Source organism: Lytechinus pictus, chromosome 2, assembly GCF_037042905.1.
Source record: "Lytechinus pictus isolate F3 Inbred chromosome 2, Lp3.0, whole genome shotgun sequence".
NCBI lineage: Eukaryota > Metazoa > Echinodermata > Echinoidea > Temnopleuroida > Toxopneustidae > Lytechinus > Lytechinus pictus.
Genome location: NC_087246.1, coordinates 9,068,316 through 9,181,576, shown reverse-complemented (window position 1 = coordinate 9,181,576; position 113,261 = coordinate 9,068,316). Strand labels below are relative to the sequence as shown.

General features: G+C 35.7%; 7 protein-coding genes across 9 annotated transcripts; 3 read left to right on the top strand and 4 right to left on the bottom strand.

Moving 5' to 3' along the window:
* Positions 1-8,286: 8,286 nt before the first annotated feature.
* Positions 8,287-31,560, top strand: LOC129278782 (uncharacterized). Its single transcript, XM_064108925.1, has 13 exons — positions 8,287-8,373; positions 8,957-9,058; positions 10,709-10,780; positions 11,150-11,239; positions 12,160-12,234; positions 17,891-17,986; positions 18,598-18,897; positions 19,310-19,584; positions 21,051-21,172; positions 22,653-23,046; positions 23,396-23,894; positions 24,468-24,592; positions 24,981-31,560. Exons 5-13 carry the CDS (start codon positions 12,174-12,176, stop codon positions 25,329-25,331), a joined length of 2,223 nt encoding a protein of 740 aa, XP_063964995.1. The 5' UTR covers positions 8,287-8,373; positions 8,957-9,058; positions 10,709-10,780; positions 11,150-11,239; positions 12,160-12,173; the 3' UTR covers positions 25,332-31,560.
* Positions 31,561-35,544: 3,984 nt separating this feature from the next.
* LOC129253587 (deoxyribonuclease-2-alpha-like) lies at positions 35,545-40,073 on the bottom strand. Its single transcript, XM_054892018.2, has 3 exons — positions 39,794-40,073; positions 38,546-38,775; positions 35,545-37,386 (listed from the first exon to the last, which is right to left on the bottom strand). The coding sequence occupies exons 1-3, from the start codon at positions 40,044-40,046 to the stop codon at positions 37,261-37,263; spliced, it is 609 nt and encodes a 202-aa protein (XP_054747993.2). The 5' UTR covers positions 40,047-40,073; the 3' UTR covers positions 35,545-37,260.
* Positions 40,074-41,458: 1,385 nt separating this feature from the next.
* LOC129254860 (reticulocyte-binding protein homolog 2a-like) lies at positions 41,459-52,543 on the top strand. Of its 2 annotated transcripts, none has more exons than XM_054893399.2 (5): positions 41,459-42,288; positions 43,446-43,538; positions 43,966-44,103; positions 44,669-44,802; positions 47,647-52,543. In XM_054893399.2, exons 1-5 carry the CDS (start codon positions 41,709-41,711, stop codon positions 47,881-47,883), a joined length of 1,182 nt encoding a protein of 393 aa, XP_054749374.2. In that variant the 5' UTR covers positions 41,459-41,708; the 3' UTR covers positions 47,884-52,543. The 2 variants fall into 2 exon arrangements, with proteins under 2 accessions (XP_054749374.2, XP_054749375.2); XM_054893400.2 differs by having other exon boundaries at positions 41,557-42,288; positions 43,972-44,103; positions 47,647-50,340.
* LOC129254863 (uncharacterized) lies at positions 51,930-61,683 on the bottom strand. 2 transcript variants are annotated; one of them, XR_010295561.1, is made up of 4 exons: positions 61,258-61,683; positions 59,062-59,329; positions 56,755-58,340; positions 51,930-56,423 (listed from the first exon to the last, which is right to left on the bottom strand). XR_010295561.1 is itself a non-coding variant. In XM_054893401.2 (3 exons), the coding sequence occupies exons 1-3, from the start codon at positions 61,548-61,550 to the stop codon at positions 57,639-57,641; spliced, it is 1,263 nt and encodes a 420-aa protein (XP_054749376.2). In that variant the 5' UTR covers positions 61,551-61,672; the 3' UTR covers positions 53,823-57,638. The 2 variants fall into 2 exon arrangements, 1 of the variants encoding a protein (XP_054749376.2); XM_054893401.2 differs by having other exon boundaries at positions 53,823-58,340; positions 61,258-61,672.
* Positions 61,684-81,283: 19,600 nt separating this feature from the next.
* On the bottom strand, positions 81,284-90,096 carry LOC129254864 (surfeit locus protein 2-like). Its single transcript, XM_054893402.2, has 6 exons — positions 89,638-90,096; positions 87,265-87,422; positions 86,634-86,737; positions 85,462-85,620; positions 84,185-84,324; positions 81,284-83,421 (listed from the first exon to the last, which is right to left on the bottom strand). Exons 1-6 carry the CDS (start codon positions 89,746-89,748, stop codon positions 83,305-83,307), a joined length of 789 nt encoding a protein of 262 aa, XP_054749377.2. The 5' UTR covers positions 89,749-90,096; the 3' UTR covers positions 81,284-83,304.
* A 2,698-nt stretch (positions 90,097-92,794) lies between these two features.
* On the top strand, positions 92,795-97,874 carry LOC129253589 (small ribosomal subunit protein uS7). The gene is made up of 6 exons (XM_064108883.1): positions 92,795-92,851; positions 94,316-94,457; positions 94,895-95,104; positions 95,523-95,651; positions 96,059-96,157; positions 97,688-97,874. Exons 2-6 carry the CDS (start codon positions 94,329-94,331, stop codon positions 97,754-97,756), a joined length of 636 nt encoding a protein of 211 aa, XP_063964953.1. The 5' UTR covers positions 92,795-92,851; positions 94,316-94,328; the 3' UTR covers positions 97,757-97,874.
* A 2,401-nt stretch (positions 97,875-100,275) lies between these two features.
* Positions 100,276-112,670, bottom strand: LOC135156426 (prefoldin subunit 6-like). Its single transcript, XM_064108886.1, has 4 exons — positions 112,515-112,670; positions 107,948-108,018; positions 106,082-106,206; positions 100,276-102,913 (listed from the first exon to the last, which is right to left on the bottom strand). The coding sequence occupies exons 1-4, from the start codon at positions 112,579-112,581 to the stop codon at positions 102,793-102,795; spliced, it is 384 nt and encodes a 127-aa protein (XP_063964956.1). The 5' UTR covers positions 112,582-112,670; the 3' UTR covers positions 100,276-102,792.
* Between the last annotated feature and the right edge of the window lie 591 nt (positions 112,671-113,261).

The following is a 113,261-nucleotide window of genomic DNA, read 5'->3' as shown; positions in this document are numbered from 1 at the left end:
AAAACCCTTAGGATTCTATTATTAAATGAATGGGGTTTTCATGAAAGTCCCACATTGAGTCTACATTAAAAATGGAAGAATTTTACCTTTGTTTCCTCAAAAGGTCAGTTATATCTAATAGGTGGCCATGATTATGTCAATTTGCCAAATAAACTTTGGAGTTAAATTATCTTGAACAGCTTTCTATTAAAATAAATACATACATTTTAACATTTATAGCACTTCTTCATGTAAACATGCTCAAAGCACTTTCCAGTATAATTTTTTTTGGGGGGACGTCGTTGTCTAGTGGTTAAGACTTTTTCAATCTGAGGGATATGGGTTCGATTCCCAGCCAGGGTGTGTTTTCCTTCATTAAGAAATTTATCCATACTGTGCTGCACTCAAGCCAGGGGAGGTAAATGGGTACCTGCAGGATGTAAGTCCTTAAAAAGCTGTGAGCACCGGATGCGGTAGTCCAGCTTAGCCAGGGTAATATAGGAGCTCTATAAAAATCCTATATTATTTTATTTATTATTATAAAAATGAATAATTCTACTTTTCAAGTGCTTTCAATACATAAAGTGGGTGTTACAAATAAAATTCATAGGTTTGTAAGCTTTAAAAAAACAATTGTACAGAAGGACATGAACGGATTTTGAATATTGGGACCAGTGAAACTTATGCACTGTTGACCTAAGTTGGGGGATAGAAAAGGGTCTGTAAACAAAAACCCAGCATGAAATGTATTGTGGTGTCAGGTTATCAATGGACAAGTAAACAAAGCAATTTTTTCTATAATTCTGTTTTTGACCAGTAGCAAGTGAATCTCTTTGAACAAAGGAAACACATGATCATACTTTCTGGCCGTTGAAATGGTACCGACTGCTCGATTCTGAATGTGCTGTAGGGACTATTATCTAGGCGGCTGAACACCAGTTCAAAGTGTCCCCAAGTGGTTATAAATACGAAGTAAAAATTAAAGGTCCCAGTACAAAACCCTGAGGAACGCCATGTTGCAACCCTTGACCCTTTTTTTCTTAATGGCTACCGACCGCGATTCGTTTTAAAGGCAAGGTCAGTATGTCAAAGGTAGTTCAGATTTTGATTTCTTGACTCTAAAACCCCCAAATAAATATTTTGAACAACTCTCTATCAAAATGGAATCACCCCGTAAAGTTGTCATTTTTCAAAATGACAGGCAGCTGTCAGTTTGATTTTTTTCATGGCGGTAATCTCTGATTAGGCGGTCAAGTTTAGGTCAGTTAACTGTGTGGACTTAATATTTTATTTAACCTCAAAAATCTCCATGTTGCTATTTTAAAAAGCTCACTTATAGCATAAATCAACCCAAATTCCTTTTTTTTTTCAAACTGGCCACCAGCACTCACTCTGGATATTTTAATTATATCATAGTCAATCTCTGTTCAGGAGGTCAAGATCACTTCAACTCATCAAATAGACTTAAGATTTTGATTTCCTTTTCCCTATAAAACTCATTCTTTATAATATTTTTATCAGCTTTATAGCAAAATCCACCCAAAATTTCTTTTTAAAATGGTTTCCGGCAGCCATTTCAAAGCTTTTATTCGAATTTCATGGTCATTTTTTCTTCATACAATTAATTGTCCAGAAACACATTATACATGAATGTGATTGGCAAATTTATTTTATTCCATTAACGTTTAGCTTTAAAATTTAGACATTTGTGACCCTTAAATTGGCAGCCACCTTGGAGTTTGAAGTTGGGGTAATTCAATTCAGCAAATAGATGTCACATATCAATCTCTTGAAAACTTCACCCCTAAATCAATATTTATGTCAGATTACTAGGCCAAATGGCCCAAAATATTCTCAAAATGGTCTCTAGCTGAATTCTCCCTAATTTCACAAACCCTTAGAAATATTGGCATACTGGCTATTTTTATTTTATTTATTAGAGCACAAATGGTCAAAAAAAGATCTTTACACTCCACATTCCTCACTTGAACCTAGGAAGTGATTCGCTAGGTCCATAGGAGAGCTTGTGCGTCACAGACTGTAGATGGTTGGACCATTGGGTGACCCTTTGATTGTGAGCAGAGCAGCGGCGTAACAGGGGTCGGTGGCCAGGGGGGGCAAGAGCCAAAAATTTCCCGGTCATATCATGGTATGAACAGGTGTAGTGAGGCGACTATTTCGAGAAGGCCAGATATTGCGTATCAGGCAGAATTTATCTTTTAAAAAAAATTGCGAGCGAGCAAAAATTTTGACCTTTTTAATACAAAAATCCAATTTTGTGATAGATTTTGACATGCTATCCAGAGAATAATATATTTCACTCTTCTCTCTTTAGATTCCTTTTTTGTGGTCTGTACGCCACTGTGAACAGGATTCTTTGCGGCAGTAGCGTGAAGAGTAAAAAAAAAAAAAACGAAGGGCGCAGTATAGCACATGTGCTAAAAAGCTGCTTTATATAAGTCCCGAGCGAGCGAAGCGAGCGAGAAAAAATCACCTTTTCCTGAGAATCTAACTTTGAGTTATTTTTTATTCAGTTAATAAAATCATATCCTACACTTTTCCTTTGCTTTTCTTTCCTCCTTTTTTTGTTGTTCTTGTTTGTAGAACTTTTTGAAGCCATGGCCCAACCCTTCCATACGCTGTGCTGTGCGGTTGGGGTCCGGGGCGGAGCCCCCGGAACTTCTTGATATCAAAGCCATTTAAAGCTCGCAGATTGCCGCTATTTTAATCAAATCGCGGGCATATACAGAATGTAGCTTTATTTTACACAACACATTTATTCAACCCAGTTGCGTAATGAACCAAATATTTTGAGGGAGCAAAACATTGCAATGTGGGAAAAATTTGTAAAAAGTCGCCAGCGTGCAAAGCGAGCTGGAAAAAAAATGCCCATTGTAATTAAATTCTAATTATGTGATAGATTTTTCCATTATATTCAGCAAATAACACCTTTTATTGTTTCCATTCATTTCATTATACGTTGTCTCCTATAATTTATTTTATTTCCTTTTGGGTGTGGATCCAAGACCCCCCCCCCCCCCCGCCTGTCTGCCAGTGATTGAACGGGGGGCGTTATAGATGAATGTTATAAATGAAGAGCCCCTACTGCGTGGGGTCTGGGGCAAAGCCCCGGTAGCTTATTTGCATAACATTTAGCAAGCTTAAAGCACAATGTTGTATGCAGTCCATTAGCTTTTGACTAATTACATTCTACCTTCGTTTCCCGCAATTGTTTGCCATTTTGTCATCTTTTAATTTGTTTCCCACTCTGCTATTGCATTACATAGGCCTATTTCGGAATGATTTGCTCTTTCTCATATGTTTTTCTTTCGTACATTTTTCCGCTTTCCTTCCTTTTCCATTTAAAAAAAGTGTTTTTCTTCGTTTTCTTTTCACTTTTCCCTTTCCTTTTCCTCCTTTCCTTTTCCCCTTTCCTTCCCCTTTCCCTTTCTTTCTCCCTCTTTTTTTTTCTTTTTCCCGTTTTTCTTTTATTTTCCCGGTGAAATCCGCCAGGGGGGGCAACTTGCCCCCCCTGCCCCCCCGCCTGTTACGCCACTGGAGCAGAGCCATCAAGGGATTCAGTCAAGTGAAGGAAGCTACATCTTGTTTTGAATCTCTTTTTGGCAGGTTCATAGTTAAAGGGTGGATGAAGAGGGTGATCTTCTTGCTTGTTTTTTCTACCTTTGCTGGCACCTATCTTCTAATGTGTGAATGGGCAATACCACACAGTAGGTAGGGATCATCTGCTCTTTTTTTGTCGCAGCCAGTAATTGCTCTGCAAGCAGCATTCAGGGCTGTATCAATCTTTGCAGCATGTGATGACCTAAAACGGATGGGGACTGCATACTCAGCAGTCTAGTAGCATAGAGCAAGAGCTGTCGCACGGATGGTTTTGGCATCTGTTCCCATTTTATGTTGGCAAGCTCCTTCAGGATGCTGTTCCTTGCTCCAACTTTAGCCTTTGTCTTGGAAACATGGTCTTTGTAGGTAAGGGAACTGTCTAGGGTGACGTCAAGGTAGATTGGCTTACAGGTGTGTTCCAACCATTTTCTATACCATCTGAACCTTAGTTACTGGTCTGCATCTCTGTTTTTTAGGTGAAAAGCACTGAGTTGGGTTTTTTCTGGATTTGCCCAGAGATGATTTGCAGCGTAGTAAGGAGTCAGGCCTACCAGAGCATTGCTGAGTGCTTTTTCATCTCTTCAGAGGACTGTTTCTGTGAAGCAATGCAAATGTCATCAGCGTACAGGTAGCTCTCATTATTTGGTGGATTGGTTGGTCATTTATGTAGATGCTAAAGAGTGGGACGATGATTCTTCCTTGTTAGAGACCTTTTGTGTGTCAGCCATCTGCTACTGAAACCACTGAGATGCACAAAAACTGCTGATTTGAGAGCATGCTCTGAATCATCTGTGTCAGCTTAAGCCTTCCTTTGTCATCTCAAAGACTTTCCTTGTGAGTATTCGATGATTGTGTCATAAGCTGCAATGAGGTCAACCAAGGCTGCTCCAGTTATCAACCCCTTCTCGAAGCCACCATCTTCAATGTACTGTGCCAGATTCAGCAGTTGACTAGTACAGGACTTTCCTGGCCTAAATCCTGTCTGTTCTGGAATGAGGAGCTCATTCACCAAGGGAGCAATCAGCAATGTGGTTGAGTAGGAGCCTTTCAAAGATATTGTATGTGTGACAAAGCAGAGATATGGGCCGGTAGCTCTTTGCATTGGCTGGTTTTCTGCCTGGCTTGAGTAAGGCAACTACCCTTGATTTCCTCAATAAGTTTGGCATTGTGCTTTCACTCAGACAGTAGTTTAGCTAGCATGTCAAGCAGCCTTTGGAGTGCAACAGGTCCAAGATGTTTCATCTGCTCACAGATCGAGGACATCATCCAATCCAGCTGCCTTGCTGATCTTCATTGCTTTGATAGCATTGCACAAGTCGTTCATGCTGACACTTTTAGATTGGATCTTCGCGGGTAATTATGAGGGTTACCTTGGCTGTTCACTAGAAGCTGGTTGGCCACTTGGGACCTAGATTGGGACTTTGTAGAGTCTTTCCCAAGGATCCGAATCTGCATGGTGTTTATGCCGGCCCTGAGTATAGCTTGTACGGCATTCTTGTGGAATATTTTTCCTTGATGATTTCTTCAGCAGCTCTAAAAATATGTCATAATGAGTAGGGAGTGCAGGGAGGTTCTGAAGATATGTATCCAGATCTATGCCAATCTGCTCAGTTTCCTTTCTTCAGGTTGAAAGTCTGCAGAAGGGAACTTTGCGAGGAGTGATGTTTACCACGGCATCAGGCCATTTGCAACATTGATATTTATCATATAAAATTAAATTATTTAACCACTATCAAAACAGCAGCAACAAGAATATCAAGTTTAGCAACCTACGTGTATACTTTGGCGGAAATGAAAGAAAAATCAGACTCTACATATTTTTATTAAAAATTTTCTGGTGTAAAATGAGCCGTTACCATGACAACAGGCAATTTGCAACATTGATATTTATTAATAAAATCAAGCGTTCCCAAGGGAACATCAATTTTTATCATTCTAATGAATTCATGCAGAATAATTACGTAATTTTGGTTTTGTTTTTGGTTTTGGACTTTTGGTCATGTAGATTAGATTGTTTTTACTGTACATCCCACCATTACCTTTTTCAACATGTTATTTTTTACCAAATAAGTTGGTATTTGGTTGCCATGGCAATGGTCTGAGATGGTACTTACATATTTACCAACAAGCATATTTATTTTTAGCAACCTAAACTTAGCGGAAATGAATGAAAAAAATGTGACTCTATATGTTTTTATCAAAATTTGTTCTTTTCTGAGAAAAATAAGATGTTACCATGGCAACAGGCCAATTGCAATATTGATATTTATCTTTAAATTCAAGCATTCTCAAGGCAACATCAATTCCTATCATTCGAATAAACTCATGCATAACACTTATGTAGTTTTTATTTTAAATGAGTGGGAAAAACCCAACGCAAGTGGATTACATGTAGGTCGCTTTTATTGTATTTCTCACCATTGTCTTTTTTTACCACGTTATTTCTTTTTTTTACCAAATTAGGTATTATTTGGTTGCCATGGCAATGGAATGAGAGTGTATTTATACATTAAGCAAAAACCACTCCTATGTTTAACACCATAAACGCAGGGAAAATGAAACAAAAAACAGATTCTACAACTTTAAATCAATTTTTTTTACTTTTCTGGAGGAAAAATGAGCCGTTACCATGGCAACGGGCCAATTGGAACCAATTTGATGATCTTAAATATTTTTGAATTTCATTTGTATTTAATTGGAACCCTAAAATCAATCTATTGGCTAATTTATATCATGTTTATCTACCATTTACAGGGGAATACATACAATTTTTGATAAATTAATCCGTTACCATGGCAACGGTCGAAGACGGCATTTATAAATTTGGCAACAAGCAGATTCGTATTCAGCACCCTAAAAATAGGGGGATAAGCACAAAAAATCAGATTCTACAGAAAATTTTTGGAATTCTTACTACTTGCCGCCTACTAAACACTACAGAGTGCAGTCTCGATGTTTGGATTGTCATGATTATACAGAAGTGGGGGTGAGATCGTGTGTTGTGGCTAGTAAGAATTCATATTAATATGTTGAGATTTTGGAGTAAATTCTGTTGCTGTTCGATGCAGTTTGAGGAAAAACGTTTTTCGTGATTTTTTGTTTCAAAACCACTTTCAATAGGCCGTTTCCGTAAATTCCATGAAATCGTGGAAAAGCACTGTCCCTTTATTGGCAACGAGAGAAAGGTTATCGATATCGCTACGTGACAAAAAAACAAGCGATTATCGACAAGACTAGCGATAAAGACGTTATCGATAACAGACCTACAACATTTACTTGAAAATTCTTAATCTTAGATGATGATTTTAAAATGTTAAAGGAGAATGAAACTCTTGGAGCAAGTTAGCTTTTGTGAAAGCAGAAAAATCAAAGAATAAGATCAACAAAAGTTTGAGTAAAATAGGACTAGCAATAGAAGAGTTATGAGCATTTGAATGTCGAGATCACTAATGCTATGGAGATCCTCCCATTGGCAACGCAACCAAGATCTATGATATCACAGACGAACAACTTTCCCCTTTTGGACACTGAAAATATACCCCAAAACATCTCTTTTTGCTCATTCTAATCATATGACAAACGATTCATCAATGATATAATGTTGTGAAACCTCTGTACTTGTCCCCTCATAAAGAGAACACCTCACCTTGTGATAGATTCTATAAAAGTGAGAATATAAGTGAAATAAGTACTAAAGCAATGAGGGAGTTGTACGTGTGTGACATCACAGATCTTTTTGCTCATTCTAATCATATGACAAACGATTCATCAATGATATAATGTTGTGAAACCTCTGTACTTGTCCCCTCATAAAGAGAACACCTCACCTTGTGATAGATTCTATAAAAGTGAAAATATAAGTGAAATGAGTACTAAAGCAATGAGGGAGTTGTACGTGTGTGACATCACAGATCTTGGTCGCATTGCCAATGAGAGGATCTTCATGGCATTAGTGATCTCAATATTCAAATGCTCATAACTTTCTTATTATTCATTCAATCTTCCTCAAACTTTCAACAACATGTTTCTTTGATTTTTCTCTTTGATATGGATTCAGCTGGTTTCATTCTCCTTTAAATATTTTCCGCTAAATTTCAATGATTTTTTTTAAATGAGAATGACTGTCAATTTCACATTGACTTGAAAATTCATCAGTTATGTTTTTGATTAAAAAAATCATATAGACAAATTTTATGAACATTTTTGAAAAATTTCAAAAAAAATTTAATAAAATTTCCGACAAGAATTTTCACGATTCCAGTGTATATCAATTTCACAACATTTACCGGTACTTGAAAATTCAATGTTAATGATTTTTAATGAAAAAAATTATGTATTCATGTAGGCATATTAAAATTTAAAACAGAATGAACTTGAGTTGCATGTCTTCAAATTCAGAGCTAGCACCAGGGTTGGTTTCGGAAGTGCAGTGCTGCCTGTTCAGAGTCAATCGGGACTATCAATTAATGAAGTGCTTTTGGGATAAAAACTTCCAACGTTTTTGTCAAACCCTGACCTCCAACTACAAATTTGATTTCAAATTAAAGGATTTTTTACTGTCATGTGATTGGAACAAAGTTTGTCAAGATAAGTTGTAAAGATATTTGTTCATATAACTAGAAGCATGGGTAGGCCAGGGAATGAGGGGTGCATATTAGATTTATTTCTTTTGTTCTTTATAGGTGAGACATTTCAGTGAAACCAGCGATACACCAAAGGAGAACTCACATCCCCAAAGAGATGAGCACAAATATGGATCCGAACTGGAAGCAGGTACATTTTGTATTTCATTTCATAACTGTGTACTGTAGGCTACATGTACATGGACTAGTGAAAACTTTGCCTACATTGGCTTGTTTTAGGGCCCTGATATGTCCCCTATATATGTGCAATATTTTTTTAAGACCCATGATTGATCATTCAGGTGTCAACTTGCCCTTTAATGTCTCATTTATACATGTATTTCTTTCCATAAATCAACATAGAAATGCTAATGAAAAACTCCTGTATGTTTGGAAACCATGAGATTGATCACCTGCCCTTCAAAATGCCAACTTCATGCTCTAGTTCAAGTAAAAAATAGTGTCCCTTCAAATATAGAATATTTCATGAGGTGCAAGCTGTAAAGAGCTAGTAATTTCCATTACATGGGCAACATTTTCCCTGCTTATTACTAGGGTCACCGCCTAACAGGGTCTACTACTTTTGTATAAATATTTCATTACTTTCAGGTTTTGTTTTTAGTCATTGTATTTCATTTCTTTTGGGGTTTCTTATATCATTGCAAACATCTGTACCAACTTTTGTGCATCAGTGACTCATCATCCTTTTAATTATGTACTAATTTATATTTCAGATGGACAACACTTGAAAGATTGTTCATTCACAGAAGTAGATTTGTCTTTTAGTGAGTCAGAGTGCTACATTTCTGAAGTCTATGAGACCTCCGAAGCAACAGGTAATCCCATTAATATTGATATTTAGAAAATTCCCATACAACTAGGATTGTCTGTAAATGGGTGATTTTTGGTTTTACTGTGGCAACATTTTTTTTTGTATTCCTTTTACCTTATCTCAAAATGAAATGACCATATTTTTTGTCTCAGGTCCGAGAAAAAAAGTGCCGGGCCAAAATCCAAAATGGCCGCCCAACCCCCCCCCCCCCCATCACATTTTTGGCCACAATTTCTTTATTTGGTGTTCTTTTTCTCTGGTTTTGGCTGCTATTAATATGTTTTGGGGGCAGGCAATTTGTTTTTCCTAAAATTAATACTTTTAAAGTTAAAGGGTGTTTTCACTTAAGGACGTTCCACAGTTACGTTCTGCGAATCATGATCTGTGCATATTTTACACTCAGCGCGCTGACTTCACAATGGATGAGTAGTTGATTAATCAGCTGTATGAGCTGATTTTTCTCCTTATCTGCACTAACTGCAGATCCGATGTGTTATTTTATGAAGCTAATAAACTGGAATTATTCCATGGACCATGTTTTTTTCTTTAATTCCTCTACAATTTCAAAATACTTTATTCTGAAGTGCTGCAAAGTACGACGAACAATGACCCCGAGCTTGAATAAATTAATGGTAGAGTGGTTGGGAATTTTTCCTCTTATAGGTACAAAGCTTTTGGCACATTTTGGGGTGTTTAAAAAAAGTACATTTGCTCTATTAAAGTGCTGAAAACAAGCATATGAACCCATATATCTTTTGATATTTGCACCTTTTAGGTATACCATCCTCTACAACTTTGCAAAGTTTGGTGAAAATGACATGGGTTTTGAATAAAGCGTAGCATTTCTTGTACTTCTCAAGATTGTTATTGAAATTTCATATTTTTTAGTTTAAGTTTTTGTTATATTTTGCGCAATTTCTAAGAACTTAGAGTGCTGGTAGACTTAAAAGAGCAAACAATTAATAGCAATATAAATGATTATCCATCCTAAGGATACAATTATTAATCATATTGTGAAATCTGATGAAATTTTCATGGATTTTGACTGAGTAATAGAACTTCAAACTCATTGTTGTGATCTTGTGAGGTCCAAAAAGTTACAAATTCTTTTAAATGCGCAATCCTTAAGAACATCCATTTGGGTAAACTTTGAAGCTCTATAGCAAAAAAAATCAAGCTCATGAACCCATGTTAATTTTTTGGATATTTAGAATATTCAGGTGCTAAAGTATCTATGTGGAAAATATGATGAAAATGAAATGGATTTTCAATGTTTGGGAGCAAGACTACAAAGCCATTCACATTTTAAATAAGCACATGAACCAATATTATTTTTCATTTAGCTAGTTCACTATTCTATCAGTAACATCACAGGAGAGCAAACTTTCTTCATGGGCATTTTGTTTCAGTATCATGGCTTAAATTTGCTTGATCATGTACATGTACATGTAATACTATTTGAACCAATCTGTGTAGATCTAATTTATGTATTTGCATTATTGACCCTTTACACATTTTTTAGCCAGGATTTTAGATACATGTAGTGTTTCATGCAGAATGAAAAAAAAAATTGTTGCTACTATACATACCGTTCATTGTACAAGTAAATGAATGTTAATATAGTCAAATATTCCTTTTCACATGATTCTGTTAGACATTGATGGAACCCATGATGACAGAGAAGATGCGGGAGTTACTGTTTCAGAGGTTGATTTGAATGGTGAAGGTAATGTTGTTGACATCTTTATGATAAATTAATTTTTACTGTCAAGCGAATGACATTCCATACACTAAATTCAGAATACTTTACATTGTCATTGTGACCTCCAATCTGCATGATTCCTAACAGACTACCTTGGATCATTTCTTAGTAGATGCCTCATTTAATTATTTTTTTTTAGATAAGGGATGTATTTTATTAATAGAATTAAAAGTGTTTTTTCCTTACAAAATTTTAATTGAAATTGCCGTATCTTGAGTAGGGTAGACTTTTAAACATTAAATGATATTGAAAGAACTGACATGGGTAAAATTTTAATTGTGAAATTTAGATGTAGTGTGAAAAATAATAATAAAAATATCATTTTACTTTTAGGTAGTGATTCTGAAACAGATGCACTGAGAGAAGAAGACGACGAAACACATATAGGAATTGTATCAGAGGTTGATGTACAGAATACTGCAGGTAATTTATAATAATCACATCATTTATTATGTACCATCTATCTAGTAAACTATTCCAAGGCGCACAATTTAAAACATTTAGAATCAACAACTAGAATCATGTACATGACTCAATACCACCACAAATTTTATGCTATGTATTTTCAGTTTGATTAATCGTTTAAAATGATAATTACATGTATCTATGTTGGAATTGCTTGTGGTATTCCACTCATTTGAATTTGAAAATAAAAGTTGAAAAATAATTTTCTAATGTTTTAATTGTTTGATAAAATTTGAGTCTTTCTACCAATTACACTCTGTCAAATTCCGTCATATTCTCTGTTAAACGAGTCCTCTTGAGCTTGTACATGTATGATACATTAATTTTATCTTACCTAAGTTATTATGTTGTAGGCTAATACTTATCATTCAAAATTACAATTTCACTTCAAATTTTCTTCTTTTTTCCAGATGTCATTTTGTAATCTAATTTACAGGTTTCCACAAAGAAAAATTGTGAAAGTCATTTTTTTCCTCATGTATTTCTTTGTTTTTTTCATCTTTTGTTTTTCTTTTACAAGCTGTAAATACATGAATCAGCACGACAATACCACCAAAATACACATTATTGTTAACAGTAGGAGAGTTACCAAGAATGGATTTGTTTGGTATCAATGAATCATTTTATGAAAGATAAACTTTTTTTTCTGGCAATTCTGATAATCCGAGGGATGGTCACCTGAAAGCTTTCATAAGTTTTCATAATGCATACTGTCTTGTATTATTATCTAAATGATGTAAGACATTCCACTCACTTAGCGTCCTCAAGAGGGGTTAAATGACCAATTAATTTTATTGCCTGAATGAAAAAAAAACATGAAAAAGAAAGATGACTTGAATACTTACATGTATTGTGATGAAATTATGTTCTCCATTCAGATAATGACATTGAGATGGATACAGTTAGTGAAGAATGTGACATTGGAGTAAGGTGCATGGATGATGATGATAAAGGTAATTATAAATTATTCCTAATTTGCAAGTGCTTGCTTACTCTTCAGTTTTTCACAAGTGGAAATTTGCAATTCCTCTCTATTCACATGTTCAATGAGGTTGGGATTATAGACGGGTCAATATATGGTTTGACCCGGAACAAATTGCAACAAATGATTTTTCAACTGTTTCTGGTAGTATTTGACCTGAGGAATAACATACTAAAAATCTACCAAAATCCGCATACGGGAAAGTAGTTATTTTTAAGATGGCGTCCAAGATGGCCGCCATTCACTGAAAATTGATATAACTCACTCATTATCCACCAGAAAATCCTAACTCAGTTCATATTCCATGGTCAAGTGGGTAAACAAATTTATTGATACAAGTCAGAGTGAATATTAGCGCTCCGACGTACCAGGAAAATCCAAGATGGCGCCCAAAATGGCTGCCGTAGGCTAAACAATCCACAATTCACCTATTACTTACATTGGGACAGGTTACAAGGACAGCCAGTCGTTGGGTGTGTCCGAAAATCCAAGATGGCTTCCAAAAATTGAGTTTAAAATGGCTGTCAATACTTTAATAGACATAGCTCATATCATATCCACCTAGGCGTTGTGGCGTGCGCCTGTAATCCAAGCTATGTGGGGAAGTTACAAATTGATGCAGAGGTTCGAGCCCTGGTCACGTCTTTCGGATGGTGACGTTAAAGGTCGGTCCCAGACGTAAATAATCATATCTGATTGATACACGTCTGACAAAACTCAAATACACACACATATCCACCTGGGAGATATGATTTTGGTGTGTAGACCATGGTTTCAATGGTCAAATAATACATTGGGACAAGCTACAAGGACAGTCAGTGGTCCGGTATGTTAAAAAATCCAAGATGGCTCCCGAAAATGGTGTAAAAAATGTTGTTGCTACTTAAAAATAAACCCAATACAGTTTGTTCAATATCCAGGAATATGATTTTTGTGCCTATACCATGGTTAAATGGGTCAAATAATACATTGGGATAAGTGACAAGGAAGATGGGTTATCGATATGTCCCAAAGTCCACGATGGCTTAACCCTAAATCTCCCGGGGTATTTTGATTCTTGTCATTCCTTAAGATCTCAGCCGCGGATTGCACGATCACAACGAAAATTTGCATGATGTAATCTACGCAGTTGCATTGGTGAATTTCACTGAATTCATATATTTTTATTTTATATGAATTAATTATGCTAATTTATTCATGAAATCATACTTTTTGCTCTGATTCACTAAATAAAGCACCTAGAATGCTATTTTTTGGTGAAAATATTCTTTATAGCATTCCTAACAATTGTGAATGAAAAGAATTCTGGTACAAAGACCAATTTCTTATGTATTTTATTGTTTTTTTAATTTCTTATGTATTTCTTTGTTTTTTTACTTTTTGTTTTTTATTGTTTTTTTCAATGGAAATCGTTCCAGACTTAATTCTGATCATAAACAAGGCAAAATTACTTAAGTTTAATCAGTAAAAGTAGAAATAATGATATATTTATGAATTTTTGCTAAATACACAATTTGCATTGGATTTGTACATGAAATCACGTTTATGAGCAATTTTGGGTCTGACATGCATTTACATAATGTTGCGTAATGTCGTAACCGGGTACCCGGGCATCACAAATTTGGTCTCATAATTTGCGCGAGACTTGAGGGTAAAAAGTCAGTGAGCGGCGAGGTCAAAAAATTTTGCGCAGCAGATATATCGCGAAAATTGTCAAGGGGGGCCATTATGGCCCCCCCCCCCTCCGGGAGAATTAGGGTTAAAAAAAATTGTACAATAGGGCCCCTTTTATTTGCAAATGGACACAGTTCATGTAATATCCGTCAAGGCATATGATTTTTAAATTCAGAAAATTAGTAACAGACAGTCGGTGGTCCAGTATGTCGAAAATCGTAGATGGCTTCCAAAAAACGGAGTCTAAAATGACTGCTGTTACTTTAAAAATGGACATAGTTCATTTCAAATCCACCAAGTAGATGTGATTTCGGTGTCAGCACTATGGTTTCATGGTTAATATAATACGTTTGAACCGGTTACATTGATATGCAATCGTCCTGTTTTCCTAAAAATCCAAGAGGGTTTTCAAAAAAGGCATCTAAAATGACTCATATCACTCAATAATGGTCACAGTTCTACAATATCTATCTGGAAGAAATGTTGGTGTCTAAATTGTGGTATGAAGGGTCATATAATACATTCAGACAAGTACATGTACATGTAACAAAGATGGTTATTACATTTTGTCCAAAAAAATCCATGGTGGATTCTAAAATTTCATCAAAGTGGGTGCTGTTACTGACTCATGAAACAATATGAAAACGAGGAAAGTGTAGGCACCAAGATTATTTCTCACAGGTGGATATTGTTTGAACTATATATGTCCACTTTTGAGTAACAGCACTCACTTTGGAACCCATTTTTTGAAGCCATCTTGGACTTAAAGGCAAAATGGATAACGGCATATCATGGTATCCAGTCCCAAAGTATTTTTTACCCTTGAAACCCTAATGTAGATGCCAAAATAATACCCCCAAGTAACAACAGTCATTTAAAACCCCAATTTTTAAAGCCATCTTCGATATTTGGACATACCTGACACCTGATTGTCCTTTCAACTTAACTCAACACCAAAAGCATACCCCCAAGGTGTATTTTTAATAAACTATGTACACTGTTAAGTAACAACTGTCAATTTACACCCAATTTTTTTAAAGTCACCTTGGATTTTTTTTAACATACAGACAACTGATCTTGTAACTTACCCTAGTGTATTACCTGACCCTTCGAACCATGGTTTAGACACCAAACTCATATTCCCCAGACAGATATTGAACAAACTGTCCTTTTATAAGTAACATCAGACATTTTTTACTCCATTTTTGGAAGCCATCTTCGAATTTCTGACATTCTAGACCACTGATTGTCATTGTAACTTGTCCTAATATTTTATTTGACCCTTGAAACCATATTTTAGACACCGAAATCATATCTAACAGGCGGATATAAAATGAGCTATGCCACTTTTAAGTATTAGCAGCCATTTTAGAATCAATTTTCGGAAGCCCTATTGGATTTTTGGTCATACTTAAGAAAACTGTTCTCCCAGCGGGCCCTGCTATCATTATTACCCCGGCTTTAGCTGAGCTGCCTAGGCGCTCAAGCATTCAAGGAATTTCTTCCTACCAGGTACCCATTCACCTCACCTGGGTTGAGTGCAGCACAATGTGGATGAGTTTCTTGCTGAAGGAAATTACGCCATGGCTGGGATTCGAACCCACGTCCCTCTGTTTCAAAGTCAGAAGACTAATCCACTGGGCCACAACGCTCCATAATGGACCACTGACTGTCCTGGTCACTTGTCTCAATGTCTTTTTTGACTATTGAAAACATGGTCGAGACACCCAAATCATTATGTCCCAGGTGGATATGAAATGAACTATGTCCATTTTAATTATCAACAGTCATTTTAAATTCAATTTTTGGAAGCCCTTTTGGATTTTTGGACACCATCTTGGATTTTTGACACACCAGACCATTGGCTGTCCTTGTAACTTGTTCCAATGTACTACTTCACCCTTAAAATCATTGAATGAAAACCAAACTAAAGCCACTAAGATGAATTGTGGGTTTTCAGCCTGTGGCAGCCATTTTGTGCACCATCTTGGATTTTCCAGGTACACTGGAAGGCTTATGATTCACTCTAGCTTGTATCAACAATTTTTTTACCCCCTACACCATGGAATATGAATCGAAATAGGATTCTAGGGTGGATAATGAGTCAGTTGTATCCATTTTCAGTGAATGGCGGCCATCTTGGACGCCATCTTAAAAATAACCACTTTCCCGGATATTGATTTTGGTAGATTTTTAGTATGTTATTCCTGAGGTCAAATGGTACAAAAAGCCGTTGAAAAATCATTTGTTGCAATTAGTTCCGGGTAGAGGTATTTTTGGTCGTATATTGACCCGTCTATTACATAATACCCCCACCCCGTCAGTAGAATGCTATATTGCTGTATGTCATTTTTATGGTAATTTATCAACTTATTCAAAAATGCAGGTGTTTCCTATCTGGTTATTTTTAACTTTGAGGAAAACTGGATTGGTGTCATTTAAATGTACAGGTTCAAACTGACATTTCTAGATCTTCGAGCGAATATACTACATTAATGGATGCGCATTACTGCATGAAGATTGTGCATTTCATTCATGTACACATAGGCATTTATATACGACTATACAGTGCGTATAAAAAAAAAAGTTTACACTTTGAAAAAGCCCTGGGAATTAAAAATAAACAACATGTGGGTAATTTTTTCACATATATTCTTGGATTTAGGTCTCATCTATCCAATTAAAGTAAAAATTTTGACAGAATGTTACACTTGAAGGAGAACTGTCCATGTTTGTAAAGCTGGCAGAAATCTGTTTGCACAGAAATGCTTGTTTTCACACTGTGTCAAGGGGAAAAGGCGAAATCAAACTTACCCTGCAAAACATTTCTCATACATCTTCTTTGCACTTTGAGTCAGTTGAAGTAAAACGAATACATGCAAGCATTTAGTAACAATTTTGCCACCAAAATTAAAGTTTTAACACTTTGCAAGCACAGCCTTTACCTTTTTTTATGCCAGCTGGATCTGGGGACATAACTAAATCTAAACAAAAGCTCATATCAGACATCTCCAACACCAAAATTTTTTCACTAAGTTTTTATCAATTAAAGTGGGTTTACATATTACTTTTTTATTTAATACTTGTTTCTCCACACTTTTCCAAAGCTTGACAATGATCAACAAAATGAAAATCAAGCCTAAGCCAATTCATGTAAATCACACCTCAGTGTAAAGCAAATATCGTCACGTTGGCCTCAGTGCGTGGGGGAGTTGGGTGGGGCGCAATGGCACTCTTTGAAGTGTTTTGGGCAAGGAAACAAGTTTAAAAAGTATACAAATCAATTTCACTAGCTAAATTCCATGTGTTCCTCATGATTGGGTTCTACTTTTATTCACATAACTATTTCAAAGTTCTGCGCAAATCATTTTTCACTAACTTTTCAAAAGTAAGTGGTGCTCACTCAAGCGGAAATATTTTTCGACAGTTATATCATCATTTGCTTAAATTGATCTGTACCAATGTTAAAATGTCAAAAAATCTTCAGGATATTACAAATGTATAATTTTACAGGACTTTTTCTAATTGTAAACTTTTTTTTTTGATACGCACTGTATAAGTCATACTTCTATCTTTTTGAAACACCCCCCCCCCATCATCCACTGGATGAGTTGAGCTGAAGTTGTGAAGGGGTACATACATGTACCCCACCAATCGTGTTGACTTCATACTATGATTGATGTAAATTTTAGGGTCCCAGGATCAAGAGTCAATAAAATTAACAGATAGGTGTTTAATATACATGCATTTTTTCTCTGACAATGATCGCGGAGACATCAATTTTTAATATGACATCAAAATTTATAATCTTCATCAGCATGTTGCATGTACTAGGTCTTTGAGCCTTAATAATTTGATTAAGAGTACTCAAATCTTGTCTATATAATCTTAAAACATTCATACATGTACATATTAATGGATTGAAAATCCTAAACTTTGTACTTTTTATGCAGCTCTCCGAGGTAGAAAACGCACCCGTGTACATTTTGTTGATGGCAGTTCTGATTCATCTTGTGCAAGTATTCCTTCATTGAGTGTTAAGAAAAGAAGTGAGTTTCAATGCCTCCCCACATTGTAGGTGTTTGCCATAAGGCCACTGGTCTGATTAGGACGAGAATATGTTATGAATATATTTTTTTGTCTCACCTGCATAGCAGAGTGAGACTATAGGCGCCGCTTTTCCGGCGGCATCAACACCAAATCTTAATCGAAGGTAAAGTTTTTGAAATGACAGCATTACTTAGAAAGTATATAGACCTAGTTCATTAAACTTGGCCATAATGTTAATCAGGTATTACTGAGCATCCTGCCTGTGTTTCAAGTCACATGACTAAGGTCAAAGGTCATTTAGGGTCAAAGAACTTTGGCCAAGTTGGGGGTATCTCTTGAATTACCATCATAACTTTGAAAGTTTATTGGTCTACATGTAGTTCATAAACCTTGGACATAAGAGTAATCGGGTATCACTGAACATCCTGTGCAAATTTCAGGTCACATGACTAAGGTCAAAAGTCAATGAACTTTGGCCATGTTGGGGGTATCTGTTGAACTATCATTACCATCATATGGATCTGATTCATGAAACTTGGACATAAGAGTAATCAAGTATCGATTTGTTTTGATATGCTAATGGCTGTAATATGGTATTTTCACATTGCAGAAAAAAACAAGTCCAGTCGAGAGTTAGCATCAATATTAAGAATGAAATGCTGCAAAAACTATTGTCTACACAAAGTTTCCAGAAGAGAAGCAGCCGCCTGTAGGAATAAATTCCTAGAGAAAGCAAAATGGGAGCAGAGGAAATGGATTTTGGAATACCTCTTGGAACATCATGAAGCATCTGGGAACCTGATCTTAATCAGATTCAGTATTGGGGTGACAGAAATTTGTCAGCGTGGATGGCGATTAGCCTTAGGAATCTCCAGGACAAGGCTTTGGCAGATAAATTCCCATTTCCAAGGTAATTAGTTTTGATATACTGGTAATTGATTTCACAAAATAAATACCTAATGGTAAGTCAAATTTCACCAAATGCAACCATTTTTCCATTTGCAAAACCTAATAGTTGACTGAAGCAGATTGTATGTAGGAAAAACCTTGATCACATCTTACTATCAAGTGATGCAATCATCTAAGAAGAGAATTACCAAAGCATGTGACTAACAAGTAGGTATTTGTAACATCTGTCTAAGCCCTTCATTGTTGAAGTCAAGTTATGATATTAGTTATGATATAAGCAAATTTATCTTGTCACATTTAGCACAAGAGTATTTCGATGAAAACTCATCAATAGTGTGAAGCATCAGAATACCCATAGCATGTACTTCTGCTTTGGGCAGGAATAAGCTAAATTTTTATCCCCTTTGTTACAGATGGACTAAAGGCATATCTTCCCCCAAACCAACACAGACGAGGCATGCAGTCAAGAGCAGTTGCTTCCTCTTTGATATGGTTAGACAGATTCTCCCGCAGATTCGGAGATAAACTGCCAGCTCAAGACAAGATTCACTTGCCGTCTTGCCTGACACGTGCCAGTGTGCATCAGATCATGAAAGAGGAGCTGGAGGACCTTGGAGAAGAAGTTTGCTGTAAAGAACATTTCTATCGAATATGGAAAAAAGAAATGTCACATTTGACTATCCCAAAGGTAATTTTCATTCAATAATTTTTGAAAGATTCAAGGTCTCAAGAGATAAATACCTCGTACTTGTGATAGTGATCAAGTTTTAAGGTATCAACTTCAAAATTTGAAGATGTATGCTCACTGGATTGACAATGATCTGATTAGTTCGGGAGATCATAGATCAAAGTTAAAGGGTCATCATTTAAAGTTTCGCTTAATTTCACATAACAGTTACATGCATATCATGGTGGGTATGCAAATGAGGAGATTGATGATGTCATCTACTCACTCTTTCTTTTGTATTTTATTACATGAAATATGAAATATTCTAATTTTCTCCTCATTGTCAGGTGAAACAGCTATTAATTCCTCCCTGAATATTTGGAATTAGCATTATTTAATACTATATGATTCAGTCAACTTGGTCCTTATTGTCAAATCTGTAAAAAATGAAATATTGTATAATTCAAACAATAAAAAACAAAAGAAATAGTGAGTGATGGACATCATCGATTGACTCATCAGCATGACACTGAGTTGTGCATGTCACTGTTTTGTGAAAAATAAGCAAAAGTTAAGAATGTCATAACTTTCTTATTTTGTGTCCGATTTTGATGAAATTTTCAGCGTTATGCTAGTTTGATTTTTCTCTATTCATTCAAATCAACATTTTTCTGGAGTGGACTTGACCTAGTTGATCAACCCCCCCTCCCCCCATTGAACATTCCAGCCAACCATAAAATTATACTCACCGCTCATTCACCCGTAGCCAGTTCGCTTTGTTGTTGGATATGCTTGTTTTTCAATGATCCCACCAATGGATGGAAATCAAGCATGTTTCAGGCAACTTTTCTTGACAATGCGTCATTCATGTTTTACGTACGAGGTCTCATATGAAATGTGGAGAAATTAATATTAAAGTTATGAACTTTGTTTTTCCAAATACAAAGCAGTAAGAGCCAGAAAACTTACTCAAATTCATAATTTGCTCGTGCAAATGGAAGTTTGCTAGCACCAATGGGCTTCAAATGAAAGAGGGGAAGTGTATCTTTTCATTGATGTACATCCATGAAGCATATTTATAATTTTGATGGTAAAATATTACCCTGAATTTTGGTTTTCTTTTTTCTGACACATGCTGTATAATTAAGAGAAACTGAACCAAGTTTAAAATTTTGAAAGATAATTTTGCAAGTGTAAGTCCCTAGTCCATAAAACTGTCATATAATGGTTATCAGGTATTAGCAAATGGAGAAATGTAATTTCAGGTCACTGGGCAAAGGTCAAATGTCATTTTAGGTCAACAAACTTTGTATTTTATTATTTAATGAATTTGTATTTTTTTCTTCTCTTTTTGAAAAATTATTCATTTTACATGTTTTTTTGTTGTTGGCACTGATGCTGAATAGCATAATTCAGACAACATTGCCAGATGTGTTCCACTTGTTAATCAAGACTGATTACTCATGATTTTTTATTCTTTATAACAGGTGAACAGGTTTTCAAAATGTGATATCTGTACTCAACTTAAGCAAAGCATCGAAAGAACCAATGACAAACAAGCGAGGAAAGCCCTCCAGCAACAAAGGGAGGATCATCTTACTCAACAAAAGTATGATATTTACTATTTCTTTCTGAATAATTGTTTTGCCTGCATAGCATAGCAAGAAAATAGGAGCTGCTTTACCGACAGTGACGGTGGCGGCATCATGACATTGAAATCTTTGAAAGGCTATGGCTAAGTTCGAATTTGGAGTCCACAGGTCATAGGTCAATGGTCACAGCTCATTAAACATGCGAGTTGGTTTCCTCATGGTAACTTATGAAATGTTCAACAGATTTTAAAAACATGTTGGTGTATAGGTAGATGACACCAAAATACAAGCTAAGTTAGAATTCAGAATCTGCAGGTCAAAGGTCACAGCTCATTAAATATGCGAGTTGGTTTCCGCATGATAACTTATGAAATATTCAACAGATACAGGCTGAGTTTGATATGCAACAGATTATAACAAATTTTGATGTGTAGGTAGATGACACCAAAATACAGGCAAAATTGGAATTTGGAGTCCGCATGTCATGTGGACCTAGTTCATGAAACTAGGACATAAGTATTATTGAATATCCTGCCTGAGTTTCAGGTCAGGATATTCAATAATACTTTGCCATGTTGGGGGTATTTGTTGAATTACCATTGTTACTTTGAACTTTGGCCATGTTGTGGGTAATTGTTGAATTGCCATCATAAATTTGAAAGTTTTGGATATAGTTAATGAAATGTGGACATACATATAGGGGTAATTCAACATCATGGCTCATTTTGTACAAGACGTTGGTCACTTGATCAAGGTTAAGTTTCATTTAGGGTCAATGAACATAGTAGTATATTATTATATGAATGGTGTTTTTTGTGAATAACTATTTTATAGTCATTCCCATAGTCAGCTCTGCTTCTATATAGAATTGTGTGATGCAGGCGAGACTGCCAGAGGCGCTCCACTTGTTTAGTATAAGCAAGTGATATATGAGAAAAATCAACAATTTTATGAATTGCACGACTGTTTAATTCCTCCTGGAATTAGAGTTTTCCTATTCTGAAGAAATGAAACAGTTATTGATAAACCCTGTCCATATATGTATGGAAATTTTGTGGTATTGTACTTTTCACTCTGATAATGTGAGATGTTAAAAAGATACATGTACAAAAGCCAATTGAAACATAATTTTGGGATGAATGTTACAATTATGATATAAATGGGAAAGAAAACAAATAATTTAAAAATTGAGTATGCTGAAGCATTATATGTATAATTCATATAATTATTCTACTTTTGAAAACATGCAAGCTTTCATTTATTGTAAATAAAACTGCCCCTTGGGGCAAAATATGGGAAAAATAATTTGAGATCATATATATTGTATAGAAACAAAGATCAATCTGCTTGACTATATCACAGTGAATATCATGAAAGATTTCATTTACTAAATTGTGTCATATTTTTCAATAGCTTCTATTTGCAATGTTAAGTTCTTGCCTGAAAAATCTATAAATTGTGCTTCATTTAAGCATTTCTCCCTTATTATTTCTACAGAACTGAAAGAATGAAGTACTACAAACATGCACAAAAAGCAAGACAACATCCAGAGAAGTACATCAGCATCATCATCGATGGAATGGACCAGCAATCCACCAGCATTCCGAAATTTTACCGAACAGCCAAATCAATTTCATCAGCATGGAGACTCCCATCGCATGTAACTGGGACAATAGTTCATGGGCGGGGACAACACATGTTTGTCGACAACAAAGAGTATCCCCACGACTCCAACCTCACTGCGAACATTCTTCTTCAAGTTTTAAATAAATATGCTAATTCTCTTCCTGACACACTATACCTCCAAATGGATAACTGCGGGAGGGAGAACAAAAATCAATGTCTTCTTGCTTTGTGTGCTCTTCTTGTGGAACTCAACGTGTTCAAAAAGGTAACAGTCAAAATGAGTAGAAGAATAAAATTAACAATTTGTAGTCATAAGTATAGACATGTATTGACCGTTGAAAAATGGTATGTGAAAAACTGAAAACTAATCGTACAGTATATTTCATTTTGCCCACATAGAGGAAGATAGACAGGTGCTACTACTTTTTGGTGGCAATGTCAACATTACATATTGTCTTGTATAGGGGTAGGAAGAGAATCCTACACATTGATATTTGATATAAAGTGGTATTGTATGTAGATAGCAGTAGTGCCAAATATAATAACTATTACCACATGAAATACTCCTTGTAGTTACATTGTTTACATTGCTTCTCTTGTTTATGTCTTTACAGGTCAAATTGTGCTTCCTAATGAAAGGGCACACCCACGAGGACATTGATCAGCTGTTCAGTAGGATATCTACACATACATCAAAACATAACATTCCCACACTTTCATCTTTACTACATCATATTCCACTTTCATACAAGAAGCCAAACACAACAGCAGAAAGGATACACATCATATATAACATTAGGGACTGGCTTGAAACACACATAAATAAACCATCACATCATAGCCTGCCACATCAATTTAAAATAACAAAAATTCAAGGACATGCCATCATAAACACCAAAAAATGGAGCAGTAGTCCATTCTGGACAGCAACAACAGGTGCCAGTTATATACTGAAAGAGCATCCCCCTGGATTGCCAGAAGTTGTTTCAAGGAAAATTGAAGAACTTCATCTTGATCGTCTACGTAGAGACATGGTGAAGTATCGTCCCTACCTTAATGACTCCGAGCATCAAGAGTGGCTGCAACTGCTTCATTCTTTTGGTGCAGAAGATGGTAAGCAATAATAATAATGCGAACAAATTTTTGGCATTACTCCTATGTGTTTAAGATCGCATGCTTTATATAATGAAAACCATAAGTCAGAAAAAAATGGAACCAGTGGGATTCGAACCTGTCATCTACTGCCCGACAAGCAGTAGATGACAGGTTGGTACAAGTGTCTATTTTCTCCCCAAACTGGCCAATTTGATCTATAAACTTGTCTGAGATAATAAAAAATTTCTGAAAGAGAAAAAAATTACTCAGAAGGTGAAAAACAAAAATTCCTTTCTAACTTCACCAGACTTATTGCACATGTGTTGTCTGGTGGATGGCTGTTGAAAATGGCAATAAATTTATTTAAAAGCGTTAAAGAAAATTACAATGTTTCAACTTACCTCGCGTTCCAACTAACCCCAATCTCCCCTATATACTTATGTGTAAGTTGGTATGAAAGATCTCATGCAAAGTCGTGGCTACACATATTTGTGGTTAACAGCGTCACATGCCACATAGAAGTTTAGTAATGGACTTATTCAAAATTGTTAAGTGTTTTTTCTTTTTTTTTCTTTTTAATCTGCACAGAAGGCTCACTCCAAACTTGGATACTGCTAGACATTTTGATGTCTAAGGATGCCATTGCTGCTGATGAACAGAATGCTATCAATTCAGACATCTATTTATCCAATGATGAGCAGGACCCAATCCCTCCAGTAAGTTCAGCACAGCAATATATTACCAGTTATACTTTACTTGTATTTTACATGTTTTTACTTTTTATAGATTGGAAATCAAGGCTCTTGATCTATATCTGTCTTTGGTCCAAAGAAATTTGTTGTTGCTATTGTGACCTGCCCCCTCAATTAAAAGGAAAAAAGTGCATAAAAAAACTTGCGGGAGGCAAGAATGGTAAGACTGCATTTCACACAAATAAAATATTCAAGTTTCATGTCTACTTATAGAAGTGTTCAAAATTCCACCCCTACCGGTTACATGTGCATTATGACTTTTTATTTTTAAAAGCTGGAAAACCAGTGCTGATGTTTTAATGCATGTATACCTGTTTGTCTTGTCTAAAAAGTTTTTTTCTTCAAATGATAGGTCAATCTTGGACGTAAGACTTCACAGAAGAAACAACCTATGGTTCCTGATATTGGGCAGATGATGTGCGTCTTCCTTGAAGAATATCGCAATGAATGGCCGCAAGTTGGCAAAATAACAGCACTGCATGAAGATTCTGCAACTCTGCATTGGTTTACAGGCACAACAACATCGAATTGGACAGCATTAGATACACCTAGCAGGGGACTAAATGGAGGCGGTGAACCATATATTTCCACTGTTTTGAAATCTTCGTTTATTACAGGTTCATTCACCTTAACACCTCAAGGCAAATTACCACAGGATATCCAGCGCCAATTACGTGAGAAAAGAGAGGAATTGTACAGTTAGCTATATAAAATCTATTGTCATTTCTGGGTCATTCTCAAGAAAATGTCACAAATAACTACTCAATCACTAATACATTTGAGTGAAAAATGCCATCTTTTTTATTAAACCCCACTTAATGAAATTTGAAGGGGGTACAGGAATCAGCATACTATCAGAATGGCTGTTGGTCTGTTGAACTGCATCCTCAGTTTTTGGCCAATTATCATGGAATTTGGCTCATACGTTTCTTTTTTTTGTAAAGATGCACAAAACATAAATAAAGAGGCTTTAATAGGAGGAAATTATAGTTTGTAAACAAATTTTTGGCATTACTCCTATGTGCTTAAGATCGCATGCTCGATCTGTAATGAAAATCATAAGTCAGAAAAAATTGGAACCAGTGGGATTCGAACCTGCCAACTACTGCCCGGAAAGCACAAAACACTCGCTTGTGACAGAAAAGTGTTGCCATGCTAGCAGCATATTATGGCATTATTGAATAATTATGTAAACATCTTGCCAGTGAAGCTAACTAGTCAGTTTTTTATTTATGCATATTAAATTAAACACATTGGCCTTGAGGTATACATGTACATTTGCAAGACATGTTTTCCCATGTGTTGGAAGCTGCATTGCATTGGTGATGCGGCATTACAGCCATAAATGTGTAAAAATCCTGTTGATTACCCAAGCTCATGAAATTTTTTGAGATAAAGATGTGTCAGACACATTTAAGCACAGTTTGGATATTGTGTTGCTATAGCAACAGCATACTATGGCTAAACCCCTGGAAAATGTACTGCAGTTAACTACTTCCTCATTTTTGTCTCGCCTGCAAAGCAGATTGAGAACTAAAGGCATCATCAAATCTTAACCAAAGCTTAAGGTTTTGAATGACATCATAACCTAGAAAGTATATGGGCCTAGTTAATGAACCTTGTACATAATGGCTATTAATTATTACTGAACATCCTGTCTGAGTCGAGGTTACACGACCAAGGTCAAAGGTCATTTAGCGTCAAGGAACAAAATCTTAACCAAGGTGAAGTTTGTTAAGTATCTTAACTATCAAAGTATATGGATTGAGTTCATGACACTTGGACATTAGACTAATCAAGCATCAGTGAACATCCTTCATGAGTGTCAGGTCACATGACCAAGGTCAATGGAATTTGGCCGTGTTAGGGGTATTTGTTGAGTTGCCATCATAACTGAAAGTTTTTGTATCTAGTTCATGAAATGTGGACATATGAGTACTGGTAGTCAAGTATCACTGAATATCCTGTGCGAGTTTCAGGTCACATGATTAAGGTCAAATGTCATTTAGGGTCAATGAACATTCATTATCATATGAATGGTTTATTTATAAATGATTACTCTATTGTCGTTTTCAAAGTCAGCACTGCTGCTTATTTTTAGGGGCTAATTTTTTTTTCTCAAATTGGGACGATTACAGAATTTTGGGGGCTATTTCTTTTATTTTAAGGGCTACTTTTAGGTGTAACAAGCAATTATGCCGGAAAGCATCATTATTCATTAGTCAGAATCTTAAATATTTTATGTGACAGATCTTGGGGCGACTCTACAAAGAATGGTCGCCCCAAAGCATGCATTTTTGGGGAATTTTAGGGGCTATTTGGGTTGCCATGAGGGCAAAATCGCTCAGCGCCCTCATGTATTTCCTATGCTGGAACATAGTATTTTATCATCATATAAATGGTTTATTTGTAAACAAAAAGTCTATTGTTGTTTTCAAAGTTAGCACTGCTGCTATATTGAATCATGTAATGCAAGCGAGGCTGTGTTAACCTTTGGATAATATCCGAAGCTGTGTTTTCATTTGATAAATTTATCCGATACTGCATAACCCTTTGTTTGATATTTTCCGAAGCACGTTTCCATTTCGATATCATCCAAAGCCTGTTTCCACTCAAATGATATTATCCGATGCTGTGTTACCCTGTGGATAAACTCCTAAAAAAAAGTTTGGAAATTTTGATCGATAATCCCTCCTTGGTTTTAGTGAATATTAATGTGTGATTGATACCAATGAAAAGATCATTTAATTCTCTTTAAAATGTTACCCTACATTATATGATTATCATTCACATGGAGGTGCATTGCCTTGAAATGTGGGGCAAAGTCCAAATTCAGAAGTTGCAAAATGACACAATATTGAAAGTCACTGTTCTTTTTTTAGTTAGTTTCTCAGCGGTTTCTTTCGTTTTCATGCACCTTAACATCAACATTAACATGCACAAGCAAACACATAACAAACAAACATGCATGGGTATTTCAAACCACGACTCAAACCATGTTATCTCTCAGAACCATCACTACAGAAGCAGAGGCTTGATTTGAATGGATTTTCATCTCTATTGACACAGACAAAAGAATCATGTTCTGTATTGACCCTTTATGACTATTTCTGCTTGTTTTATAGCTTTTCAATTCAGACCTCATCCACCACTTTTCAATCCTGGTCTTTTCGTGATAACATGATCAGAACAAGCATGGTATCATTTTAAAGAGAATTAAATGATCTTTTGAATGGTATCAAATATGCATTGTGTAAAATTGGGAATTGGGAAAAATTAATTGTCAAACTCGGAAGCCAAACTTTTTTTGAGGGGCTTATTATCCGATGCTGTGTTTCTCTTCAGATGATATCCGAAGGTGATTCTATTTGGATAATTTTATCAGAATCTGTGTTTCTATTCAGACAATTTTATCCTAAGCTGCATAAATTTTATCAAATGATATTGTTCAGAACCGTGTTTCCATTCAGATAATGTTATCCGAAGCTGTGTTTCTATTCGTATAATGTTATTTGAAGCTGTGTTTCTATTCGGATAATATTATCCGAAGCTGTTTCTATTCAGATAATGTTATCCGAATCAGTGTTTCTATTCAGATAATGTTATCCAAACCTGTGTTTCTATTCAGACAATACTATCCGAAGTAGTGTAACCATTCGGATAATATTATCCAAAGCCATGTTTTTATTTGGATGATTTTGTCCGAAGCCTGTTCTTTCTATTCAGATAATATTATCCGAAGCTGTGTTTCCTTTGGATAATGTTATTCGAAGCTGTGTTTCTATTGGGATAATGTTATCTGAAGCCTGTGTCTATTTGGATAGTGTTAACCAATACTGTATCTCTATTCAGATTATATTATCTGAAGCTGTGTTTCTATTCGGATAATGTTATCCGAAGCTGTGATTCTATTCGGATAATAATATCCGAAGCTGTGTTTCTATTCGGATAATATTATCCGAAGCTGTGTTTCCATTGAATAATATCTGAATCTGTGTTTCTATTCGGACAATATTATCTGAAGCTGTGTAACCTTTGGATAATATTATCTGAATCTGTGTTTCCATTCGGATAATATTGTCCGAAGCTGTGTTTTTATTCAGATAATAATATCCAAAGCCGTGTTCCTATTCGGATAATGTTATCCGAAGTTGTGTTTCTATTCGCATAATATTATCTGAAGCCGTTTTTTTCATTCAGAAAATATTATCTGAAGCTGTGTTGCCATTCGGATAATGTTATTCGAAGCTGTGTTTCTATTCAGATAATATTGTCTGAAGCTGTGTTTATTCGGATAGTGTTATCCGAAGCAGTGTTTCTATTTGGATGTTATTATCCGAAGCAGTGTTTCCATTCGGATAATGTTATCTGAAGCTGTGTTCCTATTCGGATAATGTTATCCGAAGCAGTGTTTCTATTTGGATGTTATTATTCGAGGCTGTGTTTCCATTAGGATAATGTTATCCGAAGCAGTGTTTCCATTCGGATAATGTTATCTGAAGCTGTGTTCCTATTCAGATAATGTTATCCGAAGCAGTGTTTCTATTTGGATGTTATTATCCGAAGCTGTGTTTCCATTCGGATAATGTTATCCAAAGCTGTGTTTCTATTCAGATAATAGTATCCGTAGTTGTGTTTCTATTCGGATAATATCTAAAGCTGTGTTTCCATTCGGATAATGTTATCCAAAGCTGTGTTTCTGTTGGGATAATGTTATCCAAAGCTGTGTTTCTATTCAGATAATAGTATCCGTGGCTGTTTTTCTATTCGGATAATATTATCTGAAGCTGTGTAACCCTTGGATAATATTATCTGAATCTGTGTTTCCATTCGGATAATATTATCCGAAGCTGTGTTTCTATTCGGATAATATTGTCCGAAGCTGTGTTTCTATTCGGATAATGTTATCCAAAGCTGTGTTTCTATTCAGATAATAGTATCCGTAGCTGTGTTTCTATTCGGATAATATTATCTGAAGCTGTGTAACCCTTGGATAATATTATCTGAATCTGTGTTTCCATTCGGATATTATTATCTGAAGCTGTGTTTCTATTCGGATAATATTATCTGAAGCTGTGTAACCCTTGGATAATATTATCTGAATCTGTGTTTCCATTCAGATAATATTATCCGGAGCTGTGTTTCTATTCGGATAATATTGTCCGAAGCTGTGTTTCCATTCGGATAATGTTATCCAAAGCAGTGTTTCCATTCGGATAATGTTATCTGAAGCTGTGTTCCTATTCAGATAATGTTATCCGAAGCAGTGTTTCTATTTGGATGTTATTATCCGAAGCTGGGTTTCCATTCGGATAATGTTATCCAAAGCTGTGTTTCTATTCAGATAATAGTATCCGTAGTTGTGTTTCTATTCGGATAATATCTAAAGCTGTGTTTCCATTCGGATAATGTTATCCAAAGCTGTGTTTCTGTTGGGATAATGTTATCCAAAGCTGTGTTTCTATTCAGATAATAGTATCCGTGGCTGTTTTTCTATTCGGATAATATTATCTGAAGCTGTGTAACCCTTGGATAATATTATCTGAATCTGTGTTTCCATTCGGATAATATTATCTGAAGCTGTGTAACCCTTGGACAATATTATCTGAATCTGTGTTTCCATTCGGATAATATTATCCGAAGCTGTGTTTCTATTCGGATAATATTGTCCGAAGCTGTGTTTCTATTCGGATAATGTTATCCAAAGCTGTGTTTCTATTCAGATAATAGTATCCGTAGCTGTGTTTCTATTCGGATAATATTATCTGAAGCTGTGTAACCCTTGGATAATATTATCTGAAGCTGTGTTTCTATTCGGATAATATTATCTGAAGCTGTGTAACCCTTGGATAATATTATCTGAATCTGTGTTTCCATTCGGATAATATTATCTGAATCTGTGTTTCCATTCGGATAATATTATCCGAAGCTGTGTTTCTATTCGGATGATATTGTCCGAAGCTGTGTTTCTATTCGGATAATGTTATCCAAAGCTGTGTTTCTATTCAGATAATAGTATCCGTAGCTGTGTTTCTATTCGGATAATATTATCCGAAGCTGTGTTTCCATTGAATAATATCTGAATCTGTGTTTCTATTCGGACAATATTATCTGAAGCTGTGTAACCCTTGGACAATATTATCTGAATCTGTGTTTCCATTCGGATAATATTATCCGAAGCTGTGTTTCTATTCGGATAATATTGTCCGAAGCTGTGTTTCTATTCGGATAATGTTATCCAAAGCTGTGTTTCTATTCAGATAATAGTATCCGTAGCTGTGTTTCTATTCGGATAATATTATCTGAAGCTGTGTAACCCTTGGATAATATTATCTGAAGCTGTGTTTCTATTCGGATAATATTATCTGAAGCTGTGTAACCCTTGGATAATATTATCTGAATCTGTGTTTCCATTCGGATAATATTATCTGAAGCTGTGTAACCCTTGGATAATATTATCTGAATCTGTGTTTCCATTCGGATAATATTATCTGAATCTGTGTTTCCATTCGGATAATATTATCCGAAGCTGTGTTTCTATTCGGATAATATTGTCCGAAGCTGTGTTTCTATTCGGATAATATTGTCCGAAGGTGTGTTTCTATTCAGATAATTATATGCGAAGCAGTGTTCCTATTTGGATATTATTATCTGAAGCTGTGTTTCTATTTGGATAATTTTATCCGGAGCTATATGTTCCTATTCAGATGTTTTTCAAAGCTGTGTTTTTATTAGGATAATATTGTCCAATTTAAGCTGTGTTACCATTCAGATAATATTGTCCGAAGCTGTGTTTTATCTTTAGATAATATCATCCGAATGAAAATACTTTTATGATATTATTCAAAGGTCAACCACTTTGTATTATGTGTCAGTTTTTGTTTTACATTGTGATGTTCTGCATAATGTTATTAAATAGTCCCTTACCTTCTATTTCACATGCCTAAATTTCTTATTATTTTTCCAGTGTGAAAGTGGTTTGAAGTGTGTTTTGATGCCTTGTTGTAGTCAGATGTGAACAGGTATGAAAGGATATAATTAGAATATAAAAGAGCAGAGAATGGTGAAAGAATATAGATTGTGAGGTTAATGGTACAAAATCATGAAAGATGGAATTTGAAGTTAACACTGGCATAGTGAAAAATAAAAAAATAATGAGGTTGTTCTGAATGAGATGAATGGTCGACAAAGAAAGAATTGTTGGTCATGGCGCTTGAGAAAATAAGCCCTTTTTTAAGGGAAAATGCTGTTGTAAATCAATAATGATGATGATGATAATGAATAATGCACAGAATTGTCATATCAATTCTATGCATTTATTTTTGCTATGGAAATTGTCATGTTTTTTACGAGGAAATTGACAAGGTCAATAAAACATCAATTTTTGGCAAAAATGAACAAAAAATTGTCCATTTTGAAAAGATATATTGTTAATACAAGATTCATTCGCTTAAACATCCAGATGATAATTGTAAGTTTAAATATTAAGTAATTCTGTAATTCACAAGTCTATTTTCTTTGTTTGTAGCATGTTTACTTTGTAACCTTTATTGTAAAGCGCATAGAGAAACGTACAGTTTATTATGCGCTATATAAGAAAAGTATTATTATTATTATATTATTAGATGTATCAGCTTTAAACTTGAATAAGTCGGCAGTTGCAACCTGTTTTTCTATCCCTCGAGTCTCCATATTAGACTAAGAGAATTTCAATCCAAACTTTAACATAATTATATAGCATCATATTTTGTAATGACAAACTTTTCCAGTTTGGTATAATACATTCCAATACTTGCTCTTTCTGTAGAAAAGAGATAGAAACATATTATTATGTATTTTATAAATGTGCTGAAGTGTCTAAGATTTGGACTGAAATAGGAAACAAATAACATCTTTTAAAATTCCTTGATACAATGGCTTGAAGTATTACTTGGTGGTAGAGACAATATAAAACACAATGCTCCATTAAATCATGTAATAATTTTGGTCAAATACATGATTTACAATAACCGTAAACTGGGAAGGGTCCCTACATGCAGAAAAATATACAGTGCCATTAAAAGGAAACAGATAGAATATGAAAAGGCAAAAAGGAAGGATAAATTGACTCTACACCACACAAATGGGAAAAAATTCCCAGCTGTCGGTTTGAGTCAATTACACACAAGTATTTATTGATTTATCTATTCATTTTTCTTTCTTCAAACTCACTCTCCCACTGATCCTTATCCATCAATTAACAAAATCAATATACGATTATCTTCCTACAAAGCGCATATTGTTTAAAATGATTTATAGTATATGGTACGTATTGGAATAATAATTCAATATTATAAAATATATCATGATGCCATATGGGTAAAAGATAAAGGATATTGGTTTCAGTCAGTTGGCTGCTCTCCCTTCACATTATTTTGTTTTGTTGTTGTTTTGTTTCTTGTGTGATTTATATATAAAATCTTTATTCAGATTGTTGTACACTTTCTAAGTATAAACGTAGAGACTCAATTTTATTGTATTGTCTTACAAAATATGAAGATGGGATAGCCTATTCACATCTTTATTGAACAAAGTATTATATATATCAATTTATTATTTGCTCACAGGGGCGGATCCAGGCTTTCCCAAGGGGGGGGGGGTGGGGGTTTTCGGAGGATATTTCGTCCACGAAAAAAAATTGAAAAATTGACAAGCAAAAAAAAGAAAGAAAAGAAAGGTTTTCAACCAAAAGTAAGAAAAATTATGGGTTTTTCGTACCAGAACAAAATTGGACAAGCAAAAAAAAAAAAAAAAAAGTCTTCAAGTTCAAAAGAGGGGGCACACCTGTGTTTTCATGGCATTTTTACATTACAAATTTTCAATTTTGCTTCTCAAAGGGGGGGGGGGCACATGCCCCCTTGATCCGCGCCTGTTTGCTCAGAACTTAAAAAGTCTTTATGTTTGGATTTTTCATCATACTATACCGCATTATTATACAGTAAATACAAGTGAAAGAAACTGTTTTCTCTGTTTATATTATGGGTTGTGATAATCTTTGTTCAAAAAATGTTTATCATAATGTATAATATTTCATTTTTTATATTTTTTGTAAACATGTACTTCACTTTTTCACTTTATTTTGTATATTTTATATATTATCGTTTCTAGTCTACTGTGCAAACCCTTCACTCGAGTAAAGGGTCTGAATTGCAGCCTACTCATGCCCCCGGGGGGGCACTCGACCAAAAAAGTAGTGGGTATGTGCCGCAGGCGAGACAAAAAACGGGGGCCTTGGAGCGGGCTTATTGTAAAAAGGAGGGTCCTCGGAACGGGCTTCGGAACGATAAATGTTTGTGAAAACGGGGGTCCTTGGAACGGGTCACCTGCGTGTGATTGCGTATTCATCCCTATGGAACGTGCATACGTGTATGCAGCTAGCTAGCCCGGCGGCAGGGGCGCCGGGTGCGCTAGCGCAGATGCGATGGTCGGACAGCGCTCTGCGGCCCCTTTTCACCAAAATTGCGGCTGGAACGTCGTAACGGAAAATATGCAAAGCTTTGGAGCGGATTTTTTTTTTTTTCTCGATAAGAAGAAAATGCTATGCTTTGGAGCGGCTTTCTTTGTTCTTTTTCTCAATAAGACAAAAATGCTATGCCTTGGAACGGAAATTTGAGTGTAAAAATGGGGGTCCCCTCCGCGGCACATGCCCACTATGCATTATATACTGAGTGCCCCCCCCCCCCGGGCTCATGCCTTGTGTACTGAAGGCCCTCGAGATCACTCAAACGGCAAGTTTTGTATGTGCTAGTCTTTGCGTGGAGACACACTTGTTGATCTAATTTTCAATCAGGGTCTGCGCCTGCAGACTAGTATCTTTGGTTCTGTGTCGTACATGACGCGACGACAGCGAGGTGTCAAGCGGTACCTACGGTGCATGGGGGGGGGGGGGGGGTGAAGTGTGAATGACAAAACTTTTCTCTGAGCTGAGAGGGATTTTTTGTTGGTTTAGGGAGCTCGGAGGGCCCGGGGTGGGGCCGGGCTTGGGCGGATCCAGGATTTAAAAAAAAAAAGGGGGGGGGGGCAGTTTTCAGGAAAAAGAGGGTCATCGGTCACTATACCAAATCGATCTAGGCAATTTGTTCCAGAAAAAACTTGACAAGCAAAAAGTCTGACAAGTCTATGACATGACATATTCTCACCAACATTTTTTGCCGCTCAAAAAAAAAAAAATTTCACAAGTCCACTCCAACAAAAAGTTGATTTAAATAAAAAAGGAAAAATCCAACAAACATAACATAAGAAAGTTGTGACATTTTAAAGTTTCGCTTAATTTCACAAAACAATTATATATACGCACATCCTGGTCTGTATGCAAATGAGGAGACTGATGACGTCATCCACTCACTATTTCTTTTTTATTTTATTATATGAAATATGAAATATTCTAATTTTCTCCTCATTGCCAAGTGATACAACGATTAATTCCTCCCTGAACATGTGGAATTAGCATTGTTTAATACTATATGGTTCAGTCAAGTTGGTCCTTATTGTCAAATTTGTAAAAAATGAAATATTGTATAATTCAAACAATAAAAAACAAAAGAAATAGTGAGTGAGGGACATCATCGACTATCTCATTTGCATGTCACTCAGTTGTGTATATTAATTTCTTTTTGGAAAAATAATCGGAACTTTAAAATGTCATAACTTTCTTATTTTACATCCGATTTTGATGAAATTTTCAATGTTGTGCTAGTTTGATTTTTCTCTATTTATTCAAATCAACATTTTTCTGGGGTGGACTTGACCTTTACTAAAAATTTTCTCCTTGTCTGATCCCAAGCCCCACATCGATATAGGTCCAGTTAAATTTCATCCCTAAGCTCTCTCAATTTACCTGATTTAATCAAATAATGATTACAATGCACAGCACACTATTTATTGACATGTAATTTAATCTTTATCTCTCTTCGAATTAAAATTCAATAAAAATATCTACGACTAAGTGTAAATTCAGAATTCTCATAATTTGGAAAAAAATTTAATAGACTCATATTCAAAATCAATGCTTCTCAAGTATCAGGGCACTGGGAACGATTTTTTTTACTGGGGGGTTCCGATGTATATTTGACAAGCAAACAGAAAAAAAGAAACAAAAGTTTTCGCTAAAAAATGAACGCAATTTTCCGAGAAATAGTGACAAGCAAAAAAAAAAAAAAGATGAGTTTAACTATAAAATGAAGGTCATTGAATTTGGTCCAGAAAAATATTTGACAAGCAAAAAAAAAGGTTTCATTATAAAATGGTGGTCATTTTGGTCCAGAGAAATTCGAAAAGCAAGGGGAAAATTTTTTGTTACATTTATTATTGTTTTACACCAACCAGAATTCTAGGGGGTGCTGCCTATGAACAAAATACACGCAGCAACCCCCCCCCCCCGAAAAATCTTGGGGTGCTTCAGCACTCCAAGCACCCCTGCTTCTCAGGGTCATGTCATTTGGCACGCATCCTTTGAAATTCAACACCAGTTGATCAATAAAATGACAGCAACAAAACTCCCAAGTATATAGAATTGTGTAGTTCAAATTTTTGACCATGAATTCATTAGCTGAATTAAAGGTCGAAAAATTGAACTATCTGAATATAATCTGAATTAAAGGCCCAAATTTTCGACCTTCAACTTAGATGATCCAAATTAAAGGTAAAACATAGACTCCAACAACATAATTTATAATCGGAATTTCATTTCTGTCATTCTACTTCATGACAAGTCATGTAATAATAACATCAATGAGTATAATATAATATGATTATAATACTACATGTCTGCGAAAAAACAATGTAATAAAACTTATTATACATTATCATCATGTGCTACAAACAGATTACACTACACCCCCCACAATGTGTTCATCGTCAGCACAAACATGTATTTTGAACAGACCTGAAGATGGGTAACTTTATATTATGGATAATTCCTAACTGAGGAGGATTTGCTTATATCCCAATACGATAAAGTAAAACTTGGCAAAAGCACTGATGCCCTGATGCATGACTCAATCAGGCATGGATTCAATATCAGTTATAAAGTTGATTTAATCCGTTACTGATTATGAATTATTTTTAAAATGTATATACACCTATAATCGTCAAAGATAAATCTTGGTATTATTATCATTATTTCGAATAAGAAATTCTTATCAAACGTAGTAGTACATACATTATGATATGAAACATCGTGAGACAACTGGTTATTTTCTTCTACTCAATCCTCACCACGATGAACCTCTTCCACATCAAGAAATTCGTATATTGTCACTCAAAAACAATCAATGAAAGAGGGTCATAAACAAATAAACGCATTATTGACTTTGTCATGTTTGGTACTTTGTAGTCATTTTGGAGAGTGTAAGTACGGGAATGAATTCAATTTTGATCTAATGAATGATATTTCAATATTAAGTGATATACCGGCCGTTTCAAACCCTAAAATTTTGTGAAAATATAGATTTATAATAAATCGATTTTGTTATCCTCAGTATATGAACAGACTTTTATGTGAAGATATTGACGACATGCAGAGCTTCAAACGTTACTGGCTTGGTTTATTGTAACTATTAACAAGATACTGCAATATAACCCTACATCTAGGTTCAAGTACTGCTTCCAGACACGCTTGTAGGGCACTTTTCAATCTGTTGTATTGCCGTATTATACTGCTGCCATGGAGTAGGTAGAAGGCTGCACACTGTCCCACCCCCACGCACGTATTGACTCCCCTAAAACACAAGATAATGAAGAAGACGGGAAAAATTATTCATATAAAAAAAAACTTATTCTATTTCCTAACTAATTTCACCATGATTTGCCTCATCCACAAGCGCCGCCTTTAAATCCATCACCTTCAGGGCGTGACTAGGCCAGGGACCGGGCCAAGGAATATCGTTTTCAGAGTGGTACAGTATTGAAACTTTAACAGGTGAGTTCCGGGAACAATGCCGATAGGATTAAAGGAAAAGGCATCAAAAAGATGATTTGAATAAAAAGAGAAAAATCTAACAAACATATCACGCTGAAAATTTAATCAAAATCGGATGTAAAATAAGAAAGCTATAGTTTCTCCTCATTGTCCTGTGAAACAAAGTTTTATTTCTCCTTGAACATGTAAAAACTTTAACATTATTTTTATGGTTCAGTCAAGTTGTTTTCTTCTTGCCAAATCTGCGAAAAATTGAAAATACTGTATAATACAAACAATACAAAAACAAAAGAAATAGTGAGTGAGGGACATCATCGAGATCTCATTTTCATATCACTAAATAATGCATATAACCATTTAGTGAAAAATAACCCAAACCCAATAACTTTCTTATTTTACATCCGATTTTGATGATATTTTCACAATTATGCTTGTGTGATTTTTCTCTATCGATTCATATCAACATTCTTCTGAGGTGGACTTGACCTTTAAGCTTGATGATTTTAGTGTTTATTAAACATGAACCGGGGGGGGGGGCTGCTGCTCTCCCATAAAATATAAACCTTTGCATAATTATGATGTTTTCGATTTCAACATCATAGTTTTTTTTATCGTAAACACGTACTGGCTGATTTTACCAAAAAAAAGGCTATATAGCACATAAGTTCAAATGATATTGTAAGTTGATTTCGTTGGTGTGGCCCAGGGACGGCGCCAGGGTAGTCTGACAGGGAATTAATGGGGGTGCACACATCCTTAAATGAAAGATATTATAAGAGTTTTATTCCTTCTTTTTGTCATTTGAATACAGTATAATGTTTTACGACCCAGAACATTAATCATACACCCCCTTTCCTTCATCTTCTCACTGAAGGGGTGCGGTCACCCGCCACCTCCTGATCCCCCTCTCTGTCTCGCCTCCTCTTGTGTGACTGCAATTTAATATCCACTTCCATTACCGTTCTATTGATATCTCCGATGCACACCCATTTCTTGTTCTTGGAAATGGCCCACTTGGAATGATCTACAGTTTCTTTGTACTCCGGCACGTTCTGGAATCCCAACAACTGAACATTCTCGACATGATAGCTCCCATTGCAAAAGGATGGTAACATAGAAGTTGTGTGCATCCATGTCTCCACGTAGAGATCGTCTTCGAGAGATGGTGCCACCAAATACCAGTAGAGATCTGTAAGAGTGAAAGACCATTGATTTAAAACTTGCTCAATTCTGTCTTGCTTGGCCGGTCTATATATACACACTCAGAGAGGCAAATTTGTATATGTACACAGTAAAAACGCTGTTTAAGATTTTATACAACGCTGTTTACTATATGAACCGTACAGTATTTGTTTAACCGTTTAAGAAATCATGTTTACTTTATTAAAGATTAGATATTGAAAATTAAACTTTGTTGCTTAAGATTTAAACACAGTGTTTAAACTGTTTAAACAATTACTGTAAGGTTTATATAGTAAACAGCGTTGTATAATTATTTTTTACTGTGTATATGTATTGGGGTAATATATATATTTTTTTGTTTAAAAGTAAAATTAAACCCTCAACTTTCATACAATAACCACTGTGGTCGGCCTAACATATTGCCTTTTTTTATTTTGTTAATAAATTTCTTTGTGATTCATTCAATATTGTCGGTAGATTCATCAATTGAAAGTTCAGGTCCACCCCAGCTAAATGTTTATCTGAATCAATAGAGAAAAAAATAAACGAGCATAACACTGAAAATTACATCCAAATCGGACGTAATAAGAAAGTTCTGACATTTTAAAGTTTCGTTTTTTTTAACTATTCATATACATGCATAATTCAATGACATGCAAATGAGAGAGTCGATGATGTTCCTCACTCACTATTTCTTTTGTATTTTATTGTTTGAATTATACAAAATTTCATTTTTTTTGCAGATTATTTAATAAGAACCATCTTGACTGAACAATAAACTGTTAAACAATGGGAATACCATATGTTCATGCACTGGAGGAATATGTTTCACATGACAATGAGAAAATTAGAATATTTCATATAAAGATACAAAAGAAATGGTGAGTGCATTGGTGACAGCATCATCAGTCTCCTCATTTGCATACCAAACAGGATATGCATGTAACTGTGATATAGTACAAATTTCATCTCAAACTTGATAAAGTCATCATGGTCATGCGATCGATAATCTCAAATGTACGCACCGTGGTTAAATTGTGTAGCTTTGGCAAAGCTGGTAAATGATTGCCCATCGAGAGAAGTCAGCAGAACTGTATTGTTCCATGGTGGATTTTGGATGGATTCTTTCTTTGACACTTTCACAAAGTCAGAGAATTTCGTCTTGAATGATTCAGGAATGTTCCAGTCGTACGCACTTGGGTAGTTGTAGAGGAGTTGTTTTCCTGGGAGCAAATAAAGATTGGGAATAGAGAACGAACTTTGCTGAAAAAGTGACATTCTTAAAAAAAGGACTCCCAGTCTTCCACACACATCGGCCCTACTTTGGGGATAAAATAAAATAATATTTGCTGAAGTAAGCACTCACTTCCTCATATGATATATATATGTGTGTGTGTGCACATGTGTGTATATATTATAAACCCCTCAAAAAAGTTTGGAAATCTAAAATGATACCATGCTTGTTAGGATCATGCCATCACAAAAAGAGCAGGATTCAAAAGTGTTGGATGAGGTCTGAATTGAAAATCTGCAAAACGAGCAGAAATAGCCATGAAGGGTAAAAAAGGAACTTCTGTCTGAGTCCATTCAAATCAAGCCCCTGCTTCATTTTTGATGCTTTGTTGTGGTTTATGTAGTGATGATTCTGTGAGATGATATTGAGACGTGGTTTGAATTACCCATGCATGTTTGTTTGTTATGTGTTTGCTTGTGCAGAGGTGTGTTTGATTCCATGATTGCATGAAAACAAATTAAGAAACCGCTGATCAGAAACTCACTCATCACCTCGGAAAAAAAGAAGTGACTTTCAATATTGTGTCATTTTGCAACTTTTGAATTGACCTTGCCCTGCATTTCAAGGCACTGTACCTCCATGTGAACCATAATCATATCATGCAGGGTATCATTTTAAGGAGAATTAAATGATCTATTCATTGGTATCAATTGCACATTAATATTTACTAAAACCGAGGAGGGATTACCGATCAAAGTAAGATTTCCAATTTTTTTTTAGTTTATATATATATATATATATATATATATGTGTGTGTGTGTGTGTGTTTCATTGTTTTCTTTTAAGATATATATATGATACATGATTATACTAAGTTAGTGAAAAAAGTGAAAATATGAAATGTAAAGTATAATATGTGATTTGAAATGTTAAATTGAAATGTTTTGTAACTATTTGTTCATGAAATTAGAATAAAAACAGTATTTTAAAAAAAGTGTGTGAGGGTGTGTGGGTGAGTGGATGTGTGTGAAAACACAACGTGTTTTTCACAACTGTTTCAGAAACGGATTATGGATTCTCTTTTTTTCCCACTATAAGTGCAATAATAACATGGTTATATAACAAAATTATGGAATACAAAAAATGGGAAAAGGTTTTTATAATTTCAAGATACTAAACTAGAATCGAAACTATTTTTTTTACAAAAAGACATACGATCTCACAAACACGTACGCACACAAAACACATATGCACATTGACGATAAATGTAAAGAAAATATATTGAAAGAAAATAAACATATTGAAAGCAATAACCTTAATTGTAATTTATGGATAAAATTTTTAGGCCTGCAAACTTATTTGGCACATTATCTTTACTTATGGATCACCGATGGGGGTACTGCCCCTTCGGCCTCAGCCCCTCCCCCTGGACCCATTCCCCTCACCCCCTTCCGTTGATTTTACGACGAACCCGAGAGTGAAGTAAGAGCCCGAACGTGAAATTATGCATGCAGAAATATCGCGGGAATGTATAGTGTGCACGAAATTACAGCCATATTTTTTTTTGAGCTAGCGCGCGCGCGCTGGTATATGTTGTGTGTTGTTGTCCGTCCCGGGGTTCTACTACGAAATTTTACGAGACGAATGGACGACCGACCTTTATTTTCACCTGAATTTTTGCTTAAATTTTGTCATAAATTATAATCATGTCGCATAAAGGGATGCATGGAGATGCGTTGAATAGTTCTGGAGCTCACTGGAGAGATGCAGAAACTAGACTTTTGATAAAGCTTTGGAGACAGCCGCAAACTCTTGTAGAAGTCAACGATTCATCTTCCAGACAAAAATCCGTGTACCAGCGACTCGCGAAGATCCTTGTTGCAGCGGGATACTTTCGGGATGCAGGTCAGATTAAGAATAAAATTCGCACAATGACAACGAACTTCAGGAGGTTTTCAAAAATGAGGTCGGAGGACAGATCAAGTTGGACGGGACAGGGCAAGCAAAGTTATCAATACTTCAATGAATTGCGTGAATTCGTAGACGTCGAAATATCAGGCGAGGCGAGTAGACATGATGATGATGATGGGGACAGCTCGAACTCTCCGGGGGCACAACAACAAAATACGCAAGTGGCAGTGGTCGGGCGCGGAGAAGTTACAGGGTGTCGATTGCAAGTGCAACGTATAAAATTAGAGGACAATCATCAGCAAGTACCTGCTCTACCAAGCTCATCCTCAGTTTTGTTTGACACGGGCAGCTCCAATTTGACAAATAGCATGAATGGTATACATTAAATAGTTTTTTTCTCCAGATGGTTATATGGCTTAGCCTTAGTTCCTAACTCAACATTTCTGATACACATGCAGCATTGTTTGTTTTTACAGCCTCATATAGTTTTATACAAACAAGTGTTTATATTTTTAAGGAAGTTTGTTGAGATCCTCTATTTCATTCACAGTTTTCTACTTTTCATTGCTATGCTATTCTACACCCCACTATCATGACTATCATGCTATCCCACCGCTGCCACCAGTAGATGCTCGCATGATACTTTGGTAACATTTTATTAATTTTGATTTCACTGTTTACACTTTCCTTTCCATGCATCATCGATAATATATTATTTTTATATATTTTCAAAATCCTGATCAAATCCCTCATTTTCTTACTGACATAATATTGCCAAATCCACTGCTCTCAATTTATCTTATTCCATTTTACCTTATAGGGTGGGAATAAGGCTAATTAATTATATCTGATATGGCAGTTTTCCTTCAGAATTGCCACTATTATAATATTAATAGCTTTATAATGTGGGATTACTTCTTGTGAGCCCCACATTTGGGAATTGTTACCTATAGATCCAAAAAAAAGATCAGTGCTAAATGTATAATTTTGCAAGGTTGTTTTCCATGATCTTCATCCTGAATTTGATATTAAATTTGATCTTTCCAGGTTCAAGCCTTTTTTTTGTCTTTTTTCCCTTGTTCAAGATTTTTTTTTTTTTTTTTTTTTTTTTTGGGGGGGGGGGGGGTGGGCAAGTGCCCCCCTATATGTACAGCACTGATCAGGGGCAAGGCCATTTTGAATTACAGAACAAATCTGGAAAATAAAAAAGGCACAATAGATCTCCAAGGCTAATTAGAGTGGCATCATGGCCAGTCAACATGGCATCCAAGGCGTTGGATTAATTAGAGCTCTGACATGGAACAAATTTAATGACATTTTGTCAGGGGGATCAGACCCCTACTGTATCAAGATTTTAGTTTGGTGCCCCCCCCCCCATTTTTTTGCTTCCAATTAAATTAAATTTTGACCCTTTTGTCCATGCCCCTTACACAATATTAGCTCCACCAGTATACTTGATTTATCATGCTCTCATGTTTTGATGTCAGTGATATTAATTAATTTCTTTCCTTTTATTATTGGATCACATATAGATGGAGCAGCCCTACTTTTAAATCAAAGAGATACATCTGATCATCAGTTACATCAATTACCTAATGGCAACTTTGATGCTGATGATAGCCAAGGTTTGTGTTCTTTCTCATTCTGTATCTTAATGAAAGCATCTAGATTCCATGTTTTTACTTGTATTTTGACAATTGATATTTGATATGAATAGCAGCCAAAGTAATCTAACCATTTTTTGTATTCAATTATTCTTAGGAAAAGTTTTTAATTATATTATTTTCCAAATATTCACACTTTGGGTGGGGGACCAAAACCTTAAAAGATTCAATTCCTGTGATATCTTCAGTGACAGATTCCATTTTGTTATATTCATATTTATTTGTTGCACAAGGCATTATTATGATGTTTTTGTATATAGCAAAACGTTGAAAATTACCTACCACATTCCATCAGGTACCTGGGGGTATTCACATTTCTAAAAGTTTCATTTATTACATAGTTATCATAGTTATATTTTGGGGGGATTATTCTAACATTTTATTAAAGAAACAGAAATTGTGGATTCCCAAGAGGTTGAAGTAGGATGGATTTCAGATGAAGACGAAATAGGAGAACCAAGGACCAAAGTCAGATGTCGTACGGATTTGAGTAATAACCACCACAATTCAAAGAGAGAAAGCAGAAGTAAGTACTCTGAGCGTTTGGGCAATGATAAGTCCTTGCATGTACTTCCTGATTTTTTATGAAACAAGTAAAAATTGAAGTATAATGAATACACATTGATTAAGAATAGATGCATTACACGCTTTGATAATAGGCTATTATGACTCACTGCCTTGATAATGATAATAATAATGATGATGATGCGACATTCATATAATGTTTCTAAGCGCTGGATACTATGAACCCAGCTTTGGCCTAATAGAAGGGTATCATTCAATTTAAACACCCCCAATTTTCTTCTTTTTTTTTACATTTTTTTCGGAGTACAATAGTAATAATAGTATGAGAAATGTAATTTTAACCTATTAAAAGTGTACAATTTTTCAGTTTTAATGTTTACCAGTTCTAAAATTCATATTGTACTCTTAACCCTACTCTCAAATTTTATCCAAAACTAGCTTCAATCTAAAACTGCAAAATGACAGGTTTTTTTTAGTTGGTTTTGGGGAGAAAACTGTTAGTGTGGGTAAATATTACCTCTGTTGAACAAACATGAATTTACTGTCTCATTTATTCCTTTTCCCAGGGAGCCTGAAGAAGGATGACACAGTGAAAGAGCTTGTGAAGATACTAATGGAGAATAATATGCAGCGTGATAAAGTTTTCATGGAGGCTGAAGATGCTCATCGAAGAATGGAGGCAGAGAGACACACCGAGGAGGTAATAAGTGCTTATTTTGGCAAATTTCATCAGTCTCCAAACAGATTTAATTCCTTTATAAACAAGTATTAACACAAAAATGAAACAAAGACAGACAGTACAAGTTTGCCATGAAAGTTAACATATCCCGATAACAAATTACCTGTTAGTGTGGGATGGATATTCAAATACTAGAAGACCTTTGGTTTATTCAAGTCAATTAATTTTGATCCTGAATAATATTCACAGGCCTTCCAAGGACCATGTCAAATGTAGACACACAGTTGCATTTAGCCTTTGAAGAGATTTGACGAGGAAGATTCTCAATTATTTCTAATGAAAAGATTGATTGTTCAATATCGTTTCGCCATTCAGATTGATTAATTGATTCAATCAGTTAATCATTTTGAGTGATCGCTTGTTCATTTGATTGTTTGATAGAACAATCAATGTAAAGACCATAAAGTGAAACGTGGTTAGCTGTAGCCCATTTCATAAACTTATTTACTTGCGATGACAGATATAAGCTGCTGAAATCTTTCAATCTGATTGGTTGATATTTTTGTTATAAAAATTGATCAGTTGATATTTTTGTTATGAAAATTTATCATTTGTTATTTACAAGAAGTTTTCACGAAACTGATGGGTGTTTCATAAAGCTGTTCGTAAGATAAGAGCGACTTTAAAGGGGAATCCAACCCAAATAAAAACTAGTTTTTATAAGAAAAAGATAAATCAGACAAGTTGATATGTGAAGGTTTGAACAATATTGAACAAACAACAAGAAAGTTATGAATTTTTAAAAGTTGTAAATATTGGTAATCACTATACTCATGGAGACTTCAAATTGGCCTCATATGGGATGTCATAGTGATGTAAGGCAAGGACTACTCTTCCATGTACTCCACTACATATTATGGCTAAAATGTCATTTTTCCGAAAAGTTTTATTTCAAATTACATTTTTCTTTCATGAGGACATTAAACAATATACTACCTGGGTTGTATTTAGATTACTGCCCCAGGGAAATAGGTACTTAGGAGAAAACCACAAATCCCTGATAATAAAGTACATGGCTTATGGGAAAGTTGTCCTGCCCCTTGTCATAATTTACTTACCCAGTTGCCAATTTGAAATCTACATACTATTAGTGATCCCAATTTTAAAGCAGCTATAACTTTCTTATTGCTTGTCCGATTTCTTTCAAATTTTCACTATTCTGTTTAATTTATTTTTCTCCTTCCCAACACAACATTTTATGGCCAAGCTGGATTCCCCTTTAAGAACAATGGTATACACCATTGGCAATGGTTTATCGCGTAAAAGAGGTTCACCAGTCGTTCTTAACCCTATCTAGGCCGGGGGAGGCCCCGCCTCAAAGATTCACGCAGTATTTTCGCCGCGCGAAATTTTTTGACCACGCCGCTCGCTGACTTTTTACTTTCAAGTCTTGTGCAACTTTTGAGACCAATTTTGCGTCACCCGGGTATGTGGTTCCTAAATTACGCAACATTATGTAAGTGCATGTAAGACCAAAATTGCTCAAAAACGTGATTTCGTGTACAAATCAATTATGCAAATTGTGTTTTCAACCGAAAATCATGAATGTATGATTATTTTTAGTTTTGCTGGTCTAAATGTATTAATTTTATGCTTTTTATGATCTCAGAAGAGTCCCCAACAAATTTCATTGAAAAAACAATGAAAAACAAAAAGTAAAAAAAACAGAGAAATACATAAGAAATTGCAAAAAACAATATGATACATAAGAAAATGATTTGATATCGCAATTTTGTTCATGTAAACTTGCTAAGAACACCACAAAGAGTTTCTGTACCAAAAATTAGAACATTTGGAGCTTTATTTTGGGAGTTAGAGGAAAAAGTATGATTTCGCATACTAATTACGCATAAATTAGCATAATCACTTAATAGCAATTCGCATGAAATAAATTAATGTACAATTTTGTAGATTATGTCCCAGCCAACCCGGGTGCCAATTTTCAGCGCGGTCGACGGCCGAGATCTCAAGGGAGATCTCTCTGGGAGGCCCCCCCCCCCCCCCCCCCCCGGCCATATGAACTCCCAAAATACCCCGGCCTAGATAGGGTTAAAGTCGCTCTTAACTTACGAACAGCTTTATGAAACAGCCCCCAGGTTAGAGAAATTAAGGTTGCTCTGATTGACTCAGTTGGATGTGTGTGTGTGTGTTGGGGGGGGGGGGGTGGGTGGTCACAAGATGAGAAAACGAAATTAGTGATGGAATGCAGGCATGGATCTCATGGGGGCCAATAATTGAAATTATATTAATAAGTAAATAAGATAATAAATAGATAGATGAATGAATAAATAAATAAAGGGGAAAGGAAGAGGGTAAAAGAGAGAAAGAAAGGGGAAAAGGGAAACTATGAAGGGAAAAGGACAGGGAAAATAAAAAGGGGAGGAAAAGAAGGGATTTAAGATGAGGAAAGGGAATAAAACGGGTTAAAATGGAAGTTTAAAAAGGAAAGATTCTGCCCTCGAGTTTAGGTTTATTCAAGCATTTAAAAAACAATGCTTTCGTCTATGCTTCTTTGTTTTTCTTGTAAGGAATGAAAGATAAAAGAAAAAAAAGGAAATGTGGGAGCCAAAGAAAGTGCCCTGATGTAGTTTCATATCAGAGTGAGTATTCATTACTCACTAAGTTATCACTAAGTCTTCTTAAAAGATCATTCTTATGTAAATTTAAAGTAAACCTATTTATATAATTTCATGGTATATGATTCCAAAGAAATTTGTGTCGACTCTAATTAAGGAAAGAAAGTACAGAGGCAAAAAGAGCTTAATTCAGTCTTTTGTATATCTTATTCACCCGTGTCCTAAATAGATAAGACTTCTGCGGGACCAGATACAGCTTGAGCGGGATAGATTACAATTTGAGCGGGAGGAGAGGGAAAGGATGGAACTCGTTAGGAGAGAAGAAGCAGCAAGAGCTGAAAGACTTAGGAGGGAAGAAATGGAAAGGTCAGAAAAGGTGCGTCTAGATGAGAGAGATAGAGAAGAGCGACGTTTTACATTGATGATGGCTCTGATAAAGGGGGCACAGAATCATCATGGCAGTTAAATTTTAGCATGGATATGGACTTAAATCTTCTGATCTGCATTCCAAATTACTATCAAGGATCACGTTTATCAAAGTTTATCTCTCTAGAGGGTGCGAAGATCCATGCAGCAATCAACTGATATTTCCAGTTACTAGTACATGTACCTAATTTTGAGACCAATGAAAGAAAAGATAAAATTATCAGAAGGTATTTTAATCCATTAGAATTCTAAATTCAAGATGTCATTGAAGCAATCTCCTCTTTCTCATCAGCAGCGCCCTTTAACATTCCACAGCAAAATCTGTTAGATGTATTCCTGAAGCCCCTTTGACAATTGATGGTGCGACTGCTTACAACCATTGCGATTCTTTGCAACATATTTTGTGACCAAGTGATCACAAACGATCGCACAAGCAATTGTGAAAGTCACTTTATCCAACCCAGTTTTATCGTCTCGCCTGCATAGCAGGGAGAGACTATAGGCGCCGCTTTTCTGACGGCAGTGGCGGCGTCAACACCAAATCTTAACCGAAGTTTAAGTTTTTTAAATGACAGCATAACTTAAAAAGTATATGGACCTACCGGTAGTTCATAAAACTTGTACATAAGGTTAATCAAGTATTACTGAACATCCTGCCTGAGTTTCAGGTCACATGACTAAGGTCAAAGGTCATTCAGGGTCAATGAACTTAGACCATGTTGGGGGAATCAACATCAAAATCTTAACCTAAGGTTAAGTTTTTGAAATGTCATCATAACTTAGAAAATATATGGACCTAGTTCATGAAAATTGACCATAAGGGTAATCAAATATTACTGAACATCCTGCCTGAGTTTCAATTAACATGACAAAGGTCAAAGGTCATTTAGGGTCAATGAACTTTGGCCAAGTTGGAGGTATTTGTTGAATTACCATCATAACTTCGAAAGTTTATGGATCTGAATCATGAAACCTGGACATAAGAGTAATCAAGTATCATTGAACATCCTGTGCAAGTTTCAGGTCGCATGACCAAGGTTAAAAGTCAATGAACTTTGGCCATGTTGGAGGTATTTGTTGAATTACCATCTTAATTCTGTAAGTGTATTGGTCTAGTTCATAAAACTTGGACATAAGAGTAATCAAGTATACAACTATACATCCTGTGCGAGTTTCAGGTCAAATAACGAAGGTCAATGAACTTTGGCCATGTTGGGGGTATTTGTTGAATTACCATCATAATTTTGAAAGTTTATGGATCTGATTCATAAAATGTGGACATAAAAGTAATCAAGTATCACTGAACATCCTGTGTGAGTTTCAAGTCAGATGACCAAGGTCAAAGGTCAATTAACTTTGGCCATGTTTGGGGGCATTGTTGAATAACCATCATAGCTCCGAAAGTGTATGGACTATGGATCTAGTTCATAAAACTTGGACATAATAGTAATCAAGTATCACTGAACAACTCACGCGAGTTTCAGGTCATATGACCAAAGTCAAAAGTCATTTAAGGTCAATGAACTTGGGCCATTTTGGAAGTAATAATTAGATTGCTGTCATAAATTACAAAGTTTATAGATATAGTTTGTAAAATGTGGATATATGGGTTATCAAGTATTACTGACAAGTCTTAGGTCGCATGATCAAGGTCAAATGTCATTTATTGTCAATGAACATGATAGTATTGTATCATATGAATTGTGTTTTTTGTGAATAATTAGTTTAAAGTAGTTTTCAAAGTCAGCACTGCTGCTATATTGAATCGCGTGATGCAGGTGAGACTGCCAGAGGCGCTCCACTTGTTTTTTATCAGGTTTTTAAATTTGGTAAATGTTTTGCCCTTTCATTCTGAATCACCAACAGTAAACTGCAGCTTATTGCATAGTAAATTTCCTGCAACATGTTTTTTTAAATTATTATTGATAGTTACAAGGCATCTGTCTCCTAACTAAATATAGGGAACCATGTACATATAATTTTTAATGGATTTGTCACAGTCATAATATGAAAGGAAAGTAACATTTTCTGCATCTATGTGAATGCTGCCATGTGATGGATCTTCCAATATGCAATAATCCAAAGCTCTGTAATGGGTCATACAGGTTTGAGACTTCAACTCATTGAAATTGTATTCAAATTAATTCAAACACAGGGTCAGGGGAAAATTTTAGGTGATGCGACTTTTGCTCCGGCAACAATTGCTCTGGGGTGGTATTCTGAGGTCATTTTATCTTTAAAATATTTTATTTTATCTCTTAAAATGAAATTGGTATTCTGAGATGACATTTTATCTCTCAGATAAAATTTGAAATTTTATCTTGCGAATAATTTCTATCTTGCGTATCTATGACGATACGCAATACAGAGCAGTGGCTGCGTAGACATACCCATCGCGTATCTGGGTATTGCAACGCGGATGATGTGCTTGCGCCCAAGTTACTTTGAAGAAAAAAAAAAAAAAAACTTAAAAGAGGGGAGGGGCTATTTTATCTCCGCGACATTGATTTCACCAATATTTCTAGGTGAATTAACCCCAAATATTGACATGAAAATGAAGAAAAATTAAATATTTATTGAGAATACCACCTTAACGTTATTCCTGTACAATCAGAAAGTATTTCATAAGACTTGTCTTGACTAATTTTGTCTTTGAAATGATGCTTGAAAAGATGCGATATAGACTTCGAAAAAAGATGAGAGTATTGTCCTCTTTGTTAAAAAGAAGTCTCAATAAAGACGCGCAAGCGTATAGTGCAAGCGTATTTGAAGTCAATAAATTGACGCAATCTCACTCCTTTGCCACACCTATGGATTTCAATTGGTTGAGTGACACAAGAGAGCTATAAAAGCGCGTTTCTAATTGGATATTTATTAAAAAGTAGGTGTGTCTTACAGAGATAAAATGAAGATAAAATTGTTCTCAGAATACCAATTCGGAGAGATTTTAAGGGTATTTTATCACACTGATTTTAACGGAGATAAAATATTTCATTTTATCTGAGATAAAATGGATCTCAGAATACTACCCCTGGACTTTATTTTGTCTCAGAGTAAGATTTATGGTTAGGGTGACTTGCAATAGGGTTTTATGTTAGGTTTAGGATAGGGTAGTGTTTAATCCAGGCTTGAAGTTGGTCATTCCATTAATGTGTGAAATTTTTAGTGGAGCATATATCATGGAACCAAATTTTTGGTTCTTGTTATTAATTTTATCAAAATGATAGATAGGCTCAACTATCATACTGATAAAATTAACAAAACACCAATTCATTATTTTGACAAAACATTCTTAAGACGTAATGTGAAATGAAAATAGAAAGATGAAACAGCAAAAGCCATACCGAATTATTATGTCTTTATGTCAGGTGATCTTAAAGCACCTATGTTGTATGAGTGCACTTTGCACCAGCTGGCTGGTTTCAACTCTTAATATGTAAGATAAGTTTTACTTCTCAGCTCATCCTTGCCATGTGAAATAACTTATTTCATTAGTTTTTATTCCCTTTCTATACAATACAAACTTTTTTTTATAGAAATGTGAGACTAATCACACATTCGATATTGTAAATGATAAACATACTTACTTCTTTATTTCATGTTGTACATGAATTTAAATTGATGTGATTTTTATCATTTTTACAGTCTCATGACAATTTTCAACTCTTTTGTAGAATCATTCTTTTATTTGAAATAAGAACCAATTATGTATGCACACTTTTTCTATAAGAGTGGTCCATGTTCCTCAACTCTGACCTTTCCTGCTTGTTATTTGGTGTATATTATCAGGCAAATTGATTTAACTGAAGAGTAAAACACTACACATTTTTTTTTATCTTTTGGGAAATGATTACATTCCTGATCAATGTTTTCATTGTCATGATTTATTCCAAATGGTAGAACCTGTATGTGATAAGTTGGTAAAATTAGACCTCAAAATAAGAAATACATGGATCTTTGACAACTGATGCATCTTTGAAGCTTCTCTTCCAGGTGGAATATTCTTGATCTTTCTCACCTCTCTTTCCACACTTCTTACAACATGATGAACAATAAACATTGAAGTGGAAACCATGAAAATAGATGTGAAATATCATTCAATACTTGAGGACAACTATTCATTTATTCATTGAAGTACTGCATGTACATACAGATGTTAGGAATAGGTAAATATAACATGTAGTCAAATTAAATTTGCCACAGTCACACAGTGCTCTGCGTCAAAAAAATAGTCAATTTTGACCAATCAGAGTGCAGTATTCTTGTTTTCAAGCTGCTTTATGTACTTGGCCAATGAAAAGTGTGATCTTGACCTGATTAAACCAATTCTTATTTTGAAACCTATACCATTTTAAAGCATACATATTCAGCTTTATCATGATCTAAAAATCATTTGGGCTCAAACAAACAAAGTGTGAAAATAGCATCTTTTGTCAGGTGAAAATAATTATTTCGTAGCACACTTTAGATCAAAATTTTAACCTATATTACAAAATCTTTGAATAAATTTAAACACATGACCTGAAAGAATGATTCTTCTTCTTTACAATGATACCAAAATCATGAAATTCGATGCACAATTAGAGCAGCACCGAATGAAAAGAGGTGTTTTGGTCCGCATCAAGCTCATTAAGTATGCAAAACATCTCGAGTCATGAATATCACTTGGACCTGCCGTCTGAATAAATCTTCTGAATTGATGTGTTATTTGTTCTTTCGACTTGTTTTTCCAGATACTTTTGAACAGTTTTGGATATTTATGGACAGGTGTGGAAGGTTACGGATTGTTAATAATAATTATGAACAAGGCTCAGAATATTCCCTGCCAATCAGTGTTAATGAGAAAATAACTTTATACCTCCATAGAAATGACCCATCATACGTAAGATTCTGACCTTACTAAAAACAAGGCAGTAATTATTTTCAATTCAAATAATCACAAATCAATAACATTTAAGTTAAAAAGTAGGAAACTAAAATAAAAAAATATGAATTTCTACATAAAAGAGAGAAGGTGAAAAAGAAGATTTTACTCAAAATATATGCAGATTTTTGTATTGAAAAAATGGTGTTTGGGAAAGCCAATGTTTGGCTTGTCAAAAAAGTATTTTTAATGCCAAAACGTGCATAAGAATAGTCACTAAGTACATTTCTTATTGTCAACTAATTATTGATGAATTAAGAAAACAATTATAATGGGGATATAGGTTTCCTATCCATAACAAAATAATAAACAAGGAAACTTCTTTAACATTCCTTGGTGTTGAGATTTACAATTTTAAACTTATGTGGGAAGACCATATAAATGACATATATAAAATATCACGTAGTGTATGAGGAGACTTGAAATTCATCTCGTCAAAAATATATTCGCAATAATTTAGATAAGCTAATGATATGTCTAACATATTTTACTATAATATGGGGAAGCACATCTTATTTATAACAAAAATAATGTTTTTTACCAAAATGGACAAAAAAATAATCACTAATTCAACATATTTCCCATGCAGACTCATTGTTTTGGAAGCTTAAAAATTTTAAATATTTATGATTTACATGGCTATTTTCTTGTTTTTTTATTTCTTCGTCCAAAGGGACCCTACTATATGGATATTTAACCTCTTAATAGTAATACAAATATGTATTCAACAAGAAATATCAATGAATTTTATCTCTGTAATATATGTATGATTTTTTTATAGAAATGTTATTAAATACGAAGGATGTGTCATCTGGAACAATGTGGACAACATAAATTGAAACGTGTCCATCTCTATCACTATGATAGTTAGGGACTAACTAAATAGGCCTACCAGTTTAATATCATATTATTTTAAGCAGAAATATAAGTCATATCTTGTCGACTCTCCATCAACTGTTAATGTGCAGAACTTAGGGGGTTGACCTGGATAGGTCCCTGACCTTTGCCAATCACCTACATCCACTGCATGTTGGTTTAACTTTTTCCTGAAGTCATAATATTTATTTTTCTTGTATTGATTTTTTCCCTTTTATTGTTCGTATAAATAATCATATGAATTCTTGTTCATTTTTCAGTGGATGTGAATAAAATGAACAGATTTGAAAATTTCCCCAAGAAGCAAGGTAAACAGACACGATTGTCACAGCATCCGTACTTGTCCATAAACAATTCAATTTCATACGGACGCAAGTGTTTGGATACGAGTACTTGCGGGTAATTGGGAATACTTACAGTGGACGCAAATGGACACGATGTAAACATTTTCACAGATGCGTCTAACCTGCAAAGTACGGATTGTTACGTACATTTAATACGAATAGTTGCATTTCTTTATGGTTACTTGCGTTAGCATCCGCAGCGACTCCCTGCAAAATTTTAAACTTTTCGAAATTTCGCAGGCTGGCACCGTAAGTCTGTGTCCCACTACAGACGTAGTTACGTATATATATATATACGTCTACTTACGATCCTGCAGCTGGCTGCATCCACTAATCCGTATCTATCCGTGGCGGACATAACTCAACGTGACTGTGTGACTGCGGCTTTAGTGAAGTGCTACATGTATGTTATGAATTGTAACAAAAATACAAATGGTCAGAATGCAAACATCGTGTATTGTTAGATATATGTGTAGGCCCAGAACATTATTTATATTGATTGATTACTGACTAGTTACAACATAATGTCATGGTTTTCACAAAACAAACATTTCATTAGGATTAATTTGTAAAGATGATCATTCACAAATTAAAACCAAACCAGTAATCTGTAAATAAGTGTAGTAGCAAGGAAAAGAAAAACACTTAATTTATTTGTTTGAATGTATAATGTATTCGCACATTGTAGGCATGCAACTTTGGGCAAGAAAATGTACAATGAATCGTTAATAATAAAACAACTATCTCATTCAAACTAGTTTATGTTTTGTTGTTCCTTCCATGCTTACTACTTAATGCAAACAGAGAAATTATTGTTGAAGAAAAAGAAAAAGATGTTTTTTTATTTGTGGTGTCATGTGCAAACAGGTCCCTCATATATCATGTAGTATAAATTCTATAATTTATGGAATAGGATGAAGTACTTTCTTATGAAAATGGTATAAGGTCATTTGTCTGACGATATATATCCACCACATAATAGTACATATATATTGTGCGTAAATGGCATCCTCTGGAATTTCAAAAAAATGGGAACTCCAATATTTATAATCTGCAAATTTTTATAAACATTGTGTAAACATTAGAAACATTGCAGCCAAAATTTTCTCTGGTATGGCAAATGTGACATTGACCTGGAGGGAAGATTTTGTTTGGGTCACTCTCATTGGTCCAAATAGAAGTCCCATTGTCAGGTCTGCTACTGAGAATGTAAATGGCAGCAATGAAAAATGATGCTGGTGGAAATATATTCACAATTTCATCATAAAATTTCAACAATTTTCTTCATTTCTTTTGCTTGAAAGTGTAATTATTCCCTAGGGAAACTGTTGATCACTTAGGACAAACAACACAGTTCTTATTTTAGAGAATAACAATTTAAGTTCAATTCTTATATGTACATTGTAAACACAGTAGCACAGTATGCCGAGAGCCCGAGACAATACATACCTGTTACATATTAAAATTGGAATATATAGATATGTCAATTTCTATAAGGGAACTCTACAGCCTTTTGCTCATTAAAATGATAAAATTCAGGGTGATTTTTTTTCAGTCACCATGTACAAGGACTTGCATACAAAATGTCAGTCAAATATATTGCTGTACACATACATGCGTGACCAAAAAAAAAAAAACATTTAAAGGGGTGTTTTTTCCTGTTTTGGATGCAGGCCGCGCGTGCACTCGTTAAGGGTATCAAAAACACTGTTTTTTTATCGCGGGGTCAAATGTATTTATGGTATTTTTTTCCCCCAAGCTTTTTCTCCAGGGCTTTTTCGTCCTCATTTCTGACAAGTGTTCGGGTTCTTCCCGATTGTACAAAACTTGTTAAGGGGGTCATATTCTGGCAACAACTTATTTAGGGGTCTAAATGTGTAAATGAAGCCCTCGAAAAACTTGTTTAGGGGGTTATTTTGCACACAGAGAAAACAGGTTTAGGGGGTGTTTGGAAATAATTTGGTCACACATGTTTACAGCAATATATTTGACTCCCCCCAAGCTTTCAAGAACCATGGGCAGTCAGACCGCAGGTCCCTATGCTAATGAGCAAAAAGGCCAGATTCATCCAAATCATCTCGTGGCTGAATCCTCCTCCTTGCAAATTCTCGTGATTCGTGAGATTTTCTTTCTCTAAGAATTTACCTGTTTTAACCTCAAGTTAAATGAAATATTATTGCACCATCAGATAGAGTAAAGGTTACTCTTTGATATTGGTCATTTCTTTTGTATACAATATTTTGTTAAATAAGTAAATTTCTGGCCTGAAAATGTGCCTCAAAACTGAATTTTCTTCCTCTGTTTTCTTTTGCAATTTGTGCAAAACTTTTTATTTTGAGCCTCAATGATATCTATATCAACATAAAGCTGAACTTCTGTACTTTCTCACAATGCCACTCTTGATATGCGGCACCTTTTAATCGGGTCAAGATCACACTTTTCCCACCAAGGTACAAGACGAGATTTCTGAAATTTTGTACTTGCATGAAATCCAGAGTTCTGATTGGCTGGATAAGGTTCACAGAACAACACATGGGAAGTGTGACCTTCCCATGAGCCCAGGCTCTAGAACCGTTGGAATTTGCCAGTGTGTGGTCTGTTTGACCAATCAGAGTGCAGTATTCTTGTTTTCAAGCTGCTTTATGTACTTGGCAAATGAAAAGTGTGATCTTGACCCGATTAAACCAATTCTTATTTTGAAACCTATATCATTTTAAAGCATACATATTCAGCTTTATCATGATCTAAAAATCATTTGGGCTCAAACAAAAATAAAGTGTGAAAATAGCAGCTTTTGTCAGGTGAAAATAATTATTTTGTAGCATATTTTAGATCAAAATTTTAACCTATATTACAAAATCTTTGAACAAATCTAAACACATGAGCTGAAAGAATAATTCTTCTTCTTTACAATGATACCAAATTTATGAAATTCGATGCACAATTAGAGCAGCAATGACCGAATGAAAAGAGGTGTTTTGGTCCGCATCAAGCTCATTAAATATGCAAAACATCTCAAGTCATGAATATCACTTGGATGAAAGAAGCCACTTTCTTGGGACCTGCCGCCTGACTGTGGGTGGGCATGTAAATTAGCAACAAACGATAGTATAACATTCTGGGCAGCAGTCATTAATACACACCATCTGCATGTTTGAAATTTCAATGCAGATTATGCTCCTTCAGTTCAATGTAAAAAAAGTGTATTATTACTTTATGCATGTGTACACATGTGCACTTGTAGTCTAGACTGGTTTGAACAATGATAGCATGGACTACCTAAATGGTCTATTACCTCTATGCAATAATAAAAATGAAATATGGAAAACTGGAAAAGACCACATTCAATAGTTTATGTTGATGCACACTTTACAACATGCATTCATTTCCTTGCCTTTATATGAATAGATAAGTGTTTCGTAAAATTTTTTGTAAGTTACGAGTGACTTTAAGAACGACAAGTTGCTGGTGAGCCTTTCTTCGGCGCTAAATCGAACCCAATGAAAATATGGTGTATATATCACCTGTTACCACAAGAAAGAATCACCAGTTGTTCATGAAATCGCTTGTAACTTACGAACAGCTTTATTTGACACCTACCTGTTCATTTTTCCTTGTGAAATGGCAGTAAATTTGCCAGTTTGACAATGGCTACTCTGTGGTACCTTTATCAATAAAGTGTAGAGTAAGTGCATTGCGGATGGAAGTAGCATTTGTTCCACAGATAGCATCATCCTGGACTGGTCTATGTGGCACAGAGAAAACATCTTCTTTTGTCCACTCATCCAGGAATGGCTCACGTTTACTTTCTACAATGTTGTGAAGAATGCAGCATGCTAGGACTAGAGAGGGGGCCTTTTCAAACTTGTCCATCATATTATCAAGGATACACCATCTCCCTTTAAGACGCTTAAAGGCCTGTTGAACTATACCATGGCAAGAGCTTAGTCTCTGATTGAACACTCTCTGTGCAGCTGTTAGTGTTAATTCTGTATTGTATGGTTTCATAAGGTTTGGCATGAGTGGATATGGTTCAGCCCCAAGCATCAAGGCAGGAATGGAAGTGGTTTCAATGACCTTGGGTGGTACGCAGAAGATGGTATTATTTTTCACCTTTGTAGAAATTTTTGATTTTCTAAACACTTCTGCTTCATCCATGCTACCAGGGCATCCTATGTCTAAATCAATGAACTGTCCAAAGCTATCAATGACCGCTTGAAGTATAATGGATGAAAACCCTTTTCTGTTGATGTACTCTCGTTTGCTGGGTGGAGCTAATATGGGCATATGACAGCAATCAACGGCTGCCACAGCTTGGGGGAATCCCTTGTGTTCAAAGCACTCCATACAATCCTGCAAAGAAGACATATTCTGTGCACTCATTCAAATTCCTAAATACAACTACTCGGTACGTAGCATCTTAACCTGAAGAAAAGCGATTTTCTAGTTATCTTTAAACAAGTCTAATCATAATAGGTCCATGGTCAAACTGAGGGGCTGATGTGACTGATATTTGTACTTCTACATGGAGTTTTCACTTGCAGTGTCTAGAATTACAGTGTCTTACTATTACAAACTAAATCAGAAGCAAATGCTTTCCTCTAACAATTTTCAGTCTCCTTCACTTTGCTTAAAGCTAAACCGCATGCTGATGGAAATGAAGGAAGCTAGACTGTAATAATGAACTCTTTAGAATTACCAACGGATATAGAGAAAGCACACACAGGCATGTGTATTGCTATTGTTTGGAAAACAACCCATCAACATGATGGAATGTTCGAGGTTGTTTTGCTTCTTTACTGTCCTTTCTAAAAGTATCATTTTGCATTTAGTTTTAATGTAAATATGGAAGTATATGGATGGTCGAGGTCAAATGTTCTAATTCATTTATAATCTTGGCCAAATTTGGATGGCCTTTACCCTTCCCACATCATGGTCTTAGAATAGAAATTATGTGAATTAGAAATGTTTGTGGTTAACACTTGATACAAGATAACCAAAATCAGAGTGGATTCTTAACTTCCTGAGTTTTATAATTACTGCAATAACTATCAATACTCTACGTAGTACGTACCTGCAATCTCTTGCCCGTAGGAATGGAAATATAATTTTTCAAAACATTGTTGATGGCTGATACAACGGTCACCACGATGAGATGAACAGTTGATGTTCCAACTCCAAACAATTCAGCTACTGTCTTATACCCTATGTTTGTTGATAGCTTCCAAAGGGCGATAGCAAGACGCTGGTCTGCGGGTATGGCCCTACGCCAATTTGTATCTTTCTTTGAAATGTGGGGTTTGAGTTCTTCTACAAGGTACCTGAATGTTTCTTTAGTCATCCTGAAAATAAAAAAAATGGGGAAAAACACGAAACAATTCATTTTCATCAGTAGATGTATTGTGATCTTGTACACTTGGTTCTGATGGCACAATGGAAGTTTGTATCCACCTGGTCTTCTATCAGATGGTCTAATTCTCAGATCATCTAACACCATCTTGGCTCAACTCACTTGGTCTACCATAAATTTGGTCCAATTTCTGTTCGGTCCAACCATAACTTGGTCCAATACTCAGTTGGGCCAATTAAGTTAGTCTAAATGCCAGATGGTCTGAATTTCTATTTTGTCTCACATTTTTACTTTTTTGCACTTTGTCAAATTTTATGTAATAGAGACCAAAGTGGTGCTAGACGTAATCAATGGAGGAAAATCATAAAATGGGTGTAGCCTAACTTGCAATTATAAATGGTTAGTGAGATAAACTAATTGTAAATTAAGACCAAGTGGGATGAGATCAATTGAGGTAGACAATATGACCCGTATTCTGGACTCAGGTTTAAATTGAAGCCTGGTTTAAAAGCTGTGGTTTAACTATGGAAAGCCAATTGGGGCAAAAATCCTTTACAGTAAGTACACATTAAATTTATTAACTCATTTAGCACTTAAATTGTCCATAATTGTCTGGAAATGATATCTGAAATATCTTGAAGTATTTTTCTTCATTATGAAAGCAAAAGGAAACAAAAAAGTAAACATAAGAAATATACAATATGAACAGAATTTCAGATTTTATGGCTCCCCATAATTTTAGCACAGAGTTAGACCGTGGTCTAAGTTAAACCCGGGATTAAACCTGACTTCAGAATACGGGCCTAAGTTTATCAAGACCTTCAGTTTCTTTTTAGAATGAAGATTTAATATACAAAACATAAAAATTTACAATCAGTGATATTTAGGCATTTTTTAAATGTTCTTGTACAAGGCAGTTAATATGCCCATCAACAATGCCTTCAGGGGCAAATGTAGATTCATGGCTTGTGAAAAATAAGTTAACACAAACTCATTCAACATTTAAATTCTTATGATACAATTTCTCAAAGGGCATCTGAATTTAAAATATGGCCTAGCCCTATCCATTTTCATGTCGAGGGTCGATATTGTTTTCAATTTTTCCCCCAAGAAGTCCAAGAACTATATTTTTTCTCTCTTAATTTTGATTTAAGTTAAAGTCTTGGCCAGTTGGCCTAGATCATCTAAGTTTCGGGACAAGTCACACTTTCAGAACACTCTCAGTGGGGCGACATGTTTACGATGAAATTTGAAACCGCAGCGTATTCCATTTCCACATACATAACAGTGTGTGAAGTAGCACGCTCGAAATGTGCGAAGATTGCTTCCCGAAGAATGGTTGTGTCCTCACTTACTCTAACGAGGCAGTGATTCAGAACTACATCACGAGGTGGTTTTCTGAACCAGTTTGGAAGATTGCTTCCAAAGACCGCTTCAACCGTTCTCATGACATGTTAAACTAGTTTCTACTAAACTAGATCTAGTTTCCAGTAACTAGTGTTTAGGATGGTAGTGAGAACGGTCCCAGAAATAATGCAGGATATTATGGGGGTCAGGTGTCCAGACACTATTTTTTAAGCCTTCTGTTTTTGTCTTCACTAAAGACTTTAGACTTTGAATTCAATACAATAGTGGTAATCATCTTCCATTTTGTTCTCTATAATATTTCTCAACATTTTGTACTAAAAATTGATGAAACTTTGCTTGTAAATTTTTCCGAATGACTTTCTAAAATTGATCGTCCGGAGCTGAGTCTCCGGACACACAACTAGATTACTGACCTGTAATCACTATCACAGTGACAGTGTGTAAATTAACTTAAGTTATATCTGTCCACAGTCGAAAGTCTCACTCAGGAGAAACGGAATCAGCTGCCAGACAGACAGAAAACTCTAATTTTAGAAATGATTAGAATATTACCTGAAATTCTCGAGCCACGTTTGATCGTCCCATGATGCTAAGACTATGTTATTCCACCAGTGCATGGAATAGGGCAACGAACTGACCGACCGCGGGATGCGTTCCGTGTCGTCTGTGTCGAACATCGACAAGAGGAGAACCATCAAGCTCGTAGTTTCACGCTGGCGTCTTCGGAAGTGTTCAAAATATCTCCTACGTCGTTCTTGGGCTTCATGACGGCGTCTGCGTCTGATACGATTCAGGAATATTGTGCTCAGTAGCGTAGTCGTAGAATTTAACGTTGACAGAGACATTACTTTGCCATATCCTTAAATCCAGCATAAAATCAATGAATGGGTAACGTACCTACGTACTACCAATATATACGGTACAGCTAGCGCTAGCTAGCTAGCTAGCAAGCGATCAACTTTTAACTAGGCCTAGTATGCAAACACAGACCCTGATTGAAAATTTGCAAAAAAAGTGGGTCTCTAAACAAGAAATAGAACTACAACTGGAACATAAAAAACACAGCACAATGCAATGAACAGCAAGAAGACACCCCCGCCTCGATGACAAGTTTTAATTGTACTAGTCTCGTATGGAGATCCACTTGTTGATCAAAGTTTCAATCAGTCTGTGCCTGCAGACTAAACGCTGCCGTGGTGGCGCGGCGCAGCAGCATTGTATTGGGGCCGTGGCGTAACAGGCAGGGGTAGGAGGGGGCAAGCTGCCCCCCCCCCGGCGGATTTCATCGGGATAATTAAAAAGAAAGAGACAGAAAGAGGGGGAGAGAGAGAGAAAGAAAAGGGGAAATGGAAAGGGGAACAAATGAAAAGAAAGGGAAAGAAAGGAAATAATGTTAAACAGTTTCAAACGACTATATATAGGCATATATATATACTAAAGACAAGGCTTAAAAAATATTTCTTCTTGTTACTTACCCACTCCCACGAATTGGTCTGTTTTCATGGAGATACACAGCATGGATTGACCGTAAGGGCATGCATTACTAGGCCAGTAGTAACTATTCTTAGCAACATCTGGGAATCTGGGTACGCTATGAACCAGCCAAAACCCGGATTCGTTATCAAATGCAACAGCCCCTGCAAATAGTAAATATAATGTTTGCTAAGCTGCATGAAAATGCTTTCAAAACGTCAAGATTTTATTTTCTTATGATGAGAATAATGAATACAACTAACTTTTGTAACGTATCTATATGCTTTAGAAACGCCTACGATTTTCAATAGCATGAGAAATATATTTGGGTTTTTTGCATGTTATGTTCAAGTCTTACTTGTTTATAACATGTTTTTACTCTTGACTAAACATTACAAGAAAAGTAATTTAAACCAGAGGTATTGCATGGTATTAAAACGTTAGAGGCCTGTAGTTGGAAAACCTGAGACCCGCGTATTCAACGCATTGTTACCAATCAGTAGCCCTCTTGCAGGGGGGGGGGGGGGCGTTTCATAAATATGTTAGCTGTTCTTGTGGTACATGATATTCACCATTAAATTTTCAATGGTGATTATTTAGGGCATAAGAAACCAGTCGTTCTTAAAGTCGCTCTTAACTTACGAACAGCTTTATGAAACACCCACCAGGCCTATACATGAATTAATATTAGTTCGTAATACAGAATACGTGGGAAATAAATATGTTTTTATTTCACATAAGCCTATATACCTTTAGTATGTCCTCTGTTGTCTTGTTTTGTTCCGTCTGGATATTCATCATTATACATCATGTACATAACATCCTGTACGTTGAAAGAGCAATATTGAATTATGAATTAGCATATAGATTACATTACAGATCAACTGAAACAAAAATGCAAAATGATCGTTTCACCAAGTATTTCTTGCTTGGTTTCACTTAAAAAAATGTTAATGAATTAATTCTTTATTTCTTTAGTTTAGATTCTAACAATAATTTCAATACTTTTAGAAAAATATAATTTGCCATTCATAGACTCAATAATGTACATAAAAAAGATAGATAATATTCTATGATTGGATTACGTGGTTTTTACCACGGACTATTTGAAACCGAAACTCGTCAAGTAGGCCTCAATATAATAAAATTTGGACGACCATACCAAGATTAAATTGATTGATGATCAATGATTAACAATGCTGAAGTATTTTCTTCATTTTTAATTGGTTTCTACTCCACTAAATTGTCTACTGCATTTCCATATACTTTAAAGATTTTTATTCCCATTATTCTTCCTTTGCTCCCTTTCATTCTCTTTCATAACACGACCCTAACTCAACACCCGGGAACATTGGCGGCGGAAGCTCAAAAATTTAGGGGGTGGGTCCACCTGAAATTTTGGGGTGGACACAGGTAAAAAATTTGACAAGCAAAAAAAAAAAAGTTATCAACCAACATTTTAGGGGGGAGGGGACCAGAAAAAAATTAGGGGGGACAGGTCCCCCCTGCTTCCGCCGCCTATGCCCGGGAATCAACATCACTGTTCCAATTTAATTTCACACCTTGGAGAGGTCAATGGAATATAATGTACATACCTGACTTTGGTAGTTTTTGTAGATCTGTTGTAAGGTATATCCCACTGGTTGATTAGTGTCATTGAGAGAGACATCAGAAAGAGAGAAAGATGAACTGCGAACGTCCATGTAAAGATGGGCCACGCCATTGTAAATCAATTGGTTTTTGCTTTGGTGATTCCGGGGCAACTTCTGAACAATGAACCTGTCCATATTATGACAGATCGAGTGCAAAACATGATGTAACAACAATGTTTTGTATAGATATTTGTTAGCGGACACTGCATTTGGTGATATTCGGGAGTTATATAGGCATAGGGGATAGGTCTGCATGTTTTGACATATCTTGTTTCCTAAAAGATATTGTCTTAGAAACTTCGATCTCAAAATGCTCTACATAGGCATAAAACTTTCATATTTGTTTCGCCATAGGCCTGTACCCTTAAAATAGTTGGGCGAAAAATGCAAAAACTTTTAACTAACCCTGGGCAACATACTGTCCACACAACAATTTGTTAAAATCTGCCCAAAATGGGTAATAAAAAGTAATAATTGGGAAATAAATTTGCTCAATTGGATAATAATTGCCCAGAATATTTTTACCAACATACATTACCCAACACAGAGGACAGTACGTTGCCCAACATTTTAAGTGTGTACATAAAACATAAATTTTAAGATCATACAAACTTGCTATTATAATATTTTAAGGGTACAGGCCTATGGCGAAACAAATATGAAAGTTTTATGCCTATGTAGAGCATTTTGAGATCGAAGTTTCTAAGACAATATCTTTTAGGAAACAAGATATGTCAAAACATGCAGACCTATCCCCTATGCCTATATAACTCCCGAATATCACCAAATGTATAATAGTGCTGATTTTGAAATCTACTATAAAATAATTATTCACAAAAAAACACCATTCATATAATGATACAATACTACGTTCATTGACAATAAATGACATATGACCTTGATCATGCAACCTACTTGTCAGTGATACTTGATTACCCCTAGGCCTATATCCACATTTTATAAACTATATCTATAAACTTTGAAAATTATGACAGCAATCTAATTACCTCAAAAATGGCCAAAGTTCAGTGACCTTGTATGACCTTTGACTTGATCATGTGACCTGAAACTCGCACGGGATGTTCAGTGGTACTTGATTACTCTTATGTCCAAGTTTCATGAATCAGATCCATAAACTTTCAAAGTTACCATTGTAATTCAACAGATACCCCCAACATGGCCAAAGTTCATTGACCTTTGACCTTGGTCATGTGACCTGAAACTCGCACAGGATGTTCAATGATACTTGATTACTCTTATGTTCAAGTTTCATGAATCAGATCCATATACTTTAAAAGTTATGATGGTAATTCAACAAATACCCCCAACTTGGCTAAAGTTCGTTGACCTTAAATGACCTTTGACCTTGATCATGTGACCTGAAACTCGGACAGGATGTTTAGTGATACTTGATTACTCTTATGACCAAGTTTCATGAATGAGATCCATAAACTCTCAAAGTTACCATTGTAATTCAACAGATACCCCCAACATGGCCAAAGTTCATTGACCTTTGACCTTGGTCATGTGACCTGAAACTCGCACAGGATGTTTAATGATACTTGATTACTCTTATGTCCAAGTTTCATAAATCAGATCCATAAACTTTTAAAGTTATGATGGTAATTCAACAAATACCCCTAACTTGGCCAAAGTTCGTTGACCTTAAATGACCTTTGACCTTGATCATGTGACCTGAAACTCGCACGGGATGTTCAGTGGTACTTGATTACTCTTATGTCCAAGTTTCATGAATCAGATCCATAAACTTTCAAAGTTACCATTGTAATCCAACAGATACCCCCAACATGGCCAAAGTTCATTGACCTTTGACCTTGGTCATGTGACCTGAAACTCGCACAGGATGTTCAATGATACTTGATTACTCTTATGTCCAAGTTTCATGAATCAGAACCATAAACTTTGAAAGTTGTGATGGTAATTCAACAAATACCCCCAACTTGGCCAAAGTTCGTTGACCTTAAATGACATGTGACCTTATGTGACCTCAAAGTCAGATAGAATTTTAATAACCCTTATGTCCAAGTTTCATGAACTATGTCCTTTCTAGTCTCACTCTGCTCCGCAGGTGAGACAAAAACGACTTCAGAATGATCATTAAGAAAAATAACGTTCATATGATAATAGAATATACTATTTTCATTGACCCTAAATGACATTTGCCCTTGATCATGTGACCGAAGACTATTGTGCAAGGCAATCAGTATACTTCATTACCCTTATGTCCACATTTCGCTAGATTCATAAAATTTCAAAGTTTTGATGGCAATTCAACAAATACCCACAAAGCCAAACTTCACTGACCTTAATGGTCATGTGAACTGAAACACACGCAGGATATGTACTGATGCATGCTTGATTAGCCTACTCTTTTATGTCCAAGTTTATTTAACTGGATCCATATACTTTCAAAGTTATGACATTAAAAAAAAAATTGGTTAAGATTTTGTTTTGATTCCCCCAACATAATTTAAGTTCATTGACACTAAATGGATCGACCTTTGACCTTGGTCATGTGACCTGAAACTCAAAAAGATATCTATAAGGTGTGCACCTTGGAGGTTGCCCATAACATACAGCTCCGAATTGCTGGATTTTACCTGGATAATTATATATTCTGCTTTTTTATATTGCAAACATTGTTTTATTAGAACTTCCAGCTTCTTGTGGACAAACTTTGAGTTTTTTTCTGGGTTTGTGCGGGAAATTTGAGAATGAATATGCTATGGATGCTGAAGAACCTGATACAGGTCTACATGCACACCATATTGCCAAAACTACATGCAGTCAGTGTCAAGACTTTTCCATGGTGATGGATTACAGATGGTATCTATGGAAAGTTTTTTTTTCAGTAACTTGATGCAAATGACATTAACAGCTGTACTTACATCATGGTATTGAAATTGATCATTGGTGTTCTTCTTTTATTAACCCTGATTGGATGTGAATGGAATACATTTCATTGTGGTGTTACTAACTCTACATCTGCTAAGTATTCACACTTTACTCAACCCTCATTGATGAAAAGAAAACTTAAGTTGAAATATTTGGGCAACCACACTCAATATTATTCAAACTCAACTGCAACATTTCAGATTTCCCTTACTATTTGTGGAGATATAGAACTCAACCCAGGACCATATACATGTAACAACAATGAACATCTGGAACGACAAGAGCATCGCAGACTAAACGTCAATAGTATTGGAGAGTTAAATACAACTGCCTACCCACTGAGAAGAAGTTACTACCATTCAGATCTTGTTTACCATTCAAGTCAACCAGTAAATCTGAACTATGATGTTTGGAAGCGAATCCACAAACTTGGTATTTCGCGAAAGCGCAAAACACATCGCGGATCCAAAGGAAGACGGAAAACAATTAATTCAGACATAAATAGCATACCTGTCTTGATAAGAGAACGGAAAGAACAGAGAAAGAAATGTCATATACATGCAAATAATCTTAACACTGTTACATTGTTAAAAGAAAATGTTTTTGATTTACCCTGTATGCTTTTGAGTAATGTTCGCTTCCTAAATAACAAGACTGATTAAGTGAAGTTTGTTGCTAGAAACGAGAAAGTAGATTTAATCGCATTAACGGAAACATGCATGGACAGATGAGAATATGGCTGCGTTTATCCGACCTCAAGCCAGAATCGTGATTTGAATCATGATTGGAATCATGATTCAAATCACAAACATGAATCACAATTACTACAGAATCAGGGTTTAGACGACCTTCGTTCCAACGCTGTTTCTCCTCGGATTCGGACCGATCCAGTGCGCATCACAGTGCGCAGTTTGACCCAGGAAGTATAGGTCAACGTTGGACACTTAATTGGAGGTCGGCGACGTACATGTGATGTGACAACGTGGGGCGCGCGCCTTGGCAAGAACCGGAAATAGCTCGACACAATGACGTCATATAATCATGATTCAAATCACGATATCGTTTATCCGAACATTTTCGTACGTGATTCTGCAGAAACGTCTTTCCAAACGCCCTTTTTTTCGTAGTTCATGTTTGTGATTCTAATCATGATTATATTCAATTTCGACTAAACGCAATCGTGATTCTGCAGAATCGTGATTTGAATCATGATTGGAATCATGATTATAGGGTAAAAAAGTGGCGGATAAACGCACCCTATACCTCCCGATCACTTATCCATAGACGGTTATCAGTTATTTTTACAATCTAGAATCGGCAGAAGGCCGGAGGAGGAGTAGCTTTGTACGCTATAATGATCGTTTTCACCCACGTACGTTTCCTTGTAATATGCCTGATGAAGTTGAAGCGATTTGAGTCACTTTGAGACCAAGATCACTGCCACGTGAAATCTCATGTATTGTTATTTGTGTCATAGGCGGATCCAGCTTTTGGCGAAAGGGGGGGGGGGGGGCGCACTGCCGAGCGGCGCACATATTTTTGCACTTCACCGGCGCCATAAAAGAAAATGTTGAAAAAGGGATAAAGTCTGACCCTGTCAAATGTTCTTTTAAAAATATAGGATTTCCAGTCATGCCATTTTGCATGACCACACGCAGATAATATTTCCGGGGGGGGGGGGGGCAAGACTCGAAAATTTGGTGCACATCTCACATTTGCACATTTTTCATAGTTTTCATGAAATGTTAAGGGAAAGAAAAATATTTTCACAACAGCAGATCGCGAATGTGCCCCCCCCCCTTCCCCCTTGCTGCGTACGACCATTCCCTGAAGTCCACTTAAACATATGTCATTATAACAGAAAATATACATCAATTTAAACATATAATCTTTCTAAAACATATATAGAGAGAGATTGAAAAACTTATTAAAGAAAGAAACAAGCAAAAAGTAACACAAATTATGCATGTTATGTGCGATTTCAAAATCTCGTGTATTAACCCTTTTATTACGATGAGGCCAATACTATTGTATATTAATAGAGATACAAGTTTTTTTTTACTATATGTATATATAAATATACACAGGAGCGTCGATCCTTTTTTTAAGATTTGGGGAGCAAAATCATGAATCAACTTTCCAAAGGCGCTCGATATCACACAAAACAAACAAACTCACACAAACACACACACACATATGCATAATATATATATATATATTTATATGACTCATGAGATAGAAACACATATCTCACCAACAAATTAATGCGAGCGCGAAGCGCGAGCTGAAATCTTTTAGTATACTGACCTGAAAACAGGAAAAAGGTGCCTGTTTAGGACTGTTTGTAGTAATTCATGAGGAGGATACATATCTCACTACACAGATAATGCGAGTGCCGAGGGCGAGCTGAAATTTCTTTATATCTTGACCAGAAAGCTTGATATTCTATGCATTTTTGGTACCAATGATTAAGATGGGTATCTAAAAAAAAACAATAGATGCAAGCGCGAGCTTAAATTTTTGATATTTCGATCTGAAAAAAATGACAGTTTAATGGACGTTTGTAATAAAGAACAAGATTATATCCAGTAAAATATTATTGCAAATCGAAGCGGGAGTTCTTTTGACGTTTAGTCCTGAAAAAGGGACATTCTATTCACCTATTTAATCATGAAAAGTATAGGGTTTTGCTACAGAAATCATGCGAGCGCGAAGCGCGAGCTGAAAATTTTTATATTCCAATCTGAGAAGCGGATAATTTAAGCACGATTTTTAATAAAGAACGAGTTGTGTAGCTCAATCTCAATATACGACTGGTTGCGTAATTATACACTCCCGGTACTAGCAACCTGTTTTAGCAAAGTTTTGGGCTAAAATATCGAATCATCTTCATAAAACACTATAGTAGCTGTCTTAAACTAAATGCCATAGAGGTGGCACAATGTGCAATGTGTAAAGAAGAAAAGTGACTGACCTTCTTTTTATTAAAGCATTGGAAAATAAGATCAAAATTATGGGGTTTGCTCTACGCTTTTGTATGATTCTGGGATTTTGTTAATAAATTAAAGACATCTGTCATTCTGTGGGCAACTGCCCCGCCCCAGTCCACTCTGTAAGGGCATGCGATAAGCTTTGTTATGACCATTCAACAATACAATGTATAACCAGGTGCCGCTGATCATTCTTGACCGGCGCCGATCTAGATTTGGTTGGCAATAGGCCCTTCTTCATTATTCTACCGGCGCCTATTTTATTGGAACCAGGGGACGCTGATTATTCTTGACCGGCGCCGATTTAGAACAAGTAGTGCTGATTATTTTTACCGACGTCACGTAATATTCAGGCAGCGGCAATTCATAATTGACTGGCGCCGATTTAGAACCAGGAGGCGCCGATTATTCTTGACTGGCGCCGATTTTTAACCAGGTGGTGCTGATTATTCTTGACCGGCGCCGATTTAGATTTAGGTGGAGCTGATTATTCTTGATCGGCGCCAGTTAAGACTCAGGCAGCGCCGATTTATAACCAGATGGCGCTGATTATTCTTGACCAGCCCCAATTCAGATATAGGTGGCGCTGATAATCCTTGATCGGCGCCGGTTACGAACTCAGGCAGCGCCGATTTTTCTTTACCGGCGCCGATTTATAACCAGATGGTGCCGTTAATTCTTGCCCGGCGCCGATTTAGATTTAGGTGGAGCTGATTATTCTTGATCGGCGCCGGTTAAGACTCTGGCAGCGCCGATTTATAACCAGATGGCGCTGATTATTCTTGTCCGGCCCCGATTTAGATTTAGGTGGCGCTGATTATCCTTGATCGGCGCCGGTTAAGAACTCATGCAGCGTCGATTTTTCTGTACCGGCGCCGATTTATAACCAGATGGCGCCGATTATTTTTATCTGGTGCCGATTAAGATTTAGGTGGCGCAGATTATCCTTGATCGGCGCCGGTTAAGACTCTGGCAGTGCCGATTTTTCTCGACTGATGGCGCCGATTTATAACCAAATGGCGCTGATTATTCTTGTCCGGCGCCGATTTAGATTAAGGTGGCGCTGATTATTCTTGATTGGCGCCAGTTATATGCAAGCAGCGCACTGCTGATTATTTTTAACCGGCGAAGTTGTTGGGAAAAGGGTAGTTAAAAGAAAAGATAAGGAAGATGATATGATTGTGCTTTGCTGGGGGATAGTCTTTCCTTACTGTTGCAAATATTATATCAGTGTATAATTTTTTAAGCGGCGCCTTTTCTTTTCTTTCCTTTATTTTTTCAAGCAGCGCCTTTTCTTTCTTTTACTTGTTTTTTATTTTCTTTTGAGCGGCGCCGCTCAAAGATTAGGGGGCGCGCGCCCCCTGCGCCACCCCCATGGATCCGCCACTGTGTGTTATGTACTTTCCACCTCGCTGTCAATATCAAAATGAATATATCAGACATATTACTTCAACTATTGATATTGTACTTTTACAACATCCAAATGCTGGTATATTTAAAGTAGGTGATATGAATGACCTAGATGTTCAGAGTATTATTAATCTTGAAAATTTTAATCAAATTGTAAATGTGCCAACTAGAGAGGATAATATACTAGATAAAATTATTACAAATTGTGAAAAAAAATTCTTATCAGTGACTACACTTTCACCCCTTGGTAGAAGTGATCATAATTGTATTTTATTATCACCTTTGCCATCTATAACACGTTCAACAAAGAAAGTTAAAAAAAGAATTGTACGTCCTATTCCTGATAGTAGATTACGATTATTTGGTCAGTGGGTCACACAAAATTCTTGGAGTGATGTGTTACAACCATCGGAACCTTCTGATAAGTGTTCTTTGTTTTCTAATTATGTATTATCTAAATTGAATGAATTTCTACCTACCAAAGAAGTAGAACTAAATGACAATGATAAGGAATGGATGACTCCACAAATAAAAGATATGTTTATTCAAAGGGAAAGGGCCTTTCAAACAAAAAATAAAACGCTTTTTCGACGTTTACGAAATAAAATAAATAGAATGATAAGTTATAGAAAAAAATATTATTATAATACTCGTATATCACATCTCAAAACTACAAAGCCAGGTGCTTGGTATAAACAAATTAAGATAATAACTAAAGGCCAGGTAAACACCCCTGTTATAAGTGTAGAAGGTGTTTCAAATAATGACCCTAAATGTTATATAAAAATAGCTGATGCTATCAATGAACAATTTATATCAGTAACTAAGGATCTAGAACCTCTTGACAAGAACAGATTGCCTGCATACTTGCCTTCAAATTCAAAATGCCCTGGAGTTCAACAATATGAAGTATACAATGCCCTTCGAAAGATAAAGAGCAATAAAGCAGGTTTGAAGGAAGACCTTCCACCTCGCATTTTACGTGAATTTGCTTATGAATTTAGTAAACCTGTAACAGATATCTTAAATGCATCTTTTAATTTAGGTATTGTACCATGGCAGTGGAAAAAAAGTCAAATTGTTCCTCTCCCAAAGTCACAACCCCCTACTATTACTCAACTACGCCCAATTGCTCTAACAAGCCGTCTCTCTAAAATAGCAGAATCCTTTATTGTTAAATGGCTTTTGGAAGATGTTTCTCAATGTATTGATTTAAACCAATATGGCAACATTCCTGGATTATCAACATCGCATTATCTCATCAAATTATTACACAGTATTTTAGAAAATTGTGAGAAACCAAAATCTATATCAACTATTATTTGTACTGATTTTTCCAAAGCGTTTGACAAGTTGGACCATAATACTTTGGTTAGAAAATTAATTGATTTTAGAGTTAGACCGTATATTATTGATTGGATCATTAGTTTTTTAGAACAAAGATCTCAGTGCGTAAAATATCAGAATAACTTTTCAGAATATGTAACCACCCACGCCGGAGTGCCCCAAGGCACGAAATTAAGACCCATTTTATTTTTGATTATGTTTAATGATGCTTGTCAAGAACAATTGTTGCCTTATTTCAAATACGTTGATGATCTCACGTTACTTGAAAACAGAAACTTACAAGTTACAAAAACTATCAATATTACAAAATGTATTAGATGATTTATTAGAATGGACAGACAGTAATCATATGACACTAAATCCTAGTAAGTGTATGGCAATGAACATAACATTTATGAAAAATGCACCCTTATGTGAGTCTTTGCATATCGGCGAATCAGAACTGCCTTATGTTGATACCTTAAAGGAGAATGAAACTCTTGGAGCAAGTTAGCTTTTGTGAAAGCAGAACAATCAAAGAATAAGATCAACAAAAGTTTGAGTAAAATAGGACTAGCAATAGAAGAGTTATGAGCATTTGAATGTCGAGATCACTAATGCTATGGAGATCCTCCTATTGGCAATGCGACCAAGATCTATGATGTCACAGATGAACAACTCACCCCTTTTGGACACTGAAATATACCCCAAAACATCTCTTTTTGCTCATTCTAATCATATGACAAACGATTCATCAATGATATAATGTTGTGAAACCTCTGTACTTGTCCTCTCATAAAGAGAACACCTCACCTTGTGATAGACTCTATAAAAGTGAGAATATAAGTGAAATAAGTACTAAAGTAATGAGGGAGTTGTACGTGTGTGACATCACAGATCTTGGTCGCATTGCCAATGGGAGGAACTACATGGCATTAGTGATCTCAATATCCAAATGCTCATAACTTTCTTATTATTCATTCAATCTTCCTCAAACTTTCAACAATATGTTTCTTTGATTTTTCTCTTTGATATGGATTCAGCTGGTTTCAAGGGTTTCATTCTCCTTTAAAGATTTTAGGAGTTTATATCCAACATAATTTAAAATGGGACTTCCATATCAATGAAATGTTAAAAAAAGTGCAATAAAAAGCTCTATATGTTTAGATTAGTGAAAAAATATAAATTACCAATTTCTGACTTAATACAAATATATATCGGATACATCCGCCCTGTTTTAGAATATTGTGTGCCTGTGTTTAATCGAAGTTTAACTTTAGATCATGTACAGAAACTAGAAAGAATCCATAAAAGAGTTTATACAATTATCTTAGGCAAAAGTTTTTCAACTTATGAAGATGCTTTAAAACGATGCAAACTGGTTACACTAAAAGATAGACGTGAACAATTATGCTCTGATTTTGCAGTATCTGTAAGCAAAAATCCACATTGTAAAAACTGGTTACCGGAAAGGAACGTTGTTGGCATGACTTTACGCAATAAACAAAAGTATATGCAATACAAATGCAGGACCTCCCGTTTTAAACATAGTGCAATACCGTATTTTATTGATCTTCTTAATAACTCGTAAAGTGTATATTTTCTTTGTAATTTCATTGTATACTGGAATTTTTTTAATGTACCATTAGTTTTATCATTATTACATAATTGTTTTATGCTACATGTGCAATTGTTATACCTTTGTAAATACATACATTTCAGCTTTTTAGCTGCAGTATGTGTATGACTGTTTTTACTGGAAATAAATAAACCATGAAATGAATAAAAAAGGATGTGCAATGATACTTGATTACTCCTATGTCCAAGTTTCTTGAACTATAGATCCATAAACGTTCAAATTTATGATGGGAATCAACAAATACCCCAACATGGCCAAAGTTCATTGACCCTAAATGGCATTTGACCTTATGTGACCTCAAAGTCAGATAGGATTTTAATAACCCTTATGTCCAAGTTTCATGAACTATGTCCTTTCTAAGTTATGATATTTAATTGATTGATTGATTTTATTTTATTTCTGCATTCAAGATAAATATGCAACATCTATAGGTGATACATTTAAGTTCTACAAAAAAAGTCATAATAAAGCAATACAAAAATATCAACAAGAAGCAATGTTCAATTAAAAGAAAATATCAGTTTAAACGAATGCGGCAGACCGCCATTGTGAGCTGTTAATTAAGCTTGAAAATGATGGCAGCCTCGTAAAAAAAAAAAACATTTCAAAAAAATTTAACCTTCGGTTAAGATTTGATGTTGACGCCGCCACCTCCGCCGTCGGAAAAGCAGCGCCTATAATCTCGCTCTGCTATGCAGGCGCGACAAAAATGAATTAAAACTGTCAACAATAATATAGTGTTTTAAATAATCTATCGTGATATTGACACCCATAGGATACGTAATTATTCACTCCATTCAGTGTGCATGATCATATTACTACAAAGTAATGATATGAATAATGAATAAATATATTGATACATTAATACAGTCGAAGTAATCATTAATAACATCCGTTATTTATATTTGTGATCTATATTGTAACCAAAATCGCATATCCCACTAAAAGAAAACAAAATAATAAAGGTTTTTTTTCTTTCAAAGCGATTGCCATCACGTACTGCAATTCACTTTGTTATGGAAGTAGATAAAGTTTTTTTAATCATAACTCGTTGTCTAATTACATTTTTGTATGTTAATTGAATTCCAGAAACGAAAATTTTGATGATTGGGACACTTATAAACTGATTGAAAGTGGAATTTATCTATATTCTTCACAGAAGCGCTCAATCGGCTATATTTTTCTCAAATTTATATTTATTTCCATTATGAGTATTTCTGTCACAAGAAAAAAGTTAAATTCTCGCTGTTCATCAAAATTATCTTTCCAGAGACAATTTGCAAATTTACGTGTATCCTTGCCATTCTGTATCATGGTCTTTACTGTGCTGCATGCATGTAGCTAGGGAATTGGAAACCGTCTCTCACTCTCGGCTGATCGCTTCTAATAATACCTTGGTCAAATTTGCTCTACGGCGGCCGTATCGAAAACAGCCGTTTATTAATTTTAATTCAAACCACATATATGTAGTTGGTACAAAAAATGTTGAAACGGCTGTTTTCGACTCGCCGTACGGCCGCCGTAGAGCAAATGTGACCAAGGTATTAGAGTGGTATATACGTCCCTATTTTCATTATCTCAGTGCATATTTTACAAGCAATCAAATCCAGGTGAAATATTGTCAGAGATCAAAGATGAAGATCTATACTGTAATGTGATTATTTTTTACATCAGCGAGATAAAAGACAACAGCACACTCGAGGGGAAAATAGGAAATGACCATTTAATTCAAACGAGGCGCCAATTAATTCTGCAGCATCATCTTTTTTCCCTTTGCTATCATGGCTATATGCCCATTATGATTCATTTAGATGACTAACGAGAACATACATCATGTATAAACTTACCAGTCTACATCGTCTCCGTTGGGATCTTTGCAAGACAGTTCACACGACACAAGACAGAACGGTGTGAAGAAAAAACAGAAATATATCACAAGGTCTTTCGCCGCCATTATTGTCTGCTAAATGCGATGAAATGTTATGACTTTGAACAATATCTTGCAAATAATATAGGCCTATACTGTAATCACCAAGCCGAAATCCCCTGTAAAAGAAGCGATTGAATTGTGAAACAGGGATTCGGTAATTAACATCGCCGAGTGAATAACCGATACCAGAGGTAATCACATGATGTTCTAGTGACTTTAAATTTAATTTCCCGCCCCTAATCTATAACTTTCAATTTGATATATTTATCGTTCTTTATCAGACAGCCCACCCCACTAAACGACATGCTCTTTCTCTTTTACACTCACATACATACATACACCATGGAGCTATTAGCTCTATGCATACACACTCCATATACACCTATCTATTTCTGTATTTCAGGAAGAAAATTAGAGTGGAGTTTATATGGTTTTCGAGAGCAATCATGAACTGCGGTAGCGAACGAACTTCCTGTTTCCTGGTTGAAATCCAGAGGATGCTAGGCCTATATTTGGGCTGCCTCGGTTTTATACTAAAGTCCTGTTCTTCCTTTCCATGAATATGTTTCCAATACCTGGAGATTTAGCAGGGGAGAAATCGCACCCTTAACCCTAAGAAGACTGGGGGGGGGGGAGGCTGATTCAGCCCCCCCTCAACATGTTTCGCGATAAATCTGCCGCGCGAATTCTTTTTACCGCGTCACTCGCTGACTTTTTACTTTCAAGTCTCGCGCAACTTTTGAGACCAAAATTGTGACCCCTGACCCCCGGGTACGCGGTTCCGAAATTACACAACATTTTGTAAGTGCATGCAGACCCAATATTGCTCAAAAACGTGAATTTGTGTACAAATCCAATGCAATTAGTGTTTTTAGCCAAAAATCATAAAATGTATCATATTTTTCCTTTTACTGCTTAAAATCAATTAATTTTATCTTGTTTATGGTCAAAATAAAGTCTCCGACAATTTCCATTGAAAAAAACAATAAAAAACAAAAACTCGAAAAACAAAGAAATACATAAGAAATTTAGAAAACAATAAAATACATAAAAAATTAATGTGATGTTGACATTTAAAAAAAAATAGATTTAATCAGATGCTTATAAAGAGTATGTGAAACAAAAATTAGCATTTTAGGGGCATTATTTTGTTAATTAGAGCAAACTTATGATTTTACGCATAAATTAACATAATGAGCAATGAGATTTTTCGCAGAATTTGATATTATAGTTTTGTAGATATTGCCATGGGTAACACGCGATCGACGGCTGAGATCATTAGGGGGGGGGGGCTGAATCAGCCCCCCCCCCCCTCCCAGTCTTCTTAGGCGTCGAAATAGCCCAGTCTATTAAGGGTTAAGATCTCAAGTTATGGTTCGGACCATTTCTAATTATGTTTGCCCCCTTTGGCCATGGACCTATAGGTCCATGCTTTGGCAAGCAACTAAAGTTCGACCTTGGGACCTTACCGGGGGGGGGGGGGCACTCAGTATATAATGCATAGTGGGTATGTGCCGCGGAGGGGACCCCCATTTTTACACTCAAATTTCCGTTCCAAGGCATAGCATTTTTGTCTTATTGAGAAAAAGAACAAAGAAAGCCGCTCCAAAGCATAGCATTTTCTTCTTATCGAGAAAAAAGAAGAAAGAAATCCGCTCCAAAGCTTCGCATAATTACGCCGTTCCGGTCGCATTGATCTGCTACAATGAGCTGCAATTTTGGTGAAAAGCGGCCGCAGAGCGCTGTCCGACCATCGCCTCTGCGCGAGCGCACCCGGCGACCGGGCTAGCTGCATCATGCACGCATGCCCGTTCCATAGGGATGCATACGCACTCACACGCTGGCGATCCGTTCCAAGGACCCCCGTTTTCACAAAATTGTAGTTCCAAAGCCCGTTCCGAGGACCCTCCTTTTTACAATAAGCCCGCTCCAAGGGCCAAGGCCCGTTTTTTGTCTCGCCCGCGGCACACCCCGAGTACCACTTTTTTGGTCGAGTGCCCCCCCCCCCCCCCGGACCTTACCACCCCCTTGCGCGGTCACAATAGCAACGCTTCCATCCCCTCTCCCCGGCCCAATCCGATACGCCACAATCCTTGTATTGGTCAATTACGCGTGTTGAGAGAATTAGACTTTTAGAGATGGACACGATTTGTTAATGAATTCAACCTTTTATCATGTGTATGCCATGTCCTCTGAATATCATTCTTTTCATAAATCGTGTTCCGCCGTCAATTAGAACAAGAATCGGTTCATCATCAGAGTTTTCACTCATGCAGCGACGGAGGAAATGTATAATTCTAAAATGCCCGTCATGACAGGGCACAAAGATGTCTATGGGAAATATAATCAATATAGTGAACTACGTTACAAACAGCAGTTAAGTCTTTTGTTTTAGACAAACTATGCAGTCAAACGGCAAGCCCTCAAAAAGTGGCTTCTTTTATCCAAGTGATATTCATGACTAGAGTGGTTTTGCATTGTTAATGAGCTTGGTGCGGACCAAAACACCTCTTTTTATTCGGCCATTGCTGCTCTAGATATTAACCAAATTTCATGTTTTGGTAGCTTTATAAAGAAGAAAAGTCATTCTATCAGGTCATGTGTTTGGATTTTTAAAAATACGTTGTAATATAGGGGAAACTTTTGATCTAAAACATAACAAGTGGAATGCCTCTGGCCGTCTCACCTGCATCACGCGATTCAATATAGCAGCAGTGCTGATTTTGAAAACTACTATAACTCGCTCAAGATGTTCAGTGATACTTGGTTACTCTTATTACCACGTGTTATGAACTAGACCAATACACTTATAGAGATATGATGGCAATTCAACAAATACCCCCAACGTGGCCAAAGTTCTTTGACCTTACATGACCTTTGACCTTGATCATGTGACCTGAAACTCAGTGATACTTGATTAGTCTTATGTCCAAGTTTCAAGAGTCAGATCCATCAACTTTCAAAGTTATGATGGTAATTCAACAGATACCCCCATTATGGCCAAAGTTCATTGACCTTTGACCTTGGTCATGTGACCTAAAATGTGCACAGGATGTTCAGTGATACTTGATTACTCTTATGTCCAAGTTTTATGAACTAGACCAACACACTTTCAAATTTATGGCTGTAATTCAACAAATACCCCAATTTGGCCAAAGTTCATTGACCCTAAATGACCTTTGACCTTGATCATGTGACCTGAAACTTGCACAGGATGTTCAGTAATACTTGATTACTATTATGTCTGAGTTTCATGAATCAGATCCATAAACTTTCAAAGTTATGATGACATTTCAAAAACTTAACCTTAGGTTAAGATTTTGATGTTGATTCCCCCAACATGGTCTAAGTTCATTTACCCTAAATGACCTTTGACCTTGGTCATGTGACATGAAACTCAGGCAGGATGTTCAGTAATACTTGATTAACCTTATGGCCAAGTTTCATGAACTAGGTCCATATACTTTCTAAGTTATGCTGTCATTTCAAAAACTTAACCTCAGGTTAAGATTTGGTGTTGACGCCGCCGCCGCCGTCGGAAAAGCGGCGCCTATAGTCTCACTCTGCTATGCAGGTGAGACAAAAATGCAACAAAAGTTGTTGTTTTTAATCTTAATTTCTGTTTGAGCAAAAATGGTTTTTATATTATGATAAAGCTGAAGATCTAAGCATTAATATGATATAACTTTTATAAGAAGAGGTATTTTAGATGGGTCAGCAGCCAGCTTTTCATAGGCCAAGTACATTTAGCAGCTCAAAAACAAGAATACTGTTCTCTGATTGGTCATAGAGACCACACACCCACGCAAATTCCAATGTTCCCACACTGGGCCTCTGAAGGTCACACTCAACATGTGGTAATCTCTTCAAATTACCCGCGCCTGTTGTTTTGAAAACATTACTCAGCCAATCAGAACTTTAGATTTTATGCTACTAAAAAATTCTGAAATCTCGTCTTGCATCTTGATGGAAAAGCCTGGCTGCTGACCCATCTAAAAGGTGTCACATATCAAGAGTGACATTGTATGAAAGTAGAGAGTTTGAGCTTTCTGATGATATAAATGATGTTTGTGCCCAAAACACAAAATTTTGCACAATTTGCAAGAGAAAACAGAAGAAAACTCTGTTTGAGGCCTCTTTTCAGGCCTGAAATTCACCTATATCAAAATATTTTATTCAAAAGAAATAAACAATATAAAAGAGTAACGTTTACTCTTTCCTATGGTACAAAAATAATCAATTTTACTCAAGGAGAAAATGGTTAAATTCTTTGAGAAAAAAGTCTCACAATTCACGAGATTTTGTAGGGATATGAATTCATCCACGAGAGGACTTGGATAAATCTTGCTCATTAACATAGGGGCTTGCAGACTGACTGTATGCAATTACAATTTTTCATCAGCTCCAAAACTAGCACGAAACTGCCGTTCCGGTTCAACAGTTTTCGGCAAAGACTTCTATTGTTTTTTGTCACTCTGACGGGTATTTGACGATACGTTTCCTCTGTTCTTGAATCTTCCGTAGGCCTACGTTGCCAAGCGAAACTACCAACGAGTAAGCAACGGACGGGTCAGGTTTTCTGGTTCTTTTTACACTTTATTCTAGTTCTTGATATAAAGGAACACATTCCTTGATATAAAGATACTCGATTCTTGGTATCAAAAATTGTATTTCTTGATATATCAAGAAAAATGAATAAATTCTAAAAGGACTATATTTACACCGTACATTAGCAAACAAAGTTATTGAAATATTTTGTGAAAATATGGACGCTGATGTCATGTCCCCACTATCCTTTTTCTTAATACATGATATCATAATTATATCATATTTTCATTCATGTGGATATGTCTTACTCGTAACAAGATAAGCTGCAGCAGTTACCTTATACATTACATTAACATTCAATCAAATTTCTTTCATTCTTGGTGGACAAAATTTTGATGTACTTTCATATAATAAAATACACAAGAATAAGTGGGGATATGATACAATCAGCTGATTCACTGCATATTCATGAAGAAATGCAGAGAGCTGTTTCACCAAAATAATGCAAACTTTGAAATGCCCTTACTTTGTTACTCCTTATCCAATAATGATGAAATTTTCAGTTTTTTGTTTGTCTGATTTTATCTTATCTGATCAAATCATATTATTTTTGGTCCAGAGTACACTGTTAATGAAAACCTGGAAATGCTAGCATTATTTTAGAGACTGGGTAATTGTGGACAGAACACACAGATTATATCTTGTTTCAATCATTCCAGTTATGAAATGATTACATTTAATTCATTTGCACGCATAAATTTAAGACAGTGACAACTTTCATTTTTATATCACTCAAGGACATCCAACAAGGAGCGAGACAAATATTACGAACATTGCACTAACATTGCAATACAGATCTAAAGGTCCATTCTTTTTTTTAAACACAGAATAAGGTGCGACTTAAATCATACCAGTCAGTAGGAAGGTCCTCAAAAGTGGATTCTTTGATCCAATGCATGGCAAGGACAGATCTTGCATAATTAATTAGCTGAATGAAGATCATTACATCTCCTTTAATTTGGTCATTGGTTTTCTACATCTTTATTTACTTTTATTGGGGTGTATTGTTGCAGAAGGAAAAATAAATCTTTAGATTTATGGGGTGTTGCAAGTAAGTTTGAGGTGCAATTGATTGAAAATCAACTACAAATTTGCAGCTGCTCTGGACCGACTTTAAGTTGTAATCAATCGCCAATTGAATTTGCATTGCTAGTAAGAAGCTTGCAATCAAACCCAAATTTCTTGCAACACCCCATTAGGGTCATCTAATCCACACCAATTGTTTGCTCTGCTACTTGTGAGGTCACACACCCTAAAGAGTCAGAACATTGGATTCCACTCTGTTTGGGATAAAAAACTATTTCAAACAAGTCTTTTCCATTTATTTGAATTTAGGATAAAAGAGCACTGTAGATTGAATGCCTTGCTCACTGGCATAGGTGCCTTGGGCTGGGGATCAAACCCTGGACTTTCAAATATCTAGTCAGGAGCCTTATACCACTCAGCCATGGCACCTCCTCCCCCCCCCCCAAAAAAAGTCTTGTATATTGGTGGGGAAATGTGTGATCTTGACTCAGTTAAAAGGTGATGCACATTCAGAATGGCATTGTAAAAAAGTACAGCCTTTCGGCTTTATAATAAAGTGAAAATCAAACGTTTTGAAAAATAAGAGAAAATAGATGAAGCAAATTCTGTTTGGATGCATCTTCTGGGGGAAAAATAACTTCCTTTAAAAAAAGTGATAAAATTAAATGGACTCATATGAAACATATTGAAACTGCTTTCAATGGTGGATTATCATTGAACCATACTTGAAAAATAAATTGATTAAATTTTACCAGATAGGCAGTCTTGCGATTCATGAGATAGTGTAGAGGGGGGATTTGATCACTGCCCACTTGCATACTAATACACAGACCTATCAACTGCATGCACACTTAACTGCCACTGCACAAGTGAATTTATTGTTAAATTTCTTTGATAATTTAGCAGTACCAAGTTTCACTTGAGCATTGTTATATACCTAACACAACTAGGAATTCAAGTGTGGATTAAAGTCATACTTTGTTAACCACCCTCAGATATGAAACACATAGATGAAAGTAGGTAGATTTGAGCACCATTGAGAAGCCTTGAAATATTGTCACAGTATATTCAAATGATTGGCTGAGAGCAAACATCTGACCAGCCATTTCAATTGCAAGATTTTGTCTAAAACACAATTTATTGTTTACTTTGAGGGGAATGTTTGACCAGTAAGTCACAAGTATCAAGACCTGTCATGATTTTACCAATCACATATACTTTCTTTTAACTAACAACAATGCATCTTTGAAAAAAGTATAGGGGTCTTGGATAACTCAACATTGATAGATGGGTCAATTTAAGGACTTTGGTTTTGCAATCTAAATATATTCAAATTGCCATAATTATTATTTTTCATATTGCATTGATATTCCTTTTAAGATTTATATACACCTATTTTTATATATATAAAAAAAGTTTTTCATAGGACTCACTTATGCTCCACTTTGCTCCTAAACAATTAATTAGTCTGCCTCCCTCCAATTTCTTCTTCATCTTCTCCACCTTCTGCTTCCAAAACAAGTATGTTCATAATTACTCCTGGGAATAATGTTCTGCTTATTTCAACATAAAAAAATTGTGCAAATGTAGTAAATGGCAACAGATATCAGATGAACTTTCTATTAAAAATCATGTCATACCAGTCCCTTTTCTCCTTTTCCCCTTCTTTTCAGTCATTCCATTCTGTGATAAATGTGTTGATTGAGTTTTGGCAAACTTTCTTCTTCCTCCTTTCTTTGATTTATTCTGCAAATGAATTGGACAGAGAAGCAAATAATGATTATGTGTTAACAGACACAGTGCCTGACCAATTTGTCATGAATGGATATTTGACAAATTGTGAAAGTTTTCGAAGCCTATGAGGTGTGGTGTGTTCTTATGTTTCATTTTAAATGGTACCATCGAATGTGTTTACGATAGTGGAATTTAGTGGACATGGTTAACAATGTCAGATTAAATATTTCATTTCACAGACAAGTTAGAAATAGGTTCCTTGATTTTTAAGTAATCTTTTTATATTCTGCCTAAAAATACTAGAAACTTTTGACCTTAACACAGCCAATGGGGGGGGGGGGGTGTGAACTAACCCCTTTCTCACCAATTGTCACATCCACTCTGCCTCATAACTTTTTTTTATCATGCTACTAGCTGAAATTTCATTTTCAGTTCTAATCCATAATTTGTCACCAAATGAACAGGGTCTAAGGATCAAGACCAAAGAGGAGTGGATTCCATAGGTATTACACACAGCAAATGAACATGTGCTAGGGTACAGTACATGCTGTGGGATATAGAGAAAGCAATCTTTTGCCATGGCAGAAAGTATCTTCTGAATGATAGCTCATGTACATAAAAGCTCAGGAATGCCAAATGTAGTGGAATATGTTTAATGTTTCTAAGCAGTTTGAGAAAACTTGCTTAGTTTTAGAATGGTGATCCAGAGCTAAAAAATGAGGTTGTCGAAATAGTATAAAGCAAGGAAACAATTAATGACCTGCAGTGTACTTACCTTTCGTTTAGCTTGACCACTAGGTGTAGGTTTAGATTCATTTTGAGTACTTAATCCACAGTCATTGTTCTCGATATCAAAATCAGAGTCATCATCATCTTCTCCTTCTCCTCCATCTTGCAATCTCTCAAAATATTCTCCTGATTCAGAGAGAAAAAAAAGGAGAAACTCAGAATATCGATTACTGGTACTTGAAACAAAGAATGTCCTCATTGGGCTCACTTCTCTACAATAGCATTTAAATACATGATTTTTTCATGACAACAGGAGCATTCCTCTCTACTTGAAATAAAAAGAAAAAATACAATATCTTCATATTTAAGTGGGTAACTAACCCAGCATTAGGAAGAATGGTGCCATAAAATTCAACAAGAGGGGCAGTTCTGGCAGTCTCACCTGCATTACATGATTCAATATACATGTAGCAACAGTGTTTATTTTGAAAACTATGATGAATAATTCCTTCACAAAAAACAACATTCACATAATAAAGTACTAAGTTTATTGACCATTAGTGACCTTTGACCTTTATTATTACAAAGGTCACATTATGATCAGTGATATCTAGTGATATCCTAGTTTCTTCATGCAATAGATCCATTAATACTAAAAGTTATGACATTTCAAAAGCTCATCCTTGGTTAAGATTTCAATGTTGATAGCCTTAACAAAGTTCATTGACCCTATATGACCTTTGACCTTAATCATGTGATCATGTGAAATTTCACTTAAAGTTTAAACCAGGAGAAAAATGACAAAAATACCCTACATTCTGCCACATTTTTGTTTGAAATAGATATCACATGTATATTTCAATAAAAAATAATTCTAATTTGAATAGAAAATGAAGTGAAACTGTCTCAGATTTGGATGAGGTCTAAAATCACACGAGTGGTTTAGGGTATCTCACATTTGACTTTCTAGGAGACCTAAGATCACATTTTTAAGTCTGCTTAGATCTAGATCTACTACACACCAATTTGAGTTTTGCAATTGATCATTTCTTCCACGCTACCAAGCCTGTTTCTAATTTCAAATGCAATTAAATGAGGTGGTTGCACAGGAGGGAGGGGTTAAGCATTCCAACTTGTTATTAATGCTTGTTGTGAATTCAGAGCTGCATCAGATATACCAAGGTCTCAAAGCTAGATGTCATGTCTGCTTTATAGTCCAAACTAAACCAGTACTATTAAACATTTCCCTCTCTAAAAAGGCAAGTCAGCCTATACTGATTAACCACTTTAATATCAATGAAGATTTTGAAATGATTGACTTACGAGGGTATAAATCACTCATACTGTCATCTGACTCATCTTCTGAATCACTGGTATCACTGTCGGCATGATGGCTATACTTCTTGATATCAGAATCACTCTCTTTCTTCTTGCTCCGTGCAAGAGGCTTAAATTTGATACCTTGTCTCTGGCATTCTTCATCTAATAAAAAAAACATTGACAAGAAACATAAAAAAATGCTATCACAGGTTTACGACATAAATGTACCTTCAAAATATAATTCATACAGTGTCCTTGCGTTGTTCTAGAATAAACATCAATTCCAGAATAGCAGGTTATTCATTATTCCCCCCCTCAAACTCGATATCCTCAACAACAACTTTCTTGATGTTTTCATCATAGTATGAAGAATAATATTAACGATTGAGAATTTCCCTGTATATTATTTAACAAGTGGAGTGCCTCTGACAGTCTCGCCTGCATTATGCAATTCAATATAGCAGCAGTGCTGACTTCGAAAACGAATATAGGATAATCATTTACATGATAAAATACTATGTTCATTGACCCTCAATGACATTTGACCTTGATGGCGTGACCAAAGACTTGTGCAAGACGATCAGTGATACTTGATTACCTACCCTTAAGTCCACATTTCATGAACTAAATCCATTAACTATCAAAGTTATGATGGCAGTTCAACAAATACCCCCAACATGGCCAAAGTTCTTTGACCTTGGTCATATGACCTGAAACTCACGCTGGATGTTCACTGATGCTTGATTACTCTTATGTCCAAGTTTCATGGAGTAGATCCATATACTTTCAGAGTTATGACATTTAAAAAACTTGACCTTGGTTAAGATTTCGCTTTGATTCCCCCAACATAATCCAAGTTCATTGACCCAAATGAACTTTGACCTTGGTCATGTGAACTGAAACTCAGGCAGGGTTTTCAATAATACTTGATAACCATTTGGCATTATGTCTAAGTTTCATGAACTAGGCCCATGTTTGAGAATAAGATTTGATGTTAACACACCGCCACCGTCAGAAAAGCGGCACCTATAGTCTCGCTCTGCTATGCAGGCGAGACAATAACTTACTTTTTGTTTTATGGGTCCATCAATGAAAATGATTTTAATTACAAATAGTTATAATTTTCAAATAATAACTCACTTTTCAATAACCCCAAAAAATTATCCCCAACTCACATTTTTCCAGGGCTTTCTTGTACCTCCTTCCATTGACATGACGTTCCACATGAGCTGGTACACGGTTGATGTGACGCACAGTCAGTGTGCAAAACAACTGATTCCTGATTTGTAAAACAATGGTATTCGTCGGATCAGCAAAATAATATTCCCTAGAGCAATAAAGCCAACTCCTATTGCTGCCTACAAATGTATTTCTATTCAAATTGATTGAACTTGCATAAATGAATGTAGCTCTAAATGGGAGTAATTTTATTTAAAATGCAAGAAATAACAGATAATATTTCATAATAACTTTGATTGAACCATCAAGTAATCTATTTCAACTATACAGAGGCGGCGGAACGTCAGGCTCATACAATGAAAGTGGAGGGGCACCTATTATTTGGTAGACAAAAGGTGCTCCTCCACTTTCTTTGTCCGAGCCTGATGTTCCGCTGCCTCTGCAATTAGGACACAGTCTACTTTAGCAAAGTTGATTTAGTATAGTGAAAAGATCCCCCTCCTTTCTTCATTGGTTCTCTGATCCCACCAAAACATACATTTCAGACCTCCACCATTTTCTCTACATATGTGTACATCAAAAGCATTGCTTATAATTGATGAATGTCCTGATAAAAAAAAAACTTACTCTCTTCCTTTCTTGGTACTAGGAACGATGTGTGGCTTGTACTGTTCAAACTTGTCTTTGTCTCTGTCCTGAGCAGTCTTGAACCTCTTGCCATTGGTGTACTTCTCCAGTTCAGCAAGTCTGCATGGCAATTCATGACCAGTCAAACTGCATTTTACCTTCATTCAAAATGCAAACAAAAAAATAAAGCAAATATTGTCAATTTCTATTGAATCATATAACACATTGCACCCTGAACAGGCATGAATTTAAAGGGGAATCAAGCCCGAATAAAAACTATTTCTTGCGGAAAAGAAAAATCTGACAAGTTGATAGGTGAAAGTTTGAACAATATCAGACAAACAATATTAAGAAAGTAATGAATTGGCAACTTACCCAGTTGCCAATATGAAATTTGAAGTCTTAGGGATCTAAATTTTAAAGCAGCCATAACTTTCTTATCGCTTGTCCAATTTCTCTCAAACTTTCACCATTCTGATTTATTTATTTTTCTCCTTTCCAACACAACATTTTTTGACCAAGGCTAGATTCCCCTTTAAGCACCATTTCAAGCACTGTGTATTAAAATTGTGAAGTGGATGTGGATCGCACTTTAAAAATGATGCGAGCACGAAGCACGAGCTGATTTTTTAAATAATTTGCTGCCAATTTCAAAACATCACATGGGCATGGGCGAGGGTCTGAGCTCGGACCCTCGCGCATGCCCATGCAATGTTTTGAATTGGCAGCGAATTATTTATACGTGTAAGGAACTCAATGTTGGCTCTAAAATCACTGATTTTGAGGCTAACCGGAGGATGAGTATGAAGTAAAGTTAGGATGAAAAGTAAAAAATTTTAAGCTTCTTATTCTTTTTAAGCTAGTTTCAGTGTAAATATGCATTTTTTCCCACCTTTGCCACTCTGAGTATCAGAGTTTTGGACCTTGATGTTCGGGTAGGTGGAGCGTAGTGTAGCGGTGAAGTGGAGTGGAGCCTGCACCATAATAATGACGAACATCACTCGAGGTAGCCAGGAGGCTTCTAGAGAGTAAAAATCACTTACTAACGTATGCTAACTCTCCACAATGCCAGGGATTCTATTGCATTCATCTACACATACCGCCAAAAACCTCAAACTTTCCTTCTAAAAGATCTAGCCCTAAATTTTGTAAATGGGATACAACTTCATTTCCGACATTTCTACGCTATCGATTTCATTTAAACAAGAATTCATAAAAAATATGAGAAAAAATTATAAGACGGGAGAGACTAGCCCGAGGTTTACGCCGCCATCGTTTCCTATTCACTATTGACTGTTCTTCCCCAACGTTATGGACGCGTGCGAATGTGTAGATGAATGCAATAGAATCCCTGGCTTCGTGGAGAGTAAGCATACGTTAGTTAATGATTTTTACTCTCTAGAACATGTACATGTAGAACAGAATAGACCTGGCTTGAGAAGTGGAGTTGAGCATACACGAATAATCTACGAAGGAGGTTATATAATAATATGCACATGCGCACGCTCGCGCTCGGCTAGGCTCGCACGTACGTAGTACCGTAGGTGAATGGGGATGATAGTAAAATGTCAAAAATTGTTAGATAAATCCCCAGAAACGACGGTTAACTTATTCCCGACTCCTGTCTATCCAGGCACCTGCTGTTCCGAGTTCGACTGTCTCCAGCCGGCAGCCGATACCAGCCGACAACCTGCATGCATGGTCGTTGACATGACGTTGAACAACTTGAAAAATGAAGCGGACTGCTTAGGGCTTAGTTAGGCCACTCATTCAATGAACAAGGTTATGATATTTTGTTCTCAGTTACATCTCCATGTGTGGCAAAATAAGGTTGGCAATGTTTGGCTTATTTTCTCTTTTTGTTGGGACAAATGCTTGATTTTTTTACACTGTCAGTTTCCATTACAGCTTTTTATTATATAATTTGGCTCGTAAGTAAATTTGATTCTTTAAATTATTTTTTCTTAATTAAAAATAGAGATTGAAAAATGAAAATTTTCTTGCCATACATACTTTCCACCAATAGAGGGCGTACACAAAAATATGCCCAAAATTCAAGTTTTTGAGCGCTCTGGTGAATACAAAAATTATTCCCAAATTACTAATGAACAAAAAATTGCAACTGTAAGGAAATTAGTAATTTTGGTCACAAAAGTGATATTTTAATGATTTTTTAAAGTGAGTGCTCTGTACAGCATTGGCATACCACTAGCACTACCAGGCATAGTCCTACCTGTGGCTGTAGATTCCGATCCCCACAGGCAGGATGGTTGCAGTGAACAAGTGAGTTAGGCTAAGTTCTCGTAGAATATCGCAATTAAAATAAAAATGGCAAACACAAATTATCAAATACGACACAAGTGCTGGGGTTACCTTCTTAGCTTTGCTGAAAGCATCGTCTGTTATTTTGAGCGACGGGAAGAGCTTTATAAAATCAATCACTTTTGCGTCATCTTCGAATCTTTTAGTTTTAGAAGAGGCCATTTTACATTACGGTCACCCCACGGCCACCAGTACCAAAGAGTGTAACATTTACAAGATGATTAACTCAGGGTAAGACTGCGTGTTACTACATGCATGCTCGAAAGAAAAAGAAAGTTGATGAGGATAACAATCTTGTGCAGCATATCATTTGATTGATTGCGCAACTCAATCTCCCATAAAGTCATGTGCTGATTGATATCAGACCACGCCCAAAACATACCACACCCATCTAGACTGTGGGCCGCGGTTCGCGGGCTGCATGCCCATATATTTTTTTCAAAAATTAATAGAAAAATAAAGAGAAAGAAAGGTGCCTCATTCTACTTATTAGTACTTGCTTTCCTTTTCTTATTTTCCTCTTCCTTTTTTCTCCTCATGTTCCCTTCTTTTTTATTTTTTCTTTCCTAAATTTCCCCTTTTTTTCAATTTTCTTAGTTTTCTTCGCCAATAAGGGAGGGGCCGGGCGGGCCCTTGGGGCCCCACCTCGATCCGACTATGCCTATCTAAGTAAGCAACGTACGCGAGCGCAATCGAAGCTCGCCGAGCAGAATTAGGTTTTGACCGTACATCGATAATTTGTAATTTGAGAATTTTTGGGGGTAAAAATTAATGAAGGGGTTGTCCCTATATAGGTCGGTCCCTTTTACAAATTAAATAATGCAAGCGCGCTGCGCGAGCCTTTTTTTTTGAATATTTTTTTTACATTCGACCTAAAAATGGGGAAACACTTTAGGATCGACGAATACATCAATATTCAAACAATGCAAGCACGCAGTGCGAGCTGAAAAATGTGATGAAAACGGGATTTTCAAAGTTTTTGAATCATAAATGAACGAACGTCATCGATCAATGCGAGCAGGCAGCGTGAGCTGAACATTTCTGATATTCATACATCCTGGTGCCCGTTGCATGAAACTTTTGATTAAAAAAACTCTGGCAAATAAACAAAAAACTCCCGCAAAAACTCCCGCAAAAACTCTGGCAAATAAAATGATGCCATTGAAAATTACAAACTCTGGCAAAAAATCGCCAGAGTTTTTTTATGGCAACAGTTTTATGCAACGGGGTCCTGGAAATTTAAGTGAGCATTTTTTTTTGACAGGATTATATAGTGAAATAGCTCAATGTGCGAGCCATATTTTTGTTGTATATTGACTTAACGGGATATTCCAAGCCATTCTTAGTTACCCTGTTAACAAGCCAGATAATATATTTTTCTCATGATGGCAATACGATCGAGCGAAAATTTTATATACAGTGCATGCGTCCCCCAAAAAACTATACACTTTTGAAATGGCTGCCAAATAAAAGAAATATATCACTTTGGGGGAAAGGATTTACATAATGGAAAGCCAATAAAGCCATCTTTCCAATGACACCAAAAAGTTAGAAAATTATTCATGCTTGAGCGATCGGCACTGCCCAATGAAACAAAGGGTATGAAAATTAGGCTGGGTCGGAATTTGTCTTCCAATTTATGACATTTTTTTGTTTGGAACTTGCAAAATTGCCGGTTTCGTGACGAATTAATAAATTGATCAATCGATCAGTTTGTTGTTTGAGAAAATTTCATGCGTTATTAAATTAAAATTTAATGCATGAGTGATCATGAATTGCAATTTTTAGTGCAGCATTTTGACTTTATCATGTTGATCTCAGCAATGCGTTCATGATAGTCAGGAGATTAGTGGGTAAGATAGGTGAAGTACGTTAATGGGATAAAGGTCAACAGAACATTTAACAACCCCTCCCTCCATCTCTACCCCCCCCCCCCCCATTTCTCTCCTCCTGAGAGACTAAGCTCGGTTAGGCAGGGCAGGAATCAGGTTTTTAGTGGTTAGTCCTAAATTGGAACATGCAAAGCTAAGGGTGTTATGCTAAATTGATGAGTGAGATAAGTTTTGGTTCCTTCCCAGTCAGCAAAGTATCTGGGCCAATATGGGCCCCATGGGTTTCATGTGGGCCCCATATGGCCCACATGAAACCCATATGGGGCCCAGATACTTTGCTGACTGGGTTAGGCAAATTTACTAAATTGAAATTTGAATGGCATGAGCTAGTGAACAGGAATTGTAATTCAATGTAACATATTCATCTTGTGGACCTCAGCAGTGTGTTTGTGAGAGTCAGAGTAATGTGATGGTAGCTGTTACAAGCTATATAGAGGCCGAGATAATATGGTAAGACTTGGTTAAAAGGGCATTCCTCTTCTTTTTGTCCTTTTATAAATTATAATTGTCATATGTACCCCCACCTCCTCCATTTCTCAGGCTCCCCTCTCTCTCTCGGTCTGTCCCACTTCCTGGATTGTAGCCTATTCAAAACTTAACTGCCAAGTGACCAGCTGCTGATGGTCATTTTTTTCATCGAATGATTACCAAGAAGTTGACTGAGAAGTTTTGGGGGATCGAATCGGGGATCGAATATAACCGCGGTCCCTAATTCGCCCCCCTAGCTGGATCCGCCTGAAAAGGAATATGGAATGTACAAAGAGGATAGCCACTTTACAAAATATAACAATTAATGCGAGCTCGTAGCGCGAGCTGGAAATTGTTGATTTATAGATTCTAAAAAGAGACATTTTATTGAGCATTTTTAAAGTCACGTAATTGTAAATCAAACAAAATAAAAAGCTGTGCCTGCGAGTATAAGCCTATTAACTTAAAAACTAGATATTTTAAACCCCATTTTAATAAGCCCCTTGAACAAGATATTTATCTCAACGAGTAGGCAATGCAAGCGCGAAGCGTGAGGCGGGAAAATTTCATAATTATGACAGTAAAGAATGATTTTTATTTTTATAGAATTTATGTCTTCCTCCTCTTATTTTACCTCTTCCCCTGTTCTCCTCTCCTCTCCTTTCCCTCTTTCTTCTTTTTCCCTCTCCCCCGGTTTTCTTTCCTTTCCGCCTATGGGGGGGGGGGGGGGGGGGGTTCTCCCGGCCGTCTATGAAATGACCATAACTAGTCGATATATATTTTTTGTGCATTACTGACTAATAATATCTCTATAACCCATTTCCTCATTACATCGCTCTGTAATTATTCATTACCTATAGCTGGCGCCCTATCATCAGTCTTTTTTCCGTGTGGCACGCTCTCAAGTAAGACATGGAAACGAATTCGTGGAATTCGTTAATAAAATATGTAAAATTTACTGTGTTATAGAATGAAATACAGTACGCTGACACATTTTGAATCGCACCTAACATTTTCTGCCCCCTTTTTATTTGAATGTTGTGAAAGTGAGGTAAATTTTTGATTTAGATTAGCAGAGAAGCTGAGTGATTGACTTTCCGTGCAGTGCATTGCAGATACATAAATGCCATGACCTGTCTACGCTAGTATAGTACGAGTGAGAGGTGCTGCATGCTGTTGCATATCGGACAATGTCAATGTGGAAGTGAATGGGATCGTGCCTGAGCTGTGCTTCGGCCTTCGCGCGTGTGTGGCGGACCGCGGTGTGAATGCAACATGATTGTAGGATTTGATAATAATTGTCGCTTTATTTAGCCCAAGTTTGTTTTCCTATGGAGGGGGGGGGGGGTGGGAGAGAAAAAAAGCCCCCTAAAAATCATGAGCTTTCTAGAAAAAATTATACTTCTACTCTAGGCCAGGCCTGCAAATCTGGGACATCTAGACATACTACATAGTCATAGATCTAATCATGATAATGTTTGATTGGAGGCTAGCTTGATTCTGAATTTGAAATCCTGATAAACTAATAAAAGAGGAAACCTGATCCCTGCAGATATTTACATTTTCATTTTTTGTAGAGAAAAAAAGGAGAGCAAGAAAATAAAGAAATGAATAGAATAGTCAAGAAAGAAAAATTGTCAGTTGAGTTAATTTATTGTAGTTTCAACCTAAAAATTTCAAGGAAAATATGGATAATAAATATATCTGGATGTATATCTATCGTTAGATTCTAGCTGTAGGCTAATTGTGAAATGTGAAAATTCTGCAACTTTTGGGGAAAATTCTTTTTTTTTTGCCCCCCCCTCCCTGGTTAACACCACTAACCAGTAACCAGCTGTTCATAAATTAAACATTTATCGAAATGACTCGGGGTCTACTTTGAGTATATGGGAAGATCTGTTTCCTACCAGGATTTCGTCCAGTGAACAAATATAAAAATTTTCATATTTTTTTAACTAGATTTCATGACCTGTCGAAATCGATCAGTATTAACAGGAATTATTTCATTAACAACATTATAAACAAGATATGAATAGAGAAGTATACAAGCATTTTTAACAAAGTGGGATATATAAAAGAAAAAAGAAGATAATTAATTACATAGTTGATTGTGAATAATTGAATTCAGTCAATTATCTTAAATATTTAATTTTCAATTCAGAACCTAATTCAGAAGTTTAATAATTTGTGATAGGGGTGCTTTTTCCCTATATTTTTTTGAAAAGAATTAATGTGAAATACAACTGAAAGATATTTCTATTAGAAAACAGTTGCTTCTGTGGGTTGCATAGTTTTATGCAGATAATGCTTACATGCTCTGAGTGATTTATCGTTCTCACTACATTCTGACTCTTGTCATTTTTTTCCAGGCTCATTACAAAAATGGCAGAAGATTGGTCAAGTGAAATTGCTGGAAGCACACCAGCTCCAGTGGCTGCTGAGATGCCAGAGATCAAGCTGTTTGGCCAATGGAGCTGTGATGAAGTCCAAGTCAGTGACATCAGCTTGACTGTAAGTTTTTGGAGCAACTTATCTTTATACAGGAGAGCCAACAACCCAATATTTATTTTTTTTAATTCAAATGTCATAAGTTGTGAATTTATTCTTTGCATCTTTTGTTGCACTTTATGGATATCCAGTTGTTACCGGTAATTCTTTTCCTTTAGTTGATACCCCTCAATTACTATAGGTATTGTGTTGTAAAATGCAACATAGAATTTTCCAAGTTATTTAGAATTTATGCTAAATTGCATGTGATTTACTTAAATGATTATAAGTATTCATTGTTTGTTGTAATGTAACCTTGTTTTCTTAGTTCGATCCCATTGTTCTTTCATTAACTTGCATGAAATACAAATATGAGAAAGACTAAAAGATTTATGAGAATAAGCAACCATGAATTTATCGTATAGATTTGATTTGATGAAGATTTCTGTTTGTCAATGTAGGACTACATCCCAGTGAAGGAAAAGTATGCCAAGTACCTCCCCCACAGCTCTGGTCGCTACCAGGTCAAGAGGTTCCGCAAGGCCCAGTGTCCCATCGTAGAGCGCATCACCAACTCCATGATGATGCATGGCAGGAACAATGGCAAGAAGCTGCTCACCATGAGAATCATCAAGCATGCCTTTGAGATCATCCACCTGCTCACTGGAGAGGTATAATTGATTTTGATTCATTATGTAATTCACATTTTCAGATGCTTGCCAGTTTTTTAGATTTTTTTAAAACTGCATAAAGGAGTTTTTCATTTCATTTGCTTAGGTAACAGGTAACCTGAAAGAAAACCTGCAATTTGAGCCTAACTATAGTAAATCCCTTTCTCAAACCTAATTTTGACCTTGGTGCAATTCTAATCCTCACATTATCCCGAATTCTGGGGAGAGTAGTGTGCTAATTCTACAGTGCAATCCACTTCATGGCATTTAAACCAACTTCAATTAGTCAGGTTACAGAACATTCTAATTCTTCGAAGACGCATGGAATAAGAAGATTTATAATGAATAAGACAATAAAATGATTTTACTTACACCAGCTAATGTGGTTTTCTTATAATCATATTTTGTTAATCGATAGAACCCACTGCAGGTTCTTGTGAATGCCATCATCAACAGTGGACCTCGTGAGGACTCTACCCGTATCGGTAGGGCTGGTACTGTCCGTCGTCAGGCTGTTGATGTCTCTCCACTCAGGAGAGTCAACCAGGTAAATAACCAATTCTAGATTGAAAAGTTTCTTGTTTTCAGCTTGTCAGAGCCTTTTCCGACCTTATAAAAAAATCTTCAAAATGCAAACATTACTTGATAGGGAATAAGTTAATGTCTTGCAGCAGAATGACCAAAACATTCATCATGTAACATAGGTATTATTATTTGGAACTTGGGCATTTAGTGATCATATTTTTTAATTTGAGTTGTGAGGCAGGGAAAAGTGAGACTATGACTTCACCATAAGGCATTTTCCAGTAAAATCAGATGTCTGCTAGTCATAAAATGGTTGTAGACAAAATGAAGCTTGACCACATGGAGGTTAAAGGTTGACCAAGTGATTGTAGACCGAGTGTGCTTTATTAATTTACCACATTAAAGTAACTATTAATATTTAATTTTCAGGCTATCTGGCTGCTCTGCACCGGAGCTCGTGAGGCAGCCTTTAGGAACATCAAGACCATCGCTGAGTGCTTGGCTGATGAACTCATCAATGCTGCCAAGGTAATTTCCTCTACTCTTCATATAAATCATTTTGAGTCGTGTCTTAATTTTTTGTTCTGGAATCAGCTGGTGTTGTGCCTTTCAAAATTTGGTATTCCCATAGATATATGTTAGAAATTTGTAGAACAAACAAAGACACCAATGAATCTGGACGAAAAAATTGAGAAATAAGACAGGCTGTTTATAATTCAAAGTATAATTTCATTGGTATAAGGTTTTAATTTGAATGCAATGTGAGAAAGCTAAAATAAAAAGAATATAAAACATTTTACTGTCAGAATTTATTATCATGAATTCTGCAACACATATACAATGGGATGGGATAACCACAAGAATAGCAATCAAATGAAAATAGTTATACAAGATACACCGGATCTGATTGCATCAGACTCACTATGGAACACCAAAATCTGATCGCATCCGCTGGATCCAGGGGTTCTGTAATCTGTGACTCGGGGCCTAATCTGTACTACTATTATAGACTCTGCATAAGTCAACCTTCCATAAGTGGAATAATCGCCAAACTCAAAACATTGTTTCAAACCAGAATATGCAAACATTCTTTAACTTTGCAGAGTCACCTGTACTTCATTTGATAGGTATGGTTTGTACAACCATTTTCAGTCCTTCACATTTATAATTTAGTGGAGCTCAATAAATCGCTCTCCTTATTTTTTCAAGGAGCTCAATTGAGCTCTTCAGAATCGCTCTACTTGAGGAGCTCAAATTAATTTAATTCAATACATATCGACCTATGCTAAATTGTAGATTTTTCTTAAAATTGTAAATGCAATAGCTGTGTAGCTATTATGAAATGGCCATCTATTTTCCATAATTCCTTGAAATCATTTTGATTTAGTTGAAAACTATCAGGAAAATTAAGAATATTCATCTCCTTTCTTGACTCTGATTGATGTTACAATCGGTAAATATTGTAGTCCCACATGTAGACTTCCATGGTGTTGCAAACATTAACTAAAAACGATCGTTGATCATTTGATCTTTTTGATCGTTATTGATCGTTTTACATTTGGTCAACACCATGAAAATCTACATATGGGACTACAATATTTACCGAGTTTAACATCATAAATCAGAGTCAGGAAAGGGGTGAATATTCTTCATCTTTTCGGTAGTTTCCAACTTGAAAAAATATTTGCAAGGAATTATGGAAAATAGATGTCTATTTCATGAATATAAAGATGTAAAATGTGAAATTTCAGCAACTTTAGGTGAAGGTTTTTTTTTTTTAAAGGAGCGCAATATTTTGTTCTTATTTTTTTAGGAGTGCGGTAGGAGCACCGGCGCGATCGCGCTCAAATATGAAGGTCTGCATTTTAGTCTCCCATGATGTGTTAAAGAGGCGTTAACCAGGAGGGGGTACAAAGTCATGCACTAGGTCACTGCAGATTTGTGTAGTTATGTGTAAAATACACCACCAAAATTCTTTAAACCTATTTCGATGAACTTCCATGATTGATGCCAATACCAAATTTTAGAAATGGTCTTTCTTTTCTTTTTTTCATCCAGGGATCGTCCAACTCGTACGCCATCAAGAAGAAGGATGAACTGGAGCGTGTTGCCAAGTCCAACCGTTAAGAGGGAACTTGATCATTGCTGTGGACTGGTTCAGCATCAAGAGATGCACATTACATCTAATTAGAGTATCTCATACATTGTACATGTCAATTAAATAAATCAGTCATAAAAAAATGCAGTCATAGAGTTTCTGCTTATTTTGTATTGTTTTCTGTGAAAAGGAGATGAAGACAATATATGGGGGGGGGGGGGGGTAAGGGAAATCAACCTTTTGGCCTGAATTCACATAGTGGTTTCACTTGTGCCATGGTACAAAACCATGGACTATATAGATTATGCGTACATTACACTTATTTCATCACGTACACTAAGAAAAGTCCAGTTATAAATGTGTGCTTTGGGCAAAGGGTGCGAAATTCATGCTTGAATGAAGCATGATAATAAATATAAGAAATCTGCATAGTCCATGGTTTTGTACAGTTGTAACCACCTTTGTGAATTTGGGCCATTTTGTCCATATTTTTTGTTGCAAAATTTAGCAATATCATGTTTTCTTCAATTTATTTTCACCAAACTCTTGGCTTTCATGGTTAGTTGATTAGGGGTTGCAATATGAAAATGACTCCTTACTATGAGATAAATTGACAAACCAATGTTTAGTAAAAGAAAGAGATAATGGGAGAGTGGTGAATGTGAAGTGATTGGAAATGGTGAAAATGAGACCAAGCAGATGTGAGAAGTATCTAAAGGGAATTATAACATTTATATGCATGGTATGGGCAATTCCTCAATTACATCACATTTGAAAGAACATTCACTTCTTCCAATGAGCTCTAAATTATCACATGCTTTCCATCAATATGTATGCCCATCAGTAGACATTTTAAAGGTGGATTCCAGGGTGAAAATAATTGTATTGAAAGGACATGTCCACCCCAACAAAAAGTTGATTTGAATAAAAAGACAAAATCCAACAAGCATAACATTGAACATTTCCCCAAAATTGGATGTTAGATTCTTATTTTCTCAGTTGTGTGAACCGAGTTATATACCTCCCTGGATATGTGGAATTACCATTGTTTTAACATTTTGTGGCTCAGTCAAGTTGGTCATTATTGTCAAATTTGTAAAAATGGAAATGTATAATTAAAACAAAAGAAATAGTGAGGGACATCATGGGCTATCTCATTTGCATGTCGCTGAGTGGTGCATATAACTATTTTTGAAAAATAAGCAAAACTTCAAAATGTCAACTTTCTAATTTTACATTAGATTTTGATGAAATTTACAGCTTTATTTGCATACTGGCCATGATGTGCATACAACTCAAGGGCGTAGGCTGGTTTCGGCATGGGGCCGGGAGGTACACATCCTGGGGAGGTGGAACTTAAAGAATAAGTCCACCCCCAAAAAGTTGACTAATAAAAAGAGAAAAATCCAACAAGCATAACACTGACAATTTCATCAAAATCGGATGTAAAATAAGAAAGTTATGACATTTTAAACTTTTGCTTAATTTCATAAAACAGTTATATGCACATCCTGGGGTGTATGCAAATGAGGAGATTGGTGACATCATCCACTCGCCATTTCTTTAGTATTTTATTACATGAAATTTGGAATATTCTATTTTTTTCCTCATTGTCAAGTGAAACTACAATTAATTCCTCCCTGAACATGTGGAATGAGCATTGTTTAATACTATATGATCCAATCAAGTTGGTCCTTATTGTCAAAGCTATAAAAAATTAAATATTGTATAATTCAAACAATAAATAAAAGAAATAGTGAGGGACATCATCAACTGTCTCATTTGCATGTCACTGAATTGTGCGTATCACTGTTTTGTGAAAAATAAGCAAAACTTTAAAATGTCATAACTCTTATTTTGCATCTGATTTTGATGAAATTTTCAGTGTTTTGCTAGTTTGATTTTCTCTATTCAAATCAACATTTTTCTGGGGTGGACTTGACCTTTCAGTGGTATGGGGGGAGGTGCACATCTTTGATCTTGGGGAGGTGTGGAACAAAAATTTGGAAAATTAGCCGTTAAAAGCAGAAGGGGTTCAAAGTTTGTTTTGCTTGCCAGTGTCTGAACTCCTATGCCTCAGCGGGAGAGTGCACCCCCCAGCCTACACCCTTGTAACTGTTCTGTGAAATTAAGCAAAACTTTGAAATGTTGAGCTTTCTCAGTTTACATCCGATTTTGATGAAATTTCCAGTGTTATGTTGTTGGATTTTTCTCCTTTTATTCAAATTAACTATTATTTGGGGTGGGCTTGTCCTTTCAGCATGAAGACCTTTCTGATATTTGAACATCTTAAGGATATACTAACAAACATGCCATCAAAATAGGCAAACAGTATTTTGCTTGTGATTTCGATTTGAGTACAGTACGTACCAATTTCATTTTTTTTCCTTTCAACTCTTCTATGATACCTATACTCCCTGATTCTTTTGAATAATGGTGCATATAGATTTTTGTCCCATATACTAATTCCCTTCTTTTACAAAATCACTGTAGTTTGGAAACTGCATCAAGATACCAAAAGCAGAATAAATGAAAACTTGACTTAATATTGTAATTTCTTCAGCAGAGTACTGTGGGCCATGAAATCACTTTCATGCCTTGTGTATGTCTGCATTTATTAACAATATCCAATTACAAAATGGGAATTAAATAAACCATCCAATCCATATACTTACATGCACATTGTTTCTGTGCAGCTGGCACAGGGCTGTTATAAGCATTTCGACCAAGCCTCTGATCCCCCCCCCCCCCCCTGCTTTACCTAATTTCAAAGTCAGCAATGCTGCTATGTTGAATCGCATTAAGCAGGCGAGACTGCCAGAGGTGTTCTACTTCTTAGATATAAAAATGTTCAACTAATTCAAACTGTCCTGTGTGCACATCCATTGCATTGTGACTCAATGTGCATGTAATTATAAGGAGTGGGTGATCAGTGGTACTGTAGTGATAGTATAAATATAGGCCATGTGTCTGCACATAAAGTGGTCAGTTTGAATTTAACTCCTGGGGGATTTCATTCAACAAAGCCTTTTTCCAACTTATATATTTTCATACCAACTTTGTGTTGGATTCATGTTTGTTTTTATTGACATGAAGCCATCATCCTTAATCGCTCAACAGGTTCATATTTTTAACTTAATATGAAGCTCACATTTTTGTTTTCCTAACAATGCAACAGACAATAGGCCAACAGTGAATGTGGTTCAGGCTGGAAACCCCTTCATTATAATTAGACACTTGACTGAAGGCTCATATGGGTATTCTCAGGCTTGAGTCTATGGCTAGCCACTATAAAAATTCACTGTTACAGTAATAGTATTGATAATTTTTATCTCAAATTTCTCTCGGTCGTTTCATTCGTCGTGACATTTCACAGGGCTGCGAAACTTGTTTTAAGGGGCGGGCGAAACAGAAAAGAGGTACATCACTTTTTACAAGTGTTTAGGAGAAAGCCTTTTTTTTACTTGGGAGGTTGTTTTTTTAAGTGGGTCTCCCCCCCCCCCCCCATCAAACATACTGCTGACCCTGCCTTGTCTAATCACTTCAAGCAATTTTTTTAAAGTGAGAAAAAATACAAACATAGCATCCAAGCCAACCAAAAATTCACACTCACCCTGCATTCATCGTTATCCAATTGTCTGCTGCTTTGTTGGATCTGTCCAATAGGTAGAAAACTAGAAATCAAGCATGTTTTCATGCAATTTTTTTCTCAGCCATGCATACATGTACCATATTTTTACACACAAGGTCTCATATGAAAGAAGAAAAATGGATATCTAAGTTATGACCATTGTTTTCTGAATAGATAGCAGTAAAAGCGAGAAGACTCACCTAAAATCGTAATATGCTCGTGCAAATGGAAAATTGGTAGCACCACTTTCTGTTTTTCTTACTCAGTCATGCGTGCATTATTTATATTGAGATGGGCTTCAAATGAAAGAGGGGAAGCATATCTTTTCATTAATGTACATCTAATGAATTATGAATATGGTGGCAAAAATTACACTATATTACAGTTTGTTTTTTCTTGGATGCACTGTATATTGCTGTTCTTTTACAGAAAAAAAACCAAAACAAGCATAGAAAAACTTAATTACTTAATTACCATAAATGATTATGAATGAAAATGCAATTTGCACAAATTAAAAAAAAACGTGAATTGAACAATTTGCTTGGGGTATAGAATGGGAAACAGCAAACACACATAATTCTATTTGTTATCTAGCTTAAAAGTATCATACATCAGACAAAAAAGGAGTACTTTACAAATAACCCCATTATTCAACAGGCTCCTGAAATATTTGATTAAAAAAAAAGTGAGGCATATTGATAATAGTTGGTATATCACATCTGTCATGAACAAACTTAACAATCTGTCATGTGCAATTCATTGGTCCAATGGATATCATGTTAGACAATTCCTACAAGCCTCATGCAAATGACAAAATTTGCCACAGAGGGTAAAATCTGATGTGAGGAGTGGATAACTCAGTTATTATAATATTAAATTGAGATATACATAGTCACAGTATGATGTCCAACATGCATGTTGTCTAGAATTTATACTTTACCAAAAAGTGATGGACATAAACCAGATGTGTAGGGTATTGAGAAGTACGGTGTATTCATGTCATTTTTAAAACCAGAATCTCTCTCTGCTGTATGAAATTATTCTGAAATTCAGAATACATTAAACTTTTACTTTTGGTGGCCCTAAATAATTAGACTAATGAAGATTTAGCTTTGTATTCAATAAATAAATGCAGATTTTGAAGTGCTCTTCAAATACATGATGAATCTGTCAAGATGGACACATTGATGAAAGATGTTCTTCCCCAAGAAGCAAAGAGAGTTCATGACGGAACAGAAAACTTTGTCCAGTGGCTACTCGACAGTTCCTGCTGACATTGGATGACTAGGCGTTGATCAGCAGCAACATAAATGATCCTTTGCTGACAGGTCACAGAGAAAGAAGGACATATGGTTTGCTAAGTACACCTTCCAAACACACAACATTAAAAAAAAAAGTTTGATACAGTCAGTATGGCTACAAGCTGTGTTGTCATTATGTCTTTCCACCTGCTTTCATGTGCGCTTTGGAGAACTCTTGTTGGAGTTTACCTAATTTCTCTCTATGGGCTTCTTGCTTCTTCTCTAGATCCTTGATTTGGATATCATACCTTTTCCTGCAATGACAAAAAAAGAATGTAAATCATCACTTTAAGTGAAATAACTTTATGCATGAAGCTTTATAAAGTAAACATTAAATCAAAGACATTGCCTTACTTCCTCATATTCCAGTCCTCTATGTCTGTCCATCTACCTGTCTCTTTTGATAAAGTATAACAGCTGTCCCCTTCAGTTGCAATTTAAACGCAAGCCAATATCAATATCTTCCTGTTCTTAATCCCCTTTTCTCCTATTTCACTTCTTACTTCCCATCAATTCATAATTTTTATCATCTTCAACCAGCAACAGATATTTCAAACTTTCAAGAAGAAAAGAAGCAATTTTTTTCTGTTCTTCTGGATCATTTACGTTCTCACAGATCTTGCGCTAGTCAAACTCACTACAAGTCAAAATGTCAAAACTTTGTTTTAGTTTATCACATTACTGCCTTTTAAGGGTGTGTTTATACTTCCATTGCGTAGACAGAATCAGCGTTTTCGAACGTTGTTTCAGAACACTGATTGCAAACATGGTTCTGGAGGTGCTGTTTATGCTTAAATTTTCAGAGGGCTTCTGGCTCAGCGATGTCTCCTCAATCATTATAACTCATGTTCCGTTTTTTTAATCCCTCAACATTCATCGTGATAGTGATATACTCAATTTAATATTCACACATGCAAATGCAATTGGTCATGATTAAAACCAGGAAGTTGAGAGGTAATTCCGAGGAGGTAACTCCCTGTAATAGAACCATGCAACTGTATTTGCCCACAGATTTTCATCTCACCGGAAGCATGTACCAAATGAAGTCATTTAAACACGTTTATGATCGTGGTCCTGTTTATACTTCCCATAAAAACCCAATTCAGGTCAAACGACGTTTAGAAATGCACTTTTTGTAAGTTTACAATCGGCATTCTGAAACGTCGTTTAAAGGAAAGTAAGCATGGACGCAACCGTGTTTTGGACTAATCACGTATGAAAATGCTGATTCTGGCCTGAAAAGTGGAAGCATAAACATGCCCTAATTGCAACTAAAAATAAAAGATGAATTTGCCTAATGGTAGATTTCGGACATTATACCAGTCCCAGCAAATATACTTTGGAAAAGCTGTCAAAAATAAATTTTTATTACGAAGAATAATTATATTTGATATTGAAGCTCTAAAGCCATCTCTATCAGATGACACAAAAAGACAAATTTTCCTTCATGCTTCACTACCCAACTGACCTTTTTTGTCCAGGGTGTCAAAATGAAGGATATGGACACAATGAAAGCAAGTCTGAATACCAATTATCATGGTTGGTATATTCTGCTTGTTTTTGGCTTGGCTGTGATGTGAAATTACCCATTACGCTCAAGACCTTGCTGGGTATACATGTACATGTAATGGAATGCAGAAATGAATGTAACTGACTAAAATATCAGTGTTACATTAATATCAATTATTGAATCTACACATTAATCAGACATAGCCATTGGAAGTATTGAATTCATAATAATGCTTTCATGGAGTCGATTTCTTTCATTTCGATGCAAGTTGTCATTTTTCATATCTTGAAAAAAAAGTCAGTGTTCTGTCAAACATGAACAAAAATTCCCGTATTGGTTTTATCTGATGGGAAATATATCCTTTATATCAAGAAACTTGATTCTTGACAGCTTTCCCAAAAATATTGATATGCCATGTACAGTATAAGGGCTGCACAATTTTTAAATTTAAATAACAATGAAACTTGTGTGAATAAATACTGGAATGCTGGATAATAGAAATTCACAATACAACATCTTTCAATATGACACAAAGGAAAGAAGAATGTTGATACATTCTAGACAGCAAAACTGCCTTAAATCATGACGCGAACATCGTTGTAGAAAACAAACCCTGATTACGAATCATGGAAAATCTCAATCACCCAGGGCCAGTTATTTAAGTATCTAAACATGTTTCTTGACCTCGATGGGTAAAAAAAAACTAAAACCGCAATTACATACGCAGCGCCCTGATTCAAGCAAACTCGATCGCCATCACATGCAGTTATTTTTATTTCTCTTTAATAGTTTCCTTATTTCGGGGCCGATTTTTCTTCGTTGGAAACTGAAAACAGAATAACATTGGATTTCAAAATACAATATGCCTTTGATTAAATATCAAATAAAATAATTCAATTCCGAAAGGCCTACTACAGGGAGAGCTGCTCTTACGTAATATCAGCTGTTGAAACCGGTCTACCCTCAGCTTGCCTGATAAGAGGGATTATCGGCGATACAGGGTTGATAGCGCTTTACATACACAGCATGACGATTCAATCAAACTCTGCGGCCCACCAGCGCATGCAATCATTTTTATTATCTTTAACAGTTTCCCTTTTTCAGGGCTGATTTTCTTTGTTCGAAATTGAAAAAAAATTACCATTGAATTTCAAGATACAATATGCCTTTGAAAACTTGATTAAATATCAAATACAATAATTTAATTCCAAAAGGCCTACTACGGGCAGAGCTGCTCTTACATAATATCACAGCTGTTGTTATGGTCTTCCCTCGGCTTGCCTGATATAAAGAGGGATTATCGGCAATACAGGGTTGATAGCGCTTTACATACGCAGCGTGACGATTCAATCAAACTCTGCGGCCCACCAGCGCATGCAATCATTTTTATTATCTTTAACAGTTTCCCTTTTTCAGGGCTGATTTTCTTCGTTCGAAATTGAAAACAAATTACCATTGAATTTCAAGATACAATATGCCTTTGAACACTTCATTAAATATCAAATACAATAATTTAATTCCTAAAGGCCTACTACAGGCAGAGCAGCTCTTACGTAATATCACAGCTGTTGTTATGGTCTACCCTCGGGCTTGTGTCTGCTGCGGAGAAACGTTACAGAGGGATTATCGGGCGATTCAGGGTTGATAGCGCTTGGGAACAAAGATTTTGTTACGGGGGTATAGGACCGTAGCAAAACGATTAGCTACGGCGGCAAATTCTGCAAAGAGGGTTTGACGTAATGTTGTCATAAATCAGTGTATTAGACTAAAGCACAGATATAACATTTGCTTTTTAGTTCAGGAGGAAAGTAAAATGGTTCATTTCCTTGGACATTTTTAAATACCCAAATATGCAAAACTGCAACCCTAGTTTTGCATATGGCACAATGCATGAACAAAAACTATATCTTACACTTCTCCTGTGATGTATTCCATTCGTTTCTTGACAGTGGCATTGGCCTCTTCCACATCTTGATGTATAAGAACAGGACCCATCATCTTAAACACCTTGCTCCCTGCTTCTAGAAGATCAAGTTCCTAATTAAGATTTAAAGAATTAACAAAAGCACTTTTAAAACAAATCAGGTAAGTCAGAAGAAGAAACCAAACCAATGAAATCCAAATCAATATGATCATGGATCACTGCTAACATTCAGAATTAAAATTATAGTGGTAATTGTTTGCTCAAAAAAATAATAAAAAACTGAAACTACAATACAAATTTGGTACGGATGATGAAAACTGTTATGAACATTTTATTTTAACAGACAAAGCACCGTGCACAAATTTCTTTCCTTTAAATAACTTTGAAAATGAAAAGCCAAAATGCCATACATCTCACTCAAGCAAAACCTCTATTCCTTGATAGATGTTTATCATAATGGATAGTAGAAAACAAGATAACCAGATGAATACATCACACATCATACCGCATATAAATTGTATTGAAAAACAACATATAAGCTAACATACATGTACAGTACATCCTACAAAAAACGAAACCTGAGAATTAGTATTACTTAGTAACAAATACAGTACGACAAACGACCTATCATTGTAAAGCTAGGAGTCTCCTCTTTCATTTGGTATAATGTAAATGATTCCTCATTCATGCATGAATAAAAGCAATCTGAAGTAAAGATACCATAAAGTCAGGCAGTATCAGAATTGCAAAAAAGATTTATCACAAATGTCCAAAAAGTTCAAAATATGTTTTTTTTTTTTTTTTTTTTTTTTTTTTTTGGGGGGGGGGGAGGAGTTGTATTATCTAATTTTAACATGCAAATTCATCGTCATTTCCCAAAATGCAATACTTGTATTGTTGCACCTCTAGAAAATTCTAATTTGAGTATGAAAATGTAATATGACCCCCCCCCCCCCAAAAAAAATGTAATTTACTTTTTACACAAAGTTAATCAAAACAAGTTGCTTAATGAGAGTCTCGCCTGATTTTGCGGTCAATAAAATATGCAAAATGATCTTTTGGCCCTACAGTGTAGATGACATTTGATTCCACCAACCTCATGAACACACATGTGGTATTACCTAAGGATCATTAGTGTAAACATAATTGATGCAGAAATAAAGAAATGAGAGCAATTCAAACAAAAATTGACCTTTTGACCCTCACATGACCTTTGACCTCATCATCCTCAACAACACACACGTGGTATTACCCAAGGATCATATGTACCAAGTATGAACATAATTGATGCACAAATTAAGAAATGAGAGCAAGTTGAACAAAAACTAACGTTTGGAACAGACCAACAGGAAAAGTGATTACTACATGTAGGTCTCTGCTAAACTTCGTTCAGGCGAGACAAAAATGTTGCCCTAGGGACAACTTACATATAATTTGTACAAAATTAATGGGGAAATGATATCAAATTTGTGTACAAAATAAATGGAGAGAAAATTTTTTAGACAGTTAACAAAAGACTTTAATGCACGGCTGATTCTTGACAAAACGGAGTGTTGAGTAAGTCTGACAACAAGCCGGTAAATAAAATGTCTTCATTTAAATAAAGAACTTTGTTGTTTCTTGACCATTTTCTAGGATTGAGGTAACAAATTAAAGAGCAGATGTTGAATTGTTTAGACAATTCTGATCCTGTATGCCAAGTGACTTTTTGTTCTCCTTCCTTCAAATCATTTATCTCACACATGCATGAATGAGGAATCTTCTGATTTATTCATTCCATTTAAGAGATTTTCTTTCTGGGATGCACTGAATAATGCATGTACACTGGTTTCCACCAAGTTTAATCATACTTACATCTTTCACCATAGAGTTTTCATTTAATTGTGCATCTAATTGCTTTCTTAAGCCAACAGCATTTTGGTATTCTGAAACAAAACACAAATCATATAGAATTGAATAAATTTTATGTCACTTTGTGTTCTTTACCTTAGCTTCTAAGGTACAGGTCAAGTCCACCCAAACAAGTTGGAAAAGAAGTGTAGGGTTACTCCGAGAAAAAGGTCACCCTAGAAGACAAATGTCATCTTCATATTAAAGGAGAATGAAACCCTTGAAACCAGCTGAATCCATATCAAAAAGAAAAATCAAAGAAACATATTGTTGAAAGTTTGAGGAAGATTGAATGAATAATAAGAAAGTTATGAGCATTTGAATATTGAGATCACTAATGCCATGTAGTTCCTCCCATTGGCAATGCGACCAAGATCTGTGATGTCACACACGTACAACTCCCTCATTACTTTAGTACTTATTTCACTTATATTCTCACTTTTATAGAGTCTATCACCGAGGTGAGGTGTTCTCTTTATGAGAGGACAAGTACAGAGATTTCACAACATTATATCATTGATGAATCGTTTGTCATATGATTAGAATGAGCAAAAAGAGATGTTTGGGGGGATATTTTCAGTGTCCAAAAGGGGAGAGTTGTTCATCTGTGACATCATAGATCTTGGTCACATTGCCAATGGGAGGATCTCCATAGCTTTAGTGATCTCGACATTCAAATGCTCATAACTCTTCTATTGCTAGTCCTATTTTACTCAAACTTTTGTTGATCTTATTTTTTTATTTTTCTGCTTTCACAAAGGCTAACTTGCTCCAAGAGTTTCATTTTCCTTTAAGAAGATATCTTTGGTAGAATAAGAAAGCCTCGGCTAAATTTCATCAAAAATAATTTTATGTTATGAAAATTTATGCTAATTTGGAGCTCCTAAATGCATAATTGGTAAAATGGGCATTATGTATGGGACAATTATAAAAACTCAAAGAAAATCAAAACTTCTGAGATTTAATCATAGGTGGGACATGGACTCTCAACATCTTATTACTTTTTGGGGAAAGAACTTACTTAATTTAATATGCAAATTAGATCAGTCTTGTCACATGATGGAATGTCCCTACGTAACATTTTAAGGACTTTTAAAAATATATTTCTCAGAATACAGTTCATGTATTGTTACATCTCTAGGGAGTTCTAATTTATTGAGTAAGAATATATTATACCACAACAAGTTTCAATAATATCTAAAAAAAATTAATTAGAAGTTACATATGGGACATGTTATGTAGGGGACAATTGTACACAAGTCAATGTCAATGGGGAAATTTGTGTAAAAAGTGAATATAACTTAATAGAACATTTTAAAAGAAAAAAAATCATTTATTATTTCCATATTTGAAATTATTTGAATATGGAGAAAATTGTGTACATCCTCTATGGGGACTAAATGTCCCATACATAATATGTGATTAATTTGATTAATTAAAGTCTGTAATTAGAGGGTTTTGAATTATGACATGAAACTTGCCTAATGATATACAGTACTCGAGTGTTGTGACCTTTATCACACTGAGTTACAAGTTGTAAAATGAAATACTTTTAGCAAATTCTGAACTTGAAAAAAATGTTTTAAAAATTGTCTTTTTTCTGCATTCCATACGTAACGGCACATTGTCTCTCTAAAAGGTAAAGGCCATGTGTCACCATTTTTTACACGATCATTCTTCTCTTAGATATCAACAATCATAGGGTATTCAATATAATCAAAGTCCTTTTTATTTTTGAGGTCATTACATCCTCTGAAATGTCTGTACATGTACGCCATACATGTACATAACATGTGCAAGTTCTTGGACTTGCACTGTAACGTCGACAATTTTATCAAAAGAATATATATTTAATATGAAAATTATGACATTTTATATGTTGCTTCTTTTCACAGAACAGTGATAACCAACCAAAAAATTACTTTCTTTTTAAGAGGGCTATTTTTAGAACCCCCCCCCCCCCCCCCCCGAAAAATAGCCACCCTTAATGTATTTTACGATGGCTATTTTGGAGCTCATGGGTTGTCTGTTTCAAGATTTTAACCTACTTAAATTTCAAGCAAAGTCAAACATAATAGTCTACATTTAGATCATTGCTGACATTCAGTTTCAGCCACCCATGAAATATTCATTATCACTTATTTACATAATACTTATTAAATGCAGGCATGAAAGTGAGTTTTCTAAATTAAAACAAAAACATTTTTTTGTAGAGTCTCAGTCAGGAAGAAGGAAAAAGGAAGGAAAGAAGGAAAGGACAACTGAATGAATGTGAAAGAAGGAGAGAAATAAATAAATGAAGAAATAATAAAAAAAAGGATAGAGGAAAGAAAAACAACAAAAAAATGAAAGAATGAACGTACAAAAAAAAGGAAAATAAAAGAAAGAAGGAAAGAAACTAAAGAAGAGTAAATAGAAGAATGAAGGAAAGTATGGGAGTAAGATGAGGGGAAAAAAGAAAGGAAAGAAAGAGGAGAGAAAATAAAGAAAAAAAAAGACAAAGGAAAATTAAAAAAAATAACAGAAAGAATGAATAGAAGAATGAAGGAATGCAAAAAAAGAAAAGAAGAATGAACAGAAGAAAGTAGGGGAAAAAGTAGTGGGAAAAAGAAAAGAAAGAAAAAGAGAATGAATGAAAGTAGGAAAGAAAAAAGGAAAAGAAAAGAAAGAAGGAAAGAAACTGATCGAAGAAAGAATGAATAGGAGAATGAAGGACAATATGGGAGAAAGATGAGAAAACAAAGGAAAGAAAGAAGATAAAAAAAAGATGAAGGAAAAAAAGAAAGAAAAAATGAAGGAATGCAGGAAAGAACTGGAAATTTGACATGTCCAAAGGACACAGATGCCCCCGCTTAACGTGATCAAAAATTCATTCATTACAATTGAACTTAATATCGTGCAGAAACCATGGATATATAATATAATGAACAAATTTAGACCTTTGAACCAACTGTGACCTTTGACCTGCGGACTCCGAATTAGAACATATTCTGTATTTTGGTGTCATCTACCTACACTGTATTGTACACACCAAATTTTTTTTAATTCCATAGAATTATACTAAAATTTAATACGTGATTATAAATAATAATTATTATTATTGATAATCACGTATTAAATTTTAGTATTTGTTGAATAATAATTTTATCTATAAATTGTTCTTCAAAACGGCATTTTGTAACATTGCTAATCGAAGGTACATCATAACGAAGCGGTTCACGGGTCAGACCTATTGTATTTGCTTTGTTGACAAACGGATAGAGGGATCTACACGAGATCGGTCTGGTAAGAAACCTTCAATTTTTAACCTTTTTATTAACCAATTAAGGCGTATGAAGGTGTGAAATAAAGAAAATCACAAACATTTGTGATTTTTTATCTTAAATTTTAAAAGATACATTTCCTGGACCTAGGGCCAGGCAAATCCATCTGTTTTGTTGAGTCTCTTATAGTTATACATATATGGCAGGCGGTTCAAGGCTCCATGAAGAAGTATTTGTCAAAATATTAAAAAATACCATCATGGAGTCCTCAAGGCTAGAAGAGACCTACCTCGGGCGATGTTCGTGCAGGCTCCACTCCACTTCACTACCGCTACACTCCGCTCCACCTACCCGAACATCGGGACCGTGAACCATTTCGGATATACCGAGTCACAAAGGTGGGATGGCAATCATGATAATCGTAAAAATTAAAATAAAAAAATATAACAAAAAAGATGATTGACTTAATATCTTACTCTACACCCGTATTTCACTCCGTTTCCATCCTCCTGTTATCCTCAAAATTTGTGATTTTGGGCCAGTATCAAATTCCTCACACGTATGCTATCATATTAGGATCAGGTCCACTCGATATGCATTTTGAAATCGGCCGTGAATAATACGTGTGAGGAATTTGATAGTGGCCCAAAATCACAAATTTTGATGATAACCGGAGGATGGAAACGGAGTGAAATACGGGTGTACTGTAGAGTAAGATATTAACTATTAAGTCAATCATCTTTTTCGTTATATTTTTTATGTTTAATTTTTACGATTATTAATATGATTGCCATCCCACCTTTGTGACTCGGGATATCCGAAAATGGTTCACGGTCCCGATGTTCGGGTAGGTGGAGCGGAGTGTAACGGTAGTGAAGTGGAGCCTGCACGAACATCGCCCGAGGTAGAAGAGACCCTGTCCCTAATAATACAAAAAAGGAGAGTGCAGTTAACTTAAAGGCTACCGGCAGGGAAAACACGTGGCCATTGATATACCGATCCATGCAATTTCATCGCACTTATTTCAGACGGGAAAAATCACAATTCTGTGATTGCTTCATTCGAATTGCACAGGAATCAAGTCCCAGTGTTAGGCCTACATCGGCTACATCTATGGATCGCGGAAAGTCTGTGCGATCATGCGATACCGTGGCGTGAGGTTACTGCAACTAACTCCGTGTCGTGCCCGTGGTGGGGCATGTTTTGTCATTAAATAGTGTCCGGAGAAATATGGGAATTCGTTCCTAATATGAGACAATAATACACACCCTTCTCTGATGCCTTGAACTTCTCTAGCTCCTCTTGAAGTTTTTTCTGGAGGGCTTCGTTGGCCATAGTGAAATTTACCGGTCAACCCCTTGCGCTTGCCAAATATATCGCACGAAGTATATAGTATATATAGTACCGGTACCGTAATTAAACTCGTCCAAATACGATTTCGTGCCTTTTTTTTTCGCCACATATAATATATGTTACTAAAAAAAAATTAAGATATTGTATTGATGTGTTGAATGAAATCAATAATAATCACTTTTTTTTTTAATCAAGTGCATAATACTTTTATATCTACGATGCTGTGTAGGTATGACTATGAGCAGTGCAGTGGCGTAATGAGCATATTATTTACAAAAATCCAAATTTGTGAAAGGTCTTTCCAGACAGAAGTTGAGACCCAGTGGAGAGAGAGAGAGAGAGGGAGAGGGGGATGGAGGAGGAGGGGGAAGTAATCTCATCCTATCTAATGAAATGTGATAAAGTTTATTTAGATGTAATTTTTATAACAAGTTTGAAATATAAGGATGAAAATAAAAAGATGGATTTCATGAATAACATGGTCAACAATAATTTCATATACAAAAATGATATTATTATTGCTATGAAAATGATGATAATGGTTATCATTATCATCTCCATCTGGATAACAGAATAAAAAGAAGAGAGAAGAAAAAGAAGAATAATTAGAAGAAGAAGTAGAAGAAGAAAGGAGAAGAGGAAAAGGAAAAAGAAATTAAGAG

Excerpts from the sequence above, each read along its gene's own strand:
- LOC129278782 (XM_064108925.1), top strand. The coding sequence starts at position 12,174 with ATGGATACAGTTAGTGAAGAATGTGACATTGGAGTAAGGTGCATGGAT. Across the intron at positions 18,898-19,309 it reads GATAAATTCCCATTTCCAAG|ATGGACTAAAGGCATATCTT; the intron begins GTAATTAGTTTT and ends CCTTTGTTACAG. Across the intron at positions 23,047-23,395 it reads AACTCAACGTGTTCAAAAAG|GTCAAATTGTGCTTCCTAAT; the intron begins GTAACAGTCAAA and ends ATGTCTTTACAG.
- LOC129253587 (XM_054892018.2), bottom strand. The coding sequence starts at position 40,046 with ATGTCACTTTTTCAGCAAAGTTCGTTCTCTATTCCCAATCTTTATTTG. Across the intron at positions 38,776-39,793 it reads AGCTACACAATTTAACCACG|ATCTCTACTGGTATTTGGTG; the intron begins GTGCGTACATTT and ends TCACTCTTACAG. Across the intron at positions 37,387-38,545 it reads TCGGAGATATCAATAGAACG|GGGAGTCAATACGTGCGTGG; the intron begins GTAATGGAAGTG and ends CTTGTGTTTTAG.
- LOC129254860 (XM_054893399.2), top strand. The coding sequence starts at position 41,709 with ATGTCGCATAAAGGGATGCATGGAGATGCGTTGAATAGTTCTGGAGCT. Across the intron at positions 43,539-43,965 it reads TGATGCTGATGATAGCCAAG|AAACAGAAATTGTGGATTCC; the intron begins GTTTGTGTTCTT and ends ATTTTATTAAAG. Across the intron at positions 44,104-44,668 it reads TTCAAAGAGAGAAAGCAGAA|GGAGCCTGAAGAAGGATGAC; the intron begins GTAAGTACTCTG and ends TCCTTTTCCCAG.
- LOC129254863 (XM_054893401.2), bottom strand. The coding sequence starts at position 61,550 with ATGTCTCTGTCAACGTTAAATTCTACGACTACGCTACTGAGCACAATA. Across the intron at positions 59,330-61,257 it reads ACGTGGCTCGAGAATTTCAG|GATGACTAAAGAAACATTCA; the intron begins GTAATATTCTAA and ends TTTTATTTTCAG. Across the intron at positions 58,341-59,061 it reads CTACGGGCAAGAGATTGCAG|GATTGTATGGAGTGCTTTGA; the intron begins GTACGTACTACG and ends TCTTCTTTGCAG.
- LOC129254864 (XM_054893402.2), bottom strand. The coding sequence starts at position 89,748 with ATGGCCTCTTCTAAAACTAAAAGATTCGAAGATGACGCAAAAGTGATT. Across the intron at positions 87,423-89,637 it reads CTTTCAGCAAAGCTAAGAAG|GTAAAATGCAGTTTGACTGG; the intron begins GTAACCCCAGCA and ends TTTTGAATGAAG. Across the intron at positions 85,621-86,633 it reads CAAGAAAGCCCTGGAAAAAT|ATGAAGAATGCCAGAGACAA; the intron begins GTGAGTTGGGGA and ends TTTTTTTATTAG.
- LOC129253589 (XM_064108883.1), top strand. The coding sequence starts at position 94,329 with ATGGCAGAAGATTGGTCAAGTGAAATTGCTGGAAGCACACCAGCTCCA. Across the intron at positions 94,458-94,894 it reads TCAGTGACATCAGCTTGACT|GACTACATCCCAGTGAAGGA; the intron begins GTAAGTTTTTGG and ends TTGTCAATGTAG. Across the intron at positions 96,158-97,687 it reads AACTCATCAATGCTGCCAAG|GGATCGTCCAACTCGTACGC; the intron begins GTAATTTCCTCT and ends TTTTTCATCCAG.
- LOC135156426 (XM_064108886.1), bottom strand. The coding sequence starts at position 112,581 with ATGGCCAACGAAGCCCTCCAGAAAAAACTTCAAGAGGAGCTAGAGAAG. Across the intron at positions 108,019-112,514 it reads GTTCAAGGCATCAGAGAAGG|AATACCAAAATGCTGTTGGC; the intron begins GTGTGTATTATT and ends GTTTTGTTTCAG. Across the intron at positions 102,914-106,081 it reads GAATACATCACAGGAGAAGT|GAAAAGGTATGATATCCAAA; the intron begins GTAAGATATAGT and ends TTGTCATTGCAG.